General features: G+C 43.9%; 5 protein-coding genes across 8 annotated transcripts; 4 read left to right on the top strand and 1 right to left on the bottom strand.

Moving 5' to 3' along the window:
* The first annotated feature begins 16,685 nt into the window (after positions 1 to 16,685).
* Positions 16,686 to 26,291, top strand: TMED2 (transmembrane p24 trafficking protein 2). The gene is made up of 4 exons (XM_082640350.1): positions 16,686 to 16,971; positions 18,421 to 18,613; positions 21,426 to 21,533; positions 24,755 to 26,291. The coding sequence occupies exons 1-4, from the start codon at positions 16,792 to 16,794 to the stop codon at positions 24,877 to 24,879; spliced, it is 606 nt and encodes a 201-aa protein (XP_082496476.1). The 5' UTR covers positions 16,686 to 16,791; the 3' UTR covers positions 24,880 to 26,291.
* Positions 26,292 to 27,882: 1,591 nt separating this feature from the next.
* Positions 27,883 to 46,328, top strand: DDX55 (DEAD-box helicase 55). 2 transcript variants are annotated; one of them, XM_082640332.1, is made up of 14 exons: positions 27,883 to 28,024; positions 30,623 to 30,673; positions 30,767 to 30,853; positions 32,008 to 32,099; positions 32,179 to 32,241; positions 34,321 to 34,470; positions 36,067 to 36,256; positions 39,759 to 39,841; positions 41,856 to 41,987; positions 42,822 to 42,914; positions 43,773 to 43,887; positions 44,361 to 44,529; positions 45,024 to 45,316; positions 45,579 to 46,328. In XM_082640332.1, exons 1-14 carry the CDS (start codon positions 27,917 to 27,919, stop codon positions 45,753 to 45,755), a joined length of 1,803 nt encoding a protein of 600 aa, XP_082496458.1. In that variant the 5' UTR covers positions 27,883 to 27,916; the 3' UTR covers positions 45,756 to 46,328. The 2 variants fall into 2 exon arrangements, with proteins under 2 accessions (XP_082496458.1, XP_082496459.1); XM_082640333.1 differs by lacking the exon at positions 34,321 to 34,470.
* A 733-nt stretch (positions 46,329 to 47,061) lies between these two features.
* EIF2B1 (eukaryotic translation initiation factor 2B subunit alpha) lies at positions 47,062 to 58,263 on the bottom strand. Its single transcript, XM_082640343.1, has 9 exons — positions 58,119 to 58,263; positions 57,150 to 57,251; positions 54,573 to 54,709; positions 54,346 to 54,462; positions 52,489 to 52,605; positions 51,873 to 51,937; positions 49,697 to 49,772; positions 48,062 to 48,187; positions 47,062 to 47,363 (listed from the first exon to the last, which is right to left on the bottom strand). Exons 1-9 carry the CDS (start codon positions 58,129 to 58,131, stop codon positions 47,199 to 47,201), a joined length of 918 nt encoding a protein of 305 aa, XP_082496469.1. The 5' UTR covers positions 58,132 to 58,263; the 3' UTR covers positions 47,062 to 47,198.
* Positions 58,264 to 58,331: 68 nt separating this feature from the next.
* Positions 58,332 to 79,444, top strand: GTF2H3 (general transcription factor IIH subunit 3). Of its 3 annotated transcripts, XR_014295683.1 has the most exons (14): positions 58,332 to 58,421; positions 61,618 to 61,697; positions 67,572 to 67,678; positions 68,072 to 68,238; positions 70,482 to 70,544; positions 71,432 to 71,461; positions 71,610 to 71,638; positions 74,338 to 74,412; positions 75,188 to 75,241; positions 76,848 to 76,916; positions 77,299 to 77,434; positions 77,548 to 77,584; positions 77,672 to 78,990; positions 79,222 to 79,444. XR_014295683.1 is itself a non-coding variant. In XM_082640322.1 (13 exons), the coding sequence occupies exons 1-13, from the start codon at positions 58,409 to 58,411 to the stop codon at positions 77,739 to 77,741; spliced, it is 930 nt and encodes a 309-aa protein (XP_082496448.1). In that variant the 5' UTR covers positions 58,332 to 58,408; the 3' UTR covers positions 77,742 to 79,444. The 3 variants fall into 3 exon arrangements, 2 of the variants coding, with proteins under 2 accessions (XP_082496448.1, XP_082496449.1); XM_082640322.1 differs by having other exon boundaries at positions 77,672 to 79,444; XM_082640323.1 differs by having other exon boundaries at positions 58,416 to 58,494; positions 77,672 to 79,444.
* A 1,608-nt stretch (positions 79,445 to 81,052) lies between these two features.
* Positions 81,053 to 108,598, top strand: TCTN2 (tectonic family member 2). The gene is made up of 18 exons (XM_082640331.1): positions 81,053 to 81,242; positions 81,417 to 81,524; positions 81,958 to 82,034; positions 83,560 to 83,755; positions 86,961 to 87,061; positions 88,575 to 88,765; positions 89,289 to 89,415; positions 91,167 to 91,308; positions 92,615 to 92,680; positions 94,198 to 94,332; positions 94,577 to 94,654; positions 99,097 to 99,177; positions 100,157 to 100,268; positions 102,652 to 102,758; positions 105,958 to 106,114; positions 107,764 to 107,889; positions 108,040 to 108,128; positions 108,372 to 108,598. The coding sequence occupies exons 1-18, from the start codon at positions 81,161 to 81,163 to the stop codon at positions 108,491 to 108,493; spliced, it is 2,097 nt and encodes a 698-aa protein (XP_082496457.1). The 5' UTR covers positions 81,053 to 81,160; the 3' UTR covers positions 108,494 to 108,598.
* Positions 108,599 to 111,391: the final 2,793 nt, after the last annotated feature.

Genomic DNA, 111,391 nt, shown 5'->3' with positions numbered 1-111,391 from the left:
CCGTAGCATTAGCTGACATCCGCATGTCTATGGTTTTTTGTTATAGCAGCCAAAGCTGACGAAAACAGACTAGTTTACGAGGACCCTTAGTTTTCAGGAGGCTGAGCAGGCTTCTGCTTTACTTACCCTGCCCCTTGGACTCAATCCCAAGGGCTGACCACCTGAAATAGCCTCACACCCACTCTTCCACCCACGACAACCTTGACTTCCCACGGTTGCTAATCTAGATTATCCTTCCTCTTCCTTACTCCCCCCTCCTCCTCCTTTAATTTGATAGACTTGAGATGGTCATGAACTGTTCTGATATCGTCATTACATCTTTAAACACCAGAACGTCACGCGAGACTCAGTTTGTTCTGCAGTGATTCTACTTAATGGTCAACTCCCGCCCCCCAACTCAAGGACATTATATGGAAGATAATAATGTCCCCAAACCCATCATGGAAAACCTTAGTAACAAGAGCCTTTAAAGTGCATTGGGCACGCTCTCTGAATGTCAATGTCTGTTTCCACCTGAACAGAGATTACCTGTAAATACTGGGTCTGTGTAGATTTTCCATTACAGTGACATTAATTTGGTAGCACTCCTCCGCTTTGAGGGTCTCATCCACTTAAATGGTTGGGCTCTTAATTAAATAAAATGTTTAAAGAAAAATATTTAAAAAGTAAAAAAAGCACCCACTGCCTTTGTATGGGTTCCTTAAAAAGCTTATGAGTTAATGCTTTACTGCAGGGTATGATACCAGGGAAGCAAGAGTCAGGGAAGAGGGGAAGTGTGGCCGAAAAGGAGGGAGAGCAAATTCAAGGTGGAATATTACCGAAGTTGGTCCAGCTTTGCAGGAACACTCAGCCGGATGCTTAATCTAATGGGAGGTCTCTGGGGAGAATGTGTGAAACCGCTGAATCTCAGAACTGTCCAATAGCACGGACAGGGGTATTGGGAGGGTATGTGGAGGGTGGGGGGAAGATGAGCGATTTCTCTGCCCGCTCCTTTATGTCTCTCATTAGCCCTCCCCTTGGGGCATTAACCTCCCCGCTTCTCTAGGCAGACCTCCCCTAGCTGGGTTGCTCCTGGGTGCTGAGGCAGCCGCAGCCTTTGCCCCTGTGGTCTTCTGAGCCCATCAGAACTTGTAGAGGCTGAGGTGACCCTGGAACTGCACAGGGTTCTGCCACCACAGGAACAGTGTGAGCTGTAGCTGATGCTGTTCATGCCGGGAGGAGAGGCAAGTATCCCAGGTGGAGATGGGGGAGGGTACAGGTGGGACAAACGGCTCTGGGTCTGCCACACCCATAATCTGTCCATTTACAAAGTTATGGATGCAGTAGGCTTCCTCCCATCCCATTTCACTCCCAGGTAACTACTGTTGACAGTCTGATCCATGCGCTTCCTGATTTTTTCCTGAGACTATCTAAACACACATTTATTTTTTAAATGGAAGCATGACATACATATTAGTATGCAATTTGCTTTTGTCACTTCACATTACCCTGTAATTATCTTTCCAGCTCAGCATATATACATCTACCTCGTTCTTTTTTCTTTTTATATAGATAATCCTGCCTCATTCTTTTAAATGATTGTATAGTTTTCTGTTGTAAGGATGTACCGTAATTTACCTGATTATGTCTCCCTGGATAGACATTCACAGTATTTCCCGGTTTGGGCTATTTTAAACAACATTGTTGTGTAAGTCCAGGCAAGTTTTGGTTCTTTCGGTTTGATGGGAAGTGAGTGGCTAAAATACGTACATCCTCATCTGCCCAGCACCTCCATTGCTGCCTATAGATTAGGCAGTAAGGGGGCTGCAGACCACAGCTCACCCTGCAGAGAGCCAGGCCCGGGCTATGTTGGTGCGGGCCGGGGGCCGGGGTGGGGGCTGGGGGAGCGGGTAGGGGGTCCCCCCCCTGCGGCCACGCAGGTGTAGACTGTAGTGTTAGGAACTACAGGATTTGGGCTTTGGTTGGGTGACTCCAGGGAGAGTTTAAGGATCTGGGAGTTTGCTCTAGAGTGGGTGCTGTCAGGAAGCAGGGACCATTCTAGGATCCGGGCTCTTAATAAATCTTATCTATACGGAGGACAGACTGGAGAGAAGCTAAGGCTATAATTGGTACAGAAGCAGCCGTCACTCACATTCGCCAAGAGAGGGATAGGTCTGGCATCTTGTGGCCTGGACCACGTTCCTGTTAAGTCTTGTTCCATCACCGTCCCGGAGCGACCTTGGCTGATGTTGCTGTTCTGTGAAATTGTTATCTCAACGGGAGAACAGCAAGGCCAGCTGATTGTGCCAGGTCAGCAAGTGTACGTCTGGTGCTGCTTCTCTCTTTCTCAAAGCTGTGAAGGTTGTTTGATGTTCAAGGTGGAAGTAGGGTCTAGGAAAAAGCAAAACTTGACCCTGACCAGCTTCGGAACGTGATCAAATGTCGAAGGCACAACCTCTCCTGGATGCCTTTATGCCTGGACCTGGCTGTTTCTGGATACATCTTGGACAGATGAGAACTCTTCCCTGTTATTTTAAATAGCTTCATTGAGATATAGTTCATATGCCATAACATCCACACATTTAAAGGGTACAATTCAATGGCTTTAGTATGTTCGCAGATAATGTGCAACCGTCACTACTATCTAATCCCAGAACATTTTCTTTTCTTTTCTTTTCTTTTTTTTTATGGCTGAGTTGTACAGCTTGCAGGATCTTAAGCTCCCCGATCAGGGATCAAACCCAGGCCCCAGCAGTGAAAGCATTGAGTCCTAACCACTGGACCCCCAGGGAATTCCCATTTCTTCTGTTTTCATTGCTCCAAACAGAAGCCCCTACCAGGGGTGAAGGCGGGGAAGGGATAAGTTGGGAGATTGGGACTGACAGATACACACTACTATATATAAAATAGATAACTGGGAACTCCCTGGCAGTCCAGTGGTTAGGACTCTGTGTTTCCACTGCAGGGGGCATGGGTTCGATCCCTGGTTGGGGAACTAAGATCCCACACGCCGTGAGGTGTGGCAAAATAAAATAAAATAAAATAAAATAAAATAAAAAATAAGGAATAATGACCTACTGTATATCCCAGGGAACTCTACTCAATACTCTGTAATGGCCTATATGGGAAAACAATCTAAAAAAAGTGAATATACATATATGAATAACTGATTCACTTTGCTGTACAGCAGAAACTAACACAATATTGTAAATCAACTATACTCCAATGAAAACTAAAAAAAAAAAAAAAAAAAAGAAGCCCTGTTAGCAGTCACTTCCTATTTCCTTCACCACAGACCGAGGAAACCACTAATCTACTCTCTGTCTCTATGGATTTGCCTATTTTGGACATTTCATGTAAATAAAATCATACAATGCATAGCCTTTTGTGACTGGCTTCTTTCACTTAGCTTAATGTCTTCAAGGACAATCCTCGTAGCAGCAATCAGTGTTCTATTCCTTTTTATGGCTGATAATGTTCCATCAGAGGGATAGACTACATTTTGTTTATCCATTCATCTATCAATGAACTTCTGGGGTCAATGGGCTTTCCCTGTTGTTTGCTGGTGGTAAAAACAGTACTTTCCTTCTGGAAGCTCAAGACACTTTGTAGGAACCTTTACCTCCTCATAGAACTCCTTGTTTCTCAGAGATGAACCAGGCTCCAGAAGAGAGTGGGAAAGAAAAGGGAAAAGGGCTGGTGGTTAAGGCTCCACGCTTCCACTGCAGGGGGCATGGCTTCAATCCCTGGTCGGGGAACTAAGATCCCACACGCTGCGAGGTGCGACCAAAAATTTTAAAAAAAGGAAAAAAGAAGAGGGAAAATGGCTTTATCGAGCCAAGAAGCTCACAGCCATTCTGTGTGCCAGTCCCACCTGCAAAGATAAAGTGCAGTCCAAAGTGCAAAGATAAATTAGGACAGGAGACACTGCCCTCAAGGAGTTCGTAGTCCAGTGAGTAGAGAGGGTACGTCTGTCGTTTTGCCTGTCAGGATACATCCCATTTTTCGGATTTTCCTTGGGGGAACCACCCTCCTCTTGCTCTCTGGCTCCCAGGAAGGAGAAGCCAGGGCCTGACCAGTCCAACCTGTGGGGCTAGTGGTTCGCTCAGGGGGCATTGACTTCAGACAGTCCAGTGAGATTCCATCACACTTTTACTGGACCTCCTGAAAAGGCAAATTTTTGTTTTGGTTCGTTGTTTTTTCCTATTGGGTTGCTGAGAAAATAGGCTGGAAGCCTGGGGCTGTTGGTGGCCATTTTGCCATGATCTGGGGAGAGCCAGTATGGGTAAGAAGTCAACGGGGAGGAAAGCAGGACTAAGAGACGGGAGAGTAAACCACATCCTGGGATGTGATTTGAGCAGCTGGATCAAGCTGTGCCTTATTTTTTGCTACCTCTAGGCTTTTCAGCTATATGAACCAATAATTTTTAAGAACTAGTAAAAAAATTAATTGTGGCAATGGTTGCACAACTCTGTGACTATAACTAAAACCATTGAATTGCACACTTTAAAATGGGTGAATTATATGGTATATAAATTATATCTGAATAATAAAAAAATAAAATAACACAAGGTAAGGACTATGATAGGTCCATTCACAGGATTGAAACCCAAAGTAAGAACAGGTCAGTCTGTGGAAAGGAGAAGGCAAGCAGCCTTCCTGAGGAAATATTACTCCATTTTACAGGTGAGGAACTAAAGACCCTCCCAGAAAGGAACTGAGTATGAGCATTTGAGTGAGTGACAGGGCTAAGAATTAAAGGGATTAGTACTTTCTAGCCCATGACCTAGTCTCTGAAAACATAGTCTCTACTTATGCGCTGTCAAAATTTCTAAGCCATGCCACCAATTAATTGACCTAAATTATTTTAAAGCATTTATAGCATCGAGCCTGCTCACACAAACATCTGCAAACAGACATGGAGGAAGTCTTTGTAGCTGTAATGTCTCTTGTTTTGGATTTCCAGAGTTTGTTAAAACTCTTCCACAATTCAAACTGGCTTAAGCAAAAAAGTTATATAAATAAGAGATCCAGCATGTGGACTTCAAGCACAGCTGGATCCAGGGGCTCAGCTACGTCATCTGACTTCTGCTATTCTCTGCCCCTCAGCTCCAGGTTTGCACCATGTTGATGTCACTCTTGTGCAGGCTTTCGACACATGGTGGCAAAGGTGGCATTCAGGACCTCTAGGATTACATCCTACCTGTTCAATGACCTCAGAAAATTCAGTGGATTTCCATTGCATATCATTAGCTCAGCTTGGGACACATGCCCACCCCTGGACCAATCACTGTACTTAGGGACATGGATGTTGCTGATTGGTGAGGCTTAGCACCAGAGGCTGGGGGCAGTCCATCTGAGTGGCATGGGATAAGATAGGAGGGAGGAGAATCCTCTTACAGAGGGGAGAATGGATGTTGAGCAGACAAAGTAAAAATCAATATTTAGTTTGGGACCAGGAAGCTGATAGTACTTGCTCACACTGTAGAAAAATAGCCATCTGACAAAGTTGATATTAAAAACTTTCTTTTTAATACTTCAATTTCACCTTCATGACCTGGACTATCCTTTTCTTTTCACTTAATTATCCAAATCTTCAAGTATTGTTCCTCCCTCTTCACTAATATCCTCACCAGTGGCTCCTAGGATCAAGAATGGCCCCCTTCTGACACTTCCCTGGCAGTCCAGTGGTTAAGACTCTGCTTCCAATGCAGGGGGTGCAGGTTCAATCCCTGGTTGGGGAGCTGGGATCCCACATGCTGCGTGGCATGACCATGAAAAAAAAATGAAAAGAATGGCTCCCTTCTGTTCTGTAGCATTTTCTACTTGGATTACCTCCTTCAGCCTGTAATTAATTACTTCCACATATTGTTCCCTGTGTGTATGCAGAACCCATCACAGGGGCCCAGGGTCATGTGACCCAGCCTTCACATTCAGCCACAGACTCACATTTAGACTTTTCATCTGTACAGAAGCTAATTTGCCATTGTGTTTACCATTCAGGACAGGAGTTTGTATCAGTCAGAAAATAGAACACACTTGAGGTCTTTCCAACAGAAAGTTTTAATGTAGGAAACCGGTTAAACAGATGCATAAGTTATCTACTGCTGTGTAACAAGTTGCCCCAAAATTAAGTGGCTTAAAACAACAATAATCATTATCTTTCTTTTTTAAAAAATAAATTAATTTATTTTATTTATTTATTTTTGGCTGTGTTGGGTCTTTGTTGCTGCATGCGGGCTTTCTCTAGTTGCGGTGAGCAGAGGCTACTTTTTGTTGTAGTGGACGGGCTTCTCATTGTGGTGGCTTCTCTTGTTGCTGAGCACCGGCTCTAGGCACGTGGGCTTCAGTACTTGTGGCTTGCAGGCTCTAGAGCGCAGGCTCAGTAGTTGTGGTGCATGGGCTTAGCTGCTCTGCAGCATGTGGGACACTTTAAAATGGGACCAGGGCTTGAACCTGTGTCCCTTGCATTGGCAGATGGATTCTTAACCACTGCGCCACCAGGGAAGCCCATAATAATAATTATCTTTCATACTTTCTGTTGATCCGGAATTCAGGAGCAGTTTGGCTGAGTGGTCCTGATACAGGATCTCTCAGGAGATTGCAGTCAAGATATTGGCAGGGGCTGCAGCATCTGTAGACTTAACTGGGTCTGGAGGAGCCACCTCCACGCTGGTGCCCTCACATTGCTGTTGATGGGAGGCCTGAGTTTCTCTCCGTGTGGGCATCTCCCAGAGCTGCTTGAGTGTCCTCATGACATGGTAGATGGCTTCCCCTAGAGGAAGTGAGTCAAGAGAACAAGAGAGAAGACAGCAGAAGCAAGAAGAGCTACAATTCTGCAGCCTGTGGAAGGAAAACCACATTCACATAGAGATTGACAAAATGAAAAGGCAGAGGACTTTGTACCAGATGAAGGACCAAGATAAAACCCCAGAAAAACAACTAAATGAAGTGGAGATAGGCAACCTTCCAGAAAAACAATTCAGAATAGTGATAGTAAAGATGATCCAGGACCTCGGAAAAGCAATGGAGGCAAAGATCGAGAAGATGCAAGAAATGTTTAACAAAGACCTAGAAGAATTAAAGAACAAACAAACAGAGATGAACAATACAATAACTGCAATGAAGAATCAATAGCAGAGTAACTGAGGCAGAAGAACGGATAAGTGACCTGGAAGACAGAACGGTGGAATTCACTGCTGCGGAACAGAGTAAAGAAAAAAGAATGAAAAGAAATGAAGACAGCCTAAGAGACCTCTGGGACAACATTAAATGCAAAAACATTCTCATTATAGGGGTCCCAGAAGGAGAAGAGAGAGAGAAAGGACCCGAGAAAACATTTGAAGAGATTATAGTCGAAAACTTCCCTAACATGGGAAAGAAAATAGCCACCCAAGTCCAGGAAGTGCAGAGGGTCCCATACAGGATAAACCCAAGGAGAAACATGCTGAGACACATAGTAATCAAATTGACAAAAATTAAAGACAAATAAAAAGTATTGAAAGCAGCAAGGGAAAAATGACAAATAACATACAAGGGAACTCCCATAAGGTTAACAGCTGATTTCTCAGCAGAAACTCTACAAGCCAGAAGGGAGTGGCACAATGTATTTAAAGTGATGAAAGGGAAGAACCTACAGCCAAGATTACTCTACCCAGCAAGGATCTCATTCAGATTTGATGGAGAAATCAAAAGCTTTACAGACAAGCAAAAACTAAGAGAAATCAGCATCACCAAACCAGCTCTACAACAAATGCTAAAGAAACTTCTCTAGGCAGGAAACACAAGAGAAGGAAAAGACCTACAATAACAAACCCAAAACAATTAAGAAAATGGTAGTAGGAACATACATATCGATAACTACCTTAAATGTAAATGGATTAAATGCTCCAACCAAAAGACATAGACTGGCTGAATGGATACAAAAACAAGACCCATATATATGCTGTCTACAAGAGACCCACTGCAGACCTAGGGACACATACAGACTGAAAGTGAAGGGATGGAAAAAGATATTTCATGCAAATGGAAATCAAAAGAAAGCTGGAGTAGCAATACTCATATCAGATAAAATAGACTTAAAATAAAAAATGTTACAAGAGACAAGGAAGGACACTACATAATGATCAAGGGATCAATCCAAGAAGAAGATATAACAATTATAAATACATATGCACCCAACATAGGAGCACCTCAATACATAAGGCAACTGCTAACAGCTATAAAAGAGGAAATCGACAGTCACACAATAATAGTGGGAGACTTTAACACCTCACTTATACCAATGGACAGATCATCCAGACAGAAAATTAATAAAGAAACATAAGCTTTAAATGACACAAGAGACCAAATAAATTTAATTGATATTTATAGGACATTTCATCCAAAAACAGCAGATTACACTTTCCTCTCAAGTGCGCACAGAACATTCTCCAGGATAGATCACATCTTGGGTCACAAATCAAGCCTCAGTAAATTTAAGAAAACTGAAATCATATCAAGCATCTTTTCCAACCACAACACTATGAGATTACAAATGAATTACAGGGAAAAATCATAAAAAGTACAAACACATGGAGGCTAAACAATACATTACTAAATAGTGAAGAGATCACTGAAGAAATCAAAGAGGAAATCAAAAAATACCTAGAGACAAATTACAATGAAAATACGATGATACAAAACCTATGGGATACAGAAAAAGCAGTTCTAAGAGGGAAGTTTATAGCAATACAAGCCTACCTCAAAAAACAAGAAAAATCTCCAATAAACAATCTAACCTTACACCTAAAGGAGCTAGAGAAAGAAGAACAAACAAAACCCAAACTGAGCAGAAGGAAAGAAATCATAAAGATCAGAGCAGAAATAAATGAAATAGAAACAAAGAAAACAATAGCAAAGATCAATAAAACTAAAAGCTGGTTCTTTGAGAAGATAAACAAAATTGATAAACCTTTAGCCAGACTCATCAAGAAAAAGAGGGAGAGGACTCAAATCAATAAAACTAGAAATGAAAAAGAAGTTACAACAGACACCGCAGAAATACAAAGCATCCTAAGAGACAACTACAAGCACCTCTATGCCAATAAGATGGACAACCTGGAAGAAATGGACAAATTCTTAGAAAGGTATTACCTTCCAAGACTGAACCAGGAAGAAATAGAAAATATCAACAGACCAATCACAAGTAATGAAATTGAAACTGTAATTAAAAATCTTCCACCAGGGGCTTCCCTGGTGGCACAATGGCTAAGAATCCGCCTGCCAATGCAGGGGACACGGGTTTGAGCCCTGGTCCAGGAAGATCCCACATGCCACGGAGCACCTAAGCCTGTGTGCCACAACTACCGAGTCTGCACTCTAGAGCCTGTGAGCCACAACTACTGAAGCCCGTGTGCCTAGAGCCCATGTTCTGCAACAAGAGAAGACACCGCAGTGAGAAGACTGTGCACTACAACAAAGAGTAGCCCCTGCTCTCCGCAACTAGAGAAAAGCCCCCGAGCAGCAACAAAGACCCAATGCAGCCAAAAATAAATAAATAAAATAAATTTATTTTTAAAAATATGGCTTAAAAAAATCTTCCAAAAAACAAAAGTCCAGGACTTTTGGCTTCACAGGTGAATTCTATCAAACATTCAGAGAAGAGCTAGCACCCATCCTTCTCAAACTCTTCCAAAAAATTGCAGAGGGAGGAATACTCACAAACTCATTCTAAGAGGCCGCCACCACCCTGATACCAAAACCAGACAAAGATACTACAAAAAAAAAAAAAGAATTACAGACCAATATCACTGATGAATATAGATGCAAAAATCCTCAACAAAATACTAGCAAACCGAATCCAGCAACACATTAAAAGGAACAAACACCATGATCAAGAGGGATTTGCCCCAGGGATGCAAGGATTCTTCAATATATGCAAATCAATCAATGTGATACACCATATTAACAAATTGAAGAATAAAAACCTTATGATCATCTCAATAGATGCAGAAAAAGCTTTTGACAAATTTCAACACCGATTTATGATAAAAATTCTCCAGAATGTGGGCATAGAGGGAACCTACCTCAACAAAATAAAGGCCATATAAGACAAACCCACAGCAAACATCATTCTCAATGGTGAAAAACTGAAAGCATTTCCTTTAAGATCAGGAACAAGACAAGGGTGTCCACTCTGGCCATGATTATTCAACATAGTTTTGGAAGTCCTAGCCACAGCAATCAGAGAAGACGAAGAAATAAAAGGAATACAAATTGGAAAAGAAGAAGTAAAACTGTCGCTGTTTGCAGATGACATGATACTATACATACAGAATCCTAAAGATGCCATCAGAAAACTACTAGAGCTAATCAATGAATTCGGTAAAGTTGCAGGATACAAAATTAATACACAGAAATCTCTTGCATTCCTATACACTAACAACGAAAGATCAGAAAGTGAAATTAAGGAAACAATCCCATTCACCATTGCAACAAAGAGAATAAAATACCTAGGAATAAACCTACCTAAGGAGGTAAAAGACCTGGACTCAGAAAACTATCAGACACTGATGAAAAAAAAAAAAGATGACACAAACAGATGGAGAGATATACCATGCTCTTGCATTGGAAGAATCAATATTGTGAAAATGACTATACTACCCAAAGCAATCTACAGATTCAATGCAATCCCTATCAAATTACCAGTGACATTTTTTATAGAACTATAACAAAAAAATCTTAATATTTGTATGGAGACACAAAAGAGCCCAAATAGCCAAAGCAGTCTTGAGGGAAAAAAACGGAGCTGGAGGAATCAGACTCCCTGACTTCAGACTATACTACAAAGCTACAGTAATCAAGACAATATGATCCTGGCACAGAAACAGAAATATAAATCAATGGAACAGGATAGAAAGCCCAGAGATGAACCCACACACCTATGGTCAACTAATCTATGACAAAGGAGGCAAGGATATACAATGGAGAAAAGACAGTCTCTTCAATAAGTGGTGCTGGGAAAACTGGACAGCTACATGTAAAAGAATGAAATTAGAACACCCCCTAACACCATATACAAAAATAAACTCAAAATGGATTAGAGACCTAAATGTAAGACCAGACACTATAAAACTCTTAGAGGAAAACATAGGAAGAACACTCTGACATAAATCAGAGCGAGATCTTTTTTGATCCACCTCCTAGAATAATGGAAGTAAAAACAAAAATAAACAAATGGGACCTAATGAAACTTAAAAGCTTTTGCACAGCAAAGGAAACTACAAACAAGATGAAAACACAACCCTCAGAATGGGAGAAAATATTTGCAAATGAATCAACGGACAAAGAATTAATCTCTAAAATATATAAACAGCACATGCAGCTCGATATTAAAAAAACAAACAACCCAATCCAAAAATGGGCAGAAGACCTAAATAGACATTTCTCCAAAGAAGACATACAGATGGCCAAGAAGCACATGAAAAAGCTACTCAACATCACTCATTATTAGAGAAATGCAAATCAAAACTACAATGAGGTATCACGTCACACCAGTTAGAATGGGCATCATCAGAAAATCTACAAACAACAAATGCTGGAGAGGGTGTGGAGAAAAGGGAACCCTCTTGCACTGCTGGTGGGAATGTAAATTGGTACAGCCACTATGGAGAACAGTATGGAGGTTCCTTAAAAAACTAAAAATAGAATTACCATATGATCCAGCAATCCCAGTACTGGGCATATACCCAGAGAAAACCATAATTCAAAAAGGCACATGCACCCCAATGTTCACTGCAGCACTATTTACAATAGCCAGCACATGGAAGCAACCTAAATGCCCATCGACAGATGAATGGATAAAGAAGTTGTGGTACATATATAAAATGGAATATTACTCAGCCATAAAAAGGAACGAAATTGAGTCATTTGTTGAGACGTGGATGGATCTAGAGACTGTCATACAGAGCGAAGTAAGTCAGAAAGAGAAAAACAAATATCGTATATTAACGCATATACGTGGAGCCTAGAAAAATGTTGCAGATGAACTGGTTTGCAGGGCAGAAATAGAGACACAGATGTAGAGAACGAATGTGTGGACACCAAGGGGGGAAGGTGGTGGGTGGTGGGTGGTGGTGGTGGGATGAATTGGGAGATTGGGATTGACATATACACGAATATGTATAAAATAGATAACTAATAAGAACCTGCTGTATAAAAAAATAAATAAAATTCAAAAATTCATAAAAAATAAAAAAAGAAAAAGTAAAAAAAAAAAAAAAAGAGAGAGAGAGAACAAGGGAGAAGCAACAACAGTTCCTTTTCTGACCTAGCTTTGGAAGTCAGACTGTCACATCTTCCACATTCTCTTAGGCAAAGGTCAGTCACTAAGTCAATTCTGCCTCCCATTCCAGGGGAGGAGAATTAAGCTTATATACATATATATATATATATATATATATATATATATATATATATGTATATATATATATATATATTTTTTTTTTTGCCTGTGCCGTGTAGCATGTGGGATCTTAGTTCCGCGACTAGGGATCGAACCCGCGCCCCCTGTAGTGGAAGCACAGAGCCCTAACCACCGGACCGCCAGGGAATTCCCTAGGCTCTACCTTTTGAAGGGAGGAGGATCACGGAATTCCTGGATATATTTTGAAAGCATCATAACAGGCAATGATGGAGCTGAGGAACCCAACAGGATGGTGAGACAGTGCACAGATTAGCAAAAGCAGAAAAACACCAACCCACTTAGGACTAGAGAAAGGAAGGGAGGAATTAGGACTATCAAAGCTCAGGACCCAGGACCACCCAGTGGAATCGGGACCTTCAGAGGAGCTGGAGCCTTGAACATGCAGTCACTAGCGGAGGTGCTTCCCAAAGCAGTGAGGGAGATGAATGCTCTGGCTTCTTCCTTCCTCCGCCCTCTAATCTTCCGCCAGTGCCTGGAACCGGCTGAACCTACCAGGAAGCAGAGTGAAAGGGAGCCTGGGAAACAGATTTCCTTGTGATGCAGAGGTGAGCAGAGAGGGCTGGGATGGGTCTGAGATTAAAGGCCTAGCACGGAGTCCTCCAGAACAGCTTATTTGATTAAGTGCTGATGTTGTGGTCAAACTTGTATTGAATTTTCATTATTTTTGTATATCAATATTGGTTTTAATAAAGTGACTTAAAAATTTTTTTTGATTGTGTTTTCGTTGCTGCGCGCGGGCTTTCTCTAGTTGCTGAGAGCGGGGGCTACTCTTCCTTGTGGTGCGCGGGCTTCTCACTGTAGTGGCTTCTCTTGTTGCAGAGCGCAGAGCACAGGCTCTAGGCACACGGGCTTCAGTAGTTGTGGTATGTGGGCTCTAGAGCGCAGCCTCAGTAGTTGTGGCGCATGGGCTTAGTTGCTTCGCAGCATGTGGGATTTTCCCGGACCAGGGCTTGAACCTGTGTCCCCTGCATTGGCAGGCGGATTCTTAACCACTGCGCCACCAGGGAAGTCCCTAAAGTGACATTTTAAAACGGAAAATGAGGGACTTCCCTGGTGATCCAGTGGTTAAGACTCCGTGCTTCCACTGCAGGGCCCATGGGTTCCATCCCTGGTTGGGGAACTAAGATCCCACACGCCGTGTGGCGTGGAAAAAAAAAAAAACTGAAAAAAGAAAAGAAAAATGAAAGAAAATTCTCCAGTCTCCTTTACTCTTTCCTAATTTTAAAAAAGACTTCTGGGCTTCCCTGGTGGTGCAGTGGTTGAGAGTCCGCCTGCCGATGCAGGGGACACGGGTTCGTGCCCCGGTCCGGGAAGATCCCACATACCGCTGAGCAGCTGGGCCCGTGAGCCATGGCCGCTGAGCCTGCGCGTCCGGAGCCTGTGCTCCGCAGTGGGAGAGGCCACAGCAGTGAGAGGCCCGCGTACTACAAAAAAAAAAAAAAAAAGACTTCTGTGGGACCAGAAGGGAAGGGGCATGTTAATGCCCAGACAGGAGAAAGCTGATTTAGCCTTTCTGTGGAAACAGCCTTTGTTATTCTCTTTAAAACTTGTCAGCATTGGAGAACTGACTATGCAACTGATACAAATCCTTCATCACATTCTAACCTGGGTTCCTAGTCTCTGCCACAACAAGCCTCTGATTCCAAGAAGAAATAATTTATCTTGTCCACTCTGTCCATACAGTAATGTGTACGTGAATGTTCATAGCAGCTTTCCTAATAATAGCCAAAAAGTGGAACCAACCCAATGTCCATCAGTGGGTGAATGGGTAAACAAAATATGGTCTATCCACATAATACAGTATTGTTCTGCCATAGAAAGGAATGGTATACTGACCCAGGCTACAACATGGATGAACCTTGAAAACATTATGCTAGATGAAAGAAGCTGGTCAAAAAAGGCCACATATTGTATGATTTCCTCCCGTAGAGACAGAAAGTAGATCAGCCTGGGGTGGGGGGCGGTATGGGGAATGGGGTATGACTGCTAATAAGTCAGCATTTCTTTTTGGGGTGATGAAGCGTTTTGGAACTAGACAGTGGTGATGGCTGAACAACTCTGCGGGTGACCTGACAAATCCTGAGAGCCTGTAGTTCTTTGAATTAATTTGTCTTCAGACTCTGAAATATTGTTGAAAGATACTTGATGAGTAATTATGACAAGGATGCTAATAAGAAAAACCTGGGCAAAGAAGAAAATATACCATGTAGTTGATAGATTTTATAGTTTTGTGATTAGAGTTACTTTTGTCTCTTCTCCAATTTTTGATAGCACCATTACTTTTATAATATAACATATAAATTTATAGATGACTTCTGGCTGCATCTTTGGTTTGGCCACCACCATGTTTTCAAAAATTGGAGTTGAATGTATTTAGATACAGCATCTATGCTTCAGTTTGCCACAGTCCTCCCTATTCCCTATTGCCTTAAGCTGATGCCATCTCATATAAACTGCCTGATCCCTGAAGGCATTTGAATTTGGGTCCCATGACTTACATAATAAAACCCCCATAATATACAATTCACTGTGGTCCACTGAGATGCTAAGTGTCCACATTTTAAATCCCTGACAAGTGGAGTTAGAATGTTATTTAATCAGTTTGAAAATGAAAATTAACATTTAACATCCAGATAAAAAGAGACTTGTTCTTGGTACTTTTCTACAGAGTTGGGTTGCTTGGGAAGTCAAAAAGGCTATATTTGTCAGTTTAATTCAATTTAATAGGAAACCTCTTAAGGTATTACAAGCAGAAAGAGATTTACTATAGGGAAATAGTGGCTTCTAAATGGGCTGGTGAGGCTGGAGAAGCAAGCTCTAGGCTGAGCCTCCCTCCAGTGAAGGCTGCCAGGATAACATTACAGAACTGACCTGCTAGGAAAAGCAGGGCCTTTGCCATACTTTGCAAGGTGGGGAATCAGGGGACCATTACTAGAACTCTGAGTTCAGTAACACATTATCACAGCCAGGAACCTTCCATCAACCTAGCTGCACCTGTTTCTTGACACCTGAGTGGGAAACTGGATACTGGGCCACTACTGCCCCCTATTGCCTGGTAGCCTTTGAAGAAATAATCCCTCAAACTTGCACAGCACATTTATGTACATAGTGTCACCGGATCCTCATGATAACTTTACCAGATAAGCAAAGAATGTGGTGGCACATTTTTTATAGATAGGGAAAGTAAGGTTCAGAGAGGTGATGGAACATAATTAAGGTCACACAGCTATGTGCAACACTGGAGTAACAACCCAGATCTCATCTTCAGGCCACTTCAGTGAACTTGGTATGTCCGCTAACATGTCATGAGTGAGGTTTTTTGTGGCCCTATGCTACCGCCTAAGAGCATAGTACACACATGCCAGGAGTAGTGCCTCATGAGTGACACAGACTCAGTAGGCACAATAACGATGACTCAATAGGCACAAATCCACCTTGTAAGCACAGAGGAAGGGTCTAGTATTTGGCAGAAGGAGGTCTGGAGAGGATATCTGAGTTGGGTTTTGAGGGATGAGTAGGAGTATGCCAGGAGGCAAAACTGGAAAAAAATTGTCTTAGTAGCTCGCAAGAGCTAAAGGGGTGTGGGGTGTCAGCAAGACTTTGGGGAGGTGAGAGACTTCTAAGTTTGGAGGATGTAGACAAGGTAAAGTTTGTTTTTTGTTTTTTTGTAGTTGTATTATACACATACAGTAAAATACGGAGCATTACTCTTAAGTATACAGCTTCCTGAGTTTTTTTTTAAAAAAGCGTACGTAAACACTCATGTACCCATCATTTAGGTGACGATATAAAACATTTCCAACATCGCAGTAGGTTTCCTCGTGCCCCTTCCCAGTCTATACCCGTCCCCATCCTTCCCCAGTCGGTTGTTGCGAGGTGAGGGGAGGCTAACACAAAATTTCAAGTCCTTGGCTTCAGCCCCATTCCTCCTTCCACTCCTATTGCTGCCTCCAAATCTTTCGCCGTCTTTATGGATAATCCTAAGAAGGGCGTGCATGGGGCGAAAGAGGTTTCTTGATACTACCGCTTTCTAGTGTGCTGCACGGAAACTTAGGCTGTACGCGAACGGGGATAGGGATACGGACGGACGATGGTTTCTGGTCCTTCGGAGCTACCGTCCAGGCTCGGGCCGCGCAGAGCCGCCTTGTCCCTCGGCGGCCGCCGTGCGTCCGTTACGTGGCAGCTACTGGCGCCCACCAATCCACGGCGCCCGCATCAGCCCCCTCGGGTGGCGCAGCCGGAAGGGGCGGAGCTGAGGTGGCGGCGGCTGAGACGACAGCGGTGGCAGCGGCGACGGCGGCTCTGGAGGCCGCAGTCCCGGTCCTGGCTTCGGCCCCAGCCCCACCATGGTGACGCTCGCTGAGCTGCTGGTGCTCCTGGCCGCCCTCCTGGCCACGGCCTCGGGCTACTTCGTCAGCATCGACGCGCATGCCGAGGAGTGCTTCTTCGAGCGGGTCACCTCGGGCACCAAAATGGGCCTCATCTTCGAGGTGGCCGAGGGCGGCTTCCTGGACATCGACGTGGAGGTGCGGGCGCGTTGCCCGCGGCCGAGGCGGGGTCGCGCGGCCGCTCGGGAGTTGTCGGCACCCGGGGCCCGCGGGGGGAGCGGGACACGGAGGCCGCTGTCCGAGTACTGGGAGGGGCCCGAGCCGCCACCCGGCGACCCCCTAACGGCCCCTTTGCCCGCGCCCGCCCGGATTGCGGGCTCCGCTCGGGATACGGAGCCGTTGTGTGGTTGCTTTGGATTCTCAGCTTGAACGGCGTGTTCCCCTTGGAACCTCTCGCCGAGCTTTGTCGACCAGGCGCCGCGTGTCAGCTCCGGGCCCGGGAGGCGCTTCACAGTCGCGTTTAGCTGGCGGCGGGTCTCGATCCGGTCATCAGCTACTTCCCTTCATAGCGCAAATTAAAGTTGGGACGTGGCATGGAAACTTCTGAAAAAGTATATCGGAAGCTAGGGAGGAGTGCTAGGCAGACGTTCGCGTTGTGTTTGCCTTTATTTTTCACCCGAGTTAACTCGTTCTTACACAAACCTCCGGATACCTCGCTCAGCCATCTCATGGCTAGGAGAGTGGAGTTGGGTCCTGCAGTTTAGAAGTGACTGCAGCGTGGTATCTGGAGAAAACGGAAAATTATTTTAAGAAACTAGCAGTCCCTAAACTTTCTCCTGTGTCTTTTTTTAAGTCCAGGGAATGACTCGCCTCTGACTTTTTTTTTAGGAAACCAGATGTAATTACTATTTAAATTCACCTGTTAGCGTGATTAATTGGGTCTAAGGATTTTCCATCTGACAGTGACCATCAGCTGAGCGGGACATAAATCGCACAAAACAAGTGCAGTCCAGAAATAAGGAGATGACGGAAGGAATGACTGTTAAAATTAGCTAAGATCTTAAGACATCAACTATTTCAGTCCGCAAGTTTTACAGGTGGCACGGGCTTCATAAGAGGATCCGACTTGTGCAAGGCCTAACAGTGGGGTAACGCACTGGGGTGAGAACATGGGGCTCCCAACTTCCAACCTAGTCCTTTCCCTTAGGCCTTCAGGCGTCTCAGATAAAGCAGATTCCTTTACCGTCAGATCAATCAGGAAAACCTAGACGTGTAGCTTGCTCAAAATTCTTAGTTTTAAAGAGATTTCTTCTTTTCTAGTTTTGATATTAACAGCTACATATTTGCCTGTTTGTTGGTGGTATTGGGCCGCTTGAAGACAAGTGTAAGGTGTGTTTCTGAGGGATTTACGTTTAAGTTGGACAAATAAGACAAATGTTGTCACGTAGACAAATGTAGAGTTGAAAGGTGTTCAGAGAGCCTTGTTCCTTAAATGAGAGAACTGCGGCCCAAAGAGGTTACTGTCAGTAACTGAAGTGGAGGCGACGGCAGGTTACATTTTCTTAGAGAATGTTCTGTTGCCAGCAGACATCACTTAACGATTTTAAATCTTTTGAGCTATCTCACGCATTTCTCTCCTGCTTCCAGATTACAGGGCCTGATAATAAAGGAATTTATAAAGGAGACCGGGAGTCCAGTGGGAAATACACGTTTGCAGCTCACATGGATGGAACATACAAGTTTTGTTTTAGCAATAGGATGTCCACCATGACTCCAAAGATAGTGATGTTCACCATTGATATTGGGGAGGCCCCCAAAGGACAAGACATGGAAACAGAAGGTGAGATGAACATTCAGAAGATTGATATCCCATTCTAAGAGTTAATAGTAATTCTGTACATTTTATCCACCTGAGTGGAGTGTTTGATTTTTTAGGTTCACTGATTGTATTTACGACCAGAAACCTTTTGTGAAATACACTTTTTATTTATCGAAATCTCCTAATTAACAAAAAGAAGTTATTGGAGGTTCATGTTTATATTTTACTTCTTTACAATTGCCATTTCAGGCAGCTTTTCTTAGTCACTTGTGCTCTTGTAAGCATGTAGGTTACATGTGTCTTAGGTTGTTTGTTCTGTTAATTTGCTTATTCTGGTATATACATTTTTAGTTGCTCATTTGTATACATGACTAGTTTAGCTAAACTTTTTGTATGTGTGTGTTTATATCTTACACTCTTCTTCAGGTGGTGGAGATACCTGGGATGGTATGTGGATTGATTTTTGACAGCATCCTGTCTTTCTGCCTATTTTTGTTGGCTACTATCTAATTTCTGCTTTCCTTCTTTCTAACCTCAGTTTGTTAGCATGAGAGTGTTTTTTCTCTTAGTTAAAAATAAAAACCTACAGCTAATTTAGAGTTTTAGAGTGGTTGTTTTTTGGTGGTTTCTATTTGGTTACAGGAGATACAGGGTAGGTCATTTGAAACTTGGTTAGATGTGAAATGCAGTTCTAGGAGCCATGTCTAGATGAGGTGACAAAAGCTTTGTCAGACATATGTTGCAGTTGGATTAATTTTTATTCCTCAACTGACCAGCAGTGAACCCTAAATTGATTCTTCTGGATACATTGCTTACCAGGAACCAGCACGTAAGGACTAAAACAAATTTTTTTTTGGCACAGTACGTTTCAGGAGTTTTGGAAACTGGTAGTAGTAGTTTTAATAGTACTTCATAGTATTAATATGATATCATTTGCCCTAGATAGTGAGCACTTAGAGTATTTACGTTAAAGAACGTGAACTGTTTTTAGGTGCTGAAATCTATAGAATTTAGAGAATCATACTACTAAGAAATTTCTGTGCTTGCTTTCCAGGGTCATTTGCAGTTCAGGACTTGGCTAATTCTCAAGGAGAATTAGGAGTTTTGAAGGGCTTTGACTTTGTTCATTTTCTGGAAATTAGTCCTTTCTAAATAGTCAGAAAATGTTGGCTGATGAATGTGCATACTCTTCTTAAATCTTTTAACACGATATTTAAAATTCTCGCTTTTGCTTGTTAATATCAGTGAATGGCAGCTGTAAAACCAAGCTTTCCTCTAAAGCAGTGGTTCTCAGGTTGGGATGATTTTTGCCCCCCAGGGGACATTCGACAGTGTCTGGAAACATTTTTGATTCTCGTGGCTGGGTTGGTGCTTGTACAATGCATTGGACAGCTTCCCACCACCAAGAATTATGTGGTCCAGACTGTCCCCAGTGCTTCTCCTGAGAAACCCTGCTCTAAAGGTTCCACCTAGGGCATGGGCTTCTCACATGAAGCTAGTGAGGGATCATTGGTGATTCCAGCCCAACTACCTTAAAATGGTAGAGGCTCTTGGTTTCTCTTAAGAAATGTAGGATTATCTGTGGCAATTTGGAATTCAAGATGAGGCCCAATGTTGGGCAGTCCTGAAGAAACCCCTCCGATGCAGTCTTCCCTTGTGGTATATTTTTTTCATACCTGTTTGTTCATTGTCATAATACAGCATTACCTAGAAGCATACACTTATTTTTCAGAACTGTTAGTTTACCTTGCTAAAGAGAATACCTGCTTTTAAACCTTGTGCGGCTGAGAGCTTGTTTCTTCACTTGCAGTGCCTGCTGTTTCCCACTATAGTGAAATTATTGCTTTGACTGTAGTAGAAGAATGTTCAGTTGGTGTGGATTTTCCTCAGAACGTCTTCATGTTTTTCTCTGCTCAGCTTCATAAAGATTAAAAGTCAGTTTTGATACTACTCCTAAATTAACATTAGACTTATATGATTTTTTAAGAGTAGATTTTGATTTAGTTTAAATATTGTTATTTATAGGATTATTATTAGGGGTCTGTTTATTTTATGTTTTGTGGCACCCCCTCCCCACCCCACCCCCGCCAGTCGTTTTTTTTCCTCCACTATGGTTAGCGGTGAGTTTAGTGAACTTCACTTAGGAATTCCTTGGAAGACATTTCTTAGGGTTGTAGTCCTTTAGTTAGTAAACGTTGTATAGTATGTTTCCTACTCTGAAAAAGGTTTCTCTACTGGGAATGAACTTTAAAAAAGGCGTTGAGAATTAAATTGTCATCAGTGGTCCAAAATGATGTCTGAGCCATTTCTTAAAAATAGCTTCTTTTGGGGCTTCCCTGGTGGCACAGTGGTTAAGAATCCGCCTGCCAATGCAGGAGACACGGGTTTGAGCCCTGATCCGGGAAGATCCCACATGCCGCGGAGCAGCTAAGCCTGTGCGCCACAGCTCCTGAGCCTGTGCTGTAGAGCCCGTGAGCCACAACTACTGAGTCCGTGTGCCACGACTGCTGAGGCCCACGCACCTAGAGCCCGTGCTCCACAACAGGAGAGGCCACCACAATGAGAAGCCCGTGCACCACAACGAAGAGTAGCCCCCGCTCGCCGCAACTAGAGAAAGCCCATGTGCAGCAACAAAGACCCAACGCAGCCAAAAATAAAATAAAATTAATAAATTTTTAAAAATTAAAAAAAAATAGCTTCTTTTGTATGCCATCTCTGGAGGAATTTTTTTTGTTTTGTTTTTTTTGTTTTTGTTTTTTTTTACTGCTTTATAAGTATTTTTCAGAAAGAGATTGCCAAGTATGTGCTAATCTGTTTTCAAATCCTTTTGTAGCTCACCAGAACAAGCTAGAAGAAATGATTAATGAGCTCGCAGTGGCAATGACAGCTGTAAAGCATGAACAGGAATACATGGAAGTTCGGGAGAGAATACACAGAGCAAGTACGTTAATGCTTTGTCTGGGGGCCGTGACTTGGTGATGGTGTATTACCCAAGGGCTTGCTTGTGTTTTCTTCATTTGGAAATTTTGCAAACATAAACATACTAAAATATTGACTTAAAAAAAATCTATGCAAAGATATTTTTTGAGTATACGTGTTTCTTTGTAGAGCTTTGTACTAGTTTATTATTGGAACATTCATTCTGAACCAAACCTTAAGAGTTAAAAAAAATGTATGGTCAGTTAGGGAGTAAGCTAATGGTTTTCGTAAAGCAGAAGGGAAAAACACTGTAAAATGGATATTGCATTGTTTTTTTTTTTAACTTTTAATTTTATATTGGAGTATAGCCGATTAACAAAGTTGTGATAGTGTCAGGTGCACAGCAAAGCGACTCAGCCATACATATACATGTATGCTTTCTCCCCCAGACTCCCCTCCCATCCAGGCTGCCACATAACATTGAACAGAGTTCCCTGTGGTATTGCATTGGTTTTAAATCACAATCTGAAACTTTTGTGCCAGTGTGGTAAATGTTATATGCTGAGGCTTAGCTGTTTTTCTAAAACCTAATGTTTGGTCTAGTTAAAATAGAAAGCATTAAAACATGAATAGAGGTACTCACCAGGTGAAGATCAGTTTGGGCTCCCAAGTTTGTAAACTGGGAACTGAGAATGTATTAGTCTTCAGAAACATTGATAATTGGAATCCCGTCTTAGGTTGCAAAAGCCTGTTTTAGCCCAGGATGTAGCATTAATTATGTTGCTTTTGCATTTAAAATTAAGAGGAGGTACCATATTGACCCACAGACCAGATGACCATACTTTAGATCCAGGTCCACACGCATTCAGTATCTTCATCCTCCAGGTTGTCCTTGGGGATAGACCTCACTGGAAGCAGGCTCGTCTGTAAATGCAAAGTGGCTTATGTCTGGAATCTTTGTTTTGAAGTTGGGGTAGGGAGTGGAGAGAAGAGCGACTCAAATAGATAAGAACAGGTTGAATTTCTTCAAGATGTGATTTCTGTTCTTCCCACCCTCTTACATCTATTCTTGCTGCTGATGGAAAGGCCCCTTTAAGACCTAGAGCGCAGACTTCACCTCTCCTTGGGAGAGTAATGAGTAAATGTAACAGACTGGAGAAGTGCCTCTGTTCTCCCTTTTTTGGGATGGAATGGGGCCTGAGATGGACCAAGGCTTTTATGCACACTCTCTTGCCTCTTCCACCATGATTCCTTCTCCTTGCCTGCACCCTCTGGAATCCCTGCCTTCTCTCCCTCACCTCTTGGTTATTTTGCTCCCAGCTGGGGGCCAGCCCATTCTGGGATGAGAAGGGCAGAACAAAGCGTGAGGACTCAGAGTTTTCAGGGCTTTGTAGTTTAACTAGTTCAGGCCAGGTGGCTTTAAGGAGATAGGTTCTTGGGAACACAGCAGCCAGAGGAAGCACCAATCTTCCAGTCTGTGGGGACATCCAACCTTATTCTCTCGTCGTTAATTTGAATGGAGATACTCTTGTATTTGTTTCACAAACAAAATAGAATTTTAGACATTCAGTTTAGTTTCCCAAATCAGATAGTTCCCACAATGCTGTTTGTTATTTGTACATCTTCCTATAACACTGGCTTCTCAGAGGTGGCTATAATGAGACTTTTTTTACACTACAGTATTGTAATAACACTGTGTTGCTTTTAGATCAGGCTAATGTGTGAATGGCATGAGAACAGCGTCTTATATACACACATTTTCCTAGATGGTTACTTTCCTATGTTAGTATGCTTCAGTGTGTTCTATTTAAGCTTAAAGATGCATTTTTCTATAAGTGAAGGGAGAGATAAATATTTCTTTTTATGTGGTTGCTTAATATTTTGAAGTATTTACTCAGCCATTCCCCTTTTAGACAAAAATTTTAAGATGCTAGTCATTCAGTTATGCTAGAAATTGGTTACTAAGTTTGCAGCAGAAATAAACTTCATGCCATGGAATTAGCACTAAAATGTAAGTGTTGGTGGTTTTTAGAGTTCTAGTTAATGTTCTTGGGCATGTGTCTGTTTTTACTCTGGAAAAAAACCCACTTTTTTGAATAACTACAAGTTATCTTTCTGGAAACATTTAATTGCTTTTCACTTCTTTTTGAGTGATCATCAGTCCAGTTTATCTTTTTATAAATGGTATACATACATCTGAACATACAACGATCAGTTATTCATCTGTATTACTGTATTGCTCATTATTATTGTTTTTAGTATTGGTCATTTGCAGAAAAATCAGAAACTACCCAGTGCTTTTAAAAAGTTAAGGAATTTGATCAGGAAGCTGAAAGAATGTGATATAAATTGAGTGGAATAAGTTAATATAGTCACTGCTGTTCCTTTGATGATCAGATTCTTAGCTTAAAAATGGGGTAAATCATGAGACTAGTTCAAGTTTGTCTAGTAGTAGCTGCCAGTATTGGTCCATGAAACTGAGAAACCTCACCATCTAGAACAGATGCTAAGTACTGTACATAGTGCTCAGTAAATATTTATTGGATCAATGTTTAAAGAGAAAGACTCTTAGACTGACACATTTTGACTTGGGAGGTAGTGCTTTTTGGTTAACTCTGTGATCTTGAAATAATCTGTTGATTTTTTTTTTAAGTGAATTTTCTGATTCAGCAGAAAGGATTGTAACGCAGGGACTTTCTAATGTGTGGGACTGGGTTTTAACCCTAGGCTGTGACCTTGCGCAGGTCACTTTTCCTCTCTTTTCTCATGCATAATCAGATTGGGCTTGACTGAACTCCACGAATCTTTAAGGTCTCACCTAAACCTAAAGTTCTCTGCTTCTGAGTACGTTAAGTTGCTTGGGGACAAAAGACAGCGGTATTCAGAGTACTGTGCATGTTGTGTGAAGTGTGACTCTCACGTGGAATTAAGGATGGGGGATAATTTGTGATGCCTATGCTGTTTCTTTTTTTTTTTTTTTTTTTTTTGCGGTATGCGGGCCTCTCACTGTTGTGGCCTCCCCCGTTGCGGAGCACAGGCTCCGGACGCGCAGGCCCAGCGGCCACGGCTCACGGGCCCAGCCGCTCCGCGGCACATGGGATCCTCCCAGACCGGGGCACGAACCCGTATCCCCTGCATCGGCAGGCGGACTCTCAACCACTGCGCCACCAGGGAGGCCCGCCTATGCTGTTTCTTTTTTCCGTTCTTTCTTTTTGTTAAATTCTGTTTGTTTGTCCTCCACAGTCAATGACAACACGAACAGCAGGGTGGTCCTTTGGTCCTTCTTTGAAGCTCTTGTCCTCGTTGCCATGACACTGGGACAGATCTACTACCTGAAGAGGTTCTTTGAAGTCCGGAGGGTTGTTTAAAAAGCCTTTTCCTGATGATCGGAAGCTCATAATTCACTGTTTACCAAACATCTTGGTCATAATAATGTCATTAGTTTCTACGTTTTTATTTTCTAAACTGTTCATCCACAGCTTCTGTTGCTTTGTGATTAATAGATATTGGGGGAAAACACTTTTTTAGGAAAGTTATAGTGAAAATTTGACCTGTGATTGGCATGATTTCATATTTCAGTTCTTGCTCCATATACAGGTCCTTCCAGAACTCACACACTGTAAGTGGAACATAGGTGTATAGTCCTTATTATATCTTCTTTCCTTTTGTTTTCATAGTAAAATGCAGTTTGTTCAGGATAGTACTTTACTGATAGTACTTTACTAAAAATGACTGCATTCTTGGGATCCCTTATCCTGCAGTTCACGTCATTAAAGGTTCATTTTGTTGTTGAGTCCTTATCAGAAACAACAATCTGAATCTTGACATTTTCTAGCCAGCCTAATGGCAGAGCTCTGTGACTAGAGGATGCTACCAGGTTGGTACTTTTATACTTTGTCTGTCTTGTTTTTGCTTTAAAGATAAGACTTAAACCAACAACCTTTTTCCCCTTTAAAGTTTTACTTTGAACCTTAGAACTCAATCACCTCCACTTAAAATTGTTGACACAAGCAGCTAATAACCATTTTTTGGTTTCTGCCTAACCTTGTAAGAAGTCTCTATTAAAGCCAATTCTCTGGGTGTTGCAGTGAATGGTGGTTCTTTTTCTTTCTATGCTGGCACATCCACTTTCTCTACTCTCGGCACGGAGGAGGTATGCATTCACATAATTGGAAAAATCTGGATTTCTGAAGCCAAAGGGTTAAAAGCCTCTTGGATTTCTTTGCAGTGATATACAGCCACTATTTTATTTTTGATCAGTGGCATTTTGGCCACTGTTTAATTAGTGTACTGAGCATTACTGTCAGTACTAGGGTATTTGTTTTTGTTTTTCTTGGGTCTTTCTTTTTTTGGCACATGTGAATTTTGTATAAAACGAAATGACTTTCTCTTGGCCTCTGATGATGGGTTTAAAATTAAAGGAGCATCTAGTTTTGGTGTGGGGATGGTCCAGGATTATGTTGTGACTGATGTATATTGATTACTTGTACATTTGTTTTGGATCTTTGCAAGGGGAAAACTACAAGTAACGAGTTTTATATAATTAATTTAAATTTGTTACAGGTTTTCATGTTCGGGATAAACAATTTTTCAACCTTGGGTGAAAATACTTGCAACAGTTTAAGGTGACTGTGTTTTACCTTAGGACAACTGTTGCATGCCAATTTGTGTGCGTGTGTGTGAAAACACTTCAAAATTGAGTTAAAAGATGTAAATTTAAAATTAGTTGTGTATCTAATCTGCCCCAGGTCCAGTAAATAAACAGTTCTTTTTAAAAACAGTCTTGGTATTCTGTGTTTTATATATTAACGATTAATTCACATTTGTTAAATACCAACTTGCTAATCATATTTGAAATGAGACATGTCATGTTTTCTGAGTAATGATGCCTGTTATAAATATCTGTTACTTTTTATGTGTGTAAACTTGAGGATAGTAAATGGGAACCCAGTTTTAGGTTTCCCTGTGTGATTCCTTTGATGGGTCAGTGTTATTAACATCTTAAGTATTTTTTTCATTGGAAAAAAAGTTTGAGTTATTTTCACTCAACCACCTGGTTTGTGGATGTGGGAAATAACTTTAAAAGGGATCAAATGATTTGCCCAAGGCTCCCAGATGAAGAGTGATTGATGGGACCAGAATCTAGATCTCTGCCTTTAGAAATGGTTCCTCTTCCTCTATTACACTAAGGGCCTGCTAGTAATAAAAGAAACTATGGTTTATCCAGCACTGTGTAATGTCCTGGCCGGACGCTAAGCGCTTTACATGGTCTGCCTCATTTATTTCTCAAAACATCCATTACCTGGGTGCTATTATAATCCTCATTATGGAAATAAGCAGGCTTGGAAAGGGTCCCCAGATCAGAAAATTAGTAAGTAGACCCCAAAATGAAAATGCGGCTATGCTCTTTCCTTCTGTCTTTGCTTTCAGACCTGTTTGGAAGTCCTATTTTATAAAACAGTTGTCAAAGGCGTTTTGAGGATGTGATGATGGCATTAAAGTGAAAATGTTGCCTTAGGCTTTACTCTTTCACTTTCTAGTTTGAGATGACTGGAGTTTGCATAAGTACTGTCCCCATTTATTCATTCCTAAAATATTTGGGTGACTGCTGTGTGTAACCAGTTGTAGGCACTGAGATAAACAGAACAGAAAAATTCCCATTATCCTAGGATTTACCTTTCAGAAATTATATGGCATATTAATGATAAATGATATGGAGGAAAAATAAAGCAGGCTAAGTGGATTAGGAAGCCACCACTGTAATGACATTTGAAAAGTCCTGATGGATGTAAGGGAGCAAGCCAAGCTAAAGGTATGGGCCCAGTTCATAATAGCTGGTCAGTAAAAGCTTGCTGAATGAATGTACACGTGCACGAGTCAATCCAGTGGTGAACACAGGAATATGCTGCAGTGTTCCTGTTTAGGTCTCTGACCTCACTTCCTCGGAAGTAAACCAACATTTATTGTGTAGTAGGCAGTGGATCCCCACCATCACCCTGTTTTGCATATTTGGGGCTCCCGGGCTGGGGTACATTTCTGTCAACTCCCTCCAGACCCACTGTCCTTTGGCCAGGACGCGGTGCTGTGCGGCAGCCACCTGCCTCCGACTGGCAGGGAAAGTGTGAGAGCCGGGGCAAAATCCCTCCCGCCCAAATGCCTGCTCGATGTGGAAAGGCGCTCCGAGCCCAGGTGGCTGCGCTGGACGAATGGCACCATGGCCGGGCCCCCGCGGCAGGCTTTCATCCGCCAGCTGTCGGCTTTCCACTCTCCCGCGGCGGGGGCGCCTTTCTCCGCCCTCCGGAACTTTGCGACTGGAGCACGGTTCCGGGCGGGGCCTGTTGGCGAGCGGAAGCGGAAGTGCGCCAGGGAGGCGTCGTAGTGGTAGCTGCGGTGGCGGAGCTAGCCATGGAGCACGTGACGGAGGGTTCCTGGGAGTCGCTCCCGGTGCCGCTGCACCCGCGGGTGCTGGGTGTCCTGCGGGAGCTGGGTTTCCCGTACATGACGCCGGTGCAGGTACCCGGGGCCGGGGAGGTGGGCCCTCGGTGCGCAGGGGGCAGGTGGGGAAGGGGAGGCTCAGGGCGGGCCCGGCACCCGCTTAATTGGACGCGGCCGGTCGGTGTTAGGACTCGCATCCTGGAGTTTTCACCCCTCCGGCTGGGACCTTTGCCACGTCTTTCTGCTGCGCCGACTCGGGTGATGCCAAGCTGGTTAACGATCGCCAGGCAGAGGCGGCAGGCGGCGGCGCACCTGTGCCAGGGTGTTCATCGCCCCCCACCCCGCCCTTAGGTGCTGGGACCCAAGTGCCTGGTTCGTATTCTCCCCCTACCCCCTCTAGCTGTGAGACCTTGGGCAAATGACTTAACCTCTCTGTGTATCATTTCCTTTCTCTGTGAAATGACGAAAATAGTATTACCAGAGGGTTGTTGTGGAGATTACCTAAGACAATTTTGGGCACATCATGGGCGCTCAGTAAATGTTACCTGCTGTCATTGTTGTTATTTTCACTTGGGCTAAGTGAAGTGTCCTGGTCCAGTTTATCCATTTATTCAAGAAATCTCTTGAGGACAAACTACGTATTGGGTACTTTTTTCTAGGCTCCAGGGATTTTGCAGTGTTGGTCCCCACTCATGGGCCTTGTTTACTAATGCAGGAGAGAGAGAAAGGGGTAAAGGAATAAGGTAATTTCAGCTGGTGATAAGTGTTGTGGAGGAGACAGTGACAAGTAGGTACAGGATAGGAGATAAGATAGGGGAGGCCTCTCGGAGGAGGTGTCGTTAAACTGCTACCTGAATGAGAAGGACCTGGCTGTGGGGTGATTGGGGGCGTGATATTCCAGCAAAGAGAAATGCCCGTGCAAATGCCCTGAGGCTGGAAATGAGCTTGGAGAAACAGAAAGAAGGCCTCTGTGGCTGGAGCAGCATGAGTAGTGTAAGAGGTGAGCAAACCGGGTGCCGGATCGTGCAGGGTCTTCCTTGTAGGGGCTTGTATTTTATTCTAAATGCAGCGGGAAGCTGTCTTCCATGGGAAACTGTGCAGAAAGGGAAGGGACGTGACTGCGGTGTAGAGAACAGACTTCAGAGGAACAAGAGGAGAAGTGAGGCGGTCCATTAGGAGGCCACTGTCAAGTTAGAGGTGATGGTGGCGTGGAGTAGAGAGGACGCAGTGGATATTGAAAAGTCAGTGTTGGGGTAGCTTTAGGGCTCCTGAGGGGCCAGATGTGGGGTTCATGAAGGAGGAATCTACAGGGACCCTGAGGTTTTTGTCCTTAGCAGCTGGGTGGAGGTATCATTTATTGAGATGAGGAAGGCTGGGAAGGATAACAGGCTTCAGAGGGAAGATCAAGAGGATTCTGTTTTGAAATGTTAAGTTGAGATGTCCATAGGCTCCTCAGGGAAGATGTGGAGGAAGCAGGCAGTGCCCTGTGCCATGCCTCGGGACTGTAGTGCAGACAAGACCCAGGGTCTGCCATTGAAGTCGATGGTCTAGGTGTTGTCCACTATGGTAGTCACTCACAGGTGGCTGTTGAACACTTGAAACATGGTGAGTCCATATTGAGGTGTGCTCTAAGTGTAAAATGTACAATGGATTTTGAGGACTTAGTGTGAAAAACGAATGAAAAATCTCATTCTTTTTTTAAAAATAAATTTATTTTATTTTTGGCTGTGTTGAGTCTTCTTTGCTGCGCCTGGGCTTTCTCTAGTTGTGGCGAGCAGGGGCTACTCTTCGTTGCGGTGCGCGGGCTTCTCATTGCGGTGGCTTCTCTTGTTGCAGAGCACGGGCTCTAGGCACACGGGCTTCAGTAGTTGTGGCACACGGGCTTCAGTAGTTGTGTCATGCGGGCTCTAGAGCGCAAGCTCAGTAGTTGTGGCGCACAGGCTTAGTTGCTCCGCGGCATGTGGGATCTTCCCAGACCAGGGCTCGAACCCGTGTCCCCTGCATTGGCAGGCGGATTCTTAACCACTGTGCCACCAGGGAAGCCCCCCAACCCTGTTTGACAACCCCAAATGTCTTCAGACATTGCCAAATGTTCCCTGCGGGCACAGAAATCACCCAGGCTGAGACTTACGTGTGTTGAAGCAGTTAGAAAGGTGCTGCACGTGCTGCAGTGGGTGAGCTCAGGCTCTGGGGACCAGGAGTGGAATGTGGTCCTGGAGGGGGCGACCCTGAAGCCAAGACCTGAGTCTGCTTCAGGTTCAGCTGCTCGTTGCTGCAACCCAAGGGCCAGGCCTCTTGTAACCCTGTGGGTTTTCTGCGGTGTTTATCATTAGAGGGCCTATTTAAATCGTTGTTTTGTGATGCTACAGCTGGAAGGAACACAGTGTCTTCAAACCCTTCCTGGTCCAGAGAGGAAGAGTAGGCGAGGCAGGGCTAGAACTCAGGACCCCCCAATCCCAGCTTGGCTCACTTCCCCTCCATGCCGTCTGTGTAGACACCGCTGCTGTAGTACCTGTGAGCTGACCCCACTGGGGCCCCTGGTGGTGACTGTAATCGGAGTCCACTTTGTGGTGGGGTCCAGTGTGCCCAAGGCCAGCCTTGTGTTCCGTGGGCTTTGGGCCTCATCGGTGGAGTCACGGCATCCCCTAACCAGTGCTGTGCCATCTCTCTTTCCAGTCTGCAACCATCCCTCTGTTCATGAAAAACAAAGATGTTGCTGCAGAAGCGGTGAGTACCTCGTGTGAATGCAGCTTGTCTTCCTGTTTTCCTTCCAAAAGGAACTGTGAGGAAAAGCAAACGGAAACTTTCTGCCCTTTGCAGGTCACAGGTAGTGGCAAAACACTCGCTTTCATCATCCCCATCCTGGAAATTCTCCTGAGAAGGGAAGAGAAGTTAAAGAAGAGTCAGGTGAGGATAGCTAGATGGTTTATTTTCACTTAGTCATCAGGGGGTTCACAGTTGAAGAAGAAGCTGGTCAAAAGCTTGAAAAAATAAGAAGGAAAAAGTACAGTCTGTCCTCATTACTTGCAGGTTCTGTGTTTACGAATGTGCCTACTCACTGCTTAACATTTGTAGCTCCCTAAAGCAGCACTCAGTGTGATTTCGTGCTCATGCATGCGCTTGTACGGGGCAGCGACAAATGGGAGTCGCCTTATGGCACTTTCCCAGCTGAGTCTGATCAGGGCGATACTGCCTTCTCGTTCCAGCTCTCAGGTTGTAAGCAGGTGTCCTTTTCCTGGTCAACTTACTGCTGTGATTTTTTTTTTTTTTTGGTTATTTCACTGTTTAAAATGACCCCCAAACATAGTGCCGAAGCGCTTTCGAGTGTTCCTGAGTGCAGAGAGGCTGTGATGTGCCTTACGGAGAAAATACATGTTACATAAGCTTCTTTTGACAGTGCTGTTGGCTATGAGTTCACTGTTAATGAATCAACAGTATATATTAAATGAGGTGTCTTTACTTAATAATTTAATTGAAGTATAGTTGACTTACAAAATGAGGTGTCTTTAAACAGAAATATATGTAAAACAAGCTTATGTATTGATAGGTCGACACAAATGTGGCCAGAGGCTTGCAGGAACCTAACCCCATTTCCCCAGGAGCAATGATGCAGTGTTCACTAACAGCATCTGTGGCCGCTTTGTAGAACAGAATGAGGACTGACTGTAATTCAAACTGCAGTTGACTTTTGAACAACATAGGTTTGAACGGTGCAGGTCCACTTAAATGCGGGTTTCTTTCAGTAGTGAATAACTGTAGGTCTACACCAGCCGAGGTCGGTTTAATCCCTAGATGCGGAATTGGGACATGGAGGAACCAAACCGGTTACATGGAGAGCCAGCTGTAAATGATTTGCGGATTTTCGAGGTTCACATCCCTAACCCCCACATCACTCAAGGGTCAGCCCTCGATGTGTACCGCGACCGGGCACTGCTGAAAAAGCCCAGGAAGTGCTGTTTCTCTGGGAACCTTCGTCCATTAGGTGGAGGGTGCGTCTCGTGTGAGTTCAGCTCTGCAGGCCCTGGGCTCTGCTAATCATGTGCCTTCTCCCACGTGGGCAGGTTGGCGCCATAATCATCACACCCACGCGAGAGCTGGCTGTTCAGATAGATGAGGTCCTGTCGCGTTTCACGAAGCCCTTCCCACAGTTCAGGTAAATGGGAGGCAGGGTCCCTGTCAGCCATGGGCTGTGATTTTGCCTGACCTGCTCAAAGACACTTTTCTTGTTTTAGCCAGATCCTCTGGATCGGAGGCAGGAATCCTGGAGAGGATGTTGCGAGGTTTAAGGAACACGGGTAAGTTGCCTTGCTCGCTCTTGGCGTTGAACCCAAGAGGAATCGACACGTGATCTAGGCTTAACCGGAAACCCCCCACTTCAGAAGCCCCCTCCCCACAAAAAGTTCTTTCTTCAGGCCAACCTCCCATTTTGCTCATGGGCTCGTGATCTCGTCCCCCCCGTGGTTGTCCCTGACCTCGCACCGAGCCCCAGACACACAGATGACCCACCTGTCTGCTTGGCATCTCCCCAGGCATCTCACAGCTGTTGCAAACGCGTCTACAACAGGAGCTTGGAATTTTCATCCCCAGACTTGCACCTCGTCTGGAGCTTCCTGTTCATCTGCCCCCGTTGCTTCTCCTGAAGTCAGGGGCCCAGCCTCCGCTCGTCCCGGCCCCTCCACTCCCCCTCACAGCCAGCTGGCACCACATCCTCTGCACTTTCTCTCTAGAGCGCATGTCTAACTGTCAACCTTCCCATCGCCACCTCTCCTACTCATTTCCCCCCTGGACGCCTGCAGTGGCTTCTCTGTCTCTCTCCTGTGTGTGTCTACTATTGCCCCCGATAGTAGCAAACAGAATGCCAGTCGCGTCGTGTCACTCACTGAAAGCTCCTCAGTGGCTCCTGCTGGCCCTTGGGGTAGATCCTAGTGTTTGCCTAGGGCCTGTGAGCCACCACTCGCCACCGCTGCCCCCTTCACAGCCCGCCCCGCTGCCACAGTGGGCTGGCTTTCTGCTGGGTACTGCACGTGCCAGGCTCTTCCGTGTCTCTAGGAGGCTTGGGAAGGTTGGGGTGGTGTCTGTCTGGCAGCATTTTACCTTCAGAGCCTAGCGAGGCACTGAGCACACGGCTGGTGTTTAACAAACATTCGGAATGCGGGTTTGAATACGCGATGGGCATCACTCCTTGGCGTTTTATTGTCCCGTGATGAACAAGGTTTGTAATGAGCAGCAATAGAATTTGTGCCCAGTTTGTCAGTGAATCTTAGTAAAGAAAATTATTTTTCTTGAGTACTTGCTGTGTCCAGCTACAATGGGAGATACTTTGCAGCAGGGGTCACAGACTCGAGTTGTCACAGGGCTCAGAGGATAATATAAACGTGTGAAGGGGGTGGGTGGGGAGTGGGAGGGACTGGCTAGTTCACGCCTGAGTACTCACCTCCCGCTGATCGCTGCCCACAGAACTCTGGGCTCAGTTCTCCAGGTTTTGAATGTTTTAAAAAGAATGTGGAATTCCAGATTTTTGTGTGTTATCTCCAGATTTTTTTTTTTTTTTTTTTTTTTTTGCGGTACACGGGCCTCTCACTGCCGCGGCCTCTCCCGTTGCGGAGCACAGGCTCCGGACGCGCAGGCTCAGCGGCCACGGCTCACGGGCCCAGCTGCTCCACGGCATGTGGGATCTTCCCACACCGGGGCATGAACCCGTGTCCCCTGCATTGGCAGGCGGAGTCTCAACCACTGCGCCACCAGGGAAGCCCGATCTCCAGATTTTTTTAACTGTTGGCATGTAATTCACATTTAAAAAAACAACAACGACAGAACTTTCCTGCAGGTCACCCAGTCTGTGGGGGCCACGTTTGGCTTTCAGTCTGCCAGTTTGTGATCTTTACATAAAATTATCTCTAGTTCTGTTCACATTCTCATTTTATAGATGAGTGACCTGGGACCTAAAGTGGTTGAGTAAAGTCAGGGGGTCAGCAAACCCTTTCTGTAAAGGACCAGATGGTAATTATTTTAGCTTTGTCGATCACACAGTCTGTGTCATAACAGCTCACCTCTGCTGTTATCGTGTGAAAGCCGCCAGAGGCAACCCATGAATGAAGGAGGATGTGTAATTACGTGCCAATAAAATGTCACGAAAACAGCGGAGTCCAGATGTGACCTAAGAGCCGGTTTGCTGAGCCCTGCCCTTGATCTCAGCCTGGAACCCAGACCTGTCCCCTCACGGTGCAGCCTTGTCTTCCCACTGTGGTGGTCTCCCTTCTCTTCGCTGGCATTTTAGATGACTTTTGCTGGGGGGAATACAAAACTTGGTGTTTGGAATCACAGAGGTCCCCGAGATCCAGCGAGTGCGGTAAATGTTAACTTTGTTTTCATAGTGGGAACATCATTGTGGCAACCCCAGGCCGCCTGGAGGACATGTTCCGAAGGAAGGCAGAGGGACTGGATCTGGCCAGTTGCGTGAGGTCCCTGGAGGTCCTGGTGTTGGATGAAGCGGACAGGCTTCTGGATATGGGGTTTGAGGCGAGGTACTGGAGTTTGGACTTCATGGGCTTCGGGTGACACAGGATGAAAGGGAGCTCAAGATGGAATTCCTTTATTACTCCATGACTGTCTCTATTAGCCATGTGTGAATTTCTTTTTTTTAAAAATAAATTTATTTATTTTATTTTTTGGGTGTGTTGGGTCTTCGTTGCTGCATGCTGGCTTTCTCTAGTTGTGGTGAGCGGGGGCTAGTGTTCATAGGGTACACGGGCTTCTCATTGCGGTGGCTTCTCTCGTTGCGGAGCACGGGCTCTAGGTGCGTGGGCTTCAGTAGCTGTGGCATGCGGGCTCAGTAGTTGTGGCACGTGGGCACAGTAATTGTGGCATGCAGGCTCAGTAGTTGTGGCTCACGGGCTCTAGAGTGCAGGCTCAGTAGTTGTGGCGCATGGGCTTAGTTGTTCCACGGCACATGGGATCTTCCCGGACCAGGGCTTGAACCCGCATCCCCTGCACTGGCAGGCAGGTTCTGTTGATTGATTGATTGATTGATTGCTACTTTCGGTCTTCGTTGCTGCGCGCGGGCTTTCTCTAGTTGCGGCGAGCGGGGGCTACTCTTCGTTGCGGTGCGTGGGCTTCTCATTTCGGTGGCTTCTCTTGTTGTGGAGCATGGGCTGTAGACACATGGGCTTCAGTAGTTGTGGCACGCGGGCTCAGTAGTTGTGGTTCGCGGGCCCTAGAGTGCAGGCTCAGTAGTTGTGGCGCGTAGGCTTAGTTGCCCCACGGCATGTGGGATCTTGCCAGACCAGGGTTCGAACCCATGTCCCCTGCATTGGCAGGCGGATTATTAACCACTGCGCCACCAGGGAAGTCCCCACATGTGAATTTCAAATCATTAAGTTGTTTAATCCTTCAGATTCTACCACACAATTTATTTATTTATTTATTATTATTATTTTTTTTTTCGGTATGCGGGCCTCCCACTGTTGTGGCCTCCCCCGTTGCGGAGCACAGGCTCCGGACGCGCAGGCCCAGCGGCCATGGCTCACGGGCCCAGCCGCTCCGCGGCATATGGGATCCTCCCAGACCGGGGCACGAACCCGTATCCCCTGCATCGGCAGGCGGACTCTCAACCACTGCGCCACCAGGGAGGCCCAACCACACAATTTAAATTCCATTTCTTACGTCTTTGATGTTCTTAAGATGTGTTTTCCTTCGTGGCTTCTTTAAAAATTTCTGTGAGTTTTAAAAAACTAAGTAGCTTTATTGGGATATAATTCATATGTTACACAGTTCACCCATGTAAAGTGTACAGTTTCATGGTTTTTAGTCTCAAAAAGTTTTGTCTTAATTTCACTCTTTTAATTGCCCTCCATTGTAAAAGTAAAATTATATGCTTACATTGAAGAAACCTTGGGAAAATGAGAGTATAAAGAAGAAATGAAGATCGCCCATAATCTCACCTCCCAGTAGTAGCTACTGTAAATACTGTGAGGGTTTTCAGTCTTTTACAGTAACCTGTTGAGTATCATAAAACACCATTTGTTGATTACGCTGGTAAGTGAGGGGTTAAGACGAGCCCTCTCTTTTTAGCATAAACACCATCTTGGAGTGAGGGGTTAAGACGAGCCCTCTCTTTTTAGCATAAACACCATCTTGGAGTTTTTGCCGAAGCAGAGGAGAACGGGCCTCTTCTCGGCCACTCAGACACAAGAAGTGGAGAACCTGGTGAGAGCAGGCCTGCGGAACCCTGTGCGCGTCTCGGTGAAGGAGAAGGGTGCGGCGGCCAGCAGCACGCAGAAGACCCCCTCCCGCCTGGAGAACTACTACATGGTGAGCGCTGGTGGTCTCACTGACTCCTGCAGGCCACCGAGGAGGATGTAGGGGTCTGAGGGACAGCGTGGGGACTGGGGTTAACAGTGTCGTGTACTTGAAATTTGCTAACAGAGTAGTTCTTCAAACACAAAAGGGAACCATGTGAAGTGATGGGTGTGTTCATTCACTTGATTATGATAATCATTTCACAGTGTACGCGCATGTCATTACTTCGTACACCTTCAGTGTATACATGTATAGATTTTTAACGTGTAAATATGCTTAAATATATACAATTTTTATTTGCCAATTATACCTCAGTAAAGCTGGAAAAAATAAAACAAGTATTAAAAGCCAAAGCAATTTACTGAAAAAAATTACTAATTTTTTTTGACTTGAACTGCTTTCAGTAAGCTTAGTTACGTTTTTTGGGGGGCCACGCCGCACAGCATGCGGGATCTTAGTCCCCTGACCAGGGATCGAACCCGCCCCCTGCAGTGGAAGCGTGGAGTCCTAACCATTGGACTGCCAGGGAAGTCCTGTTTTTCCTTTTAAATGATCAGCTAAAATGATTGTTTTAACAACTTATTAGATTTTCCAAGTTTTATCAATATGGTGTACAGTTTTCTCACTGATATATGTTAACTCTTAGCAATTAAAACAAATAAACAAGGAAATGGGACTTCCCTGGCTGTCCAGTGGTTAAGCCTCTGTGCTTCCACTGCAGGGACACGGCTTTGATCCCTGGTTGGGGAACTAAGATTCTGCATGCTGTGCGGTGCGGCCAAAAAAAAAAATAAGCAAGCCAAAAATAAGTGCTCTAGAGACTGGCTTTCAGTTTTCTAGGAAACTAAATCTATAAAATGATACCGTGTGGCACATTTTTTCTTTTTTTTTTTTTTTGCGGTACGCGGGCCTCACTGGTGTGGCCCCTCCCGTTGCAGAGCACAGGCTCTGGATGCGCAGGCCCAGCGGCCATGGCTCCCGGGCCCAGCCGCTCCGCAGCATGTGGGATCCTCCCGGACCGGGGCACGAACCCGTGTCCCCTGCATCGGCAGGTGGACTCTCAACCACTGCGCCACCAGGGAAGCCCTGTGGCACATTTTTAAATGCATTTGGGGGGCTCCCCTGGTGGCGCAGTGGTTAAGAATCTGCCTGCTAATGCAGGGGACATGGGTTCGAGCCCTGGTCCAGGAAGGTCCCACATGCTGTGGAGCAACTAAGCCCGTGCACCACAACTACTGAGCCTGTGCTCTAGAGCCCGTGAGCCACAACTACTGAGCCTGTGTGCCACAACTACTGAAGCCCACGCACCTAGAGCCCGTGCTCTGCAACAAGAGAAGCCACCGCAATGAGAAGCCCGTGCACCGCAACAAAGAGTAGCCCCTGCTCGCTGCAACTAGAGAAAGCCTGTGTGCAGCAAGGAAGACCCAACACAGCCAAAAATAAAAATAAATTAATTAATTAAAAACAAAATGCATTTGGGGACAGAGCTAGGATACACGCTATGTGTGATGATGCTTGTCGTTCAGCAAGTAAGTGAACAAGGAAGTTAACGCAGGCATAACTGTATTTTAAGCATAGTCTCCAAGGACGGTGTGTATGGACCTCTATCGCCAAGTGATCAAATGTTTTTATTACATGTGCGTGGGTTGTGCTGGGTGCAGGCATGGAACATGCTGGGTTCCCGGCCCGTTAATATGAGCCTGAGTTAGAGAAGGGCACAGCCAGACATGCAGGTGAAACAAAATCGAACTATGGCCTCTCTGAAGGAGACTTTGTTGGGCGACAGTGTTCTGCTCTGTAACCTAAATGGTGTTTTTCGATTTACAGCTGGGAGTTGCTGAATTCGCAGCAGTAAATCCTAGCTGCCCTAACTTGTAGTTTCCTCACAAAGCAGCAGGAGGGCTTTTGGAAATGTGATTGTTAGTAATGAGGCCGCCGTCTTCTGTTCTCTGCCGTCACTGGGTTGGGCCAAGGGGCATCTAGAGAGGATGGTCAGCCAGGGTGGCAGTGCCATTTGGGGACTGGGAGAACCCGCAGGCCAGTGTCAGTGCTTGACAAGGCACATCGAAATCGTCAGCCAGGAGATGGGGCTTTTCTTTTGGCCGAGAGGGGCTACTCAGCTCCTGAACACAGTGACGCAGTCACGAAGAAGTGGGCCGTTTCCAGACCAGTGTCCCTCGTGCTGCGGACTGTGAGGGCGATGAGGTCGCGGTCCTTTGTGTCGATTCATGGGGAGATTGAAGGCAGAAGAGTTTGCAGATCAGAAAACCACCTCTGCTGCAGCTGCCTGGAGGATGCATTTGAAATTAGACAGGAGGTGTTATACCCGGTGTTGCTATTTCTGCTTGCAGCCGGGCTGGTAAAGTTAGGCCGGCTTTTCCCAGGGGAGGGAGGAGGTGGTGGATAGTGTAGTGGTTAAGAGCAGAGGTGCAAGGGCAAGGCCGCCCAGGTGCACAGCTAGGCTCTGTCCCTTCCTAACTGCACTAGTTCGCCACTTGTAAAATGGGGGCTCTGTGGGCACGCATTTCGTAGGGTTGGTGGAGGATTGGTTTATTAGTACAGATGGTTTTAGGCTGGTGCTTAGTGTGTAGTAAGTAGTAATAAATTAGCTTTGGAGCCCACTGTGGCCGCTGCTGCACTCTGCTCTTTTGCGTTCATTTAAGTGACTGCATTTAGAGATGTCTGAGTGGGCGAGAAAGAAGTCCCAGACTGAGGGTTTGGTTAGGGTAAAAATAGGGGGATGCATTCAGGTGGACTTAAATGTTTCCAATTTAGGAGCACTTGGTTGCTTTATTAAGAGAGACTGGAGTCTGTCTCCATGGAGGTCTGTGAAATAATTCTGTGCATTCCGCTGTGGAGACCTGTGTTTACCTTAGAGCAGTGATTTCTGAGCATGGCTGTGCCTCAGGATCTCCTGGGCACTCTTTTTTTTTTTTTTCCGGTACGCGGGCTTCTCCCTTTGCGGAGCACAGGCTCCGGACACGCAGGCTCAGCGGCCATGGCTCACGGGTCCAGCCGCTCCACGGCATGTGGGATCTTCCCGGACCAGGGCACGAACCCGCGTCCCCTGCATTGGCAGGCGGACTCTCAACCACTGTGCCACCAGGGAAGCCCCTGGGCACTCTTAAGTAATATGGACCCTTGGGTCCAATTCCACAGCTATGAATCGTAATCTGTATGCTGTGTCCAAGGATCTGCATTTTAAAGACCTCCCCTGGGGATGGTGTTATGGCCGGCATGGCGCTGTCTGCATGTTGGGGTTTGGGAGGTACTTACTGCACTGGGTGACTCCCTGTCCTCGGTTACATGACTTTGTGACTTACGTGTGTCAGCAGCCCAGGCTGATGTTTATTCTCATTTTGGTAGACTCAGTAACATTGTGATGAAAGTTTGTCCCTTTTCATGGAGGAAATGAGATTCCTTAAAATTGAAGGCCGAAACTGAAAATAGCTATGGGGTTATTATTGTCAGCAAATTTGTTTTTATTTTATTGGTTTTCCTTTTTATTTTGTAGGTGTGTAAGACAGATGAGAAATTTAATCAGCTGGTACATTTTCTTCGAAATCATAAGCAGGAAAAGCACCTGGTCTTCTTCAGGTAATACTTCTGGGGTTCAGCCACACCCAGAACATGCACATGTGTGTAGCCTTCAGGTTTGGAATTCCCTTCAGGTTGTTTGTCTGTTAGGAAAGTGTTTGGCTGCAAATGACTTCTGCAGCTCAAGCTGGAGGGGTGTATTTTTCTCCTGTAAAAAGAAGTCCAGAGGTAGGCAGTTCCTGACATTGGTTTCTGTCTCAGCAACGTCAAGACCAGTGTTTCTTTAACTGTCTTGGCCTTTCCTTCCCGTAGGTCACCTCCTAGTTTTAAGATGACCACTGTGACACGTGCTGCCACGTTTGCGCTGAAAGCAGATAAAAGAGGAAAGGCAGAGAGAGGGGGAAGGGCAGTGCTTGCTATATCCGACCCTTTTCATCAGAAAAGCAAAAAGCTTTCTCAGACAGCCCCCTCCCAAGCTGACTTCTGTTTTCATTGTATGGGCCAAAGGTGGGTCACCCAGCGGCCCCTCACTTTAGGAGATGGGAAAAAAAACAAGTGAGTAGCTGTCCCAGCCTCTGTAGTAGAGGGAGGTGAAGGAGGAAGTGGTTGGGAGGGTGTCTGATCTGCCAGCCTAGTGTCTGCCACACTGGGGTGTGTCCTGTTGTCAGAGCGCAAGGCAGGAACAGTTGTGTGCATCCTCTGGGCTGTTTTTTTCCTCCTCCAGATATACCTGTGGTGTTGTCTTTTTGGCAGTAGCAAAATAATTTTATGTTTCTTTTCCATCCATCATGTCAGCAGTAAAATGCATTAGCTGTACTGTCCCACAGTACACACACACACACACACCCTGAATCATAAAACTGTCCCACAGTACGTGTACACACACACACACACACACACACACACACACACACACACACACACACACACACACACACACACACACACACACACACACACACACACACACACACACACACACACACACACACACACACACACACACACACACACACACACACACACACACACACCACCCCCACCACCCCCGAATCAAAACGGCATTCGACTAGGTGGGATGCATTCTGATGTTTTCTGTTCTGCTCTAATTTGTTAAAAATGCTGGTCCAGACTCACAAAATTGATTTCAGAACCCACCAGATTGCTCTCAGGATCTGTGGGTTGTGACCCTAGTGTGCAAAACTGCTTTATTATGTACTGATGTGACTCTTGGTGGAATCTGGGGAATCTGGCAGCAGTCAGTTAGCACAGGTGTTTAAGATAGGAGATTTAGACAGGAGTTAGCCCAGATTGGAATCCTGCAGCCTGGTGTAGTGGGAGAACATGGGAGATGGAATCAAACCTTCCTTCTGGTTCTCCTCTGCCACTCACTCATACTGCCTCTCTGGAATCTTCAGGTCCCTCATGTCCAAAAGGATGTGACATCCCTTTGGAATCCCTCAAATAAAAAAGGTGAACTTTATTAGAAGGGGGCTGGGTAGGGAGCTCACAGACTCAAAGAGAAAGTTGGGTGCACCACCTCTAGGGAAGACAGGATCTGGGGGACCCAGATGGCCGTCTCTTTAGGGCACAGCCTCATTGGGATGACCCTGCTCCAGTCCCCTTTTGCCCTCGACTCCAAGTCCAGTGTCTAGGATAGAGGACCTGATAGGTCTGACTTCTGCTGAGCCCTTGGGAACTGCACTGCCTGGGGAAGAAGCAGTTCCTGAAGGAAAAGCAGGAGTAAAGCTGTATTTAAGATGTCATTGTTCTTGTTGGGAAGGACTCCTTCAATTTAATTGGTTCCTCAGGGAGCCAGGGAGATCCCCTTGCTAGAACAGCTTTAGGCAGGAGGAACACGTTTGGGTTTTAACTCCTGCTGAAGGAGTTTTGTCAAAAGATTGGCCTTCCCCTGGCCGAGAGCTTAGTTGCAGATGATGTGCACAGCCGTTCTCTGCAGTCTCCCGGGACGACCGGGTGGTCCCCACTGCATCTAGTGCTCGCGGCCTCCCTCCCCCCATTGCAGGAGGACCAAGGCGGCCTACGGCTCTAAGCCCTCTGTTCCCTCTCGCAGCACTTGCGCCTGCGTGGAGTACTACGGAAAGGCTCTGGAGGCCCTGGTGAAGGGCGTGAAGGTAATGTGCATTCACGGAAAGATGAAATACAAGCGCAATAAGATCTTCACGGAGTTCCGCACGTTGCAAAGGTAGGTTGGCTTCCTTGGAGATGGCGGATCTCCAGCCACTCTGCTCTTTTGCAGGTCACTCTGCCTCGAAACCCTCACATGTGTTTCCCTGCCTGGAACTCTCTTCCTCCTCCAACCTGGTTACCACATCTGCTCTGTGTAAACATCCAGAGCCCCTGCCCTCTGTCCTGACCCCATGACACTTTGCTACACTGACTTATCTGTCAACTTCCCTGCTAGGTTGTAAGCTCCATAAGAACGGGAACCTGTGTGTTGTGTTCACTCCCCCAGTGGGGCTTTGGTAGCTGTTTGTTGAATGACAGAACAGACAGGAGCGACCCATTAAAGGCTGTAGATTGTCAGCTGGTGGCTAGGCTGTAGGGAACTTGTGGCTCTAGTGATCGTAACTTGATTGTGCACAGAAATAATACTTCTCTGTGTTTCTTAATCACTGAGCCTTCTGGCTATGTTAAAAGCAATCTTTTAGGCAAAGTGATAGAATTGATGGATACATGACAGTCTGGGAGGGAAAATTTCATTTGTTTTTTTTAAATGGCTGCAAAGGATTAGACCAAATACCGTGGGGTTTTTTTTTCTTTTCTTTTCCCTCACTGGAAATATGCTAATTTAAAAAATCTTTTTGGTGTCTCCTCCCCACCTCTTTACAGATTTCATTGAGAATTTGTAAAGTCCTAGAGGTTCTTAGGAGGAAGGAAAATCAAACTGTTATTCCTATATATTTGCTTCTGTGAGAGATTCTGCAACCTGTATTACTGTCGTCCCTCGGTAAAGACTGCTTGACGGTGAGGGAAACAGTGGCCTCCTTACTCAGCGTGGTGTTTTCTCATTTTCTAGTGGGATTTTAGTGTGCACTGACGTGATGGCCCGAGGAATAGATATTCCTGAAGTAAACTGGGTTTTGCAGTACGACCCTCCCAGCAATGCCAGGTACAGCATGAGAGAATGTTACCCGCTCTGTCTAGGAATCTAGGCTAATGATATAGGAATCCTGAGGAAGAAAACATGATGATGGTTGTCAAAACATTACGAAATAGCAAAAATAGGGGAACTGGTGAGTTATCATTGATAGGTCAATAGTGATACTACATTATGCAGAAATTTCAGTCATTTTCAAATACTTTTTAATAGATCTTTTTTATTTACTTATTTATTTTTAAATTTTTTGGCTGTGCTGCACAGCATGTGGGATCTTACTTCCTTGACCAGGGATGGAACCCATGTCCCCTGCATTGGAAGTGCAGAGTCTTAACCACTGGGCCATCAGGGAAGTCCCTCAAATACTTTTTAAAGTTCTTGCAGAAATGCACATGATAGAGTGTTTAAAGGAGAACAATATATACAGCTTATATGAAGATGTCAGTTATTCTCTGAAAGCAAGCATGTATTCCTGATAAATGCCTCCAAACATAGGAAAACACCTGTAAATACAAACTCCTAAGCAATAGTTGTTACTTCCTGGGGGAGCGGGTGGGTCCTCATAGGTCACTTTTCTTTTTTACGCTTTTCATTGTTTTTCAAATTTTCTACTGAGACTGCATCCTCCTACCTGTACCATCAGATAGGCATAAATTTAAAAGTTTTATAGTTCACAGTAAATGTCTAACAGAGCCCTCTCTGGTTTGCACGTGTACTTTAATCGCCAGCTCTTTTATCGCACTAATAAGCGGCGGGTTGGGATGGAGCTCCTCGGGTCATTTTAGGCGCATCAGCCGTGCGGCTGCAGGCCTGTGCTCTGCTCGGCCACCGTCACGTGGTGACCGTGTTCCCGCCCCTTGTTGTTCACAGTGCCTTCGTGCATCGCTGTGGCCGCACAGCCCGCATCGGCCACGGCGGCAGCGCGCTTGTGTTTCTCCTTCCCATGGAAGAGTCGTACGTCAATTTCCTTGCAATTAACCAGAAAGTAAGCTGTCTTCCTTTTTCCTATGGAATGTCCAGTGCTGGGGTAGTTGAAAAAGTTCTTTTCCAGCAAGTGGGGTCCAGAACTTAGATTAGGGGTTGCAGACACACAGGGGCCAGGCTGGTGATGTTTGTGCGGGAACCTGGCTGGCTTTATGGCTGTGGAGAGGCTCTGGAGTACGGCCACTGCTCGGCCCCAGCTAAGCATCACTAGTTGGGAGCATAGCCCTATGTTACTGTGCTTTCCAACCAGAAATCAGGATTGTTAGGTAAAATCTCATTTTAAACTTTGCTTTAAATTTTTAAAAATACTTTCTGGACCAAGTAAAATACTTTGCTTGGATTTGGGCTTCCAGGCCTCTGCTTTAAGATTAAAATGGATTGTTCTGCCTTTGGTTTTATTGGCACTGGCTCTTATGGGGTAGCCTTGGGGATGAGGTGATTCCAGCCAGAAGTGACGCTGTGGTCCCTGTGCAGTGCCCCCTGCAGGAGATGAAAGTCCAGAAGAACACAGTAGACCTCCTTCCAAAGCTCAAGTCCATGGCCCTGGCTGACAGAGCTGTGTTTGAAAAGGGCATGAAAGCTTTTGTGTCGTACGTCCAGGCTTATGCAAAGCATGAGTGTAACCTCATCTTCAGATTAAAGGGTAAGTTGGACTTCTTCACATAATTGTATCTCCATCTGAAACATCTGATGGTTTTAGAAGTATTACAAGTATGAAACTGCTTTGTTTTATAAGAATGTCAGGCCTATGCCAGGTTTAATGTATTCTAAACATTTAAAAGAAAGTCTTCCTGGGAATTCCCTGGTGGTCCGGTGGTTAGGACTCCGAGCTTCCACTGCAGGGGGCATGGGTTCGATCCCTGGTCGGGGAACTAAGATCCCATGTGCTGTGCAGCGCAGCCAAAAAAATAAAATAAAATAAAATAAAATAAGACAGTCTTCCTTGGGTTTGAGTAGACAGAATACACTGGCTGCTGGGTGTTCCTTTTTAGTAAAAATGTAATTATTTTAATTCTAATTAAAATGAACGCATTAGATCATTTAGGTAGACAAAATTATATTGCTATGAATGTTCTGTGGGTTGATGCTTATAATCCTATTTTGGGTGTGCTAACTGCAATGTTTTGGTTTAATCAGATCTCGATTTTGCAAGTCTTGCTCGAGGTTTTGCCCTGCTGAGGATGCCCAAGATGCCAGAGCTGAGAGGAAAGCAGTTTCCAGATTTTGTGCCTGTGGACGTCAGTACAGACACCATTCCATTTAAAGATAAAATCAGAGAAAAGCAGAGGCAGAAGCTATTGGAGCAACAAAGAAAAGAGAAAACAGAAAATGAAGGGAGAAGAAAATTCATAAAAAATAAAGCTTGGTCAAAGCAGAAGGCCAAAAAGGAAAAGAAGAAAAAACTGAATGAAAAAAGGAAAAGGGAAGAGGTAAAGTTTGCATTTTTATTATTTAAATACTCAACTTAGAATTCTGAACAAGTTTCACTGAAGTGTAGTATATAGTTATCTTCTAATAGGAATTGCATAGGACTCTCAGGTTTCTATACTCCCTTGGTGGCTTCGGTGGGGAATGCGCTGTGTTTGTGGAAGCTGATCTAAGAGCAAGTAGTTACTGATTAAAAATTGCTGGTTTCACTTAGAACACTGTTGCTGAGAAATTCAGTAGCTTGTTGATCTCTTCTGTACTCAGGGTTCTGATATCGAAGATGAGGACATGGAAGAACTTCTTAATGACACCAGACTCTTGAAAAAGTTTAGAAAAGGCAAAATTACTGAAGAAGAATTCGAGAAGGGGCTGTTGACAAGTGGCAAAAGATCAGTCAAGACAGCAGATTTGGGGATCTCAGATTTGGAAGATGACTGCTGATTCCTGCCGCTCAAGTGAAATGCACGAGAGCAACGGGAGTGCCAGGAGCGGCCCTGCGCTCGCAGATAGATGGCCTGCGCTTGCGTGTACTGAAGAGCAGAACTTCGGCAGACGTCCGGGAAGAACCACCTCTCCCAAAACTCTTGTTGCAGACAGCGGAGATGTGAGGGGTTTCATGCTCATGAATATTTTATGAAAAACATACCAGCCTCTGAAGTCTAACAGAAGAAAATGTAAATTAACTGAGTGTAAATAACATGTCAATATTTATTTTGATGGGTTACTCAAAGAGCTCATTTTTTTGGTGGCTATTTTATACTTATTTTTTAACATAAAGATACTGATGTAGACTTGATTTCAGGCCTTTTACAATTCCTCAGTGTTTTCAGGCACCTCATCTTCCTGGATGTCCTTCTCCCTGGACTTCAGTTCTCTCTCTGATGTACTGTGCAGAACACCTGCACAGCCCCTAGTACTGTTTTATTGGTGAGTATCTGAAAAACAGAGGAAGCAAGGCATTCTGGGAAAGAAAATTGTCATGCCTTCTGTTGAATAAACCGTATTTCATTCTCATTGTGCCTCAAGTGTGTGAAGGTGGCTGCGTAGTGTCTTTACCAAGATGGACGACACATTTGGGCCTGGGGTCAGGTTGCAGTACCGATGCAACGCCATATCAAAATCTTTCATACAACTTATTTGAAAAGATGCTGAATTGTTCCCAAGAACAATTTAAAAAAAGCTGTTCAGGACCCAAATGTTTAAATTCACATCTTTCCCAGATACAGAATTAAAGTTTGCAAATATTCTGGAATGCGTCTTCGTAAGTGGTGAGGCGTGCAGGATACTCCTGCCAAAGATGCTGTTTCTCCCTGTCTTGGGTTCTCATGTTAGTTTCCACTCTGTTTGGCGTGATCCCTTTTTGGAGATGACAGCCCTCAGCTCTTGTTCACCGCTGGAAGCCTGATGCAGATTCAGCAAGTGTTTCCTGCCTTTCTCACACGGCACCGTGTAGCCTGCATCCTGGGTGGCTGTTGGTTGCTGGAGGGGCGCCTGGCTGCAGTTAGGACCCCTGCTCTCTTAGGCCTGCATGGCTTTCATTGATTCTTCTGGCAGATAAGTCTGGAGTGTGGGGAAGATGAAGGGAGGGGGACGGGGCACATCTTTCACCAGTCAAGTAGCCAGTAATCTACTTGTATTTCTGGAAACTGGAAATGAATGAAAGTGTCTGGAAACCATAAGCACAATTTAGGTTGGGTTTTAGGGGAACCATGAACATACTTTAGATGGGACTGAAATGAATAAAAAATTCTCCAAGACGTATGATTTTAAGTCCTTAGTCGATAAAATTTCATAAAAAAACAATTCAGTTTTGGCCTGGCTCATTGAGGGGCCAAGAGGCTGCTCCCAGCATCAGCTGTTCGCCGGCAGGAAAGGGCCCGGCGGTTACAGATAGAGCTTGATGAGTTCGTCGCTGACTGCTGAGGGCGTCAGCACCCCCAGGTCTGTAAACAGCAGTGTGATTAAGGAAGGGGAGGTGTAGTCGACCCACGGGTGCTCCTCTTTGAGATCCTGTCCAGTCTGCGTGGACTTCAGAGTATCCGCCTTGTACTGAGGAGACAGGAAGCATACGTTAGTCTGCTCCACGTGTTCAGGGCTCTGAACTGGAGAGGCCTTGGCCTGAGCAGTTAGTGTGCTCCTGCCTCAAAGTGCTCTCTGGAAACGGGGGGAAGCCAGCTGTGCAGCACACTGGCGAGGGGGACGAGCGTGGCTTGGGTGAGCAGATCATTAAAGAAAAACAAGCCACGTGTCCCCTCACTGGTGTGCTGGATTAACTCCTGCAGACCTCTCAAGACAACCATTTAGAGCATTTATAGAGTGCTTACTAAGTGCCAGGCACTGTGCTAAGTTTTTCCCATGGATTATCTCAGAATTGTCATAACCCTTGTACAGATAACTGAAGTTCACAGAGCTTACAATGAAAGGACTTGCCCAAGGTCACATGGTTAGTAAGTGGTGGAGATGGCATGGCAAGTGAGCCCAGACAGCTGAGCCGAAACTTCGACTATTACCAGTTTCCCCTGCCTCCTTGGCCTGCATCTAGTGCTTAATTGAATGAGAGACAAAGACTTAACTTCTGGGGACAAATTAGGCTGTTCAACAGCCACCAACTTATCTTTGTATCCTGAGTACTGGAAAAAATAGCAGTGGGAAGTGAATAACTTAATGGAACATGCTTAGCGCTGCGTTTTTTTTTCAAAGGTTTCAGATTAGACTCGAATACCCCTTCAAATATGTAAAACTCTTGCCTTAAACTTATCTGGGACATCTTGCTGGTTTAGTGGGAAGAGCCGTACAAACTTGAAACTTTCTGCAACAACATAAAACGGCTTGTTCTGTGCTTTGGCACACACAGCCATCTGGTTGGTTCCAATCTGGGAAGTCAGAGAAAAGTGGAGAAGGGTGAGGTCTTATAGCATATCTGAAGTGGAAGCAACAGAAAGTACATGAGTGAACGTAATACATGTACTTCTGGCCTTGGAATTAAAGAAGACCTTTAAAAAAGAAAACAGACGTTTCTCCCAAGATATACAGATGGTCAGACACATGAAAAGATACTCAAGATTCTTAGTCATTAGAGAAACACAAGTCAAAACCACAATGGGGGGCTTCCCTGGTGGCGCAGTGGTTGGGAGTCCGCCTGCCGATGCAGGGGACATGGGTTCGTGCCCCGGTCTGGGAAGATCCCACGTGCTGCAGAGCGGCTGGGCCCGTGAGCCATGGCCACTGAGCCTGCGCATCTGGAGCCTGTGCTCCGCAACGGGAGAGGCCACAACAGTGAGAGGCCCACGTACAGCAAAAAAAAAACAACAACAACAAACAAACCACAATGGGATACTGCTTCACATCTACTAGGATGGCTATAATTAAAAAAACAAGTGTTGGCAAGGATGTAGAGAAATGTGGAATCCTTGTACGTTGCTGGTAGGAAGGTAAAATGGTGTAGCTACTGTGGGAAACAGGCAGTTCCTCAAAAAGCTAAACACAGAAATACCATATGACCCAGCAATTCCACTCTTAGGTATATACCTCAAAGAATTGAAAATAGGAACTCAAATAGGTAATTGTACACCCGTGTTCAGAGCAGCATTAGTTAACAATAGTCAAAGGATAGAAACAACTCAAGTATCCATCAACAGATGAATGGATAAACAAATGCGATGCAGTACATTATGCAGCCATAAGGAGGAATGAAGCACTGACACAGGCTACAATATAGATGAGCTTTGAAAACATCATGCTAAGTGAAATAAACCAAACTCAAAAGGACAGATATTGTATGATTCCACTTATATAAGGTACTTAGAATAGGCAAAAATCATGGAGGGAGAAAGATGAGGGGATGGGGAGAAAAAAATGGGGAGTTTTGCTTAATGGTGACAGTTTGGGGTGATGGAAAAGTTTTGAAGACAATGGTGATGGTTGCACAACAATGTGAGTGTAATTAATCCCACTGAATTGTACACTTAAAAATGATTAAAATGGCAAATTTTTATGTTATATATTACCACATACAACAAACTATCATGAAATCTTTCCATGTTAAGCAACAGATAAATTTTAAACATTATACTGATGTCAAATATGCTCCATTAAAAAGAAAAACCAACCAAAAACTCAATTCCAGTTAAAGCATGTTTTGAAAAAATATAAATTACATTCTCTTAATTTGCACAAATCAATCTCCAAAGCAGGAAGAAATCTGAACAAAATTTGACCGCTGCAATGGCTCATGGGAACTGGGACGCCATTGGCTGCAGTGGTGGAGTCTTGAAGCTAAGCAGGGTTAGAGGAACGAATCGTTAATAATACAGTGGATGTCTGAGGTCAGTGATGTAGCTCCGTGCCCTGAGCAAGGGCCTGTGGAGAACTGATGCTCCTACCTTGTTAATGATTCCTCCGTTTTCAACAACTCCTTCAGCACCAACAATGACAAGATCCACTTTCTCCATGATGTAGCTGAGGAAATTAAAAACAATTTTTTTTTTTTTAGTTTCTGCTTTATAACAAATTTAGTCAGTTATACATATGTTCCCATATCCCCTCCCTCTTGCGTCTCCCTCCCACCCTCCCTATCCCACCCCTCCAGGCGGTCACAAAGCACCGAGCTGATCTCCCTGTGCTATGCGGCTGCTTCCCGCTATCTATCTACCTTACGTTTGGTACTGTATATATGTCCATGCCTCTCTCTCGCTTTGTCACAGCTTACCCTTCCCCCTCCCCATATCCTCAAGTCCATTCTCTAGTAGGTCTGTCTTTATTCCTGTCTTACCCCTAGGTTCTTCATGACATTTTTTTTCTTAAATTCCATATATATGTGTCAGCATACAGTATTTGTCTTTCTCTTTCTGACTTACTTCACTCTGTATGACAGACTCTAGGTCCATCCACCTCATTACAAACAGCTCAATTTTGTTTCTTTTTATGGCTGAGTAATATTCCATTGTATATATGTGCCACATCTTCTTTTTTTTTTTTGTGGTACGCGGGCCTCTCACTGTTGTGCCCTCTCCCGCCGCGGAGCACAGGCTCCGGACGCGCAGGCCCAGCGGCCATGGCTCACGGGCCCAGTCACTCCGCGGCATGTGGGATCTTCCCAGACCGGGGCACGAACCCGTGTCCCCTGCATCGGCAGGCAGACTCTCAACCACTGCGCCACCAGGGAAGCCCTGTGCCACATCTTCTTTATCCATTCATCCGATGATGGACACTTAGGTTGCTTCCATCTCTGGGCTATTGTAAATAGGGCTGCTATGAACATTTTGGTACATGACTCTTTTTGAATTAGGGTTTTCTCAGGGTATATGCCCAGTAGTGGGATTGCTGGGTCATATGGTAGTTCTATTTGTAGTTAAAAACAATTTTTTAATGCTCCCTTTTCTTTGCTCTTCTTAGTAGCATCATCGCCTGCAAAGATTAATACTCCATTTTCACCAAGGTAAGTTCTGAACTCATGAGACAACCCCTGGCACTGTTACCGGTTCTGCTACAGGGGCACCAAGACCTGTTTTGGTCACGACACCACAATGAGACGTGTAACTCACCCTGCCACCCAGTAATGTACATGCATACATGTGTAGCTGAAGCAAGGATTTCATGACCCGGCATTTATCCTTACTACATGTGGCACATTCTATTTTCCTTTCTACATTAATACAAACAAAATTTAAAGACCTGATGTGATCTGAAGTTGGAGAAAAATGTTATGTAATTCAAGAATCTTGCAGGTAGGGTGAAGGCCAATCTACCTTTTGAAATGAGCAATTAGGGACTTCCCTGGTGGTCCAGTGGTAAAGAATCCACCTTACAAAGTGGGGGACGTGGGTTCGATCCTTGGTCGGGGAACTAGGATCCCACACGTCGTGGGGCAACTAAGCCCGCACACCACAACTACTGAGCTCGTGCGCCTCAACTAGAGAGAAGCCCGCGTGCTGCAACAAAAGATCCCACGTGCTGCAATTGAGACCCGACGCAGCCAAAAATAAACAAATAATAAATCGATCTTAAAATAAAATGAGCAATTAGTAGAATTCTTTAAAATGTTTACTCTTAAACACATGCCTAATTTCCTTAATCATCTCCTTATGTGTTTTCTTTCCAAGGGATTATTACTCCTGTCCAAGGGATTATTACTCCTGTTTTCTCTTGGGAGGCACGCTGCCAATCCACGGAGCATGTCACCTCGGCTTTAGGAGTGAAGTTGCACAGGTGAGATGAAGGATCCTAGAGTGCCACCGAGGGCAGCCCGTGTCTTCAGATGAAGAGGGAGCACTGATCACATGTGCTGACCTGACCTCTGCACCTTGCTCTTAAAATGCACTATGATACCACCACGTAAATGACTCCCACTCTCCCTGACATCCTATAGCCCTGTCTGTACATTATCAAGACCTTATAATAAGCTTGCTGGTTTAGCCCAGCTGTCAGTTAAGAGGCGGGACGCTGCCCAGTCCAGTTTTATGGATGAGACTCAAACCTTCCATCTGGAAGCGCTGCTCCAAGCCACCCCTGGGAGTGGGTGAGGAAAAGTAATTGTGGCGGGGGAAGCCAGGCACTTACCCAACAGCAGCATCCAGTACGACAGTGACGGGGACACTGAGGTGGCAGAGGGCTTTGGCCATTTTCTTACTGAAAGTGACAGTTTGAGAACATTAGAAAAAAGTCCAGGAAAGTCCCATAGTGGTGTATGGTGAGTCACTTAATTTGGACAATGATAAATCACTTTAGCTGGAAACTCAGTTAATATTAATGGATTAAGGGGCAGATCCTGAGACTCTTGACTAAGGAAACAAGAATTTGGGTCCTTTAGAAGGAAGTATGTGTTTTAGGAGAACTACGCTCTTGGGGATACAAAAAGATATGTAAATTCAGAAAAAAAGCATTTTTCTTTTATTATGTTCTGGCTAGATATGAGGTGAATTATCTATTCCTTGATAAAAATCTTTCAATTGCTGTTCCTCTGACTTAAGTACTAAATAAAACCCCTAGATCCTGTACTGTGACCTACTTCAAATTCACGGTGATTTTTCTTCCAGGGGCAGGAATGGGCACTGTCAAAGGCAATGCTGACTGACTGGCGAATCAGGGGCCTATTCTGGCTCCTCTTACAATGGATTCTAATCCGCAGTTTGCTCTTTAAAAGGACTGCTGGGCTCATAACCAAATGGAAAGATACTTGCCCTGATAAGTCAGGCTGTGACTCTGTAATGTACACACTGAAACGCTTCTTAGCCGCCACGGCTGCTTCCAAGACTCTCAGGACCACCCTGGAGTAGGCGTGAGTTAATATTCTCTGTGGGCACAGAAAGCTCTGTCAAAAGGGCAAGCTTCTGGCGATCACCCATACTCTGTGACCCTCTGATGCGTATTCCTGGTGCCCTAAAGCTTCTCCGTATGCTTTCTCACAAATCAGCTGTTATCAGAAAGGAGACCCTTGACAGTACATTGAGTTTAAGCCCATATACGAGCTGAAGAAGTTTTCTGCCAGAGGAATATATTATGGATCTCCTCTTCCTGCAGCAGGCGCAGAAGTGGCATCTCCATGTGGTGTCACTCAGATACAAAAGCCTTTATATCTGAAGGCTCTGTTAGGTTCCTCTGGGTTGGCTTCCCTAATTCTAAGACATGGTTTGCACGCTTGGGCATACAGGCACCAGGCAGGTAGCATAAAGGAATGCAGGGGGCCGGCTGGGGCCGGCAGCAGAGTGGAAAGGCTGAGCTCCAGCTGTTGTCACGTGGGCCCACTGTGGTCAGATCATCTGGTTTTTCTAGAGGCGCTGAAAATCCGATGTTTCAATGTTGGCTAACTAATTTTTAAAAACTTATAAACACTGTTTGGGGTAAACACAACCCATCTGTGGACTGGATACAATTTGCAGATACTTAGATGTAACCTCTGCTCTGGGGAACAGAGTGCAGAGGACAGTGTAAGCAAGGTGGAGGGACGTAGCTCCCTAGCTCCTTTCTGGGCCTCCCCAAGAGCTTGTTAGAAATGCAGGTTCTCAGGCCCCACCCTTGTCCGACTGAATCAGAATCTTCATTTAAAAGATCCCCAGGTAGTTCATCTGCATGTTCAAATTTGAGCAGCTCTGCTGGAAATTTAGCCAAGATAGCACTGATGCGGGTGGTTATTACACGTTCAGCTCCACTAAGGCAAACGAATCCTGCAGGGAGTCTGCAGAAGGAGAAGGCCTCGGCGAGGGGCAGTGACAGGCTTGCCTCCGCTTGGCCCCCAAATGGCTTTGTTTGCAGCTGGCTTGTGTACAAGTTCCACTCGCATCTATTGCGTCATTTATTTAATAACATACTCCAAAAAAAAAAAGGACTTCAAAAATTGGGAAAGGGGTAATAAAACAGTGGACAAGAGTCCAGATGCAAGTGAATACTTTCATGGTCGATGGAGGCTCAGATGGCAGAAAGAAGGCGTGCTGCCGGGAGAGATGTCATAAAAGTTTTATGACCCCTCTGCTGGGAGACTGACTTGATGTGCAGCTCCCGTCTTTCCTCACTCAGCTTATCGACATTGGGCGGTATCTCTGTAAGAGCGTTTGGAATGAAGATGAAAAATCTCAATCCAGTGCTAACATTCAGCAGGAAGCCAGTCAGTATGACCCAGTGACAAGAGCCGTGTTAATTTAATTCAGATTAGTTTAGTACATATCCAGTAATAAAAGATACTTTTTTTAGTAAGACACCTTATCAAATCAAGAATCATCCATGCTGTCCCAGGGTTTTTCTCTGTTTAAAATGACCACCACCTAGGATAATAATGCCTACATTCAGACAGTGCTTACGATGTGCTGGGCATAGCGCAGAGTCCTTACACACCATCTCATTCATCCTCATGACACCCCTATGAGGTAGGTGCTACTATTACCCTTATTTAACAGATGAGAAAACTGCAGCGCAGAGAGGTTAAGTAACTTGTCCAAGGTTATACAGCAAGTAAGTGGCAGGGGCAGGATTTTACCCCGGGAGTCTTAACTCCAAAGTCCTTGCTCCCAATCACCACACAGGATCCAGATCTACTCACCGCCCCATCTTTGATGAAAGTATGGCACAGATCTGCAATTTTATTTCTCGACAGTGATGTTCTCCTGAGAAAAATCTCCCCCCGCTCGATCATGATCTTTTTACATTTGGAGTAATCCTAGGAAGAACAGAGCAAACTGAGGGGAAGGGGAGGGTCCGGATAAAGCTGGGAATATCTGTGGCCAAACAGAGAAACACAGAGGTAACCGAGGGAGGGCAGGGGCTTACAGAGTATTCCAGGGAGGTAAGGCTGATGAAGCGCAGGAAGAGCTCCCCACCCGAGGACACGGCCACTGAAGAGTCCACGCCGCACAGGGTTTCTATGGCACTGGTGAGATTCGCTCTCAGGCCCTGGAGTGTCTCGCCTGGAATGATCACATGAGGCATGTGACGTTCATTTTTGACCCTTGATGGGTCTGTGATTCACTCACTCATTCAACCAGTGTTTACTGGGTGCAGGCTGTATGCCAGGCACTATTCTAGATGCTAGAGATACATCAGTGAACATGACAGACAGGGTCCCGGCTCTGACGGAGCTCCCTTTCTGGTGGGAGAGGCAGACGGTAAACAAGAACACAAAGAAATCAACAAGTTAATTACAGATTGACATGAGGACAGACAAAAGCAGAATGATGAGAAAGGTGGAGCTCCTTTAGACAGAGTTAACAGGGGTGGTCTCTTGGAGTGCAGGCCTAAGCAGAGACCTGAGTAAGAAAGGACCCAGCCGAGTAAAGATCCAGTGGGAAAAGTCTCAGATGCAGACTATAAACGCGAAGGTCCCAAGAAGGGAATAAACTTGGTATGAGAAACCAAGGGAGGCCAGAGTGAAGCACAGTTCAGTGAGGGACAGCACAGAAGGAAATTAAGTAGCAGTGACAGAAGGGGTCTGCGGGTGGGCTAGGTAAGGCTTAGGTGTTTGGATTTTTTTTTTAATGCTTATTTATTTGTCTGCCCCGGGTCTTTAGTTGTGGCATATGAACTCTTAGTTGCAGCTTGTGGGATCTATTTCCCTGACCAGGGATCGAACCCGTGCCCCCTGCATTGGGAGTGCAGAGTCTTAGCCACTGGACCCCCAGGGGAGTCCCAGGTGTTTGGATGCAACTGTAAATGCAATGGGAAGATGCTGGAGGTTGTCTTAGAGACATGCACCTCTAGGCCAGCCCTTTAGACTAAAGAACGCTTTATTATTTTTATTGTTATTATTATTATTTTGTTTATACCCAGATGCTTACATTTAGGATGCCTGAATTAGTAGTAATCACAATGATGACATTAAAACCAGAACTTATACTGGAACATTCTCTACAGCAACTGCAAAGAAACTGTCACAAGACAGAAGCTCAATAAATCCTTGTAAAGCTCAACTGTTGCTATAATTTAAGCTTCAAAGTTAACCTGGTATAATATGGTCATTCTTTTTTTTTTTTAATGTTTTTTTTCTTTTATTTCTAATTCTTTCTTGAATTCTATCACTACATTTCTGTTTTTCTAAATCTGATTTATATTATGTCTCATGTCTTGTACCATTTTAAAAAATTTTAGCTCATTGTGAAATAGCGTGTTACGTTTTTTTTTTTCTGGTTGTCGTTCTTTTTTTGGGGTTTTATTTATTCCTTTCTTTACGTTTTGGTGTGATTTCATTGTCTGCAGGGATGTTATTCTCATTCTGTCTTCCTTACAGTAACTTTTATGGGGTTTGGACACAATCATTTCATTTTTAAGTGAAATGAGTTTTCCTGAACTTTTAGAAAAAGACTTTGTTCAGTTGTCTTTTCTAACCCCACAGAGCTCCCTCTTCCATTGTTTTATGTAGTGTTAAAAAATACAACACCTTGCTTTCTGAGATTTCTTGGTTCTGTTCTCCTCCCCAAATCTTTTCTGGACTTTCTCTTTCTTTCCTTTCCTTTTCTTTTCATTATCCCAACCTTCTGCAATTTTGATTCCACTCCCCACTATTCAGTGGGGACCCTGGCAGGAAGAAGCCCTGGCAGGTCAGTTTTGAGAAAATGCAGGATCTATGCTGGTCTAGCCCCTTCAGTCCATCTGGTTGCCTCCCTGCACTCACCTGCTATTGTAGTGAGCAGAACCACAGCATCCTCCCAATTTCAGCTGCTACCCTCAAAGTGAAACGGTGCACCTCAGATTGGGACTTGAACCCGGCCAAAACGCACGGTCTTCCAACTGAGATCACACACCTGGTTTCAGGACTTAACGAAGTTCAGGTTCTTGATGTCTCATCACAGGAAGAATTCAGTGAGAGACAAAGTGATAGATAAGAAGTGGCCAAAGGGGCCACTCCACAGACAGAGCGTGGGGCATCTCCACAGACAGACAGAGCGTGGGGCATCTCAGAAGGTGAGAAAGGCCAATATGGTCATTCTTTTTTTTTTTTTTTTTTGCGGTATGCGGGCCTCTCACTGTTGTGGCCTCTCCCGTTGCGGAGCACAGGCTCCGGACGCGCAGGCCCAGCGGCCATGGCTCACGGGCCCAGCCGCTCCGCGGCATATGGGATCCTCCCAGACCGGGGCACGAACCCGTATCCCCTGCATCGGCAGGCGGACTCTCAACCACTGCGCCACCAGGGAGGCCCCAATATGGTCATTCTTGATTCAAAGTATATTTCATTGAAAGGAGACCCATTCAATAACTTGAGGGCTCTCTTCACATTAAAAGGACAGAAAAAGAGGGAGGAGCTGAGCTTGGGGCTGCATTACCTCATGTAGGCACACATCCGTCTCTTACCTTCTACACTTCTAACAGTTATGAACTGTAACACCTGGAGTGATGGAGGATGACCCTCTTTACCTTTATCTCTCCTCAAGTACTCCAGCAAAGTCCGGATGGCAGCTACTGCTGAGGCCATGTCAGGATCTTCTTTCATCTGAGACTTAAAGTATTCAATTAACTCTGGGAAGGGAGAAAAAAGTGATTCATCAAATTCATCTAGCAGGACAGACGACCAGAGAGCTTATCAATGACTGTTGACTTTAAAAAGCAAACTAATTTAAAAAATAGTTTCTTTGCAGGGTGTTTGGCTTCAGGGGCACCATAAATGTTGATGGGAATAGAGATGACATCACTTTACTATTTTCAAACTCTTTCTCATTTTGCAAAAGCTAGGCATGTACAATGGCATAAAATGTAAGCCCCATCGAAAGGTAGTGAAAGGTCATTCTCCCCCTTATCCTAGACCCCAAGTCCGGAAAGAATCCCAGAGCCAACCTCCTTACCGATTTCTCCTGCACCCTCCAGTCTGTGCCAAGTCAAGCGTATTCACCTACATACATATGTACATGCATGTGATGCAGAGGTCCACCCTGCTCTTATGTTTTTTATATGAAAGGTACTGTATACGCATTAGTTTGCCCTTGCTCTTCACTTAATAAAACACCTTGATAACCACACTAGACGGGCAAATCAAATACGCCTTTCTTTTAATTCTAGTACTAGATCCAACAGGGCAGGGAGTCTAACTCATACTTCACATATGAGGAAATCAAGACTGTGAAGACCTGCACATGCGTCCGAAGTCTCACTTTTTTGGACGGCACTGGAAAGCGTGGGGAGAGGGGGTGTCCGGGGATACCCCCAGGACCCATTCCCTGGATACAGGAGCAGCCAGTGGTTTTAGTTGTGACTAGAGGAACCACATCCAGCCAAACAGCCTGAGCTTGCAAAGTGACCTCTCCCGGAGCCCAGTCTGGGCGTGCGAGGTGGAGGGATCCCTGCGCGGCTCCGCTTTAGGCCCAGCAGGCACGTCGCGTCCCAATTTACCCTTGTCGTCCATGGTGCCCTCTGGACCGCGGAGCCCGAGGGGCCCAGACCCGCTCGCGCCACTTGGATGGGTCCAGCGACCGCGCGAGCTCCGAATCACAGGGACCAACAGCGTACGGCACGGCTCTGCACTCCACTTCCGGCGCCTTGGGGGCGGGGCTGTGGCTACGGCGCGCGGCCGGAGCCCAGCCCTCTCTTACGTCACTCGGAGGGGCCGGAAGTCGGGGTGCGCCGTAGCCCGGAGGCCCGCTTGACTGCAAGTGGCTGTTCGCTGAGGGACACGGGCAGATATGGTCTCAGACGGTGAGGGCCGCGCCGACGGGACCCGGACCTCGGGGCTGAGCGGACTTTACCCGGCCAGGACCGGCCAAATGGAGTATCAGTATATTCTGGGGGCTGGGTGGAACTTGTTTGGTCCTTAGAGGAGTAGCGAATGTACTCATTCAGTAAATATTTTCGGAGCGCCTCTTGTGTGCCCGGCGTTATTTCATGCCCTGGGAGATACATAGAGAACGTTACAGACTCGTGGAGGTTACAGTCTAGTGAGCGAGACAGACAGTAGGCAAGTAAATAAAACTAATTTCGAAGGGTGACAAGAGCTGTGACGACAATATAAAGTGATGATGGGGTCGATTGTGATTAGGGGATGGTCAAGAAGGAGCTGCTTTCGATAGGAGTCCAGGGAAGACCAGTGATATTGAAACTAAGACTTGAGTGACTTGATGAAGACCCTGTGGCAAGTCGAGCTGCAATGGGAACACGGAGAGGGGGCACCCGGGGGGAGAGGAAGGTGGAGAGACTTTTCGTTCATACATTAAGCTACCAGTTATAGAGCCTGATATCTTAAAGGGAGAAAAAAGAGGCCAGGGTGGTGGGAGCAGGGTGGGCTAGAAGGATGAGATCAGAGAGCTAGCCAGGTGCAGGGCCCTTGTGGGGCTTGATCTCTATTTTAAGTGTAATACAAAGCCGTTTTAGGGCTTTAAGCAAGGTAGGTTTACTATCTGATTTACAATTTTTTTTTTTTTTTTTTTTTTGCCACGCAGTGGCTTGCGGGATCTTAGTTCCCCGACCAGGGATCGAACCTGTGCTCCCTGCACGGGAAGCATGGAGCCCTAACCACTGGACCTCCAGGGAAGTCCCTGATTTATGATTTTAAAAGATTACTTTGGCTGCTGTGTGGGAAATGGACTGCGGAGAGCAAGAGTAGAAACAGGTCCTTTCAGAGGCCATAACAGTTGTGCATGCATCCTTCATCTGTTTTCATCAATATCACAACCCTGTGAGGGGTGCAGACCTTGTATGGCCCCTGTCTACAAATGCGGAGGTAGAGACCCAAAGAAGGAAATTCATAGGGACATTCCATGTGTATGGATACACACGTCTCCTGACAGGCATCAGGCTTGATAGTAGCAAGGAAGGCCCTGAGAGTTGGGAGGTGGGACCTGATGGGAGAATAAGGCCAAAGGCTTTTGGGTAGAGGAGTGAGGGCCTGTGGGAGACACAAGTAAGTGCCTCTTCTGTGCGAGGCACTTTCTTCTGTGATTTTTGCAACATTATGTTATTCATTCCTCATTCTTTAAGGAGTCCTCGGTTTAGAGGGCAGAGTTGGGAAGAGAGATCAGAAACACAGCTAAGTGTAAAAGGAGGTAGCGAGTGCTGTCATTAGGAGAGAAGTGATGCTCTTGGTGCTCAGAAGTAGGCAGTGGGGCTTTGAAAAGCCACAGTCATTAGAGTCAAGCAGATCTGTCTTCAAAGCTGGGTGTTGGGCTTCCCTGGTGGTGCAGTGGTTGAGAGTCCGCCTGCCGATGCAGGGGACACGGGTTCATGCCCCGGTCCGGGAAGATCCCACATGCCGCGGAGCGGCTGGGCCCGTGAGCCATGGCCGCTGAGCCTGCGCGTCCGGAGCCTGTGCTCCGCAACGGGAGAGGCCACAACGGTGAGAGGCCCGCGTACCGCAAAAAAAAAAAAAAAAAGCTGGGTGTTAGCTTTGCTACTTGCTAGCAGGCCATGTGACTTAGAGCAAGTTACTTTCTCCTGCAAAAGAGAAATACCATGTTTCCCCTAATCTAAGACAGTATTGATTATGAAACGTGCTTTTATTTTATTTAATATACCACTAAGAGAAAATAAAATGCGATCAGTCATAAGGGTAAGATACCATCCTCAGTTCAGCATCTGTCAAACGTAAAAAAAAAAAAAAAAAAAGAAAGGAGGGAGTACATCTTATAAGTGGTGAAAGATAGCAAAACATAGCAATAAGTCCCTTGCTGAGTTGTCAGCATGGGATGGGATGATAGGATTACATGTACTGGACCTGATGCAGAGGGGCTGAGATTTCCAGTCTCCTGAGATGGGGGAGCCAGGACCTGTTGGAAGACCTAGAGAGGACTTCTGGGTAAAGACGTAGCATTGGTTTGGGGCCTTAGAGAGTAAATAGGATTTGGGTATGTAAGCAGACATCAAAGATGGGGTGGGATTATCCTGATACAGGGAACAGGGAACTGGAGGATGGAAAGTATGGGGGCAGGAAAGGCATTGTTGCTTTTTGCTATTAAAGGAGCATCCTGGGTTTTTCGTAACAGTGTGTGCTTTTGGGTTCATATGTCTGTCACCTCAGAATGTAGGCTCCTTGAGGGCTTGGACTCAGTATCCTCAACACCTACCCCCAACACCTAACACTGGTACTTAGTGTAAATGTTTGTTGAATGAACTCATATGTTAAGTTAGCCTCTTTAGTTGTGTCTGTCACTCTGTAGAGAGTAGCCTCATATTTTTCACAGTAAAATCTTGACAGAGCAAGTGCTTTCCACTCTGGTTTTCACCTGTTTTTTCTTTTTTCTTTTTTTTTTGGCCTCACGGTTTATGGGATTTAAGTTCCCCGACTATGGATCGAACCCAGGCCCTCTGTAGTGAGAGCTCGGAGTCCTAACCCCTGGATCGCCAGGGAATTCCCTTCGTTTTCACCTTTTAAAGATTGGTTCCTAAGTATAACTGGCCTTGCTGCTAGGTGATTTGATGGACTTGGAGCCAAATTGATTCTGTGTCTCCCTTTAAATCTACCCCCCTGCCACCCCGTGCCTGAAATTCTACTAGTGATTCTAACTACTGGTTAATCAGTGCCTTCTGTCCTTGACCAGCCATTTAAAATGCATTTGTCTTTGGATTCATAAAATAGATATTTATTGATCATCCACCACATGCTAGGCATTGTGCTCGGAGCAGAGGATAAGCAGTGACAAAAGAAACAAAAATCCCCCCTCAGGAAGCTTACATTCTAGTGCATGAAAGGTACAGGTGTACAGGAGGCAAGCAAGAGCTTGCTAAGGGCCCCCAGAGCTTTAAAAGAACTTGGCCTTGTGTTAATTTCATGATTGTAGGATGATAAACATGTAAAGGCATGTAGTGGTGCTTGCTCTGGATTTAATTTACAAATGGAGAATGTTAGCTTTGTTTCACTTTTATGAGGCTAATGTTTTTTATTTTTTGTTAATATTTTCAGAAGATGAATTGAATCTTCTGGTTATCATAGTTGATACCAACCCAATTTGGTGGGGAAAGCAAGCATTAAAGGAATCTCAGGTAAGATTGCTTGAGAAGGCTTTTGGATAATTCTGGTTTGACTGAGTATATGTTTATGTTGCTTTTTTATTAAGGTATAATTTACATATCATAAAATTCACCCATTATAATGTACAGTTCAGTGTTTTTTTTAGTAAAAATCACAGTAAAGTTGTTTAACCATCACCACAATTCCATTTTAGAACATTTCTATTTCCCCCCAAAGTTCCCTTGTGCCTGTTTGCAGTCACTGCTTCTATCCCCTAGTTGTAGGCAACCACTGATCTGCTTTCTGTCTCTATATTGACTTTTCTGGACATTTCATATGTCGATTCCATATAATACATAGTCTTTTTTTAAAAAAACTTTCTATTTTGAAATATATTGTTTTGAAATAGTTACAGACTCACAGGAAGTTATAAAAGTGGTACAGAGAGGTCCTGTGTGCCCTGGCTTCAGCGTCTCCCAGTAGTAACATCTTATATAACTGTAGTACAATAGCGAAACCCGGAAATTGACATCAGTACCATCTACAGCCTTTATTCAGATCCCAGCAGTTTTGCATCTACTTGTGTGTGTATGTTTAATTCTTGCAGTCTTATCACATGTAAGATTTGTGTAACCCCAACCAGAATCAAGATACAGAGCTGGAAAAAAAAAAAAAAAAGATACAGAGCTGTTTCATCACACAGGAGCTCCGTGGCGGAGGCATCCTTCATGGTTGCTGTAACTTTCTAGTCCCTGGTACTAATCTACTAATCTGTTCTTCATCTCTAGAATTTTGTTATGTAAATAGATCAGACCGTATGCAGCCTTTGAGGCTGGCTTTTCTTCACTCAACATAATGCCCTTGATCTATTCAAGTTGTTCCATGTACAAAAGTTTGGCCTTTTTATTGCTGAGTAGTAGTCCATGGTGTGATGTACCATGGTTTGTATAATCATTCACCTATCAAAGGACATTTGGGCTGTTTCCAATTTTTGGCTATTACATAAAAAGCTGCTCTGGGGCTTCCCTGGTGGCGCAGTGGTTGAGAGTCCGCCTGCCGATGCAGGGGATGCGGGTTCGTGCCCCGGTCCGGGAAGATCCCACATGCCGTGGAGCAGCTGGGCCCGTGAGCCATGGCCGCTGAGCCTGTGCGTCCGGAGCCTGTGCTCCGCAATGGGAGAGGCCACAACACTCAGAGGCCCGCGTACCGCAAAAAAAAAAAAAAAAAAGCTGCTCTGAAAATCTATATACAGGTTTTTGTGTGGATGTAAGCTTTCATTTCTCTGGGACAAATGCCCAGAAGTGCGACTGCTGGGTCGTATGTTAATCACATGTTTGAGTTTATAAGAAACTGCTTTACTGTTTTCCAGAGTGGCTATACCATTTTACATTCGTACCAGCAAAGTATGAGAGGTCCAGTTCTTTGTATCTTTACCAGCATTTGCTGTTGTGACTTTTTTATGTTAGCTGTTTTTATTATTATTATTATTATTATTAGCCGCACCTTGCGGCATGCAGGATTTTAGTTCCCCAACCAGGAATTGAACGTGGGCCCTCAGCAGTGAAAGCGCAGAGTCCTAACCACAGGACCACCAGGGAATTCGCTCGTTAGCGTTTTATAGTTTTCATCGACAAGTTTTGTAGATTTATACCTAAATACATGTTTTTTAGCAATTGTAAATGAGTATTATGTTTCAAAGTTTGGTTGCTACCTGTTTAATATTAGTGTATAGAAATATGATTGATTTCTGTGTGTTGCTCCTATATGCTGGGACTTTGCTTAACTTACTTATTAGTCCTAGCAGTGGGTTTTTTTTTTTTTTTTTTTTTTTGCGGTACGCGGGCCTCTCACTGCCGTGGCCTCTCCCGTTGCGGAGCACAGGCTCCGGACGCGCAGGCTCGGCGGCCATGGCTCACGGGCCCAGCCGCTCCGTGGCATGTGGGATCCTCCCGGATCGGGGCACGAACCCGTGTCCCCTGCATCGGCAGGTGGACTTTCAACCACTGCGCCACCAAGGAAGCCCCCCCTAGCAGTGTTTTTGTAGATTCCTTGGGATTTTTTAAATAGACAGTCATGTCATCTGCAAGTAGGCACAGTTATTTTTTTCCTTTCCAATGCACATACCTTTTATACTAATAAGACTTACAGTACTGCGTTCAATAAGAGTGGTGAGAATGGACATCCTTACCTCGCTCCTGATCTTAGAGGGAAAGCATTCAGTCTTTCACTGTTAAGTATGGTGTAAATTGTAGATTTTTTTTGTAGATGCTCTTCATCAAGTTCAGGAAGTTCTCTTCCTAGTTTTGCTTGGAGATTTTTATCATGAATGGATGTTAAGTTTTGTCAAATAATCTTTCTGCATCAATTAATGATTTTTCTCTTTAGCCTGTCAATATGGTGGATTACACTGATTGATTTTCAGATATCGAACCAGCTTTGCATTCCCAGAATGAACCCCACTTGGATTCAGTTTTTATCTATTTTATGATAGATGCTGGTCTATAGTTTTTTTTTTTTCTTTTTTGTACTGTGTTTGGCTGATTTTGGCTTAAGGGTGATACTGGCTTCATAAAATGAATTGGGAAGTGTTCTCTTCTGTTTTCTGGAAGAGATTATTTAGAATTGGTATCAGTTCTTTAAACTTTTGGTATAGTTCTCCAATGAAATTGTCTGGACCTGGAGATTGCTTTTTGGTGAAGTTTTAAACCATGAATTAAATTTCTTTAATAGTAATTAAACTATTTGAATGATCTTTTTCATATTGGGTGAGTTTTGGTAATAGGTAGTCTTTTGATTTTGGCTTTTTTTACTTAGCATAATATTTTTGAGGTTCATCCATGTTGTAGCACGTATTGGTAGTTCCTTTTTATTACTGAACAGTATTTTATAGTATGAATATACCTCTTGTTTATCTGTTCACAGACATTTAGATTGTTTCCCCTTTTTGACTATTATGAATAATGCTGGTAATTCACAAACAAGTCTTTGTATGAGCATATGTTCGCATTTCTCTTGAGTAGTTAGAGACCTATGAGTTGAATTACTGGGTAATATGGTAAGTTTAGACTGAACTTTTTAAGACGTTGCCAAACTTTTCAAAAGTTGGTACACCCTGGGAATTCCCTGGTGGTGCAGTGGTTAAGAATCCACCTGCCAATGCAGGGGACACAGGTTCGAGCCTTGGTTCAGGAAGATCCCACATGCTGCAGAGCAACAAAGACTGTGTGCCACAACTACTGAGCCCGCAAGCCACAACTACTGAAGCCCACGTGCCTAGAGCTGGTGCTCTGCAACAAGAGAAGCCACCACGATGAGAAGCCTGTGCTCTGCAATGAAGAGTAGCCCATGCTCGCCGCAACTAGAGAAAGCCAGCCCGCAGCAACGAAGACCCAACTCAGCCAAAAAATAAAATAAATAAATGAAATAAAATAAAATTTAAAAAGTGGCCAAAAAAAAAAAAGTTGGTACACCCTTTTCCATTCCCATCAGAAATGTATGAGAGTTCCAGTCTTTTCTTCACATCCTTGCTGACACTTGTCTGTCTTTTTGATTATAGTCATTCTAGTGTAGGTGGTACTCTCTCATTGTGGTTTTAATTTGCATTTCCCTAATGATTAATGATGTTGAGTCTTTTGTTCATATGCTTATTAGCCATCCATATATTTTCTTTGGTGAAATTTGTATTCAAATATTTTGCCCAGTTTAAAAAATTTTAAGTTGGACATTTTCTTAATGGTGTCTTTTTAAAAAATAACTTTATCAAGCTAGAGTTGACATACAATGAGCTGCACATGTTTAAAGTGTTTAATTTGTTATGTTTTGAGTGTTTAATTTGTTATGTTTTCACTTATGTATACATTCATGAAATTATCACCACAATCAAAATAATGAACATATAGATCCATCACCCCCAAAGTTTCTTCCTGTTCCTTTGAATTCATCCCACCCACCTCTCTGCCTGTCCCCTCCCGAGGCAACCACTGATCTGCTTTCTGTCACTATAGATTAGTTTGCATATTTTAGGTATTTTATATATATGGAATCAAACAGTTTTTTGTTTTGGGTTTTTTTTTTTTTCTTTTTTGGTCTGGTGTTTTCACTCAGCATAATTATTTTGAAATTTGTCCATGTTGCTACATGCATCAGTAGTTCATTCCTTTTTATTGCTGAGTAGAATTCCATTGTACAGCTAGACCAGTATATCACTGCATATTACCATATTCTCCAGGAAGACTGTCTTTTGAACTCTCATCAGTGGTGTATGAGGATTCTGGGTTTGGTTTTTTTTTTTTTTTTTTTTGGTACCAACACAAGATGCTCTGTTTCCTTATTTTATCTTTTGCCAGTATGATATACCAAAATGATCTCAATTTGCTTTTTGTATATTTAATGGTCCTTTGTATTTCTCCTCTGGGGCATTGCCCATTTTTCACTTTGCATGTTCCTTTTTTTTTTTTTTTTTAAATGGTTTGTGGACACTCTTTATATTAAAGGTTAACTCATCTGTCATACGTTGCAATTATTTTTTTCCAGTTTGTAATTTGCCTCTCACTCTTTTTATTTAGTCTTTTTTTTGCCATACAGAAATTTTAATAGGTTTGTTTTACATTTTCAAAAATAGAATGAGTGAAATTTATCAGTTTTATTTTCTGCTTGAAGTATTTCTTTAAGAGAAACATGCTTTATTACATGATCATAAAAATATCCACCTGTGTTTTTTTAGTAATATTGGTACTTGTCGGAATGTAAACTCCCTGAAAGAAGGGGTCTTCGCCTGGCACATAATAGGTGCTCAGGATACTTAATGAATGAATTCAAAAGTTTTACAATTACCAATTTAATCAGTATATATTAATTGTCTATTCCATGTGTAGCAATAGTTTGCTAGTAATTTTATCATAGAAGTTGTGATATGTTTGCTATTCCCTGAATGTTATGCAGAAAACATTTGTGGAATATTGTACTGATGTAGAATTGGTTTCATAAGTAAACTTAGAAAACTATAGTTTTCTTTTTTTTTCAGGTTTATCCATATTTTTGCTATGAATATATTTATTTATGAATAAATAGGTTGTATCAATTAACAGTATAACAGCTGGAAAAGTAACAGTGAAAATGAATGTCTTTGCATATGATTTCTTGTCTCAGTTGGAATTTTTGTCTTTCTTGGGTTTATATTTCAAATTGGGCTGTTTTCATTATCGTGGAGGATGAAAATGCAGCTGGTAGACAGTTACGTAAGGGAGGAGAAAAAGTAAGGGCAGGGCTTCCCTGGTGGCGCAGTGGTTGAGAGTCCGCCTGCCGATGCAGGGGACATGGGTTCGTGCCCCGGTCCGGGAAGATCCCACATGCCGCGGAGCGGCTGGGCCCGTGAGCCATGGCCGCTGAGCCTGCGCGTCTGGAGCCTGTGCTCCGCAACGGGAGAGGCCACAACCGTGAGAGGCCCGTGTACTGCAAAAAAAAAAAAAAAAAAAAAAAAAGTAAGGGCAATTCTCTATAACCAGTATTAGTAAAGATTGATGCTACTGACTAAATTATATTTAGGTCATCTCTAGCACAAATCAGTCATCATGTTTATAAAAAAGGACCGTATCTCCTTACTTCCTCAGTTCCATCCCATCCCCCAACAGCAATTCTTCCTTCATTTTGCTCTCTCCGTGGGATCTGACCTGCCATATGTTGTTTTTCTAAGCAGGTCAGAAATGGGCAAGTCTGTGCTGTTCAGTATTGGAGAACTGTAGGTTTCAAATGTTTTTGCTTATGACTTTGGAGGGGGGGAGCTCCAGAGCAAATTTTTAGAAGTGAATAATTGTCTAAACTTTAAATGAAATCTTAATCATTTCAAGACCTGACATAGCTCTTTGGATAGCTAACTTACCTTTCTTTTGTCTTCTGTTTTTCAACAGTTTACTTTATCAAAATGCATAGATGCAGTGATGGTGCTAGGAAATTCTCATTTATTCATGAACCGTTCCAACAAACTTGCTGTGATGGCAAGTCACATTCAAGAAAGGTATGACCATTACGATGACTCTTCCTGTTCAGTGCTTAGGGACCCTTGGACCAGACACTACTGGGGTAGATAAATATACCTCAAATAATAAACTAGTAGTAGGTAAGAATTTGGTATGAAGCATTTCAAGAGACTGTAACCCAGTACCTTCTTTATTCTTCTCGTTTTTTAAGAAAACAGTGGAATCATCAAAATATTCTGTGGTGGTAGACTCATGTTTGCCCATTTGCCTATTTTCTACATTCTTTAAAACTGAAATTTATTATGGAATCTTGAGAGTCTGGAATTGGTGTGGTTTTTGTTATCTGTGCTGGATTTCATTTTGATGTTTAGTGAGGGCTTCAAGTCCTGGTGTAACTAGGTTCCTTCTGGTTTTTTGTTTTTCTGTTTCAGTCGATTCTTATATCCTGGAAAGAATGGCAGACTCGGAGACTTCTTTGGAGACCCTGGCAACCCTTCTTCTGAATTTACTCCCTCCGGAAGTAAAGATGGAAAATATGAGCTGTTAACAGCAGCAAATGAAGTTATTGTTGAAGAGATCAAGGATCTAATGACCAAGAGTAACTGCTTTCAGCTTTTTTTTTTAATTTCTTCTATTATTGCTATTTGCAAGTGGAGTTGAATGTGGAGGTCCTTGAGGCTTTGAGACCAAAACTTTGAGGATCTTGATACTATTTCCTTCATTCCCTCTTTTCTTTTAAAAAATCTTTTCCATCAAAGCCTGTGCATTAGTTGCCTGACCTCTGCAGCATTGCCACTGTTCACCATCTTCCGCTTCTTAAAATACTCTGGTTTCTGAGGATAGCCTGTTGACCTATTTTTCCTCTTTTTTGGACCATTCTTTCTTCCATTTCTGACTTTTTCTTCTTTCTTCTTGTTTCTTAACAATATATACTTTTTTTTATTCTGCCGGGTTATTTTCTTATTTTCTCCCTCTGTGTGTTCTCATCCACTCTTGTCATTAATTATCATTTATGTATGAACACTTCCCCGTCTTTGTCTCTAATCTGGCCTTTCTTTCAAGCTGCAAATGTCTCCACTTAAATGTCCCACAGTCTCATTAACACGGCCCAGGCCAGTTTCATTATCTTTTCTCTCAGACCACCATTTCCATTTCTTATTTCTGTCACCCCCACAGCCACCTACTTTTCCAAAATTTTCTTTTTTGACTCCTTCCTCCTCATCCAACATCTAATCAGCTATGAGATCCTATTAATCTATCCTCAGCAGTATCTCCAAAGTCTGACCCCTTATTACCTGCCATCTAGCTGAGCCTTGGCAGTGCTGACATTTCGGGCTGGGTAATTCTTTATTGTGGGGCTTTCCTGTGCTTTGAAGGATACTTAGCAGCATCCCTGGCCTCAACGAACTGGATGCCGTAATATCCCCCGGTTGTGAGAACCAAATGTCCCCCGTAGGGCACAGTTGCCCAGGTGGAGAGCCTTTGCTCCAGATCGTTGTTACCAACTTCTTAACCGACTCCTGTCTCTCTCCGTTCCAGTCTTTCCACTCAGCCTCTAGAGGTATCATCCTAAACATCAGAGCTGCTGTTCCCGCCCTTAAAGACCTTTTGCTGATTCCCTGTTGCCTGCAGGCAGTGGTTTCAATCTGTCTCCTGTGTCCAAATCACCTGTAGGGAAAAGGCAATTCTAGAGACAGAAAGTGGATTAATGATTTCTCCTGGGGCTGGGGAGGAGCAGAGAAGTGATGGGAATGGGCCCAAGTGATCTTTTGGGGTGATGGAAATGTTCTACAATTGGATTGTGGCGAGGATTTACATCCCTATAAATTTACTAAAAATCATTGACTTGTGTGCTTAAAAAGATAATTTTGTGATCTGTAAGTTATACCCCAATAAAACTGTTAAAGATCACCTGGAGGGCTTGTTAAAATGAAATACGGAACCCCACTCCATAGTTTCTGATTCAGTGGTTTAGGGACGGCCCAAGAAATTGTGTTTCTATTGAGTTCCCTAGTGATATTCCTACAGCTGGTTCTCGAATCATATTTTGAGCAGCCAGTGGTCCCCAGGGCAAAGTCCCAACTGCTCAGTATGGTGTTCCAGACCTTTCCTGGTCTGAACTCCCCATGGGGTCTCTGTGCTCCTGGACCAGTTGCAGGCCCTGTGCACACAGCGTGTCAATCTGGGCTCCCCACCTTCTTGCGCTGAAGGTATAAAATTTTGATTTTTATGAGAGTGACTGTTTTTCACTCAAGTCTCCGAATAAGTTGTAAACCTCGTCCCTGCCTCCCACAGCCAGGGCACTTTCTCCAGTCCTCTTTTCACGGCTTTCCCAGGCAGGTGGGAGGCAGTGGGAAGGCTCGGGGCCTGGCCACGGGCCACTGTCCGGGCTGCCTGCAGTTGCACAGGGCCTCTGCTACCACTTAGGTCATTGAGGAACCACAACCGTTCCCAGCAACACCAGGATATTTTTTATTATCTGTTTTTTATAACATAAAATTTACCATTTTAACCATTTTTAAGTGTATAGGTCAGTGGCGTTAAGTACATTCACGCTGTTGTGCAAAATCGCCACTGTCCATTTCCAGAACTGTTTCATCATCGAAAACTGAAACTTTATATCCATTAAACAACAACCCTCCATTCCTGCTCCTTCAGCCCCCAACCACCGGGGTATTTTAAGTTGAGAAAATGTTTAAAAATTGCTTATCTATGTTTTTAAACCCAGTTTGAAAATGTCATCTGATTTCATTCATGAAGAAGAATGCTTTGGTTTGAAAACGATTTTAGGTCAAGAAAGTACCTAAAAATTCCCTTTTTAATGTTTTTTGTTATCTACAGGTGACATAGAGGGTCAACATACAGAAACTCTGCTGGCAGGATCCCTTGCCAAAGCTCTTTGCTGTATCCTTGGTGTTTTAATCATTCAGAAGGTGTTTTTTTGTAATAAAGAGATCTGAACTTGTGATAGTTCTCAGAACCTTGGGTGCCCATGTTAATGGAAGGCATGAGTATTCTAAAGTGGTAGATAATCAAAAAATAGTTTATCTTGCCTTTGACATGTTTTTAGGACAAGCTGTAAGAATGAGAAAACTCTAGTTTCTCTAGTATGTCTTACTCATAATGCATTGTTCTTCAGGATGCTTCTTTGCTTTTTATTAGACAAATTAAAAAAATTTTTTTTTTGTCTCTCTTGTGTTGGAAGCAGGGTTTGATTTTAAAAGCCATTTACTAACCCTGGGGCTTATTAAACGAGTAGCTGCTTCTCTACAGGAGAATGCACTATTTTGCACACGTTTATAAGCATTTTGATTATGTTTGTGTGATATTTTCCCAATCTTAAGTAATTTAGTTTGTTAGTTTTGTACAATATTGAGTCTGTCCAGACCTTGACTGGGGGTGTCTGATCATCTGGGTATGCTTTTCAAATTCATTATCTCATTTGATGGTGTATTGATTTACTTGTGTTCCCAGCATTCAAATCCAGGACATGGTGGATAATCATAGAACAAGCAGGTGGATAATCAAAGAACAATCAAATCTACTAATTTTAATTTTCTGGGACAAAGATCATATTTTGGTCATGTTACAAAGCCCACTTGATTACAGAGTTAGTAATTGAAAGCTCCCAATCAATCTTGTTTTATGTGTTTATTGTGGGCCTTGGAGCTTTTCCTTTTTTCAGCTGGGTGGATGCTGGATTTATTTAACTAAAATTGAGGTTATTTTTCTGTTTACTCTTAATATGTATGAAATAATATTTTTAAATTCCTTAATGCTAAGAAAATAAGACATTCATAGAATGAACAAGGATGTTAAAGGTAGGCACCTACATTCTTCTATGAGACTGTAATCTTTATTTTACTACTATAACTTTGAAGTACTGTTTAAAAATTGGTGAGAAAACCTTATATGTAATATGTTTAATAAGATTCAGTTAAATTGTAAACTGTTTTTATCTCTTTATAGATAATCAGGAGATGAAATCAAGGATATTGGTAAGATTAAAAAGATATTAAAATGATGTTTTTATACCAGCTAAAGCCAATTAGAAAACATAATGGGAAATAAGACCCATTTATAATAGAAACAATAAATATTAAGTACCCAGAATTAATTAACAAGCAATACGTAAAATTGATTAGGGTGAAAAACTAAAATTCTGAGAGACGTGAAAGAATTGAATAAATGGAGAGCCATATTTTTTTCTTTTTAAAATTTGTACTTTATTATTTATTTATTATTATTGTTTTTAACATCTCTATTGGAGTATAATTGCTTTACAATGGTGTGTTAGTTTCTGCTTTATAACATAGTGAATCAGCTATACATATACATATATCCCCATATCTCCTCCCTCTTGCATCTCCCTCCCACCCTCCCTATCCCACCCCTCTAGGTGGTCACAGAGCACTGAGCTGATCTCCCTGTGCTATGTGGCTGCTTCCCACTAGCTATCTATTTTACATTTGGTAGTGTATATATGTCCAAGCCACTGTCTCACTTAAAAACATGGAATGCTTCACAAATTTGCGTGTCATCCTTGCGCAGGGGCCATGCTAATCTTCTCTGTATGGTTCCAATAAAATTTGTACTTTTTTAAAATTGAAGTATAGTTGATATACAATATTATTTATGTTACAGGTGTATGATACAGTGATCCACAATTTTTAAAGGTTATACTCCATTTATAGTTATTATAAAATATTGGCTATATTCTCCATATTTTTGTACAGTTGTACAGTGTATCCTTGTAGCTTATTTTATGCATAATAATTTGTACCTCTTAATCCTTTACCCCTGTATTGTCCCTCGCCTTTTCCCTCTCCCCACTGGTAACCACTAGTTTTTGGAGATCCATATTTTATTCTTCAGTGCCAGTTTTTCCAATATTAAACTGTAAGTTCAATGCAATCTCAGAATATTAATCAGATTTTTTTTCCTGGCAGAGTGGGGGGATTTAAGAAAGTCAACAGTTTATCTGAAAGAATAAATCAATGAGAATAGCCAGGAGCTTTCTGAAAGAAAATAGTAGGCAGGAACTTGCTCCAGGTGACTTAAAGAAAGACACACAACGTAAGAGTTGTGAGTTGTAAGTTTTATCCAGAGTCTTACTGAGGATTATAGCCCAGGAGACAGCCAGTCAGCTGTGAGGAAACTGCCCCAAAGAGGTAGGGGAGAAGCCAGTTTATATATGATTTTTTTGGCTAGGAAATTCATGCAGTCAAGCATATATCTTGGTAAAAGATTATTGCTAATCACGAAGAACAGATATCTTAAGTTGGTGATTTTAGTGCTTTTCTGTTTCTTTTTTCAGTTCTTGCCTGCGAAGAGGCAAGAATCTGGGGTCACTGAAATTCTTCCTGAGATATGCATCTAACTATCTAAAGGCCTATTTTTCCAAAGCACAGAGTCCCTCATCCTGTTTTTCATCCTGAACTCCTCTCAGGGTGCGCTGTCAGTGGGCAGCTGCAGTGAGTTCCCCGTTAACCCTGTAGAACTGGGTAGTGAGCAGTTCTCTTTTTTCTTTGTGCACACTCCTTTAGGCATTAAAACGCATTATAAAGCTACAGTGACTGTGGTTCTGGCATAATAGTAGGCAAACAGATAATGGAAAAGACTAGAGTCCAGAAACCAGGTACACAGTGGGGTTTGACATGTGATCAACGAAGCACTTCAAATTAGTGGGAGGGAAATGGATTATTCAATAAAAGGTACTGGGCCAGTTGATTGGCCATTTGCAGGAAAGCAAAGCTAGATCTCACTGCTTATACCTAAACACATTCTAGTAAAGATCAAACATTTCAATGTAAAACTTCAAGTCATAAAAGCTCTAGAAGAAAATAGCTGTTTATAGTCTTGTGTTGATGAGTATCTTGCTAAGCATGATATGAAACTTTAAAAGGAAGCGTAAGACCTCAAAAAAATAAAACCCCCAAAACAAGGATGGGAAAAAAAAAACTATTAGGAAAAAGTACTTTCAGCTCAGGGTTGACTCTAAAGAAACAAGTGGGAAACGAGCAATCTGCAGAAGAGGAAATGAAAATGACCAGTTAGTATTTGGAATTATGGTCAGCCCTACTAGTGGTTATTCCCTTGCATCGCCCATGGGAGGATAAACTGATACAGCTTTTCTGGAGGGCAGTTCGGTAATATGTATCAAAATTAAATATGCAGACACTTTAGTAATCTCACTGATTATTTTAGGAGCTAATCGGAGAGTTGTGCAAAGGGTAGATGAGAGTGTTCGTCAGAGCATTGTCTAAAACCGAGGTTTGGAAACTGCTTAAATGTCTTCTATCGATAATTGGTTAAACAGTGGAAATCTGTGAACTCAGCACGAAGGATGGTTACATCCAAATTTATTGATGTAAGATTTTTCCCCCAGATATTGTGGACTGAAAAAGCAGGTTGCAGAACCCTAGATAGAGTATCATCCTGGGGGGTGTGTGTGTGAGTGTATATCCATGCCTGCATAAGTGCTCTTTAGAAGCTATTAACAAGGGTTATTTCTTGAGGGATAGGATTTGGGGGAGATTTTTGCAGTCATCTTTACAGTTTTAGGTATTATTTAGTAATAACGTCAAAGACAAATTAGAAAGATGATATTGGTTGTAATTTGTAGTATATTGTGATGACATTTGAGTGAGAATACTAGGATGTGGCTGAAAGGTATTAACATGGATGTGATTTTTAGGTTATTAAAGCTGCAGAAGACAGCACGTTACAGTATATGAACTTCATGAATGTCATCTTTGCAGCACAGAAGCAGGTGAATTGAGAGCCTTCTTTTTAAAGAATATTGGTTTCATAATGAAGGAGTTAACTTTATTGTTTGAATGACCTACTTAGAGAGGTATTCTGACTAGATACTTATTAAGGGATTGGGAATCTGGAATCCATATTTTGTACAATACTAGTCATTTCTCTGTTTTGGGTCCTGGACCCTTGAGAATCTGATGGGTCCCCAGAAAAATATGCACTCTAACGGTTTTGCAGATAGTTTTGTGGTATTCCTGGAACCATTTAGCCCATCCTTGGACCCCAGGCTAAGAATTCTAGGTTTTATAGTTTGCTGCATACCTTGCTTCAATTTCTCTGTCTCTTTGCTTCAGGGAGGTCTTATAAAGATTTGATATTTTTACTTTGCAAATAACTGAAGTGTTCAGATGAGTTATCACTAATACGTTTTCTTCTTTGATATGTTAAAAAAAACTTCCTTAAAACTTCAGTTTTAACCTAAAGTGCTGCTATAGCCATGTAAAATATTCTCCATCTTGGAGTGGTAGCATGATATAGTGAAAAGACCATGGACTTTGGGGACAGGCAGACTGGGGGTGACAGCACTGCTTCCCCTTGGCTCTGTGACCACCGCCCGGCCAAGGCCTGGGTGCTTCAGCTGTAAAATGCAAATCAAATATCTACCTTGCAGAGTTATTATGCATATTAAATAAGCCATTTTAAGAATAGAGTCTGGCATATAGTAGGTTCTCAATGTAAGGTAGTCATTATTATTCCTATAATATTTTTCGAAATGTTCATTTCAGAATATTTTGATTGATGCCTGTGTGTTAGACTCCGATTCAGGACTCCTCCAACAGGTATATTTTATTTTATTTTATTTTTATTTATTTTTAAAAATAAATTTATTTATTTTATTTATTTTGGCTGCGTTGGGTCTTCGTTGCTGTGCACGGGCTTTCTCTAGTTGCAGCGAGCGGGGGCTATTCTTCGTTGCAGTGTGCAGGCTTCTCATTGCGGTGGCTTCTCGTTGTGGAGCATGGGCTCTAGGCGCGTGGGCTTCAGTAGCTGTGGCACGTGGGGTCAGTAGTTGTGGCTCACGGGCTCCAGAGTGCAGGCCCAGTGGTTGTGGCACGCAGGCTTAGTTGCTCTGCGGCATGTGGGATCTTTCCGGACCAGGACTTGAACCCGTGTCCCCTGCAATGGCAGGCAGATTCTTAACCACTGCGCCACCAGATGTTATTTTTGATCAAAATATGAAACTGAATTTTACTTTAACTAAAAAGGGAAAAGAAAAACAGAAATAAGGCTGAAGAAATTACTAAACTTTTCATAAACGTTTTTTGACCACAAGAAATATTTTTTCCTAAAAGATCAGTTAAAAGCACAAAATTGTAGAAAGCTTTGAGTTTAGGTTACTGCTGGGGATGCGTGGGGAAGGGGAGATACAACCAGAAAGTACACCAGCTTCAAAGGTTCTAGAATTATCCTATTTCTTAAGCTCGATGGTAAGTGCATGGTGTTTGTTGGGAATGTGTAAAGGTACAGCCACTTTGGAATACAGTCTGCAACTTCCTCAGAAAGTTAAACGTAGAATTACCAGTTGAGTCCACAATTCCATTCTTAGATATATATTTAAGAAAAATGAAAATGTGTCCATACAAGATATTGTACGTGAATATTCATAGCTGTGCTATTCATAATAACCCAGAAGTGGAAACAACTCAAATGCCCATCAGCGGATGAACGGATAAATAAATTGTGGTCTATCCATGCAATGGAATATTATTTGGTCATCAAAGGGAATGAAGTACTGATACATGCTACAATAGGAATGTACCTTGGAAACATTATTCTAAGTGCAAGAAGTAAAAGGACACATATTGTCTGATTCCATTTATATGAAGTGTCCAGAACAGGCAAATCCATAGAGACAGAAAGCAGATGAGTGGTTGCCGGGGGAAAGGAGGGATGGAGAATGCCTGTTAACGGGGACGGGATCTCTTTAGGGTGATGAAAATGCTCTGCAACTAGACAGTGGTGACAGATGCACAACTCTGTGAATATTCTAAAAGCCAGTAAATTGTACACTTTAAAAGGGTGAGTTTAATAGCATGTAAATTACATCTGAAACCGTTACTAAAAGATACAATGAGAATGAATAAGCATGGCAAGAATAGAAATTTGTCAGTAGCAAACAAACAGGAAAAAGGGCTTGTACTCTTATACTACAGTCTTCAAAGGGTGAAAGGGTGTGGGCCAAGGGGAAAACGCAAGATATTTGAACATCTGGAGAGGTAGCTGCAAGTTTCTGGTCCTCCTGCACTCTGGGAAGAGATTCCCTTTTAATTCGCTGTGTCGTATCTTCCTCTCCTTTTGGAGACCTGAAGAGTTGCTGGTGAGAATGACCTCCCGCTGGAAAAGCTAAGCGAGTGCTAGTTTGCCTGAGAGCCCTTTGTCTTGCAGGCTTGTGACATCACAGGGGGACTGTACTTGAAGGTGCCTCAGATGCCCTCCCTTCTGCAGTATTTACTGGTAAGGAAATGTCAACAGTGAACCTAATGCCTTGAGTCCAGTGAGACCCCTGTTTCCTGGGGAATGAACGGGAGTAAGATGGCTGATGCCTAGTAACTGGAAGAGAGGAACAGAGGGGTGACCTAGGGAATTTGAACTTAAGGGAGTCTTTGGACCCTGTAAGCTGTATGAGGAATGTTGTATGACTGTGTGTGGTGGTGCTCAATAATTGTGGAATGGCTAGAAACACATTTCTAATAGTCTATTTCTAATAGACTTCCAAGGAAAATCTAATTTAGTATTCTCAGTGTTTACTGGCTAATATCTGGTATCTATGTCCTGGCTTCGGGTTGTTTTCCCCCATGTTTTGAATAAAATTTCCTTGCTTTTTTTTTTTTAACAGTGGGTTTTTCTTCCTGATCAAGATCAGAGGTCTCAGTTAACCCTCCCACCCCCAGTTCATGTCGACTACCGGGCTGCTTGCTTCTGCCATCGAAATCTCATTGAAATCGGCTACGTGTGTTCCGTGTGCTTGTCAAGTAAGTTCACGTAGCGCTGAGTTTTTCTGTGTTGTGGAGGAGTGTGCAGAAAACATCTCCAACTGTGTGGCTGTTAGACCGTCCTGTTCATTTTTCGTTTTTTCAATTTGCAGTATTCTGCAACTTCAGCCCTATCTGCACGACATGCGAGTAAGTATCTTTGAGGCTGTGTGGCTGGCTTGCCCTTTATAGAGATTTAGAGCATTAAAAAGTATTTCCTTCTCTGTATTATTTCAGGACAGCCTTTAAGATTTCTCTCCCTCCTGTACTGAAGGCCAAGAAAAAGAAACTGAAAATGTCCGCATGACAGTAAAAATTGTTTCTCCATCACTTAGAGCTATTAATAGAAATTATATGGCAGAATCTTTGTTAGGAAGGCTCTGAAAAAAATAGAGATATGTGTAAGATATACTTTAATGAACTTTCTTACAGGAAATATACTAAAACATCATCCTCATCCTATGCTTCTTGGGGGCTGATTTATTTGAGGGAGTCATTCTATGCAATATACCCTAAAATTTTTTCTGACTGGTTTTTGTCCAGAAATGGAGGAAGAAAGCACAAATTTGTGATTTTTTTTTTAAATGAGGTGATTGTTTGTCAAAGCCATTCTGTACTGACTGATTATAAGCGTCAGAACCTATCAAGTCTAGGTTCTTACTGTGAAATGTATGACGTGAAATTTGAACACAGTTTTGGAAAAAGTGACTATTTATGGAGTAATGGCGTTAATCAAGATAGAACATGTTACTTGAGTCAACACTTCGACAGTAGTCACATAAATAAAATCCTTGTTTTCTAGATTGAGATTTAGCTCCAGATATTAGCAGATACTTATTCTTTTGTCTGACATTAGTACATGTTTGGTCAGAGTTAACCAAATGATAGTTTGTCACTGAATATCTCTAAAATCTGATCTTAAATGAGTAAGGAGAGTGCGTGCAGTAGTCTGGTGGGAACTTTTTCTTTAAAACAGCTGTGTGAAGAGCTTATTTGTGAAAGCCAGGGTCTGGGTTCTGAGGGGGAATTTCTTGGGGAGAATGGATTCTGTACAGTGAAGTGTTGCCCCACATAGAATTCATCCCTTTTTTAATGAGGAGGGGGAAAGCATTAATACTGGAGAACTGTTCTCTAGAAGCTTTGGACTTAATACTGAAAAATTCTATAAGTTCAAAAGAAAAATTATTTGCAACAATAAACATTTTTCTATGTAACCTTAAAGTTATTAAAAGTCCTTTTAAATTCCAGCAGAGTGTAGGAAGCGTTTTTAGGAATGGTGGCCAATTTAATTTTTTTTTTAAGTAAATTGACAAAGACCTATTTGTGTATACAACCTTGTATATAAATAAGATTTTAATTTTCTCTTGATACCATCTCAGAAACTGAGTCTCATTTAAGCAATTTGGTGTTTGGTTGGATTATTTCAAGTAGATTTTATATTCTGCATTTATAATTTTGTTAACAAATACACAAAGATTTTGGTGATCACTTTGCAAGTATTTGCTAATCTTTTAGAATCTGTTTGTCTTTTAAAAATAATATTTAGGGCTTCCCTGGTGGCGCAGCGGTTGAGAGTCCGCCTGCCGATGCAGGGGACATGGGTTCATGCCCTGGTCCGGGAAGATCCCACATGCTGCGGAGCGGCTGGGCCCGTGAGCCATGGCCACTGAGCCTGCGCGTCCGGAGCCTGTGCTCCGCAATGGGAGAGGCCACAACAGTGAGAGGCCCGCATACTGCAAAAAAAAAATAAATAAAAAAAAATAATAATAATATTTAATATTTCACAGCCTAACTATGTGTAATGGAGATCTCTATTTTAAGTCTAGGAAACAAAGAATCATATATCTAAAGATGAGTAATTTCAAACAAGCTGATAAGGTTTTTGTTATTACTTTTTCATTTGACATGTTTCATGAACTGGCCTAATTCTGTTTAAATTTTATTTTTAACAGTTGTGTTTGTTGTTTATTTTGTATAAATGTTTATAATAAAATAATTTAAATTTTCATATTTGCTTATTTCCTCATTCATTGTTTATTTCATGCTCATTCAATTCATCTTCAACTCTGTACTTTTTACCTGGATTTGGTCACATGTCAGAGTTTTTTATTCAACTGTGAAGAACTTTAATTTCAAATCTTGCCACAACTCTCACAAAAATATTGTTAGAAATACTATACAATTATAGATTGGTATGAAATTTTTAATACAAGATTTCTTACACACCATACATGGATTCTCTCAGTGAATTGGTTCACCACTGCTCTGATGGCTAACAAAATGAGTGAACATTTATTGAGTGCTTACTGTATGCCAGGCATTAGCCTAAGCTCATTAGATGTGCTACCTCACTTAATTCTCACACAATCCTATTTGGGAGAGGCTATTATCTCCTTTTTAAAGATGAGGAAGGACTTCCCTGGTGGTCCAGTGGCTAAGACTCTATGCTCCCAATGCAGGGGACCCGGGTTCCATCCCTGGTCAGGGAAATAGATCCCACATGCCGCAACTAAAGATCCCGCATGCCTCAATGAAGATCCCGAGTGCTGCAACTAACACTTGGCGCAGCTAAATAAATGAATGAATGAATGAATGAATGGCTTCCCTGGTGGCCCAGTGGTTAAGAATCCGCCTGCCAATGCAAGGGACACAGGTTCAAGCCTTGGTCTGGGAAGATCCCACATGCTGCGGAGCAACTACGCCCATGCGCCACAACTACTGAGCCTGCACTCTACAGCCCACGTGCCACAACTACTGAGTCCGTGAGCCACAGCTACTGAACCCCGCACGCCTAGAGCCCATGCTCAACAAGAGAAGCCACCGCAATGAGAAACCCGCACCACAAAGAGTAGCCCCTGCTCACTGCAACTAGAGAAAGCCCGCACACAGCAACGAAGACCCAACGCAGCCAAAAATTAATAATAATAAAGATGAGGAAGCCCAAGCTTAGAGAGGTTAAGTGACTTTCCCAAGATCACTTAATGTAGAAGGAAGGTGAAACCCAAACCAGGCAGTCCGACCTCAGAGCCTGCACCCTTAGTTACCGAACTATCATAACACTTGAGATGCTTTGAGGCTGCCGACATGAAAAGGAATTTTTTTCAGGCAGAATTTTGATGCTTTTGCATCTGCCTAATGCTGGGCAAAACCTCGTGTGTTCTTTGATGAGACCTGCTTTCGGAGTTCTGAGAGCTCTGTGTGGTACAAACAAAACCTTCAAAAAACTGGGAGGAGAATAAAAACAATTCAACAATACAATTATAGCATTACAGCCTCACCCCCTGTTTGTCTCTCCCCCCAAATCACCATAAGAACCAAGTTTATTAAGTTGCTTGTTTACAATCCAGTGTCTGTAGGCTCGCTCTTGCATTAACTCCAGGTTCATTGAATTACCTGCAGGTTGGAGGAACTCTGGCTTTTAAAATGAACGCTGTTTTCTACTTTTTCGTGATCCGTTGCGTGCAGTGAAGGCGGCCGAAGGACTTAAGGCCCGTGGGCTGGGCTGAGATGCGGCGGCTGGGTTTGAGGGCGGGCGCTCTCTGCTGCTGGCCCAATCACGGCGCGCCGCTCCGCCAGACCGGCGGCCGATTGGTGGTTGCCATAGCTCCGGGTGTTCGCTTGGCAAGATGGCGGAGAGTTAGACGGGGCCGCGTCTTGGCGTCCCCGCGCTTCCAGGCTTCTAAGCCGGGCGCGGTCCTGCCGTGCAGGCCCAGCGAGACCCCAGGCATGCGTGTGCCGCCGCCGGTCCCTCTGGTCTTGGGGCTCCTCCTTCTGCAGAGCGTCTTGAGGCCTCTGTGGGGGGACCTGGGTGCGTAAGGCGGGGCAAGGGCCTGCAGGACCGGGGCTGAGGGAGGGGACGAGGCTTTTGAGGCCAAAGCTCTCCTCCGGGAGCTGCGGAAGACCCCGCCAAAGGAAGCCACCACCCAGCGTAGGCAGGGGCTCTGCAACTATTAACTCCATTTTGTCCCTTTCTTCCCGCTAGTTTTCGTGCCTCCTGTCATCCGCATGTCTGGCCCTGCAGTCAGCGCGTCCCTGGTTGGAGGCACCGAGGATGTGACCGTGTCCCTGACCCAGCTGCGGGACGAGACGGGTAAAGAACCCGGCCCTTCCTGTGGGGAGGGAGGAGGTTGGGTCAGGTCCAGGCCGCCCAAGAAGCCTGGCCAGGGGGCATCCCCTGGGTCCTTTGCCGCTGTCCACTTCAAAGTCGGGATGGGGGACTGCTGTGGAGCGGAGGACCGAAGGACAGGTTCAGTAAAAGAAAGCTTGAAATCTTACTAGTTAGCCTTCGCTGAGCTATCCGCTGTACTTAAATGCATCACCTCATCTTCCTAATACGAACAGTAATACCTTTTAATCCGTTTAACAAATGAAGACACTGAAGTTCAGAGAGGTGGTCCCTTGTCCAAAGTCACACAGCTTGTAAAGGGTCCAATCCTAGGCTTGGAAAGGGACTCCTGACTCAGGAGTGCACCCTGTTAGTGGCTGGGCAATAGTGCCTTGAATTCTGATCTTCTCTCCCGTAGGATTCTTGCCAGTTCCCGCCTGCGGAGTGCTCAGCAATGAGACCGGAGACTGGAGTTTGACTGTCAGCCCCACTGTGGTAAGGCCAGAGGTGAAAACCTTTTGGGTAGCATCTGCGGAGGCCCACATCTAGTGTTCCTGCTGTGGTGTTCTCTCTCTTTTTTTTCTTTTTTTTGTGGTACGCGGGCCTTTCTCGTTGCGGAGCACAGGCTCCGGACGCGCAGGCTCCGCGGCATGTGGGATCTTCCCAGACCGGAACACGAACCCGTGTCCCCTGCATCGGCAGGCGGACTCTCAACCACTGCACCACCAGGGAAGCCCTCTCTCTTCTTTTTTTATTCTTTTTTTTTTTGGCTGCAACGAGCAGCTTGCGGGATCTTAGTTCCCGGACCAGGGATTGATTGAACCCGGGGCCACGGCAGTGAAAGCCTAACCACTGGAGCGCCAGGGAACTCCCCCTGCAGTGTTCTCTCTCTCTCTTTTTTTTTAAAGAACACACATTTATTTATTTATTTATCTATCTATCTGTCTGTCTTTGACTGCGTTGGGTCTTCGTTTCTGCGCGCTGGCTTTCTCTAGCTGCGGCGAGCTGGGGCTACTGTTCGTTGTGGTGCGCGGGCTTCAGTAGTTGTGGCTTGTGCACTCTATAGCGCAGGCTCAGTAGTTGTGGCACACGGGCTTAGTTGCTCTGTGGCATGTGGGATCTTCCCAGCCCAGGGATCGAACCCATGTCCCCTGCATTGGCAGGTGGATTCTTAACCTCTGCGCCACCAGGGAAGCCCTGCAGTGTTCTCTTAATCGAACAAGATAGAGCTTTCTTGGGACTTCCCTGGCGGTCCAGTGGTTAAGACTCCCGCGCTTCCACTACAGGGGGCACGGGTTAGATCCCTGGTCCAGGAACTAAGATCCCACATCCCGCGCGTTGCAAACAAGCAAACAAAGCTTTCTTAGCGCTTGAAACCACCATGAAACTGTGGACTATCAGATCTCATAGACGTCCATCCAACCCAGAGGTTCTTAGGGGTCCTTGGATGAGTTTCAAGAAGCCTGTGAACCCTCTGAAACTGTGTGTAAAATTATGTGTGTGTGCATTTTTTCTGGTGAGAGGGTTACCAGCTTCCGTCAGATTATCAAATGGATTTGTGACTCAAAAGAGCTTCATAAACCACTGATCTCACCCAACTCTTGAGCTTATGTGTAAGGACACTCAAGCCTGGAGAGATGAAATATTTTCCATTTAATGAATGTTTTATTGAGTGCCCAGTATGTGCATAGCATCAACTCCGAGATAAAGGATGAGAAAGACAAACTTTGCTTGCACCCCAGGATGATAAAAGTGCTAGACAAACTGAGTTACCTTATCAGACCTGTGTTCAGCTTTCTCTAAGCAGCCACAACTTGCTTGCTTTTATGTTCAGTTGAGGATTAGGAATCAGGGCTTTCATATTGCTGTAGGTTTACAGGGTAGAATTGAGCAGAGTGATGTCTTTCTTATGTACAGTTCTTTTGTAAAATGAACGGAGGCTGATTGCACTTTCCATTATGTGTTCCTATAGATGCCATTTTGAGTCACTATAAAAAGTACAGCAATATTTTCCTTTCAGAATTCTTTGGAAGTGACTGTGAGGTTGAAGAGGGGTCTGCCATCATGTTTGTCTAATGAGACAGATCCGTTCCCGGAGGCCCCGTGTATTGTCCAAACTCTTCTGGTTTCAGCCTCTCGTCATTCATCCTGTTTAGCACACCTGCTCGTTCAAGTGGAAATTTATGCCAACTCCTCTCTGGCCCAAAATGCATCAGGCAAGTAAAGTCTCTGACTATCAAAACGTTTACTGCAAACATATTTTTTTTCTGGCCGTGCCACGCAGCATGTGGGATCTTAGTTCCCCGACCAGGGATGGAACCCGTGCCCCCTGCAGTGGAAGCTCGGAGTCCCAACCACTGGACCACCAGGGAAGTCCCTGCAAACATTGTTTGATTGTGTGTGCCATGCAATTTGTGTGCTTCAGTCATGAGTGTGTCTTGTTTTCCTAAACTTATTTTCATTTTGTTTAATTTTCTTATTTTAAAAGTTTTCACTTTGTATTACTTTAGTTAAGATTTATTTTATCTTGGGAATTCCCTGGTGGTCCAGTGGTTAGGGCTCAGCGCTTTCACTGCCACAGGCCCGGGTTCAATCCCTGGTCAGGGAACTAAGATCCCACAAGCCGAGGCGCAGCCAAAGAGAAATAAAAAAATAAAAAAGATGTATTTTGATCTACCGTTTGTATCTCTGTAAGCCGTTTTAAATCCTTTTTGGGAGAAAGTAAAGTTTTTTTTCCTTGTATTGATTCCTGTGACTCCATCTGAAAACAAAACAGAAGGAAGGGAGAGACTGATGAATGAAAAACAGCAGATTTTCAATGAATGCTTTTGACAGCCAGCTGCCTTTCCCAGAGGCAGCTTGCTTAATTATGCTTATAGGAGCACATTTTTCTCTACAAACACAATACTAATGTACCATTTGCTGTTCTATACCTTTAAAAAGTAGTATAAGTTAGAAACTTTTTCATAGGAATGCAAGAAAGTTCCCACTCTTTTTCTATTCTTTTTAATATAATATAATTCTTATATTCTTTTTCATAGCCGCATAGCGTTCCCTTGTGTGGATACACCATTGTTTATTTGCTAAATAACCATTGTTTATTCAATTAAACGTTTTCAGCTCTTGACACTGTAACTAGTGCTACGGCGAATATCATCGTGCACAGACGTCTCTGGACATGAGAGAATGATTTTGTGTTACTCTCCCTGTTACATCACGGCAGTGTCCTAAGGACAGAAGATGTGCTGATGTTGAAGGGTCCACTTCGATAGGTGCCACCACCATGTCCCTTGTTGCCTGCGACAAACTCTAGCACCTCTTACCTTTATGGTCACCTGGGATGAAGGGAGAAGTGTTCCTCTTTAGTAGCAAAGGTCTGCCACTTTGAGACTCCCACAGTGCTGCTTTGCACGTCACATCCTGTAACTGTGGTCCTCCTTGTGGTTTTGAAAGTTTAGAAGGATTAGATAAGTTACAGTAATGACATTCAGTGGGCTACTCTGCCCTTAGTGTATTTGCTTGGAAAGATCTCCAAGATATATTGCTAAGTGCAAAAAGCAGGTGCAGATGGGTGCATATAGCATGGAATAAGAATATGTATATTTGGGCTTCCCTGGTGGCGCAGTGGTTGAGAGTCCGCCTGCCGATGCAGGGGACACGGGTTCATGCCCCGGTCCGGGAAGATCCCACATGCCGCAGAGAGGCTGGGCCCGTGAGCCATGGCCACTGGGCCTGCGCGTCCGGAGCCTGTGCTCCGCAATGGGAGAGGCCACAACAGTGAGAGGCCCGTGTACCGCAAAAAAAACAAAAAACAAAAAACAAACAAAAAAAGAATATGTATATTTATATTTGCATAAAGAAATTGTGGAGGGGGACTTCCCTGGCAGTCCAGTGGTTAGGACTCTGTGCTTCCACTGCAGGGGGCTCACCCATCCTTGGTTGGGGAACTAAGATCCCACAAGCTGTACGGTGCAGCCAAAAAAACCCAAAAAACAAAAAACCCCAAAACTGACAGGAGGGCTTAATGGTAGCTATATCACTCAAGCAAGTGACTTTTTTTCTCTTAAAAAATATGCTTGACTATATTTAGGTAATATTTCGGAATGTCTTTGTACAAATACCCAAACTTAGGAGAATTAGAGTATCTGTATATTGGTAATTATGAGATGTCCACTCTGACCCACGAAGGTATGAAAAATTTTGTACCCAGTCAGACAGAGTTCAGAACAAGAAAAAGGGTGGAAGGACAGCCAGGAGGTAAGTGGTATGCCTGGTAACAAGGAAAGTAGCAAGCAACGTGGGAGACATATAGATAGATATACAAACATCTGTCTCTATATCACATAGCAAAACCCTATTCTAAAATGCCTTGCTTATGTCACACAGGTTTGATTAAACTGAGGGTCAGACCCTTACCCTTGTGACATGGTATGTTACTCGGACCTTCTTATTCCTTATTCCTTATAGCATAGAATGTATAATAGTTGTTCTTTAGATGCTTCAGCTGTGTGTCATTGAAGTTGACTTACATAGAGTTTAAACAAATAATCGCTACATAGTTTTCCAACTATTGGTCTCTGGATTCCGAGTTAGGAGGCTGAAATGTAATATAATATATTCCTTTTCCAATCAATATAAAGATTACTGATTTCCCCCACACCTGAACTAGAATCAGGATGTGAAAATTTGGATTCACAGTGTAGTGGGACTTGAGGTTGAACGTGTAGCATAAATAAGTGTGATCTTGTGGTCAGATGGCTTCCTGATAAGCTGTCTGAAATGTCACCATGGCTTCAGTTTTATCTGCTGAAAGGGGTATTGAATTTGAAGGAGTAAATGCTTAAAATCAGTCTGTTATGAAAGGGATCGTTCAGTGTACTGAAAAATAAAAGCAGTGCATCACATTTATCTTAACTCGTAACTTTTAGTCACTTGGTTATCTTCAAGTTCAACTGTGACTTCTTTAATTCGTTTAAGTAGCATATTTTCTTCTATTTGGGCTTTTGTTGGAGGAGTAGACACAAGCCTCAGTTACGGTCTATGCATAGCTCATTTCAGGGATTCTTTTTTTTTTTTTTTTTTTTTTTTTTTTTTGCGGTACGCGGACCTCTCACTGTTGTGGCCTCTCCCGTTGCGGAGCACAGGCTCCGGACGCGCAGGCTCAGCGGCCATGGCTCACGGGCCCAGCCGCTCCGCGGCACGTGGGATCCTCCCGGACCGGGGCACGAACCCGTGTCCCCTGCATCAGCAGGCGGACTCTCAACCACTGCGCCACCAGGGAAGCCCCAGGGATTCTTTAATGTGGAATATTGGTAATTGTGGTTTGTAAAACAACGATTCAGCTTTCTTTAAATGTCAAAACTGTGGCAATGCTTCGTCAGTGTTTCACTGCTGAACTTTTCTGTTGTTTGTACCTTTCAGAGAACGTGACTGTTATTCCTAACCAGGTGTATCAGCCCCTTGGCCCTTGCCCTTGTAATTTAACAGCCGGGGCCTGTGACGTTCGCTGCTGCTGTGACCAGGTATGGTCTTTCTGATTATTGGGCACAAAAGCTGCAGCATGTTAATTATATGTCTCATGTTGTAGTTGCATCCTTGATACTTACCTATCTTACAGCTGGACGTTTGTGCCTTTTGACCACCTTCCTCCAGTTGCCCCTCTCTCCACCCACTTTTTTTTTGTTGTTGTTGTCATATCTAAGAAACCATTGGCCAATCCCGGGTCAAATACATTTTTTTTTTTTTTTTTTTTTTTTTTTTTGCTGTACGCGGGCCTCTCACTGCTGTGGCCTCTCCCGTTGCGGAGCACAGGCTCCGGACGCACAGGCTCAGCAGCCATGGCTCACGGGCCCAGCCGCTCTGTGGCATGTGGGATCTTCCGGGATCGGGGCACGAACCCGTGTCCCCTGCATCGGCAGGCGGACTCTCAACCACTGCGCCACCAGGGAAGCCCCAAATACATATTTTTAATCCTTATTTTAGATTGAAGGGGAATAAGAGATGCAAAAGAGGCACATGAACGAGGACCCCAGTCACCCCCACTTTTGGATGAGTGCAGTTATTTATGTCATGGTTGGTTTTACAAAACGGGAAAGGAGAGCTTAGGGTCTATATTGGAACACTCATACTAGCAATTGTATTTATAATAACAATCATGTTTAATTTTAAAAATACAGCACATCAAAAATCTGTTCAGGTCTCCACAGAAATGTCAACTGTATTCTCTCCCTCTTTCTTTCAGAGTGCATCACTGTGCCCTATTTCTAATTTCCTTCATGTTTGTGATATATGGTGTATATGTATACGTATAGCACCAACCACTGGAATCGTTTAGGATTCTGGGTCAGTGACATCTTCAGACAGCTTCAACTTACCTACCACTTTAGACATGATCAATTTTTAATTTGAATTGCCCTTGTTTAAAACAATCAGATCATTTACTTTTCTACCTTCAGTAAACAAGGGATTTAGAACGTATTTAACTTTTAGCTCGCTCAGTCCTTTGAGAAACAAGGAAGAATACAGATGAGTAAATGAAAGCATGAATAAAGTGACTTCTTGACATTAATTGGGTCATGATATCACGACAGTGAGAGCTTCAAGGATTCTTATGGAATATGGACTGTCTGCCCTAACTCTAAATGTCCTTAGGTTTCTCTGGGCTAGGGATTTGAATGGTGATGACAACTGAAAATTCTCCATTTGTTGTCTATTCCATATTATCTTTTCCTTTTCTCATCTTGTTTTTTTTTGTGGGTGGTATATCTTAGGTCCCCAGTTAAGATGTGATTTCCTTGAAGGTTTGAAGTTCCTGACTTGGAGGCTTGTAGGGCGCTGACTAAAATTTTAGCATGATTTTACTTCCTGTGAGCACAAAGCACCCTTAGCCTGGATGCAGGCTGTGTTTGTTTCTGCTTCCTCGGAGGGGTCCTGCTGGCCTCAAGCCGCGTGTTCATCACACTGGCCAGGAGATCCTGATGGCGGGCACGGGGGAAACTTTCCTCTTTTCACTTCTCCTTTACATCTTCTTTCCAGGAATGCTCATCAGATTTAACAGCGCTGTTCAGGGAGTCCTGTTTCCCTGGCGTGTTTGGAGGAGACGTTAATCCTCCCTTTGATCAGCTCTGCTCTGTTCAGACGGCACGTGGAGTCCCCGACTGGTTTCCGTTCCTGTGTGTGCAGCTCGCCAACTCGCCTTTCCTCGGGTACTTCTATCACGGTTCCATGTAAGTGTCCAAGGGGCTGCCCAGGAGAGGGCCATGCGCCCAGGCGACCCTAGAATATGGGTCACATCCTTCTCGGGACCTCTCCAGGGCTCCATGCTTCAATTCCTCCATTCTAGATTCAATTCTAGATTTCAGTTAGTAAGTTTATTTTGTGTTAAGTATTTGAAAGCATTGGAAAAGAAATTGAGTCACTGAATCCATTGAATCACTGAAAAGAAATTGATTGATACCACAGGTAATCAATAGTGATTCTCTGGGTTGGGGGAAAGAGTGGTGGGCTCATGGGGGACTTTAACTTTCTGTCTTTTACGTTTCTGTCTTGTTGAAATTTTACAGCAACTTTATTATTATTATTATTATTGAAGTAAAATTCATGGAACATAAAATTAACCATTAACTACTTTAAAGTGTACAGTTCAGTGGCATTTAGTGCAAATATTATTTTTATAGTTAGAAAAACAGAGAAAAAATTTAAAAGAATTGTTTTTACACGTTAGTGATGGTTTCTCTCATTGATTTGCAGTTCCTCTGGACAACACGCTTCCTTTGACATGTATTTGCATACTGATCTAAAAGACTTTTCAGACTTTGGTTACAAACAAGGAGATCCAGTTATGACTGTAGATAAGGCATATTTTACTATTCCGCAGGTAATCATTTCAATTTTAATATGCTAGAGGCTTTTCTCATTTTCCCCTTCCTCTTGTTATTTTAACTCATATTACTCTAAAAAAAATCGCTTCCTAAGTTACTTATTTTTCTCCTATGGATTTTTCAGGCACTCAACTATTTAAGGCCTCTGGATTTTATTTTTCCTTTTAATAGTCACTCTTTTTTAAAAAAATTTTAATTAATTTATTTATTTTTGGCTGTGTTGGGTCTTCGTTGCTGCGTGCGGGCTTTCTCTAGTTGCGGCAAGTGGGGGCTACTCTTTGTTGTGGTGTGCGGGCTTCTCATTGTGGTGGCTTCTCTTGTTGCGAAGACGGGCTCTAGGCACGCGGGCTTCAGTAGTTGTGGCTCGTGGGCTCTAGAGTGCAGGCTCAGTAGTTGTGGTGCAGGGGCTTAGTTGCTCCGCAGCATGGGGGATCTTCCTGGACCAGGGCTCGAACCTGTGTCCCCTGCACTGGCAGGCGGATTCTTAACCACTGTGCCCCCAGTAGTCACTCTTAAATTAATCTGTCTTTGCTAAATCTCAGAGTGAAGTTAATAAATAAAGCCAAAAGACTTTCTAGAAATTTCCATGGAAGTAACTGTCGTTTATCACTTCTATTAATTTAATAGCCAATTTCTAGTAAGCTATAAATATTAAAAATTTTTTATTTGTTTATTTTTTATTGAAATATATTTGGCTTACAATGTTGTGTTAAATATTTAATATAATATTACAGAATTTTGAAAAATATTTTAAGACTATAGAGTTTTATGTGAAATCTTTATTTTTTTTTAAGTTCAAAATTAGGAAAAAATATTTATGGGAAGAAAACATGGGAGGCTAAACCATTTTTCTTTACTATCCATAGGAATCTATTTTTATTTATTTATTTGTTTTTAAAATGCATTTATTTATTTTTGGCTGCATTGGGTCTTTGTTGCTGCACGGGGGCTTTCTCTAGTTGCAGTGAGTGGGGCTTCTCTCTTTGCGGTGTGCAGGCTTTCATTGTGGTGGCTTCTCTTATTGTGGAGCACAGGCTCTAGGCATGTGGGCTTCAGTAGTTGTGGCACGTGGGCTTCAGTCGTTGTGGCTCTTGGGCCCTAGAGCGCAGGCTCAGTAGTTGTGGCGCACGGGCCCTAGAGCGCAGGCTCAGTAGTTGTGGCGCACGGGCTTAGTTGCTCTGCGGTATGTGGGACTTTCCCGGACCAGAGCTTGAACTCGTGTCCTCTGCATTGGCTGGCAGATTCCTAACCACTGAACCACCAGGGAAGTCCCCATTTTTATTTATTTATTTTTTTGGCCTCGCCGCTCGGCTTGTGGCATCTTAGTTCCCCGACTAGGGATTGAACCCAGGCCCTCAACCGTGAAAGCGCAGAGTCCTAAACCACTGGACCATCAGGGAATTCCCAGAATCCATTTTTATGGTTTTAACAAAAATCTGGTTGTGATGAGGGAGAGAACATGAAATTGAGTGTAATCATGTTGCTGCAAAGTACATGAGGCAGCGCAGGGACTTTTCTTTAGCAACTATACTTACTGTGACCCCTCAGGAGTGGCTTCCAGACTGTGAGTAGCAAGTCAGCTAGACATTTTACTGAAGTCGGTCAGGTAGTCAATGCCCTAGCCTTTGCTGAAGCTAACCCAGCAGTAAGAGCAGGCTGCAAAAAGAGTACTTTTACAAAACACTGATCTCTCTTTTATTATTAGAAGGGAGGTCGTAAATCTGTCGGGATTTCCCCTGGCCCTCAGGTATCCCTGGCTGGGCAGTGCATGCAGGATGCCCCGGTGGCCTTCCTTCAGAATTTTGATGTTCAGTGCGTCACTAGCCTGGAGGTGTACCCAGAACGAGACAGAATCACCAACGTGAAGGTAAAGAATGGTACTATGGGAGGTAAGTGACGTTCCTTCAAAATAAGAGCACGGACCTGAGTGTTGAGATAAACTCTGATCTCACTTCTACTGGATCAACTTAGAATAATATTTCACCTGCCAACTGGGGAAGGTGTTTTCTTTGGAAAAAGTTCAGTTCCATAAGACAGCATATTGCATATCTGTTCTTTTTTTAAAAAAAATCGAGCTAAAATTCTCATAACACAGAATTAACCATGTTAATGTGTACAGTTAAATGGCATTTAGTACACGCACAGTGTTGTGCAACCATCACCTCTACCTAGTTCCAAAACATTCTCATCACCCCAGATGGAGGCCCTGCACCCATTTAACAGTTCTCCCCCTTCTCCCTCCACACTGAGCCCTGGCAGCCACTCTGTGGATTTTCCTGTTCTGGACACTTCATGTAAATGGACTCATACAATATGTGGCCTTTTGTGACTGGCTTCTTTCACTCAGCATCATGTTTTTGAGACTCATCCATGTAGCATGGATCAAAGCCTCATTCCTTTTTTTTTTAAATTTAATTTTATTTATTTTTTTATACAACAGGTTCTTATTAGTCATCAGTTTTATACACATCAGTGTATACATGTCAATCCCAATCGTCCAATTCAGCACACCACCATCCCCACCCGCCCCGCAGCTTTCCCTCCTTGGTGTCCATACGTTTGTTCTCTACATCTGTGTCTCAGCTTCTTCCCTGCAAACTGGTTCATCTGTACCATTTTTCTAAAAACCTCATTCCCTTATATGGCCAAATGATATTCCATCATACGAATATACTGCACTTTGTTACCATTTATTAGTTGATGGATATTTGGGTTGTTTCCAGCTTTTGGTTATTGTGAATAACGCTGCTGTGAACACATATGTTCAAGTGTCTGTGTGGACATACGTTCTCCTTTGCCTTGGGTAGATACCTAGCAGCGGAATTGCTGAGTCACAAGGTAATTTAACTTTCTGAGGAGCTGCCAAGCTGGTTTCTACAGTGACTGTACCAATTTACGTTCCAAACCAGCAGCGTGCTGCATATTGGTTCTTACACAAGAGTGACTCTCCAGATTATTTTCACTGACTTTTGAGATTCTCCTTCTCAGTTATAATTAGATGCCAAGAATAGCGGGATTCCCATTTGATGGCGTTTGAGGAGTTGGGGGCAGCTGGGGAGTTGGGGGGAGCTGAGTATTTGGCATACAGGGCGGGCACAGTTACCGTATTTGCTTGGCAAGCTTTCATTTTCATAGATAAATCTGATCATGTTAGGTCATGTACTCCTGTGGAAGTTCATTTATGTATCTCTTCAGGCATAGTTACACCACAAGTAATCTATGAGGAAGCAACTGACCTAGACAGATTCATCACCAATACAGGTATTTTAATGTTACACTTTTATATCATTTCTATGGGAATATATGTCATTTCTTGCAAGTAATATGTAGTCCCAGGGTAAAATACACTTTTATTGAGAATTTTAGGAGGTTCACAACCGTTAGAAAGATATCCCACTACCATTTTGCTTGTTCCTTGTTCAGTCTTGCCTTTTTGGAGTAACATCTGTGACCTGAGCCAGACCCTTCACAGTCCTGGATGACGTGGGTTCCAGGGTCCTTCCTCATTCTCAGGACTTGTGGGCCTTTACTTTTTTTTCTTTTTTTTCCTTTTTATCGGTACGCGGGCCTTTCATTCTTGCGGCCTCTCCTGTTGCGGAGCACAGGCTCCGGACGCGCAGGCTCAGCGGCCATGGCTCATGGGCCCAGCCGCTCCGCGGCATGTGGTATCTTCCCGGACCGGGGCACGAACCAGTGTCCCCTGCATCGGCAGGCGGACTCTCAACCACTGTGCCACCGGGGAAGCCCATGTGGGTTTTTTCTTAAATGTTTTTCAGAGAGTTAAAGAGTTCTTTAGGGGCTTCCCTGGTGGCGCCGTGTTTGAGAATCCGCCTGCCAATGCAGGGGACACGGGTTCGATCCCTGGTCCGGGAAGAACCCACATGCCACGGAGCAACTAAGCTCGTGTGCCACAACTACTGAGCCTGTGCTCTAGAGCCTGTGAGCCACAACTACTGAGCTGGCGTGCTGCAACTACTGAAGCCCGTGCGCCTAGAGCCCGTGCTCCACAATGAGAGAAGCCACCGCAATGAGAAGCCCGTGCACTGCAACGAAGAGTAGCCCCCGCTCGCTGCAACTAGAGAAAGCCCGCGCGCAGCAACGAAGACCCAACGCAGCCAAAAATGAATAAATAAATAAATAAAATAAATTAAAAAAAAAAAAGTTCTTTAGGACCTAGCATTTTCACTTCTTGCTTGCTCTTCTTTTTCTGATCATTAAACTTTGCATTTGTGAGGCAGCCAAATAAGGTAGGTAGAGTTTGGCCGGTATTTCCAGGACTTTTGTTTTTAATGAAGGGTGCCTACTAGTGGTTCTTTTCAACGTGCTGTAATTCTAGGACTTCTTCTTTACTTCATCGGATATTAGTACAATATAGTAGTGAACTAGACAGAAGGCCCCTGCTCTTAAAAGCTGACATTGTGTAATCTTTCATTTAACAAACATTCTTCCAAGCATGTGCTCCGCATCAAGCTATGAGCCGGGGACCAGGGATGCTGAAATGGAAAGGACAGAGCTCACTCAGGATATGGGGATGGTATAGAGAAGGTGGCTAACGCTGACTTGGGCAGAGAAATGGGGAAGGCTTCCGGAGGAAGTAATGACCCTGCTGTGTAAGGGAACTGGGTAGGCAGGGCAGGGGTGGGGTGTGGGGGGAAGGCCACCCAGGCAGAGAAAACCACCAACTTGAGCCCAAAGAAGGTCTTTATTTATTTATTTATTTTAGGTCTTTAATTTATGAAAGTATTCTACTCTTTTTTTTTTTTTTTTTTTTTTTGCAGAAACACTTTTAAGTACTGGATCAGCCCCCAGGAATGTGAATGTGGAAGAACATTATATTTTCAGATGGAATAATAATACAATCAGTGAAATAAATGTCAAAATCATTAGGGCAGAAATTAATGCCCACCAGAAAGGTAACTTTGTGGAGGACAGCGAGAATGCTTTCAGTTTAAAATATTTTCTCCTTTCTTCATGATTTTCATAATTATAACAGATTAATTCAGACCTGTTTTTCTTACTTGTATTTATGATTTAATCAGAAAACAGTATTTTTTTTTTGCATGTCAAAATGCAATTATAAGGTAAAGAAAACACTATGGGAGATAATTTCTTTTCCTAGTGACGTGGTGACATATTTTTATTTTGTTTTATTTCTAGGAATCATGACACAGAGATTTACAGTGAAATTTTTAAGCTATAACAGTGGTAATGAAAAGGAATTGTCTGGAAATCCAGGTGAGATAGTATATGTCAATCACTGATCTTACAAACATATTTTAGTTCAACACTCCTGTGCTATAACGATGATTATAAATAGCTCCAACTTTAGTTTGTGACTCTGACTTTTTTCTTTTTCTTTTGTGATACTGTATTCTTTTCCTGATAACAGCTTAATTTTTTACATAAAGTGTATATTGTAACAAGTTGTTGTAAACCTGAAACATCCTTTCTCTTTAGCTACTGGTCTTTTTTTTTTTTTTTTAATTGATGTATAGTTACAATGTTGTGTTAGTTTCTGGTGCACAGCAAAGTGACCCAGTTATACACATTTATATATACTCCCCTCATATTCTTTTCCATTATGGTCTGTCACAAGACACTGAATATAGTTCCCTGTGCTACACAGTAGGTCCCTGTTCTTTATCTATTATATATATAATAGTTTGTATCTGCTAATCTCAAACTCCTAATTTATCCCTCCCTCCCCCTCTCTTTTTTTTTGGCTGTGCTGTGCGGCCTGTGGGATCTTAGTTGCCCCACCAGGGATCGAACCCACACCCTCAGCAGTGAAAGCACGGAGTCCTAACCACTGGATCTCCAGGGAACTCTTGTCTTTTGAAAAAGAAAATAAGTCATTTAAAGTGTTGGTAAGGAGGACTTCCCCGGCGGTCCAGTGGTTAGGCCTCCACAATCTCACTGCCAGGGCCCAGATTTGATCCCTGGTTGGGTAACTAAGATCCCGCAAGCCGCACAGCATGGCCAAAAATAAAAAATGAAGTGTTGGTAAAATTAATTTTTAAAGAAATAAGCTGCAGATGATGGGTTCCTAACCTGGAATCTGTGGAGAGACTTCCCTGGGAAGTGTTACGCATTTTGTATTTACGTGCAAATATATCACCACCCGCCTTGTCATGTATTTGTTTATTTCTTTTGTTCACTGCCGCCTCCTCAGGGCCTAACCCAGTATGTGGGCTGCACTGTTCAGTACTCTAGCCACTAGCCCCATGTAGCTGCTGGGCACCTGAAACGTGGCCAGTGTCATACGTGGAAATAATAATACTTTGTATATATTGGGTGGACTAAAATACATTATTCAAATTAATTTCACCTATTTCTTTTTTAAAAATTAATTAATTAATTTTTTTGGCTGCGTTGGGTCTTCATTGCTGCGCGTGGGCTTTCTCTAGTTGTGGCAAGCCGGGGCTACTCTTTTTTTTTTTTTTTTTTTTTTTTTAGCGGTACGCGGGCCTCTCACTGCTGTGGCCTCTCCCGTTGCGGAGCACAGGCTCCGGACGCGCAGGCCCAGCGGCCACGGCTCACGGGCCCAGCCGCTCCGCGGCACGTGGGATCCTCCCGGACTGGGGCACGAACCCGCGCCCCCTGCATCGGCAGGCGGACTCCCAACCACTGCGCCACCAGGGAAGCCCCGGGGCTACTCTTCGTTGTGATGCATGGGCTTCTCTTCACAGTGGCTTCTCTTGTTGTGGAGCACGGGCTCTCGGCACGTGGGCTTCAGTAGTTGTGGCACATGGGTTCAGTAGTTGTGGCTCACGGGCTCTAGAGCGCAGGCTTAGTAGTTGTGGCGCACGGGCTTAGTTGCTCCGTGGCATGTGGGATCTTCCCAGACCAGGGCTCGAACCCATGTCCCCTGCATTGGCAGGCAGATTTTTAACCACTGCACCACCAGGGAAGTCCCTAATTTCACCTATTTCTTTTTCTCTTTTTTTAATGGGGCTACTAGAAAAAAAATTAATTTCTAAAAAATTCTAAAGATACATATTATTCTAAAATCAAATATGAGGTTTGCATTATATTTCTATGGGACAACTGTGGCTTACACCATAGTAGGTGTTCAGTAAATACTTGTTGGATAAACTTATCATTGTTTCTTAAAAAAATTTCTCCGTCCTTTTGCTATCCTTTTTTTACTTTTAAATAAGTTTTTATTTTGCATGATCTTCAATACTTATACTGATTTAATCATACATGACTCATTATATATATATATTTTTTCTTTTAAATAGGATTTTAATGTACTTATTAATGTGGAGCTTGGGATTTATCGTTGGCTTTAAAAGCGGGCTCCTGGAATTTAAGGGTTTTCATTTCACTGAGTTAATTTGACAATATTTCTGAGAAACACCATCAGAATATGTGAAAAATGTTGACACTGTCATCAAAAACGAATAAATTAAGAGCCAGAACTGATCAGGCAGTGAAACAGCTTGAATAGATACAGCCACTGTCTCTAGCGCTTTCTGAGGCAGGATGGGGTTTTCAGAGGACTATATGACATGGGCCCTGTCCTCAAGGAATTCACTCTCTCATTTGGAATGACAGCACCAAGTTACAGGAAACAACAGTGAACAATCCAAGATAATTAATAAACGGGTGAGGGACTTAGGGACAGTTACTCCAGGATTCAGAGGAGTAGAATGTTGACCGCTCTTCCAGACTTTACATCACTAAGGAGCAGTGTTGAGTGTCCAGCGCTTGCCAGGTTCTGTTCTCAGTGCTGGAGGAAAAGCAGTGAGCGAGTCAGAGCCCTGCCCCTGGCGGGTTTCCACGCTGGGCTTCGAAGAGGAGATTGCGCCTTGAGAAGCAGATAATTGGAAAGGGTGCTGGGGACAGGAATAACCTGGGGGAAGCCAAGGAGGAAGACGTGCGTGTGACATGTACGCGGGCAGGGTCGGACCTGTGGCCAGAGGGGAGGCCTCTGGTTCAGGAACGGTGGGGCGTAGTGCTGGAAACACAAACACCATGCATGAACCTCAATTGCATCCCAGTTTGTTAAAACAGCACTAAAACACGTTTTTGGAGGGAACCTAGGAGGAAATATGAGGATGAACTGGATATGGTATGATTATAAAGGATTATGATTAATTTTCTTAGGAGAAATATTGGCATCATGGTGATATAGGGGAATGTTTTTTGTTTGTTTGTTTGTTTGTTTTTCTTTTTGGCTGCACCCCTTGGCTTGTGGAATCTTAGTTCTCTGACCAGGGATTGAACCCGAGACCACGGCTGTGAAGGTGCGGAGTCCTAACCACTCGACCGCCAGGGAATTCCCTGTAGGGGAATGTTCTTAATTTGGGGAGATGTGTGATGGACGTTTTAGGGGTGAGGTGTCATGATGTCTACAACTTATTTTCATGTGTTCCTGCCCCTCCCCTCCAATGTATATATGCTTTTATAATAGATAAGACATATATGGCTAAATATTAACCGTTGTTGATTTTAGGTGGTGGCTGTATTGAGTGAGGCTCATTTTCAACTTTTCTGTACTTGTGAACTTTTTCATATTAAAAAGGTGGAGGGGCTTCCCTGGTGGCACAGTGGTTAAGAATCCGCCTGCCAATGCAGGGGACATGGGTTTGATCCCTGGTCCGGGAAGATCCCACATGCCATGGAGCAGCTAAGCCTGTGCACCACAACTACTGAACCCACGTGCCACAACTACTGAAGCCCGTGCGCCTAGAGCTCGTGCGCCGCAGCAAGAGAAACCACTGCAATGAGAAGCCCATGCACTGCAACAAAGAGTAGCCCCTGCTCACCGCAACTAGAGGAAGCCCACGCACAGCAACGAAGACCCAACGCAGCCAAAAAAATAAATAAATAAGAAAAGAAAAGCACTTGATGACATTAAAATTAAACAAACAAAAAAAAAGGTGGAAACAATAAACTGGATTACTAGGAGATGGATCGGAATAGGATCTAAATCAGATCTTGGGGTTGAATTGGTTTACTGGCACATCATTCCCTGAGAAGGTAACTTTGGTTTAAGTTTCCCTTAGGAGCCCCTGTGATAAGTGGTATTAATCACTCATCAAGTACACATGAACCAGCCTGACCAGCAGCTAATTGTTCTCCAGGGTGAGAGGTCCAAGACCAACTCCTGCCTGCTTTTCACTTTTCAGATTTTTACTTTAAAAATGTGTTCCAGGGCTTCCCTGGTGGGGCAGTGGTTGAGAGTCCGCCTGCCGGTGCAGGGGACATGGGTTCGTGCCCCGGTCCGGGAAGATCCCACATGCCGCGGAGCGGCTAGGGCCGTGAGCCATGGCCGCTGAGCCTGCGCATCCAGAGCCTGCGCGCGTCCGGAGCCTGTGCTCCACAATGGGAGAGGCCACAACAGTGAGAGGCCCGCGTACCGGAAAAAAAAAAAAAAAAATGTGTTCCAAAAAATCACACGGACATCTTTGTTTTAGAATCTGATTCAGGGACAACTGAATCACTTTGCTGTACACCTGAAACTAACACAACATAATCAACTCTACTTCAATAAAAAACAAAATAAAACCAAAAACAAATCCTTTTTCTCGAGGGTATTCTGAAAAAGCTTTGCCTGCATATTTCCTTTCACTGTGGATTCCTCCCTTCCGTTATTTGAGCTAGCGCCTGTTGCATTAAAATAGCTTTAGAGGGAAAGATGCTCACTCTCCTGCATTGTGTTTGCCTAGGTTACCAACTTGGCAAGCCTGTTCGAGCTCTAAACACCAACAGGATGGATAATGTCACGACTTTACACCTTTGGCAATCCGGTAATCTGGTTTGGTAATATGATTAGCTCTCTGGTGAACTAGAATTGGAAATATTACCATATTTTGAATCCGATTAAGGAACCAATTACTTCAAAGCCCAGTTTGTTTATTTAGCTTGGGGGTGGTTTTCCATCCTTCTGCAGCTTTCTTTTCTTTTCTTTCTTTCTTTTTTTTTTTTGTCAAAAATTCACATTGTTTGCACTCGAACTGCTGGTTTTTAGTAATAGAGATTTAAATATGAAAGTGGCTGGAGAGTCCATTGTCTTTGTAGTCATTGATTAGCCCAAGATGGTGCTAATCGGAGACATGAGAATAGTTTGCAAACTATGGAAAATCTTTGCAACGGTGGTAATTACCCACATCTGCCAGAAGGCATTAGATTTCAGGTTCAGAATAAACCCTTGATCCCTGTCTAGGTATTTCAATACAGAAAGAGCCTGTTGTTCAGCTTTCAAAAGATTAGAGTAACAATGACCTCAGTTCTCGAAAATTGGAAACTTTATTTCTTTTCTTTTTTAAAATTAATTAATTTATTTTTGGTTGCATTGGGTCTTCCTTGCTGTGTGCGGGGTTTTCTCTAGTTGCGGCAAGCAGGGGCTACACTTCGTTGCGGTGCCCGGGCTTCTCATTGTGGTGGCTTCTCTGGTTGCAGAGCACGGGCTCTAGGCACACGGGCTTAAGTAGTTGTGGCACGAGAGCTCAGTAATTGTGGCTCGCGGACTCTAGAGCTCAGGCTCAGTAGTTATGGTGCACGGGCTTAGTTGCTCTGTGGCATGTGGGATATTCGCGGACCAGGGCTCGAACCCTGGTGTCCCCTGCATTGGCAGGTGGATTCTTAACCACTGTGCCACCAGGGAAGTCCCTGGAAACTTCATTTATGCTTTTTGTTCTCTCTCTGTTTTTTAAGAAAAACTTTAACATAAATATTTTACTTACTTTTATTTTGCAAAAATAGGAGGATAATCTTTTTATTTTATAGCTGGAAGGGGTTTGTGTATATCAGCAACTTTCAAACCCATTTTATTTGGAGAAAATGCACTATCTGGGTGCCTTTTAGAAGTTGGAATTAATGAAAACTGTACTCAGCTCAGGTGAGTGTCTCACTGATGAATTTATCTACATTTTGAGTGGTTTGCTTAAATTTAATTCACATGAATACTAACGACAACATGAATGTGAAACATTTCAGTCTGAATAAAAACTTATATAAAAGTGATCGTAAATAATACAAACTTCCAATACAATTTAGAGTTGATTCAAGCATCAATATAAGTGAAAATAGACATTCTTGGGACTAAAGCTATTTCATCCATATTTATGCAAATTTCTCTGGGAAGTTTGTTCACATCGTTGGAACCCCATGTTCATAGAAATAGAAGAAGGTCTGGAGCCAAGTATAATCAGTGGTAAACATATAAAGAATTCTTAAGCTGTGTAACGTGATGTATAAAGTATTTTCCACTTAATTATCTGTGTGGCATGTAGAAAATTTATGGATATGCATATGCATTCTTTCTTTTTTAATTGAGGTAAAATTCATACAACATAATCATTTTAAAGTGAACAGTTCAGTGGCATTTAGTACATTCATAATGTTGTGCAACCACCACCTCTATTTAGTTCCAGAACACTTTCACCTCTGCAAAATGAAACCTGTATCTTTTAGTAGTCACTCCCGATTCCTCCCTCCCCTCAGCTCTGGCAACAAGCAATCTGCATTCTGTCTCTATGGATTTACCTACTCTGAATATTTCATGTAAATGGAATCATACACTATGTGACTTTTTATGTCTGGCTTCTCTCACTTAGCATCCTGTTTTTGAGGTTCATGCATGTTGCAGCATATGTCAATATGTCATTCTTTTTTTTTTTTTTGCGGTACGCGGGCCTCTCACTGTTGTGGCCTCTCCTGTTGCGGAGCTCGGACGCGCAGGCTCAGCGGCCATGGCTCACAGACCCAGCCGCTCCGCGGCATGTGGGATCTTCCTGGACCGGGGCACGAACCCGTGTCCCCTGCATCGGCAGGCGGACTCTCAACTACTGCGCCGCCGGGGAAGACCAATACGTCATTCTTTTTCATGGCTGAATTTTATTCCATTGTATGGATATACTGCATTTTGTTTATCTGTTCGTTAGTTGATGGATATTTGGGGTATTGCCACCTTTTGGCTATCATTAATAGTGCTTTGAACATTCATGTATCAGTTTTTGTTTGAATACCTGTTTTCAGTTCTTTTGGGCATATATGCAGGAATGGAATGGCTGGATCATATGGTAATTCCATGTTTAATTTTTTTGAGGAACCGCCATATTGTTTTCCACAGTGGCTGTAGCATTTTACAGTCTCACCAACAACGTAAAAGGGCTCCAGTTTCTCCACATCCTCGCCAACACTTGTTTTTTTTGGCCATGCCACTCGGCATGCGGCACCTTAGTTCCCTGACCAGGGATCGAACCCATGCCCCCTGCAGTGGAAGCATGGAGCCCTAACCACTGGACTGCCAGGGAAGGCCCCTCTCGCCAACACTTGTTATTTCCCATTTTTTGAATCATAGCCATCCTAGCAGGTGTGAAGTGGTATCTCCTATCCCAAGTGGTGCAGTTCTTTGGGGAGCAGGGAAAAGGTGGGGGGACATTGTGAAGGGAAGAAAAACTGTGGGTATACGTTACCCACGGCGGCTCCTGGTCACAGGGTGCGGGGCAGTCAGAGCCTCTCCCTTGTGGTTTGTAAGATTTGTACCCTCCAGTGACGTTACTGGAACAGAGAGGTGCCAAGTTCCAATTCTTAACCTTCACCTAATTTTATAGGTCAAAATTCTAACTAAATATTTAGGTTCCTTTTACTTTTGGGTCACTGTGTCCCATGAATTTATCCTGGTAACTTGATATGTGATCTGCCCACCTCCCAAGTTTTGTGACACTCAGAGGAGCCTGTAAACCACATGATACCAACATAAGTTACTAACATTTTAAGGCCAAAGTGAAAGATTGTTTCTGTATGTCCTCCCCTTGCTGTGTAAGTTCATCCCAGGAAGGCCCTCCAAAAGAGGTAAGACTCCCAGCCAGATCCTCTGGCAATTTTTTGTTTAGACATCCAGCAAGCACAGCCTGGACACTCTTTTTTTGTTTTTGTTTCGTTATTTTTTAACATCTGTATTGGAGTATAATTGCTTTACAATGTTGTGTTAGTTTCTGCTGTATAACAAAGTGAATCAGCTATATGTATGCATATATCCCCATATCCTCTCTCTCTTGCGTCTCCCTCCCACCCTCCCTATCCCACCCCTCTAGGTGGTCACAAAGCACGGAGCTGATCTCCCTGTGCTATGCAGCTGCTTCCCATTAGCTACCGATTTTACATTTGGTCGTGTATATATGTCCATGCCTCTCTCTCACTTCGCTGGACACTCTTTGTAAGGACTTCAGGACGAGACCTGCTGGCCATGAGCTGAGAAATGTCTTCCTCTCTTGCAGGGAGAATGCTGTTGAACTACTTGATTCATTAATCCAAGTGACTCATGTTGCAATGAGAGGCAACTCCAGTTACGACGATCTTAGTGATGGCTGGCTTGAAATAATACGTAAGTGAAAGCTGCACATGTGTAAAACGTGCACCTTGGTTGCTGTGATTACATAGTGTCAGGTGTAGTGTTACAGCCTGACCGGACAGGTTGTCTTTCTTTCCTGTGGCCCAACAGACATTTGTTTAGAGGTTAGCTTTCTGGGCAGGAGGCTTTTCATGTCTTTTACCTCTTATTCATGATGGCTTTTTTTTTTTTTTTTTTTTTAAAGAGGATACCAACTGGAAGTTCAAATCGCCCAGTTGTTTTACAAGCTAACGGTCTTTGGAAAAGGAAGTCTTAATGAAGTTTGAGGATTTTCAGTGCATGTCAGTTTGCATTCCTATTTTTGATTGCCAGGAATATGGACAATTGAGAACTGGCTTTGTGATTTACAAAAGCAATCTTGTTACCTTAAAATAAGGTGCTAGAAAACATCATGCTAAGTGAAAGAAGCCAGACCCAAAGGAGCGCATACTGTATGCTTCCATTTATATGCAGTGTCCAGAACAGGCGAATCTATAGACACAGAAAGCAGATTGGTGGTTGTTCAAGACCTGGGCTATTGGAAGGCATTGAGGGGTGACTGCTAGAGAGTACAGGGTTTCTTTCTGGGGCAATGAAAATGTTCTAAAATTGAGTCTGGTGCTGGTTGCACAACTCCATGAATATAATTAAAAACCATTGAGGGCTTCCCTGGTGGCGCAGTGGTTGAGAGTCTGCCTGCCAATGCAGGGGACACGGGTTCGTGCCCTGGTCTGGGAGGATCCCACATGCCGCGGAGCAACTGAGCCCGTGAGCCACAACCACTGAGCCTGTGTGTCTGGAGCCTGTGCTCCGCAACAAGAGAGGCCGCGATAGTGAGAGGCCTGCGCACCGCGATGAAGAGTGGCCCCCGCTTGCCACAACTAGAGAAAGCCCTCGCACAGAAACGAAGACCCAACACAGCCAAAAATAAATAAATAAATTTATAAAAAAAAAGAAAACAACCATTGAATTGTACACTTAAATAGGTGAACTATATCGTATATCTCAATAAAGGTGTTAAAAAAGAAAGAAAGAAATTAAGGTGCAGCAGAGCTAATAATAGGACGGTCACCGAGGCCTGATAAGAAGACTTGGCAGTCCAGCGCCTTTGGTGAGAGGCATCTGCTCTGAGCGTTGGGGCCACAGGGGGATGGTGTGTGAGGAGGCGCTGCACCACAGGTGGCATGTGGAACAGACTTCGCCCTGACAGGCCCAATTTCACCTCCAAATCCAGGACGTCCATCCAGTCACTGAGCTGTAGCTCACGCAGGTGGTCTAAAGTCACAGTTTGCTGTGGCTGAGCTGGAGCCACAACCCAGGCTTCCTCTTCTTCTCCTCCCAGCCAGCAGGTCTGGTAATGTTGCTCCAATTCCTCGGGGAGTCTTGAGTGTGTAAAGGCATTGAATAGAAAGAAAGCTTCTTCTCTTGGGACTTCCCTGGTGGTCCAGTGGTTAAGACTCTGCACTTCCAATGCTGGGGACGGGACACGGGTTTGGTCGGGAAACTAAGATCCCACGTGCCACCAGGTGTGGCCAAAACCAAAACCAAACAAAACAAAAAAAGTAAGAAAGCTTCTTCTTTTGCTCTCATTACTGGAGTTGCCTCTTGGGGCCTGAAAGAGCTAACTGACTCCACAGCATCCGCTTTTCTAAGTCCCCTCCTGTCCCTGTGGCTGCTGCTGGGCTCCTTGCCTCTGCCTGGCTGCAGGGAGAGCACCTCCTTGGGTTCTGTCCTCACCCTTTCCACACCCTCCAAGGTCACATCAGCTCATTAGGCTGGAATTCGTACAAAGGACCATCCAGACACATGCGTGCACTTTCCTCACCCCTTGTGATTAGGGTCTGGATCATTATGACCCCCTCTCCCCTGTCCCGTGGGGCGGCCAGGGATCACGTAATATGTCTGTGTGCTTGAGGTGCCCCGACCACTCTCTGACTCAGGCAGGGAGTCCTGCTGGCCACGATTTGCCAGTCCAGTCTGCGCTCACGTCACTAGGCGCAGAGTTAGATCCTTATTTGGAAACAGAACCCAGAGGTCTGGGCTTGTCAACCCCTTGTGAACCTCTAGGCCAGCTAGGTGGGCTGTGGAGTGCCTGAGGGATGGCGGGAAGGGGTCAGTAAAGCATCTAAGAAGTAAAAAGCATGGGAAATTTCAAGACAGAGAACCAGGGTTGGTGAGGTGGGAAATCAGAGGTGATGGCGTTTTGTTGCCTTCAAGGTGGAAGCTGTTAGCTTCTGTTTCGTGTCTAAGATTAAAATCAATCCTGATCCTGGTTGATAGAAGAGAAATGATGTTGAACACATATATCAAGGAGGAGGAAACTGGAAACAGTGTCACCAACCTTCCAAATCTCTGAAGGAACAAAGAAATCCCCTCCAGAGTTGCCATGGGACTCGCCATCCACATCCTGTAACTGACCTTGCGGTTTTTTCCCCCATAAGGGCCAGTTTTCAAGATGAATAAAATTAATCTCTTATTCAGTTTTATTCTCTTCCATTTGTATTACTGCTGTGGCAACACATCAGGAAATTGCTTTTGAACTATTTAATACGTAGTAGTAACTAAAGTTGTTAGTATGGACTTTTTTTTTTTTTTTTTTTTTCAGTTCACGGGCCTCTCACTGTTGTGGCCTCTCCCGTCGCGGAGCACAGGCTCCAGACGTGCAGGCCCAGCGGCCATGGCTCACGGGCCCAGCCGCTCCGCGGCATGTGGGATCTTCCCGGACCGGGGCACGAACCTGTGTCCCCTAGCATCAGCAGGTGGACTCTCAACCACTGCGCCACCAGGGAAGCCCTGTTAGTATGGACTTTAAATGTCTTATACAGCTTTTACTAGAATAGTGACTGCATGGGATAAGACCCATGGCATTTTACTGCAAGTATATGGTATTTCTGTTAAAACTCTGGGTGGATTTCAATGAGGAGCTTGGGAACTGAATCATGATTTAGGGTTTTATTATGTGGGTCAGGGATTTTAAAGTTCCAGTGATTGACCTAACATCCAAGGGAACAATTTGAACGCGAGGGGTAACACAGTTACAGAGTGACGTGTAACTAGGGCCTGTTAGAGATTAAAGCCTCATTCGTTGTGATTCCTGTCTAATGATATTTCCCATTTGGGGAGTATCGCAGCATTGTAGGAAAACTGTTATTCAATTATTCTTTCCAATATGCACAACTTAACATTTCTCCAGGTGCAGATGCCCCCGATGCAGGTGCAGACCCACCTGTCAGCAACGCGAGTGGCATCTGCCTGGATGTTCCCGCTCAGCTGAATATCCGCATCCTCTTCTCGGATGCTGGCGCCGTAGAAGGGTTGACTCAGCAGGAGATACTTGGCGTAGAAACAAGGTATGATCATATCGGGGATAAGTGGGGTTTAGAGACAGTAAAGTTGAGGGTGCTCCGAAGAATAGGGGAGTGCTAATTTAGAATCTGACTGGTTTATTTACAAATTGCAATGATAGCAAATGATTACATGTATAAATGGAATATGGATAAACTGTGTTTGTAATGGAAACTCATTCTCACAAGTATCCGTAAAGCTACGTATAAGGGAGTCTGCCAGGTATTTCAGGGAGTACAAAGATGAATAAGGGGCTGCTTAGTGCTCGGCATATTTTGAAATTCATGAATATCATTGGCATACTGATCAGGGAATATTGCCCAGTGGTTAGAGATTTTGGTGGCAGATGGGTGGGTTCTGCCTATTGTGGCAGAACCACAAAATCATGGCTATTCCAGTGTGAGCTGTGTGACTTTGGACAGTTACTCAACCTCTTCTGAACTGCAGTTTCCTCATCTGTAAAATGGTGATGTACCTTTACATGTCAGACCTCTATCACCTTTAAGTGACAGGGTCCCAACTGACACTGACTTAAGCAAAAGGTAGGTTTATTGGTTCAAGTTATGAAAAGTCCATACACAGTGAGTTCACGGTTCATGGTTCCCATGTGGTCAAGGGTCTTTCCTCCTTTATCTCTGGGTTCCTCTTTTCTTTGGGTGGGCTTCGTTCTCAGGGAGGTTTTCCTCAAGAGCTGGCAAAGGTGAACACCAGCAAATCCAGGCTTATACCAATTTAGCAAGTCCAGGGAATTCCCTAGAGATTCAGTGGTTAGGGAAAAAAAAAAAAGAAAGCTCTTCCAGTTTAGCAAGTCCAATGGATGGAGGGTGCCTCCGTTCCCCATCTTTCTCAAAAATGTTCTGGGAAGACTTTTATTGGTCCAGTTTCGGTCATGTGCTCCTTTCTGAACCAATTACTATGGCCAGGGGCATAGCTCTGATTGGCCAGGTGCAGGTGATGGGCACATCCCTAGGTTCAGGTGGGTCCCTTCTTGTCCACTCAACTGAGAGTGGGGAAGGGGTAGTTCTGCCGGGGAAAACTGGGGTGCAGTTACTAGAAGAAAGGCAAAGGGATGCTGGGTAGGCAGAAATAACATGGACAAAGCCCTTAAAAATCACTAGCTGTTACTACTGTCGTTATTATTCTTACTATTATTATAATATTGTTTGAAACAGACAAGTGATAAAACAAATGAATTTTAAAAGCACCAGATGAAATGAGTTGAGCGGGGAGGAGAGATGAAACACAATTGGCAAAATGCTGGCAGCTGTTGCAGCCTGTGGTTAGGCCATGAGGGTTCATCATACAACTGTCTCTGCTTGTCGGTGCATTTGGAAATGTATATAATACAAAGGGGGAAAAATAGCACCCGTAGAATGGGAGACTTCTTTAGGAGAATCTTAGCTCATATTGTTGTTGTGTCAGTTACCTGATGTTCTTTTCTTTTTTTAAAAATCTTTATTGAATTTGTTACAGTATTGCTTCTGTTTTATGTTTTGGTTTTTTGGCTGCAAGGCAAGTGGGATCTTAGCACCCGCACCCCCCTGTATTGGAAGGCAAAGTCTTAACCACTGGACCACCAGGGAAGTCCCCCGATGTTCTTAACAGACCAGAAACAAGCGGTGGATTTGTTGTCTGCTTAACCTTTTCCTCCCAGGTTCTCCGCGGTGACCTGGCAGTTCCAGTGTGGGCTGACTTGTGAGGATGAGGTCAACCTTTTCCCCATCAGTGCATCTGTCCAGTTTATTAAGATACCTGCACAGTTACCCCGTCCACTTACAAGGTAATACAGTTGCTGACCTAAGTGACATTAGTAAGAAGCAGAAAAATGTATGTTCCAAAATAAGTTTATTTCTTTAATTAGGTTTTGATGCTTCTCATCAAAAGCATGTGCTTTGCTGTAGCTACTGTAACTTCCTAAAATGTTTTGTAGATTCCAGATCAATTTTACAGAGTACAACTGTAACAGAAATGAGGTTTGTTGGCCGCAACTTCTATATCCACTGACCCAGTATTATCAAGGTAGGGTAAAGCACATTTCTGAAATGGTTATCATTATGTTATGTCAATTAAACAACTTAAAAAAAAGTGTAAATGTCACAGAAAACGTAAAACATATAGCAAAGCTTTAAAAAGAAAACATTTACTGATCATGTTGCCACTTACAAAGGATCACTATTTATGCTTTGGCTTATTTCCACCTAAATAATTACCCAAAAAGTTAAGAAATAGGAACGTTGCTTAATTTGATTCATTGTCTTGCAGGGGAGCCTTATTCTCAGTGTGTTGCCAAGAGCTTACTGTTGGCATCCTTCATCATGTTAGCGGTGTTCCTTAGTAACCCCTGGACTGGAGTATGCAAAACGTGGAATTCAGCTACCATCTGACCTCTTACAGATCATCAGCTTTTACTTCAGGGGTTTGTTATCCTCCTGTGTGCTTCTCTATAAAATCTTAATAAATGCAATGTTTTCTTTTTATAGAAGATTTTATTAGGTACTCTGCGAATGTAATTCACATATACAGCTATCCCGACGTTCACAGCAATGCAGCACGGGCGTCCTCACTGCTATACCAGACTGAGCAAAATGCATGAGAGGGTCAACCGTGTCAGTACATGTGATTAGGAACTTTAGTGTTTTCACAAATGATGAAAGTCATAGGAGTTTTGGTCCAAATGTTATTCGCACCATAGAGAGTCAGTCTTTTAATTTTTAATATATTTATGTTGAACCGGTTCGTTCCCACTGTTCCAAATACAGGATTAAGAACACATTAAAGCCTTTAAAAGTGTATATTAGTGCAAACGTCTAAGAAAATGGATGAGGCAAGATGGGGGGGCTGCAGGAGGGGGACATGAGTAGGCAAGTCAACAGGACCAGGAGAGAACACAAGCCCACGAGACAGAACGCCGAAGATCTTGCATTTAGCAAAGGCGGTCCCTCATATAATCTTCAGTTTGCCAAAAAACCAAAATATGATTAGCTATAGGAATCATGGGGCCCATAGATTAAAAAACAAGCTGGCTTTAAAGGAAGGACAGTTTTTCCTAGCTGAGAGAAATTCCTCTTGGGGCCCCCTGGGGGACAGACCGCACGAGGCAGCCGGGGGAGGGAAGCAGAACGGCCGTCTCCCACCACAGCCCAAGGGCGGCCACACGGCCATGTCCAGTGAGGTTTCTTTGTGGGCCAGATGAGCGTAGTCATCGTTTCACGTGGACGTTGTGCACCGTGGATAAACGGAGTTCTGAAAAGCGGGTCTCTTCCCTCTCACTCCGCTTGACTGAATTTTGAGTGCCTCCCGACATCCCGGTGCTACCTACGTTGTGTTGTTGCATTTTGTTTGTTTGTTTTTTGGGGGGGACCGCACCGTGCAGCTTGTGGGATCCTAGTTCCCCAACAAGGGATTGAACCCAGGCCCTCGGCAGTGAAAGTGCAGATTCGCAACCACTGGACCGCTAGGGAATTCCTGGCTGTTGCATCTTCGCTCAGCATTCTTGCCCAGAGGAGTTTCAAATCTTCCTTCCCCTCTAAATCTACAAATCTAGTTGTTTTTTCCTAATTCATATTAAACATGTAACAAATGACGTAAGAAATCCCTCCTCCCAAGTACCACTGTTTGTGTCACACCGTGGAAACACTGGATTTCTGCCCCCTCTGCCTCTGTCTTTGATGTGGATCTCTGTGGGTTGGGGTGATTACACCCACTAGCAGGTGAAATTGTCTTTTGTCAAAGAAAACGAAATACCCAACTGACTCATTGCAGAGATTCAGAAAGTCTTTCTATGGCAGTTAGTATAACTAGCTCTGGAAAGTTAACTTAAAATTTCCAAATGACAGGTAATGTAGCCTGATTTTGAGGGCTTTCTTAGGGTGATTTTGTACTCAAGAAGGGAAAAACTCTGGCAGTAGAACGGGCTGGAGGCGGGGGAGCATACAATATGGTTTTGCCTTTTCTAAGCTTATACATTCATATATGCATTTGGAAAGTATTTATTGAGTGGCTACTGTGCTGGGCACTGGAGATGCCAAGACAGTGTCCCTTGTCCAGTGGAGCTGTTGACTGAAAAAAACAAAAAAACAAAAAAACCCACAACCTGAAAGTTGAGAGTTCTGTTTTATTCGGGGATCTTACTGAGGACTACAGCTCTGGAAGGCAGCCTCTCAGATAGCTGAGGAGCTGTTTGGAAGAGGTAAAGGAAGAGCTAGGAGTTTTTGTTTAAAAAAAACAAGTAGTTGAACATCAAAAGATTACTGCTAATCATAAAAAAAACAGTCATCACAAATTAAGGATTTTAGTGCTTTTCTATGTATGGGAAGATACAAGAGTCTGCGGTCATGGAAATTTTTCCTTTGATACACATCTTAACTATCTAGGGCCAGTATCCTGTTTTTCTCCATTCTGAATCCCCTCAGGGTGAACGACTGGGGGCAGCTGCAGTGGCTGAGGGCTTGATGGCTGCAACATCCTTTGTTTACTGAAATGGCAGGCAACATTGTTTTGTCCACAGAGTTTACATTCCAGTGGGGGAAAACCCGCAATAAAGGAAGATAATGTCAGACAGTGGTAGGTGCTATGAGGAAAATAAAACAGGACTGTGGTGGAGTGGGGTGGAAGGGCTACTCCCGCTACTGGTCAGGAACAGCCCCTCAGAGGCAGGGACATTTGAGCTGAGACTTGTAGGAGCTAATTTTGAGGTCTGGGAGAAGGGTATTCTAGGCAGAGACAGGGGAAGGGTCAGCAAGTTCAAGTACACCCACCTGGAAAGAGAAAGAAAGCAGGAGTAGGAGAGCAAAGGGAGCCCAGGGCAGGCAGGTGGAGACCAGGGCTTGTGGAGAGCAGAGGCCAGACCCGGTGGGGTCTTGCTGGCTGTAGTGAGAAGTTTGGATTTTACTCCGAACGCGGTGGGAGAAGCCAGAGGATTTTCAGTAGGCTCACATCCCATTTTCGTCCTGCCAGAGATCTCTGTAGCTGCTGTGTGCAGGAGCGTATAAGGCAAGAACAGCCTGGCATCAGACCCTGCTTTCTGGTCCGCACACAGGCCAGGACCCCCGAGAAAAGCCAGCGGCAGGAGCTAGCTGCAAACACCGCACAGGGTGTAATTCTGTTGATAGGAAATGTCCTAACCGGCAGATCTATGGAGAAGAAGTTGTTTAGCGATTGCCCGGAGCTTGGAGACGGGAAGGGGATTGACTGCAGCCGAGCAGGAGGAATCCTTCTGGGGTTGATGGAAATATTCTAAAATTGATCGCGACGATGGCTGCACAACTTTGTAACTTTACTAA

This window comes from Mesoplodon mirus, assembly GCF_964341445.2.
Source record: "Mesoplodon mirus genome assembly, chromosome: 13".
Classification (NCBI taxonomy): Eukaryota; Metazoa; Chordata; class Mammalia; order Artiodactyla; family Ziphiidae; genus Mesoplodon; species Mesoplodon mirus.
The sequence above is the reverse complement of the archived record's forward strand: the minus strand, read 5'-3'. Positions and strand labels throughout refer to the sequence as shown.

What these genes read in the sequence shown, in the direction of transcription:
- TMED2 (XM_082640350.1), top strand. Translation starts at nt 16,792, where the DNA reads ATGGTGACGCTCGCTGAGCTGCTGGTGCTCCTGGCCGCCCTCCTGGCC. An exon ending in TCCTGGACATCGACGTGGAG is followed by an intron (nt 16,972 to 18,420) that starts GTGCGGGCGCGT and finishes TCCTGCTTCCAG; the next exon opens with ATTACAGGGCCTGATAATAA. An exon ending in GGAGAGAATACACAGAGCAA is followed by an intron (nt 21,534 to 24,754) that starts GTACGTTAATGC and finishes TGTCCTCCACAG; the next exon opens with TCAATGACAACACGAACAGC.
- DDX55 (XM_082640332.1), top strand. Translation starts at nt 27,917, where the DNA reads ATGGAGCACGTGACGGAGGGTTCCTGGGAGTCGCTCCCGGTGCCGCTG. An exon ending in GCGAGGTTTAAGGAACACGG is followed by an intron (nt 32,242 to 34,320) that starts GTAAGTTGCCTT and finishes TTGTTTTCATAG; the next exon opens with TGGGAACATCATTGTGGCAA. An exon ending in GCCTGGAGAACTACTACATG is followed by an intron (nt 36,257 to 39,758) that starts GTGAGCGCTGGT and finishes TTTATTTTGTAG; the next exon opens with GTGTGTAAGACAGATGAGAA.
- EIF2B1 (XM_082640343.1), bottom strand. An exon ending in GTACTTGAGGAGAGATAAAG is followed by an intron (nt 54,710 to 57,149) that starts GTAAAGAGGGTC and finishes TGATCATTCCAG; the next exon opens with GCGAGACACTCCAGGGCCTG. An exon ending in ACGGAGGAATCATTAACAAG is followed by an intron (nt 48,188 to 49,696) that starts GTAGGAGCATCA and finishes CTGACTTCCCAG; the next exon opens with ATTGGAACCAACCAGATGGC.
- GTF2H3 (XM_082640322.1), top strand. An exon ending in AAGCATTAAAGGAATCTCAG is followed by an intron (nt 61,698 to 67,571) that starts GTAAGATTGCTT and finishes GTTTTTCAACAG; the next exon opens with TTTACTTTATCAAAATGCAT. An exon ending in AGATGAAATCAAGGATATTG is followed by an intron (nt 71,639 to 74,337) that starts GTAAGATTAAAA and finishes TGTGATTTTTAG; the next exon opens with GTTATTAAAGCTGCAGAAGA.
- TCTN2 (XM_082640331.1), top strand. Translation starts at nt 81,161, where the DNA reads ATGCGTGTGCCGCCGCCGGTCCCTCTGGTCTTGGGGCTCCTCCTTCTG. An exon ending in TCTGGCCCAAAATGCATCAG is followed by an intron (nt 83,756 to 86,960) that starts GCAAGTAAAGTC and finishes TGTACCTTTCAG; the next exon opens with AGAACGTGACTGTTATTCCT. An exon ending in TTTACACCTTTGGCAATCCG is followed by an intron (nt 99,178 to 100,156) that starts GTAATCTGGTTT and finishes TTTATTTTATAG; the next exon opens with CTGGAAGGGGTTTGTGTATA.